Raw genomic sequence first — 144,179 nt, 5'->3', positions numbered from 1 at the left:
AGATAATGGCTATTACTCAGAAATTAAACTCTATATGCATACATCTACACATATAGATATATGTACTCTACCCTACCGGAATTAACCCCCAGCAATATGTTCAATTTAAAAAGCATCTTTCAGAATGGCTGAAAATATTTGTGTTATTAAGTAGGACGTATATAAAGGAATCGCCAATGTAAGTTTTTTTTCCACGAGAAAAGGAAGGTCTTCCTATACAAAAGCCATTTCTTTGTTTTTCACTCCAATTCTGTTCCCAACAAAATCAATCTTTATGAAAGCAGGCTGGATGTCATGGTTTTACTGATATAATTTAGAAACTGTTTAAAAACATTCTCTATCGCTTGTGAGTCAATATCCTACGAGTTGTTTTCATCAACTACAGGATAAAATTTTTACAAGATACTTGGATTTCTCACTTTTGATTCATTCAAATTTTCAGATATTGCTCTTGTATAAGACCTTTCTGTTCTATATTTAAATAAAAATTTGGCATGCTGAGTATCTCTCATATATCTTACCAATGTAAAAAATCCCAAACCATCCAGTTTCCTTGTGTTAGGCTTTTACTAAACAGAGCATTACCTACGACTACTTATTCCTTATGAAAATTACCAGGAATAAAATTCTTGATGATTACCCATTACCCAGACTCATATTACAAGACAGGCTTAGATGGTATTAATTAGCTTACAAGAAAAATTGGTCAAAAATAATAATAAAAAAAGAGAGGAAGTTCTAAAACAGGGGGGAAAAAAAAGAGTCTTTTTAGGGAGAAACAGGAACACCAGTGACTAAATGCCCAGAATTTTAACACAGGGATCTCTCTAATACTATATAAATTTATTGGCTTTATAACTAGATTACAAGCCAAATTGTAAATGTTTCCTCTGCTGTTACCATAAACTATTTTCACCTTCAATTTGAGCTTACTGGGATAATCAGCTGAGAGCTGTATGTAGACTTTCTAAGTTCTGGCAGCTAAACTAGTAAGCTTAGCCTCCTATGGCTCTCTAAATCGCCACAGTGAAAAAGCAGTGAAAAAAGCTGTCTTTAACAGCCCGTTGTGTCGTTCCATTTTTCCGGAGGCTGGTGCATGCTAGGGGATGTGATAGACCCACTCAATGCCGTGCTCTTTGGCCCAGGTGTCTATGAGGGCGTTTCGGAAGTGAGTCCCGTTGTCTGACTCAATTCTTTCTGGGGTGCCATGTCGCCATAGGACTTGCTTTTCAAGGCCCAGGATGGTGTTCCGGGCGGTGGCATGGGGCACAGGATATGTTTCCAGCCATCCTGTGGTTACTTCCACCATGGTGAGCACATAGCGCTTGCCCTGTCGGGTTTGTGGGAGCGTGATATAATCAACCTGCCAAGCCTCCCCATATTTATACTTCAACCATCGTCCTCCATACCAAAGAGGCTTTACTCGCTTGGCTTGCTTGATTGCAGCGCATGTTTCGCATTCGTGGATAACCTGTGCAATAGTGTCCATGGTTAAGTCCACCCCTCGATCACGAGCCCATCTATATGTTGCATCTCTCCCTTGGTGGCCTGAAGTGTCATGGGCCCACCGAGCTATAAATAATTCACCTTTATGTTGCCAGTCCAGATCTACCTGAGCTACTTCGATCTTGGCAGCCTGATCCACCTGCTGGTTGTTTTGGTGCTCTTCACTGGCCCGACTCTTGGGTACGTGAGCATCTACGTGACGTACTTTTACAGTCAGGTTCTCTACCCGGGCAGCAATATCTTGCCACAATGCGGCAGCCCAGATGGGTTTACCTCTGCGCTGCCAGTTGTTCTGCTTCCACTGCTGCAACCACCCCCACAGGGCATTTGCCACCATCCATGAGTCAGTGTAGAGATAAAGCACTGGCCATTTTTCTCGTTCGGCAATGCCCAAGGCCAGCTGGATGGCTTTCACCTCTGCACACTGACTCGATTCACCTTCTCCTTCAGCAGTTTCTGCAACTTGGCGTATAGGACTCCATACCGCAGCCTTCCATCTCCGATGTTTTCCCACAAGGCGACAGGACCCATCCGTGAACAGGGCATATTGCTTCTCGTTTTCTGGTAGTTTGTTATATGGTGGGGCCTCTTCAGCACGCATCACCTCCTCCTCTGGGGATAGTCCAAAATCTTTGCCTTCTGGCCAGTTCGTGATCACCTCCAAGATTCCTGGGCGACTGGGGTTTCCTATTCGGGCCCGTTGTGTGATCAGCGCGACCCACTTACTCCACGTAGCATCCGTTGCGTGATGTGTAGAGGGGACGCTCCCTTTGAACATCCAGCCCAGCACCGGCAGTCGGGGTGCCAGGAGGAGCTGTGCTTCAGTGCCAACCACTTCCGAAGCAGCTTGAACCCCTTCGTATGCTGCCAGTGTCTCCTTCTCAGTTGGAGTGTAGCGGGCCTCGGATCCTCCGTATCCCCGACTCCAGAACCCTAAGGGTCGACCTCGAGTCTCCCCTGGTGCTTCCTGCCAGAGGCTCCAGGTAGGACCATTCTCCCCGGCTGCGGTGTAGAGCACATTCTTCACATCTTGTCCTGCCCGGACTGGCCCGAGGGCTACTGCCTGAACTATCGCCTGTTTAATTTGCTCAAAGGCTTGTCGTTGCTCAGGGCCCCATCTGAAGTCGTTCTTCTTCCTGGTCACGTGATAGAGAGGGCTTACGATCTGAACTGTAATTTGGAATATGCATTCTCCAAAAGCCCACAACGCCTAAGAAAGCTTGCGTTTCCTTTTTGTTAGTTGGTGGAGACATGGCTGTTATTTTATTGATCACATCTGTTGGGATCTGACGACGTCCATCTTGCCATTTTATTCCTAAAAACTGGATCTCCTGTGCAGGTCCCTTGACCTTACTTCGTTTTATTGCAAAGCCGGCCTTCAGAAGGATTTGGACTATTCTCTCCCCTTTCTTGAAAACTTCCTCTGCTGTGTTGCCCCACACGATGATGTCATCAATGTATTGCAGGTGTTCTGGAGCCTCACCCTGTTCCAGTGCGGTGTGGATCAGTCCATGGCAAATGGTAGGGCTGTGCTTCCACCCCTGGGGCAGTCGGTTCCAGGTGTACTGGACGCCCCTCCAAGTGAAAGCAAACTGTGGCCTGCACTCTGCCGCCAAAGGGATGGAGAAGAATGCATTAGCGATATCAATGGTGGCGTACCACTTGGCTGCCTTTGACTCCAGTTCGTATTGAAGTTCCAGCATGTCCGGCACGGCAGCACTCAGTGGTGGCGTCACTTCGTTCAGGCCACGGTAGTCTACTGTTAGCCTCCACTCTCCATTGGACTTTCGCACTGGCCATATGGGACTGTTGAAGGGTGAGCGAGTCTTACTGATCACTCCTTGGCTCTCCAGTCGACGAATCAGCTCATGGATGGGGATCAGGGAGTCTCGGTTGGTGCGGTATTGCCGCCGGTGCACTGTTGTGGTAGCAATTGGTACCTGTTGTTCTTGGACCTTCAACAACCCCACAACAGAAGGATCCTCTGAGAGGCCGGGCAAGGTGGACAGCTGTTTAATTTCCTCCGTCTCCAGGGCAGCTATACCAAAAGCCCACCGGTACCCTTTTGGGTCCTTGAAATACCCTCTCCTGAGGCAGTCTATGCCAAGGATGCACGGAGCTTCTGGGCCAGTCACAATGGGGTGCTTCTGCCACTCATTCCCGGTTAGGCTCACTTCGGCCTCCAACACAGTTAACTCTTGGGATCCCCCTGTCACTCCAGAAATACAAATGGGTTCTGCCCCTTTATAGCCTGATGGCATCAGGGTACACTGCGCACCGGTGTCTACGAGAGCCTTATATTCTTGTGGATCTGATGTGCCAGGCCATCGAATCCACACAGTCCAGTAAACCCGGTTGTCCCTTTCCTCCACCTGGCTGGAGGCAGGGCCCCTCTAGTCCTGGTCATCATATTCGCTATCTACTTCTTGTAAGTATGAGTCAGAAGTCCCTTTGTTAAGGTCGGAAGTGGAATCAGCCCTTCTACTCTGTCTGGGGAACTCACTGGAGACTGGAGCAGCAGTTTTCCTGGAAGAACCCCCTTTTGTGGTTGTTTTCCCTTGCAACTCATGTACCCGTGCCTGTAGGACTGAGGTAGGTTTTCCCTCCCACTTCCTCATGTCCTCTCCGTGGTCACGCAGGTAAAACCACAGGGTGCCCTGGGGTGTGTACCCACGATGTCTCCTCTCTTGAGCAGAGGGACGCTTGCTCCTAATGGCTGAGACGCTGGCCCGTGCAGGGGGGGAGCAGGACATATCCTCTTGGAGTTGCTGGACCTCCTGAGACAGTGTCTCCACAGCAGAGACACAGGCTCGTAGGGAGGAAGAGAGACTTTCTTCATATTGCCGGAGTTGGCCAGCCAGTTCTTCCACTGTTTGTTCCTCTCCATCTCTCCAGGTCATTATTGCCAATGAGTTTGCATGTGACGCTGGTGCGCTCCGTACAAACTTCCGCCACATGGGTCGGGTGCATTTGACTTCATCTGGGACTTTGGGTAACTGCTCATTGTTCAGGTCATCATAAATCACTTCCAGCATGGCTAATTCTCTCAGGTACTGGATACCTCTCTCCATGGTGGTCCACTTGCCTGGGTGGCATATAACATCTTCCTTGAAGGGATACCTTTCCTTCACACCTGACAGGAGTCGCCTCCAGAGGCTGAGGGCTTGTGCCCCTTGTCCAATCGCTTTGTCAATGCCCCCTTCCCTAGAAAGGGATCCCAGCTGCTTGGCTCCCCTACCCTCTAATTCCAGGCTGCTGGCCCCGTTACCCCAGCATCGGAGCAGCCAGGTGACAATGCGCTCGCCTGGACGACGGCTGAAGTCTTTTCGCACATCTCGCAGCTCACCCCGGGATAGGGATCGGGTGGTCACCATCTCATTCACGGGTTCTGCCTCCTCCTCCTCCTGTTCTCGTGATGGCCCTGGTTCATCTTCATCCCTTACTAGACGAGCTGATTTTCTTGTGCATTTTCTCTTTTGTATAGGGGCGACTGATACCGGCAGGGGTTGGTTCTGTGTCGCAGGGGGCGGAGTAGCTGCCGTGCCTGCCCTGGGGGGTGAGGGAGCTGCTGTGCTTGCCGTGGGGGGTGGGGTAGCCGCAGGGCCTGTTGCTTTGTCATCAGCTGCAGGGACGTTTCCTTCCCCTTGGGGGTTCTGAGTGGTGTTAAACAGGGCTCGGTAGGCGTGGGCCAGGCCCCAGCACATTGTAGTGATTTGCGTCTCCCTAGAATGGCCAGGGTGACAGCATACTTCTTCCAAATATTCTACTAATTTTTCAGGGTTCTGCACTCGTTCAGGGGTAAAGTTCCAGAACACTGGGGGTGCCCATCGCCCTAGGCATTTGCCCATGCTATCCCACTCGCCCTGCCACTCATAACTATCCAGCCTTGGGGCAGATCTCTGGATGACGTTCTTAAATTGCTTACTAACCTTGGATAAAACCGCAACAATATTCCCAAGGAGTACCAAGAGATATATCTCAACTACCCAGGGATGTTCAAGGTACTGGCAAGTTATTTTAACAAAGGAGATGAAGGTAGCGAGGGTGCCGTTCTCTATTTCCTCCATAAAAAATCTCTCGGAGGAAAAGGTATAATTGCTAATGGCCTCCATGAGGTGGTACCCGAAATGCAGAAACGGCTTCATTACGAATCCCAAATACCAAATAACCCCCAATGCCAGCGTTTTAGTAACAAATCTCCCAGGCAAAACATCATTAATCACTACAGAGCACAACAGACTACAAAACCCAACTCCGATTTTTAACAGGTACAGTAAAAACAAGAGCATGGTGCAGAACAAATTAATATGTTACCAGATATAAATTGCTTAATATGCTCTAAATAATCTGTCGTTATCTCAACCCTTCGTGCCCCACGTTGGGCGCCAAAAAGGACTGTCGTGGTTTAACCCCAGCCAGCAAAAATAAACGCCACGCAGCCGCTCGATCACCCCCCCCCGGTGGGATGGGGGAGAGAATCGGGAGGGCACAAGTAGGAAAGCTCCTGGGTTGAGATAAAAACAGTTTAATAATTGAAATAAAACTAAGTAGAACAGTAATAATAACGATGAGAACAACCACAATAACAGAATACACAAAGCAGGCAATGCACAACACAACGGCTCACCGACCGCCGACCGCGTGTCACGAACGGGGGGCGAGCCCCCCCACACACCTGGTTTTTATACTGAGCATGATGTCACATGGCATAGAATACCCCATTGGCCAGCTGGGTCCACCACCCCGGCTGTGCTCCCCCCTCCCGGTGCAAGCATCACCCAGCAACAGCCAAAGCATCAATGGGCCATCAACGCTCCTTTCACACCGAACCCAAAACACAGCACACCCCCCAGGCTACTGGGAAGAAAGTTAACCCTGTCCCAGCTGGAACCAGGACACTTGTCCAGTGAAGTAAAACAGAGTGGTGACTAACAGGAAAGATGGGATTTAAATGCAAGCTTCCTGTCGGCGTCCCAGATTTTGTGCTGTATGTCACGGAGGCACTTCTTGTAAAACCATGAACGTTGCTGGCTTGGACGTAATAGGAATAGAAGGTATATGGAGATAACATGGTATCGGTGAAGGTCTGAACACCTAAAACAAACAGTAAGAAGAAAATTGTATCGGTCTAACACAGTAAAAATAATCTTAATTTGCACACTTAAAGCCTTTCCAGCCCTAATCCCAGACGTAAAACATCTGTTTGCATACTCTTCTTGAGATCATTATGAACATTGTAACTTCTCAACGTGGTTTTTTGTTTTATTATCTTTCACTGCACATTGGCATCACTAGAGAAATAATTTTTCCACTGAATTTCTCCTAGTTCCTGCTTTAATCATGAACAAGATTAATACAATTACCTTCTTATTCCTCCTTTGCTTGGAAAGAATTATTTCAAATGTAAATCCGCGTCAATATTAGTAGATCTGATTTAGAAAAAAACCCAAGCCATTCTGTAAATTTTCACACCTTTATTTTTGATTCATTTCATAGCGTAAAACCAAACATTTCACCTTTCTGTGCTTTCACTTCCTCACTTCTAAAATACTGCTTAATAGTTCATTTGTAAAGCATTTGATCTTGGATGAAAAGTGAAACAGAAGTGCAAATAACTATTGAAAAGGTCTATCTAAAGCCTATGTTTACCTGTCTCACCCCCTACTTTCCATTACTCTAGATAGCTTTTTAGCAGCTTTTTAGCAGCTTTTTAGCAGCCATGACCGTGAAGAGCTCCTAGGTATATCCCAGAGGCAGTCACACATCTTGGTCATTTACATACAACCATATCGCCATACATTGTTTTGCCTTAAGAAATAGCGAACATTGAGTAATATATTCCATGCCAGAGCACGGATACTCTTAAACTTTTTCAAATCAAACGGAGAGGACATCGCTATTTCTAAGTCCTCTCTGTACGTATGCACCGGCAAGCCAGCCCTGAGTTCAAATTAAAGAAGAGGACCACAAAATTATCGGTATTGCTAGACATTCAACCCTTGACATTGTAGTATAAAAGCAGCCAGTGTCAGCCCAGTAATTGCTTATAGCGCTCCAGCTCCCTATAGCAATCACAAACTTATTGCTGGAGTCCAAATCTCATCTTTGTGCCTTTCAAACCCTGGTACTTCAGGCAAGGTTGCAGCTTGTCTCTGCCAGTGGCCGCAATGGTTGTTGCGACATCCTCGTGCATTAGAAGTGAGCAGACAAGTGATTCAGCAGATTTCAGCCTTGCTGGCGAGATTCAGCTGTTTCTTTTCCAGCTTGTGGGTTAGCACGCTGTTCGCAACTGCGGGTGCAAGTACGCGAGTGTAGTCGAGAATTGTTGAGCCGTTTCTGAGCTGCGTGGACACAGCTTCCCTGGCTGAAGTGCTTGTGGGTGCAAGAGTGTGGTACCAAAGCGAATTCGACAAGTGTTAGACAAGAGTCTTGGGCAGGCTAGCAAGAATCCTGGGAGGAGGAGCGTGGCAACCAGTTGCCGTGAAGGAGAGGGGCAAGTAGGAGCTTGCCATGCGTCCCGTTTCCGATGTTGTCTGCAGGGAAAAGAATGGCCAGAGAGGCAGCAGGAGTCAGCGTGCTCGAAACGTGGGAAAGCTGCACTTTATGGAACGAGGGGATGCGCATGTTATGGGCCTTCAACTCAAAAGAGCCACAAAGAAGGAACAAAGCATGCAGGAAAAACCCCAGAAGAGAAGGCTGAAAAAGCCCCGATGAGACTGCTGTCATCAGCAGCAAGTACCACAAATCCTCATGAGATGGCAAACGAGGAGTAGTTGCTGCACTAGATTCTAGGCCCGCCCCCCCCCCCCCCGAACTGCCCCCTGCTCTAGACCGACGGGCCGCTCTGGAACCTTCGGGCGATCTAGAACCCGCTCTAGATCCGCGAGCGATCTAGAACCCGATCCGGAACCCGCTCTAGAACCGACAAGCGAGCTAGAACCCGCTCTAGAGCCGTGCGGCGATCTAGAACCCGATCTAGAACCGGCAGGCGATCTAGAACACTGAAGCGAGCTAGAACCCGAGCTAGAACCGTCAGGCGAGCTAGAAACGCGGTCTGGAAACACCCCCCTACCAAACCCTGCTCTAGAAACAACTGCACCAACACCACCCTAGCGCTACAACCAACCAACCCCCGAAAAACAGCCTCCGGATCCGGACTCGAGGGCCCCAGGTCTAGTGTCAACAGCAAGCACATTACTTTCCCCTTTTCAAGTACAGCCATCCGAAGAGGCAGATCACTCAGAATGCTCATATTCTCTGCCAGAAAAGTAACCAGCATCAGCTCAACATTACGAGAAAGTTCATTCAGTGTTGATGAACACCTCATCACCAGGTGGTAACTTGATTGCAATAGGAATATAGGATAGGTAAAATTGGATAAAGCCAAAAGGTAGAAGGTCTTACATTCCTCAGGTGAACAACTCCACCATGTATTTAACTACCTTTAGAAATCATTAGAATCAACGTGATTTGCAGTTATGATCGTAAGTAACTTCTCGGGGTTTTTTCACGGTCTAGAGCAAGTATTTCATTTTACCCTCAAGACAAGGAAACCTGAGCCTCTGGTTTCCCAGAGCAGTTAGGAAAACATTGTTTCAATTGGGCATTCTGCAATACTATCACAGCCAGACTACCAGGCCGATACAGAAGATCATTCTTAATTCTCCTTGGGAAGTTCAATGTTTCTATAAAACTCTCATTAGTCATAAGATAACATGCATCCACTTGCACTCTCAGGACATTTCATAAGTATTACAAATTCCACATTATACGGAGAAAAAAATAACATCATCAAAAGTGCTGACAGCATTAACAACATATTCAAACACCAGCAGATGATTTCACATCATTAATTAGGGGGATTGCAGGAAACGTCAAAAACGTCTTTTGAAACCAAATCTATGTTTTTACAAAACAATGTTTTGTTAAATAGAAACATGCTAATGTCTCGTTATGCGGCTAAATACATTCAGAATTTTTCACCCTCTACAAGGCACAGTCATGAAACAACATCCTCAACAATGCACTCACTTTCAAGTACGTTACAGAGCACAAATTTATGACAACAAAGTATAAGAGCTTTTCTTTTGAAATTAATTCATATTTTTACTAAAGTTAGGCTTTTAAACCAAATTAAGGAATTGTAATCTTTTCTATTAGCTCTCTAAACTTTTTTGTAATGTTTCTTTCTGTCCTCTCAATCACTTAATCCCATGCTTACATGGGGTCGCATGCCTTTCCTCACGGTACGTCCTGCAGAGTGTCCAAATTCACAGCATAAACCACAGAGTAATCAATCAACTGTAACACAGCAGCATGCACCAGAACATAAAAATGTTAGGTGCATTCCAAAGGATCTGTGCTTCCACTAAATAATAGACTTTTTTTTTTCCCCTCCAGGGTGCATGCCAATAATTAGACTCAAATTCTGCAAAATATTAATGCTGCATTGGTATGAAAATGCAACAAACTAAAGAAGTTGCTAAAACAGAAATCAAACCGTAGCGGCATTAAACCACACTTGTCGTCTTAAAAAAACACACTTGCGTGCCACATATACCTAAAAACAGTATCCAAATCCATCTCCTTTTCTTTGATAAGAGGATCAATAGTAGCACAAAATGGCCTTTCCAGCTAGGACAGAGTGCCGAGTCCTTGAGGACTGCCTTCTGAGGGACGCCTTTGCAAGCCTCAGCATGAGTGAAGTGGTGCTGCTAAAGGCAAACCAGGAGCTACACTGATAGCTTAACAGAAGGTGCTAAAAGTTAGAGACCAGAAAAAGCTTTCCTGATCTGTTAACAGTTTAAAACCAGGAGGATGAAAAAAGCGAGTTTAAGCACATTATGGTCTCTTCCATTCACCCTAATTCTTTCTCTGGGACTTTGCCTCTTTTAGATTTTGGAGCCTGCGTATATTTGCAGGGAATGCTTCTGGTGCCTCCATTAAAGTTTTTCAGGGAAAAAAAGTAAAAAATTATCAGCCATTTTGGGTCACTCAGTTTGCCAGATTTTAGACTGGAGTATTCATTTCTTTCAAACAAAGTTAACAACACAGAACAGTAACTCACTACAGGAAAACAGAATAACGTATTCAAAATCACAGCGAATGAGAATGACAGAAAGGAGAAAAAATTAAGAAAAATTGCACATATATAGAGATATGTACCTATACAAACACAAAATCTTTGATGTTACCTTCCGATAAATACTTACTATAAGGGTAGTAGTCTTCGGTTGTATAAATTTCAGCCTCATCCCTATACAGCTGGTAAGTAAGCCTGTTAGAATTTGGAGAATCGGGGGAACTCCACGAAAGACTGATAACCGAGGAATTGAGAACTTCTCCTGTAGGAGGTGGTTGCTGGAATGGAGCTGAAACATACACAAAAACGGAGGATGTAAAAATGAAGGTAACCAATAATCACACAAATTTAAATAAAAATGCGAAGAAACTGCTAAGTTTTCTTCAAAGAAAAACCATCAAGTAAACATACAGTCACTCAGGCAAGACATTAATAGATTAAACTGATCCATCCAAATGCTCTCCAACAAAGCTTTTTTTCCAAGTGCATGAAACACATTTATACATTTAAACAAATGACAGATAAACTTAATCCCCCTTCCCCCCCCCAATTAAAGCAAGTACACCACAGTCTTCCAAACACTTTTTTTTTTTTCTTTAAATGTATTTCAAGACCTCTATAAAAAGGGAACATGTTTATCTGGTCACATTATTGAAGTCTGTAGTTCAATTATAATTTATTTTTTCCAGAGGATTCATTCCATTTTAGCATAGGCCAGGCATAAATTCCTCTATTAGAACAGAAACGAAACGTCCAACTACAAATTTTACTGAAGTGTTACAACAAGCCTGCTTAATTAAATGACAAAAAAACAGAAAGGGGCAAATTTTGAAGGTTATTTAGGCAATTCACTTCCATTTGTTTCCAACGAAACTTAAATCAATGTCAGCGAGGTGTCTAACATTTTAAGAAATCAGCTTGAGATTCTTATTTACCAAAATACTACTCTGCTATCACCTCCATTAACTTTGGAAAATGTGCTACTTAATTGCACTAGTATCAATAAAGAGAGAAACAAACCTGAAGCTCACAAGCCAAAAGTCTCACATTTTCAGAAAGAGCAGTCAAAGTCCCTCCTATGTCTCTTTTGTAATCCAACCGTATGACCATGGTCCTTTCTAAGATAATGGCTATTACTCAGAAATTAAACTCTATATGCATACATCTACACATATAGATATAGGTACTCTACCCTACCGGAATTAACCCCCAGCAATATGTTCAATTTAAAAAGCATCTTTCAGAATGGCTGAAAATATTTGTGTTATTAAGTAGGACGTATATAAAGGAATCGCCAATGTAAGTTTTTTTTCCACGAGAAAAGGAAGGTCTTCCTATACAAAAGCCATTTCTTTGTTTTTCACTCCAATTCTGTTCCCAACAAAATCAATCTTTATGAAAGCAGGCTGGATGTCATGGTTTTACTGATATAATTTAGAAACTGTTTAAAAACATTCTCTATCGCTTGTGAGTCAATATCCTACGAGTTGTTTTCATCAACTACAGGATAAAATTTTTACAAGATACTTGGATTTCTCACTTTTGATTCATTCAAATTTTCAGATATTGCTCTTGTATAAGACCTTTCTGTTCTATATTTAAATAAAAATTTGGCATGCTGAGTATCTCTCATATATCTTACCAATGTAAAAAATCCCAAACCATCCAGTTTCCTTGTGTTAGGCTTTTACTAAACAGAGCATTACCTACGACTACTTGTTCCTTATGAAAATTACCAGGAATAAAATTCTTGATGATTACCCATTACGCAGACTCATATTACAAGACAGGCTTAGATGGTATTAATTAGCTTACAAGAAAAATTGGTCAAAAATAATAATAAAAAAAGAGAGGAAGTTCTAAAACAGGGGGGAAAAAAAAGAGTCTTTTTAGGGAGAAACAGGAACACCAGTGACTAAATGCCCAGAATTTTAACACAGGGATCTCTCTAATACTATATAAATTTATTGGCTTTATAACTAGATTACAAGCCAAATTGTAAATGTTTCCTCTGCTGTTACCATAAACTATTTTCACCTTCAATTTGAGCTTACTGGGATAATCAGCTGAGAGCTGTATGTAGACTTTCTAAGTTCTGGCAGCTAAACTAGTAAGCTTAGCCTCCTATGGCTCTCTAAATCGCCACAGTGAAAAAGCAGTGAAAAAAGCTGTCTTTAACAGCCCGTTGTGTCGTTCCATTTTTCCGGAGGCTGGTGCATGCTAGGGGATGTGATAGACCCACTCAATGCCGTGCTCTTTGGCCCAGGTGTCTATGAGGGCGTTTCGGAAGTGAGTCCCGTTGTCTGACTCAATTCTTTCTGGGGTGCCATGTCGCCATAGGACTTGCTTTTCAAGGCCCAGGATGGTGTTCCGGGCGGTGGCATGGGGCACAGGATATGTTTCCAGCCATCCTGTGGTTACTTCCACCATGGTGAGCACATAGCGCTTGCCCTGTCGGGTTTGTGGGAGCGTGATATAATCAATCTGCCAAGCCTCCCCATATTTATACTTCAACCATCGTCCTCCATACCAAAGAGGCTTTACTCGCTTGGCTTGCTTGATTGCAGCGCATGTTTCGCATTCGTGGATAACCTGTGCAATAGTGTCCATGGTTAAGTCCACCCCTCGATCACGAGCCCATCTATATGTTGCATCTCTCCCTTGGTGGCCTGAAGTGTCGTGGGCCCACCGAGCTATAAATAATTCACCTTTATGTTGCCAGTCCAGATCTACCTGAGCTACTTCGATCTTGGCAGCCTGATCCACCTGCTGGTTGTTTTGGTGCTCTTCACTGGCCCGACTCTTGGGTACGTGAGCATCTACGTGACGTACTTTTACAGTCAGGTTCTCTACCCGGGCAGCAATATCTTGCCACAATGCGGCAGCCCAGATGGGTTTACCTCTGCGCTGCCAGTTGTTCTGCTTCCACTGCTGCAACCACCCCCACAGGGCATTTGCCACCATCCATGAGTCAGTGTAGAGATAAAGCACTGGCCATTTTTCTCGTTCGGCAATGCCCAAGGCCAGCTGGATGGCTTTCACCTCTGCACACTGACTCGATTCACCTTCTCCTTCAGCAGTTTCTGCAACTTGGCGTATAGGACTCCATACCGCAGCCTTCCATCTCCGATGTTTTCCCACAAGGCGACAGGACCCATCCGTGAACAGGGCATATTGCTTCTCGTTTTCTGGTAGTTTGTTATATGGTGGGGCCTCTTCAGCACGCATCACCTCCTCCTCTGGGGATAGTCCAAAATCTTTGCCTTCTGGCCAGTTCGTGATCACCTCCAAGATTCCTGGGCGACTGGGGTTTCCTATTCGGGCCCGTTGTGTGATCAGCGCGACCCACTTACTCCACGTAGCATCAGTTGCGTGATGTGTAGAGGGGACGCTCCCTTTGAACATCCAGCCCAGCACCGGCAGTCGGGGTGCCAGGAGGAGCTGTGCTTCAGTGCCAACCACTTCCGAAGCAGCTTGAACCCCTTCGTATGCTGCCAGTGTCTCCTTCTCAGTTGGAGTGTAGCGGGCCTCGGATCCTCCGTATCCCCGACTCCAGAACCCTAAGGGTCGACCTCGAGTCTCCCCTGGTGCTTCCTGCCAGAGGCTCCAGGTAGGACCATTCTCCCCGGCTGCGATGCAGAGCACATTCTTCACATCTTGTCCTGCCCGGACTGGCCCGAGGGCTACTGCCTGAACTATCGCCTGTTTAATTTGCTCAAAGGCTTGTCGTTGCTCAGGGCCCCATCTGAAGTCGTTCTTCTTCCTGGTCACGTGATAGAGAGGGCTTACGATCTGAACTGTAATTTGGAATATGCATTCTCCAAAAGCCCACAACGCCTAAGAAAGCTTGCGTTTCCTTTTTGTTAGTTGGTGGAGACATGGCTGTTATTTTATTGATCACATCTGTTGGGATCTGACGACGTCCATCTTGCCATTTTATTCCTAAAAACTGGATCTCCTGTGCAGGTCCCTTGACCTTACTTCGTTTTATTGCAAAGCCGGCCTTCAGAAGGATTTGGACTATTCTCTCCCCTTTCTTGAAAACTTCCTCTGCTGTGTTGCCCCACACGATGATGTCATCAATGTATTGCAGGTGTTCTGGAGCCTCACCCTGTTCCAGTGCGGTGTGGATCAGTCCATGGCAAATGGTAGGGCTGTGCTTCCACCCCTGGGGCAGTCGGTTCCAGGTGTACTGGACGCCCCTCCAAGTGAAAGCAAACTGTGGCCTGCACTCTGCCGCCAAAGGGATGGAGAAGAATGCATTAGCGATATCAATGGTGGCGTACCACTTGGCTGCCTTTGACTCCAGTTCGTATTGAAGTTCCAGCATGTCCGGCACGGCAGCACTCAGTGGTGGCGTCGCTTCGTTCAGGCCACGGTAGTCTACTGTTAGCCTCCACTCTCCATTGGACTTTCGCACTGGCCATATGGGACTGTTGAAGGGTGAGCGAGTCTTACTGATCACTCCTTGGCTCTCCAGTCGACGAATCAGCTCATGGATGAGGATCAGGGAGTCTCGGTTGGTGCGGTATTGCCGCCGGTGCACTGTTGTGGTAGCAATTGGTACCTGTTGTTCTTGGACCTTCAACAACCCCACAACAGAAGGATCCTCTGAGAGGCCGGGCAAGGTGGACAGCTGTTTAATTTCCTCCGTCTCCAGGGCAGCTATACCAAAAGCCCACCGGTACCCTTTTGGGTCCTTGAAATACCCTCTCCTGAGGCAGTCTATGCCAAGGATGCACGGAGCTTCTGGGCCAGTCACAATGGGGTGCTTCTGCCACTCATTCCCGGTTAGGCTCACTTCGGCCTCCAACACAGTTAACTCTTGGGATCCCCCTGTCACTCCAGAAATACAAATGGGTTCTGCCCCTTTATAGCCTGATGGCATCAGGGTACACTGCGCACCGGTGTCTACGAGAGCCTTATATTCTTGTGGATCTGATGTGCCAGGCCATCGAATCCACACAGTCCAGTAAACCCGGTTGTCCCTTTCCTCCACCTGGCTGGAGGCAGGGCCCCTCTAGTCCTGGTCATCATATTCGCTATCTACTTCTTGTAAGTATGAGTCAGAAGTCCCTTTGTTAAGGTCGGAAGTGGAATCAGCCCTTCTACTCTGTCTGGGGAACTCACTGGAGACTGGAGCAGCGGTTTTCCTGGAAGAACCCCCTTTTGTGGTTGTTTTCCCTTGCAACTCATGTACCCGTGCCTGTAGGACTGAGGTAGGTTTTCCCTCCCACTTCCTCATGTCCTCTCCGTGGTCACGCAGGTAAAACCACAGGGTGCCCCGGGGTGTGTACCCACGATGTCTCCTCTCTTGAGCAGAGGGACGCTTGCTCCTAATGGCTGAGACGCTGGCCCGTGCAGGGGGGGGGAGCAGGACATATCCTCTTGGAGTTGCTGGACCTCCTGAGACAGTTTCTCCACAGCAGAGACACAGGCTCGTAGGGAGGAAGAGAGACTTTCTTCATATTGCCGGAGTTGGCCAGCCAGTTCTTCCACTGTTTGTTCCTCTCCATCTCTCCAGGTCATTATTGCCAATGAGTTTGCATGTGACGCTGGTGCGCTCCGTACAAACTTCCGCCACGTGGGTCGGGTGCATTTGGCTTCATCTGGGTCTTTGGGTAACTGCTCGTTGTTCAGGTCATCATAAATCACTTCCAGCACGGCTAATTCTCTCAGGTACTGGATACCTCTCTCCATGGTGGTCCACTTGCCTGGGTGGCATATAACATCTTCCTTGAAGGGATACCTTTCCTTCACACCTGACAGGAGTCGCCTCCAGAGGCTGAGGGCTTGTGCCCCTTGTCCAATCGCTTTGTCAATGCCCCCTTCCCTAGAAAGGGATCCCAGCTGCTTGGCTCCCCTACCCTCTAATTCCAGGCTGCTGGCCCCGTTACCCCAGCATTGGAGCAGCCAGGTGACAATGCGCTCGCCTGGACGACGGCTGAAGTCTTTTCGCACATCTCGCAGCTCACCCCGGGATAGGGATCGGGTGGTCACCATCTCATTCACGGGTTCTGCCTCCTCCTCCTCCTGTTCTCGTGATGGCCCTGGTTCATCTTCATCCCTTACTAGACGAGCTGATTTTCTTGTGCATTTTCTCTTTTGTATAGGGGCGACTGATACCGGCAGGGGTTGGTTCTGTGTCGCAGGGGGCGGAGTAGCTGCCGTGCCTGCCCTGGGGGGTGAGGGAGCTGCTGTGCTTGCCGTGGGGGGTGGAGTAGCCGCAGGGCCTGTTGCTTTGTCATCAGCTGCAGGGACGTTTCCTTCCCCTTGGGGGTTCTGAGTGGTGTTAAACAGGGCTCGGTAGGCGTGGGCCAGGCCCCAGCACATTGTAGTGATTTGCGTCTCCCTAGAATGGCCAGGGTGACAGCATACTTCTTCCAAATATTCTACTAATTTTTCAGGGTTCTGCACTTGTTCAGGGGTAAAGTTCCAGAACACTGGGGGTGCCCATCGCCCTAGGCATTTGCCCATGCTATCCCACTCGCCCTGCCACTCATAACTATCCAGCCTTGGGGCAGATCTCTGGATGACGTTCTTAAATTGCTTACTAACCTTGGATAAAACCGCAACAATATTCCCAAGGAGTACCAAGAGATATATCTCAACTACCCAGGGATGTTCAAGGTACTGGCAAGTTATTTTAACAAAGGAGATGAAGGTAGCGAGGGTGCCGTTCTCTATTTCCTCCATAAAAAATCTCTCGGAGGAAAAGGTATAATTGCTAATGGCCTCCATGAGGTGGTACCCGAAATGCAGAAACGGCTTCATTACGAATCCCAAATACCAAATAACCCCCAATGCCAGCGTTTTAGTAACAAATCTCCCAGGCAAAACATCATTAATCACTGCAGAGCACAACAGACTACAAAACCCAACTCCGATTTTTAACAGGTACAGTAAAAACAAGAGCATGGTGCAGAACAAATTAATATGTTACCAGATATAAATTGCTTAATATGCTCTAAATAATCTGTCGTTATCTCAACCCTTCGTGCCCCACGTTGGGCGCCAAAAAGGACTGTCGTGGTTTAACCCCAGCCAGCAAAAATAAACGCCACGCAGCCGCTCGATCACACCCCCCCCCCGGTGGGATGGGGGAGAGAATCGGGAGGGCACAAGTAGGAAAGCTCCTGGGTTGAGATAAAAACAGTTTAATAATTGAAATAAAACTAAGTAGAACAGTAATAATAACGATGAGAACAACCACAATAACAGAATACACAAAGCAGGCAATGCACAACACAACCGCTCACCGACCGCCGACCGCGTGTCACGAACGGGGGGCGAGCCCCCCCCCACACCTGGTTTTTATACTGAGCATGATGTCACATGGCATAGAATACCCCATTGGCCAGCTGGGTCCACCACCCCGGCTGTGCTCCCCGCTCCGGGTGCAAGCATCACCCAGCAACAGCCAAAGCATCAATGGGCCATCAACGCTCCTTTCACACCGAACCCAAAACACAGCACACCCCCCAGGCTACTGGGAAGAAAGTTAACCCTGTCCCAGCTGGAACCAGGACACTTGTCCAGTGAAGTAAAACAGAGTGGTGACTAACAGGAAAGATGGGATTTAAATGCAAGCTTCCTGTCGGCGTCCCAGATTTTGTGCTGTATGTCACGGAGGCACTTCTTGTAAAACCATGAACGTTGCTGGCTTGGACGTAATAGGAATAGAAGGTATATGGAGATAACATGGTATCGGTGAAGGTCTGAACACCTAAAACAAACAGTAAGAAGAAAATTGTATCAGTCTAACACAGTAAAAATAATCTTAATTTGCACACTTAAAGCCTTTCCAGCCCTAATCCCAGACGTAAAATATCTGTTTGCATACTCTTCTTGAGATCATTATGAACATTGTAACTTCTCAACGTGGTTTTTTGTTTTATTATCTTTCACTGCACATTGGCATCACTAGAGAAATAATTTTTCCACTGAATTTCTCCTAGTTCCTGCTTTAATCATGAACAAGATTAATACAATTACCTTCTTATTCCTCCTTTGCTTGGAAAGAATTATTTCAAATGTAAATCCGCGTCAATATTAGTAGATCTGATTTAGAAAAAAACCCAAGCCATTCTGTAAATTTTCACACCTTTATTTTTGATTCATTTCATAGCGTAAAACCAAACATTTCACCTTTCTGTGCTTTCACTTCCTCACTTCTAAAATACTGCTTAATAGTTCATTTGTAAAGCATTTGATCTTGGATGAAAAGTGAAACAGAAGTGCAAATAACTATTGAAAAGGTCTATCTAAAGCCTATGTTTACCTGTCTCACCCCCTACTTTCCATTACTCTAGATAGCTTTTTAGCAGCTTTTTAGCAGCTTTTTAGCAGCCATGACCGTGAAGAGCTCCTAGGTATATCCCAGAGGCAGTCACACATCTTGGTCATTTACATACAACCATATCGCCATACATTGTTTTGCCTTAAGAAATAGCGAACATTGAGTAATATATTCCATGCCAGAGCACGGATACTCTTAAACTTTTTCAAATCAAACGGAGAGGACATCGCTATTTCTAAGTCCTCTCTGTACGTATGCACCGGCAAGCCAGCCCTGAGTTCAAATTAAAGAAGAGGACCACAAAATTATCGGTATTGCTAGACATTCAACCCTTGACATTGTAGTACAAAAGCAGCCAGTGTCAGCCCAGTAATTGCTTATAGCGCTCCAGCTCCCTATAGCAATCACAAACTTATTGCTGGAGTCCAAATCTCATCTTTGTGCCTTTCAAACCCTGGTACTTCAGGCAAGGTTGCAGCTTGTCTCTGCCAGTGGCCGCAATGGTTGTTGCGACATCCTCGTGCATTAGAAGTGAGCAGACAAGTGATTCAGCAGATTTCAGCCTTGCTGGCGAGATTCAGCTGTTTCTTTTCCAGCTTGTGGGTTAGCACGCTGTTCGCAACTGCGGGTGCAAGTACGCGAGTGTAGTCGAGAATTGTTGAGCCGTTTCTGAGCTGCGTGGACACAGCTTCCCTGGCTGAAGTGCTTGTGGGTGCAAGAGTGTGGTACCAAAGCGAATTCGACAAGTGTTAGACAAGAGTCTTGGGCAGGCTAGCAAGAATCCTGGGAGGAGGAGCGTGGCAACCAGTTGCCGTGAAGGAGAGGGGCAAGTAGGAGCTTGCCATGTGTCCCGTTTCCGATGTTGTCTGCAGGGAAAAGAATGGCCAGAGAGGCAGCAGGAGTCAGCGTGCTCGAAACGTGGGAAAGCTGCACTTTATGGAACGAGGGGATGCGCATCTTATGGGCCTTCAACTCAAAAGAGCCACAAAGAAGGAACAAAGCATGCAGGAAAAAACCAGAAGAGAAGACTGAAAAAGGCCCGATGAGACTGCTGTCATCAGCAGCAAGTACCACAAATCCTCATGAGATGGCAAACGAGGAGTAGTTGCTGCACTAGATTCTAGGCCCGCCCCCCCCCCCGAACTGCCCCCTGCTCTGGACCGACGGGCCGACCCGGAACCTTCGGGCGATCTAGAACCCGCTCTAGAACCGCCGGGCGAGCTAGAACCCGATCTGGAACCCGCTCTAGAACCGTGAAGCGAGCTAGAACGTGATCTAGAACCGTGAAGCGAGCTAGACCCCGAGCTAGAACCTACAAGCGAGCTAGAACCCCGAGCTAGAACCGTCAGGCGAGCTAGAAACACGGTCTGGAAACACCCCCCTACCAAACCCTGCTCTAGAAACAACTGCACCAACACCACCCTAGCGCTACAACCAACCAACCCCCGAAAAACAGCCTCCGGATCCGGACTCGAGGGCCCCAGGTCTAGTGTCAACAGCAAGCACATTACTTTCCCCTTTTCAAGTACAGCCATCCGAAGAGGCAGATCACTCAGAATGCTCATATTCTCTGCCAGAAAAGTAACCAGCATCAGCTCAACATTACGAGAAAGTTCATTCAGTGTTGATGAACACCTCATCACCAGGTGGTAACTTGATTGCAATAGGAATATAGGATAGGTAAAATTGGATAAAGCCAAAAGGTAGAAGGTCTTACATTCCTCAGGTGAACAACTCCACCATGTATTTAACTACCTTTAGAAATCATTAGAATCAACGTGATTTGCAGTTATGATCGTAAGTAACTTCTCGGGGTTTTTTCACGGTCTAGAGCAAGTATTTCATTTTACCCTCAAGACAAGGAAACCTGAGCCTCTGGTTTCCCAGAGCAGTTAGGAAAACATTGTTTCAATTGGGCATTCTGCAATACTATCACAGCCAGACTACCAGGCCGATACAGAAGATCATTCTTAATTCTCCTTGGGAAGTTCAATGTTTCTATAAAACTCTCATTAGTCATAAGATAACATGCATCCACTTGCACTCTCAGGACATTTCATAAGTATTACAAATTCCACATTATACGGAGAAAAAAATAACATCATCAAAAGTGCTGACAGCATTAACAACATATTCAAACACCAGCAGATGATTTCACATCATTAATTAGGGGGATTGCAGGAAATGTCAAAAACGTCTTTTGAAACCAAATCTATGTTTTTACAAAACAATGTTTTGTTAAATAGAAACATGCTAATGTCTCGTTATGCGGCTAAATACATTCAGAATTTTTCACCCTCTACAAGGCACAGTCATGAAATAACATCCTCAACAATGCACTCACTTTCAAGTACGTTACAGAGCACAAATTTATGACAACAAAGTATAAGAGCTTTTCTTTTGAAATTAATTCATATTTTTACTAAAGTTAGGCTTTTAAACCAAATTAAGGAATTGTAATCTTTTCTATTAGCTCTCTAAACTTTTTTGTAATGTTTCTTTCTGTCCTCTCAATCGCTTAATCCCATGCTTACATGGGGTCGCATGCCTTTCCTCACGGTACGTCCTGCAGAGTGTCCAAATTCACAGCATAAACCACAGAGTAATCAATCAACTGTAACACAGCAGCATGCACCAGAACATAAAAATGTTAGGTGCATTCCAAAGGATCTGTGCTTCCACTAAATAATAGACTTTTTTTTTTCCCCTCCAGGGTGCATGCCAATAATTAGACTCAAATTCTGCAAAATATTAATGCTGCATTGGTATGAAAATGCAACAAACTAAAGAAGTTGCTAAAACAGAAATCAAACCGTAGCGGCATTAAACCACACTTGTCGTCTTAAAAAAACACACTTGCGTGCCACATATACCTAAAAACAGTATCCAAATCCATCTCCTTTTCTTTGCTAAGAGGATCAATAGTAGCACAAAATGGCCTTTCCAGCTAGGACAGAGTGCCGAGTCCTTGAGGACTGCCTTCTGAGGGACGCCTTTGCAAGCCTCAGCATGAGTGAAGTGGTGCTGCTAAAGGCAAACCAGGAGCTACACTGATAGCTTAACAGAAGGTGCTAAAAGTTAGAGACCAGAAAAAGCTTTCCTGATCTGTTAACAGTTTAAAACCAGGAGGATGAAAAAAGCGAGTTTAAGCACATTATGGTCTCTTCCATTCACCCTAATTCTTTCTCTGGGACTTTGCCTCTTTTAGATTTTGGAGCCTGCGTATATTTGCAGGGAATGCTTCTGGTGCCTCCATTAAAGTTTTTCAGGGAAAAAAAGTAAAAAATTATCAGCCATTTTGGGTCACTCAGTTTGCCAGATTTTAGACTGGAGTATTCATTTCTTTCAAACAAAGTTAACAACACAGAACAGTAACTCACTACAGGAAAACAGAATAACGTATTCAAAATCACAGCGAATGAGAATGACAGAAAGGAGAAAAAATTAAGAAAAATTGCACATATATAGAGATATGTACCTATACAAACACAAAATCTTTGATGTTACCTTCCGATAAATACTTACTATAAGGGTAGTAGTCTTCGGTTGTATAAATTTCAGCCTCATCCCTATACAGCTGGTAAGTAAGCCTGTTAGAATTTGGAGAATCGGGGGAACTCCACGAAAGACTGATAACCGAGGAATTGAGAACTTCTCCTGTAGGAGGTGGTTGCTGGAATGGAGCTGAAACATACACAAAAACGGAGGATGTAAAAATGAAGGTAACCAATAATCACACAAATTTAAATAAAAATGCGAAGAAACTGCTAAGTTTTCTTCAAAGAAAAACCATCAAGTAAACATACAGTCACTCAGGCAAGACATTAATAGATTAAACTGATCCATCCAAATGCTCTCCAACAAAGCTTTTTTTCCAAGTGCATGAAACACATTTATACATTTAAACAAATGACAGATAAACTTAATCCCCCTTCCCCCCCCAATTAAAGCAAGTACACCACAGTCTTCCAAACACTTTTTTTTTTTTCTTTAAATGTATTTCAAGACCTCTATAAAAAGGGAACATGTTTATCTGGTCACATTATTGAAGTCTGTAGTTCAATTATAATTTTTTTTTTCCAGAGGATTCATTCCATTTTAGCAGAGGCCAGGCATAAATTCCTCTATTAGAACAGAAACGAAACGTCCAACTACAAATTTTACTGAAGTGTTACAACAAGCCTGCTTAATTAAATGACAAAAAAACAGAAAGGGGCAAATTTTGAAGGTTATTTAGGCAATTCACTTCCATTTGTTTCCAACGAAACTTAAATCAATGTCAGCGAGGTGTCTAACATTTTAAGAAATCAGCTTGAGATTCTTATTTACCAAAATACTACTCTGCTATCACCTCCATTAACTTTGGAAAATGTGCTACTTAATTGCACTAGTATCAATAAAGAGAGAAACAAACCTGAAGCTCACAAGCCAAAAGTCTCACATTTTCAGAAAGAGCAGTCAAAGTCCCTCCTATGTCTCTTTTGTAATCCAACCGTATGACCATGGTCCTTTCTAAGATAATGGCTATTACTCAGAAATTAAACTCTATATGCATAGATCTACACATATAGATATAGGTATTCTACCCTACCGGAATTAACCCACAGCAATATGTTCAATTTAAAAAGCATCTTTCAGAATGGCTGAAAATATTTGTGTTATTAAGTAGGACGTATATAAAGGAATCGCCAATGTAAGTTTTTTTTCCACGAGAAAAGGAAGGTCTTCCTATACAAAAGCCATTTCTTTGTTTTTCACTCCAATTCTGTTCCCAACAAAATCAATCTTTATGAAAGCAGGCTGGATGTCATGGTTTTACTGATATAATTTAGAAACTGTTTAAAAACATTCTCTATCGCTTGTGAGTCAATATCCTACGAGTTGTTTTCATCAACTACAGGATAAAATTTTTACAAGATACTTGGATTTCTCACTTTTGATTCATTCAAATTTTCAGATATTGCTCTTGTATAAGACCTTTCTGTTCTATATTTAAATAAAAATTTGGCATGCTGAGTATCTCTCATATATCTTACCAATGTAAAAAATCCCAAACCATCCAGTTTCCTTGTGTTAGGCTTTTACTAAACAGAGCATTACCTACGACTACTTATTCCTTATGAAAATTACCAGGAATAAAATTCTTGATGATTACCCATTACGCAGACTCATATTACAAGACAGGCTTAGATGGTATTAATTAGCTTACAAGAAAAATTGGTCAAAAATAATAATAAAAAAAGAGAGGAAGTTCTAAAACAAGGGGGAAAAAAAAGAGTCTTTTTAGGGAGAAACAGGAACACCAGTGACTAAATGCCCAGAATTTTAACACAGGGATCTCTCTAATACTATATAAATTTATTGGCTTTATAACTAGATTACAAGCCAAATTGTAAATGTTTCCTCTGCTGTTACCATAAACTATTTTCACCTTCAATTTGAGCTTACTGGGATAATCAGCTGAGAGCTGTATGTAGACTTTCTAAGTTCTGGCAGCTAAACTAGTAAGCTTAGCCTCCTATGGCTCTCTAAATCGCCACAGTGAAAAAGCAGTGAAAAAAGCTGTCTTTAACAGCCCGTTGTGTCGTTCCATTTTTCCGGAGGCTGGTGCATGCTAGGGGATGTGATAGACCCACTCAATGCCGTGCTCTTTGGCCCAGGTGTCTATGAGGGCGTTTCGGAAGTGAGTCCCGTTGTCTGACTCAATTCTTTCTGGGGTGCCATGTCGCCATAGGACTTGCTTTTCAAGGCCCAGGATGGTGTTCCGGGCGGTGGCATGGGGCACAGGATATGTTTCCAGCCATCCTGTGGTTACTTCCACCATGGTGAGCACATAGCGCTTGCCCTGTCGGGTTTGTGGGAGCGTGATATAATCAACCTGCCAAGCCTCCCCATATTTATACTTCAACCATCGTCCTCCATACCAAAGAGGCTTTACTCGCTTGGCTTGCTTGATTGCAGCGCATGTTTCGCATTCGTGGATAACCTGTGCAATAGTGTCCATGGTTAAGTCCACCCCTCGATCACGAGCCCATCTATATGTTGCATCTCTCCCTTGGTGGCCTGAAGTGTCATGGGCCCACCGAGCTATAAATAATTCACCTTTATGTTGCCAGTCCAGATCTACCTGAGCTACTTCGATCTTGGCAGCCTGATCCACCTGCTGGTTGTTTTGGTGCTCTTCACTGGCCCGACTCTTGGGTACGTGAGCATCTACGTGACGTACTTTTACAGTCAGGTTCTCTACCCGGGCAGCAATATCTTGCCACAATGCGGCAGCCCAGATGGGTTTACCTCTGCGCTGCCAGTTGTTCTGCTTCCACTGCTGCAACCACCCCCACAGGGCATTTGCCACCATCCATGAGTCAGTGTAGAGATAAAGCACTGGCCATTTTTCTCGTTCGGCAATGCCCAAGGCCAGCTGGATGGCTTTCACCTCTGCACACTGACTCGATTCACCTTCTCCTTCAGCAGTTTCTGCAACTTGGCGTATAGGACTCCATACCGCAGCCTTCCATCTCCGATGTTTTCCCACAAGGCGACAGGACCCATCCGTGAACAGGGCATATTGCTTCTCGTTTTCTGGTAGTTTGTTATATGGTGGGGCCTCTTCAGCACGCATCACCTCCTCCTCTGGGGATAGTCCAAAATCTTTGCCTTCTGGCCAGTTCGTGATCACCTCCAAGATTCCTGGGCGACTGGGGTTTCCTATTCGGGCCCGTTGTGTGATCAGCGCGACCCACTTACTCCACGTAGCATCAGTTGCGTGATGTGTAGAGGGGACGCTCCCTTTGAACATCCAGCCCAGCACCGGCAGTCGGGGTGCCAGGAGGAGCTGTGCTTCAGTGCCAACCACTTCCGAAGCAGCTTGAACCCCTTCATATGCTGCCAGTGTCTCCTTCTCAGTTGGAGTGTAGCGGGCCTCGGATCCTCCGTATCCCCGACTCCAGAACCCTAAGGGTCGACCTCGAGTCTCCACTGGTGCTTCCTGCCAGAGGCTCCAGGTAGGACCATTCTCCCCGGCTGCGGTGTAGAGCACATTCTTCACATCTTGTCCTGCCCGGACTGGCCCGAGGGCTACTGCCTGAACTATCGCCTGTTTAATTTGCTCAAAGGCTTGTCGTTGCTCAGGGCCCCATCTGAAGTCGTTCTTCTTCCTGGTCACGTGATAGAGAGGGCTTACGATCTGAACTGTAATTTGGAATATGCATTCTCCAAAAGCCCACAACGCCTAAGAAAGCTTGCGTTTCCTTTTTGTTAGTTGGTGGAGACATGGCTGTTATTTTATTGATCACATCTGTTGGGATCTGACGACGTCCATCTTGCCATTTTATTCCTAAAAACTGGATCTCCTGTGCAGGTCCCTTGACCTTACTTCGTTTTATTGCAAAGCCGGCCTTCAGAAGGATTTGGACTATTCTCTCCCCTTTCTTGAAAACTTCCTCGGCTGTGTTGCCCCACACGATGATGTCATCAATGTATTGCAGGTGTTCTGGAGCCTCACCCTGTTCCAGTGCGGTGTGGATCAGTCCATGGCAAATGGTAGGGCTGTGCTTCCACCCCTGGGGCAGTCGGTTCCAGGTGTACTGGACGCCCCTCCAAGTGAAAGCAAACTGTGGCCTGCACTCTGCCGCCAAAGGGATGGAGAAGAATGCATTAGCGATATCAATGGTGGCGTACCACTTGGCTGCCTTTGACTCCAGTTCGTATTGAAGTTCCAGCATGTCCGGCACGGCAGCACTCAGTGGTGGCGTCACTTCGTTCAGGCCACGGTAGTCTACTGTTAGCCTCCACTCTCCATTGGACTTTCGCACTGGCCATATGGGACTGTTGAAGGGTGAGCGAGTCTTACTGATCACTCCTTGGCTCTCCAGTCGACGAATCAGCTCATGGATGAGGATCAGGGAGTCTCGGTTGGTGCGGTATTGCCGCCGGTGCACTGTTGTGGTAGCAATTGGTACTGGTTGTTCTTGGACCTTCAACAACCCCACAACAGAAGGATCCTCTGAGAGGCCGGGCAAGGTGGACAGCTGTTTAATTTCCTCCGTCTCCAGGGCAGCTATACCAAAAGCCCACCGGTACCCTTTTGGGTCCTTGAAATACCCTCTCCTGAGGCAGTCTATGCCAAGGATGCACGGAGCTTCTGGGCCAGTCACAATGGGGTGCTTCTGCCACTCATTCCCGGTTAGGCTCACTTCGGCCTCCAACACAGTTAACTCTTGGGATCCCCCTGTCACTCCAGAAGTACAAATGGGTTCTGCCCCTTTATAGCCTGATGGCATCAGGGTACACTGCGCACCGGTGTCTACGAGAGCCTTATATTCTTGTGGATCTGATGTGCCAGGCCATCGAATCCACACAGTCCAGTAAACCCGGTTGTCCCTTTCCTCCACCTGGCTGGAGGCAGGGCCCCTCTAGTCCTGGTCATCATATTCGCTATCTACTTCTTGTAAGTATGAGTCAGAAGTCCCTTTGTTAAGGTCGGAAGTGGAATCAGCCCTTCTACTCTGTCTGGGGAACTCACTGGAGACTGGAGCAGCAGTTTTCCTGGAAGAACCCCCTTTTGTGGTTGTTTTCCCTTGCAACTCATGCACCCGTGCCTGTAGGACTGAGGTAGGTTTTCCCTCCCACTTCCTCATGTCCTCTCCGTGGTCACGCAGGTAAAACCACAGGGTGCCCCGGGGTGCGTACCCACGATGTCTCCTCTCTTGAGCAGAGGGACGCTTGCTCCTAATGGCTGAGACGCTGGCCCGTGCAGGGGGGGAGCAGGACATATCCTCTTGGAGTTGCTGGACCTCCTGAGACAGTTTCTCCACAGCAGAGACACAGGCTCGTAGGGAGGAAGAGAGACTTTCTTCATATTGCCGGAGTTGGCCAGCCAGTTCTTCCACTGTTTGTTCCTCTCCATCTCTCCAGGTCATTATTGCCAATGAGTTTGCATGTGACGCTGGTGCGCTCCGTACAAACTTCCGCCACGTGGGTCGGGTGCATTTGACTTCATCTGGGTCTTTGGGTAACTGCTCGTTGTTCAGGTCATCATAAATCACTTCCAGCACGGCTAATTCTCTCAGGTACTGGATACCTCTCTCCATGGTGGTCCACTTGCCTGGGTGGCATATAACATCTTCCTTGAAGGGATACCTTTCCTTCACACCTGACAGGAGTCGCCTCCAGAGGCTGAGGGCTTGTGCCCCTTGTCCAATCGCTTTGTCAATGCCCCCTTCCCTAGAAAGGGATCCCAGCTGCTTGGCTCCCCTACCCTCTAATTCCAGGCTGCTGGCCCCGTTACCCCAGCATCGGAGCAGCCAGGTGACAATGCGCTCGCCTGGACGACGGCTGAAGTCTTTTCGCACATCTCGCAGCTCACCCCGGGATAGGGATCGGGTGGTCACCATCTCATTCACGGGTTCTGCCTCCTCCTCCTCCTGTTCTCGTGATGGCCCTGGTTCATCTTCATCCCTTACTAGACGAGCTGATTTTCTTGTGCATTTTCTCTTTTGTATAGGGGCGACTGATACCGGCAGGGGTTGGTTCTGTGTCGCAGGGGGCGGAGTAGCTGCCGTGCCTGCCCTGGGGGGTGAGGGAGCTGCTGTGCTTGCCGTGGGGGGTGGGGTAGCCGCAGGGCCTGTTGCTTTGTCATCAGCTGCAGGGACGTTTCCTTCCCCTTGGGGGTTCTGAGTGGTGTTAAACAGGGCTCAGTAGGCGTGGGCCAGGCCCCAGCACATTGTAGTGATTTGCGTCTCCCTAGAATGGCCAGGGTGACAGCATACTTCTTCCAAATATTCTACTAATTTTTCAGGGTTCTGCACTCGTTCAGGGGTAAAGTTCCAGAACACTGGGGGTGCCCATCGCCCTAGGCTATCCCACTCGCCCTGCCACTCATAACTATCCAGCCTTGGGGCAGATCTCTGGATGACGTTCTTAAATTGCTTACTAACCTTGGATAAAACCGCAACAATATTCCCAAGGAGTACCAAGAGATATATCTCAACTACCCAGGGATGTTCAAGGTACTGGCAAGTTATTTTAACAAAGGAGATGAAGGTAGCGAGGGTGCCGTTCTCTATTTCCTCCATAAAAAATCTCTCGGAGGAAAAGGTATAATTGCTAATGGCCTCCATGAGGTGGTACCCGAAATGCAGAAACGGCTTCATTACGAATCCCAAATACCAAATAACCCCCAATGCCAGCGTTTTAGTAACAAATCTCCCAGGCAAAACATCATTAATCACTGCAGAGCACAACAGACTACAAAACCCAACTCCGATTTTTAACAGGTACAGTAAAAACAAGAGCATGGTGCAGAACAAATTAATATGTTACCAGATATAAATTGCTTAATATGCTCTAAATAATCTGTCGTTATCTCAACCCTTCGTGCCCCACGTTGGGCGCCAAAAAGGACTGTCGTGGTTTAACCCCAGCCAGCAAAAATAAACGCCACGCAGCCGCTCGATCACACCCCCCCCCCGGTGGGATGGGGGAGAGAATCGGGAGGGCACAAGTAGGAAAGCTCCTGGGTTGAGATAAAAACAGTTTAATAATTGAAATAAAACTAAGTAGAACAGTAATAATAACGATGAGAACAACAACAATAACAGAATACACAAAGCAGGCAATGCACAACACAACCGACTGCCGACCGCGTGTCACGAACGGGGGGCGAGCCCCCCCCCACACCTGGTTTTTATACTGAGCATGATGTCACATGGCATAGAATACCCCATTGGCCAGCTGGGTCCACCACCCCGGCTGTGCTCCCCCCTCCCGGTGCAAGCATCACCCAGCAACAGCCAAAGCATCAATGGGCCATCAACGCTCCTTTCACACCGAACCCAAAACACAGCACACCCCCCAGGCTACTGGGAAGAAAGTTAACCCTGTCCCAGCTGGAACCAGGACACTTGTCCAGTGAAGTAAAACAGAGTGGTGACTAACAGGAAAGATGGGATTTAAATGCAAGCTTCCTGTCGGCGTCCCAGATTTTGTGCTGTATGTCACGGAGGCACTTCTTGTAAAACCATGAACGTTGCTGGCTTGGACGTAATAGGAATAGAAGGTATATGGAGATAACATGGTATCGGTGAAGGTCTGAACACCTAAAACAAACAGTAAGAAGAAAATTGTATCAGTCTAACACAGTAAAAATAATCTTAATTTGCACACTTAAAGCCTTTCCAGCCCTAATCCCAGACGTAAAACATCTGTTTGCATACTCTTCTTGAGATCATTATGAACATTGTAACTTCTCAACGTGGTTTTTTGTTTTATTATCTTTCACTGCACATTGGCATCACTAGAGAAATAATTTTTCCACTGAATTTCTCCTAGTTCCTGCTTTAATCATGAACAAGATTAATACAATTACCTTCTTATTCCTCCTTTGCTTGGAAAGAATTATTTCAAATGTAAATCCGCGTCAATATTAGTAGATCTGATTTAGAAAAAAACCCAAGCCATTCTGTAAATTTTCACACCTTTATTTTTGATTCATTTCATAGCGTAAAACCAAACATTTCACCTTTCTGTGCTTTCACTTCCTCACTTCTAAAATACTGCTTAATAGTTCATTTGTAAAGCATTTGATCTTGGATGAAAAGTGAAACAGAAGTGCAAATAACTATTGAAAAGGTCTATCTAAAGCCTATGTTTACCTGTCTCACCCCCTACTTTCCATTACTCTAGATAGCTTTTTAGCAGCTTTTTAACAGCTTTTTAGCAGCCATGACCGTGAAGAGCTCCTAGGTATATCCCAGAGGCAGTCACACATCTTGGTCATTTACATACAACCATATCGCCATACATTGTTTTGCCTTAAGAAATAGCGAACATTGAGTAATATATTCCATGCCAGAGCACGGATACTCTTAAACTTTTTCAAATCAAACGGAGAGGACATCGCTATTTCTAAGTCCTCTCTGTACGTATGCACCGGCAAGCCAGCCCTGAGTTCAAATTAAAGAAGAGGACCACAAAATTATCGGTATTGCTAGACATTCAACCCTTGACATTGTAGTACAAAAGCAGCCAGTGTCAGCCCAGTAATTGCTTATAGCGCTCCAGCTCCCTATAGCAATCACAAACTTATTGCTGGAGTCCAAATCTCATCTTTGTGCCTTTCAAACCCTGGTACTTCAGGCAAGGTTGCAGCTTGTCTCTGCCAGTGGCCGCAATGGTTGTTGCGACATCCTCGTGCATTAGAAGTGAGCAGACAAGTGATTCAGCAGATTTCAGCCTTGCTGGCGAGATTCAGCTGTTTCTTTTCCAGCTTGTGGGTTAGCACGCTGTTCGCAACTGCGGGTGCAAGTACGCGAGTGTACTCGAGAATTGTTGAGCCGTTTCTGAGCTGCGTGGACACAGCTTCCCTGGCTGAAGTGCTTGTGGGTGCAAGAGTGTGGTACCAAAGCGAATTCGACAAGTGTTAGACAAGAGTCTTGGGCAGGCTAGCAAGAATCCTGGGAGGAGGAGCGTGGCAACCAGTTGCCGTGAAGGAGAGGGGCAAGTAGGAGCTTGCCATGCGTCCCGTTTCCGATGTTGTCTGCAGGGAAAAGAATGGCCAGAGAGGCAGCAGGAGTCAGCGTGCTCGAAACGTGGGAAAGCTGCACTTTATGGAACGAGGGGATGCGCATCTTATGGGCCTTCAACTCAAAAGAGCCACAAAGAAGGAACAAAGCATGCAGGAAAAACCCCAGAAGAGAAGGCTGAAAAAGGCCCGATGAGACTGCTGTCATCAGCAGCAAGTACCACAAATCCTCATGAGATGGCAAACGAGGAGTAGTTGCTGCACTAGATTCTAGGCCCGCCCCCCCCCCCCCCGAACTGCCCCCTGCTCTAGACCGACGGGCCGCTCTGGAACCTTCGGGCGATCTAGAACCCGCTCTAGATCCGCGAGCGATCTAGAACCCGATCCGGAACCCGCTCTAGAACCGACAAGCGAGCTAGAACCCGCTCTAGAGCCGTGCGGCGATCTAGAACCCGATCTAGAACCGGCAGGCGATCTAGAACACTGAAGCGAGCTAGAACCCGAGCTAGAACCGTCAGGCGAGCTAGAAACGCGGTCTGGAAACACCCCCCTACCAAACCCTGCTCTAGAAACAACTGCACCAACACCACCCTAGCGCTACAACCAACCAACCCCCGAAAAACAGCCTCCGGATCCGGACTCGAGGGCCCCAGGTCTAGTGTCAACAGCAAGCACATTACTTTCCCCTTTTCAAGTACAGCCATCCGAAGAGGCAGATCACTCAGAATGCTCATATTCTCTGCCAGAAAAGTAACCAGCATCAGCTCAACATTACGAGAAAGTTCATTCAGTGTTGATGAACACCTCATCACCAGGTGGTAACTTGATTGCAATAGGAATATAGGATAGGTAAAATTGGATAAAGCCAAAAGGTAGAAGGTCTTACATTCCTCAGGTGAACAACTCCACCATGTATTTAACTACCTTTAGAAATCATTAGAATCAACGTGATTTGCAGTTATGATCGTAAGTAACTTCTCGGGGTTTTTTCACGGTCTAGAGCAAGTATTTCATTTTACCCTCAAGACAAGGAAACCTGAGCCTCTGGTTTCCCAGAGCAGTTAGGAAAACATTGTTTCAATTGGGCATTCTGCAATACTATCACAGCCAGACTACCAGGCCGATACAGAAGATCATTCTTAATTCTCCTTGGGAAGTTCAATGTTTCTATAAAACTCTCATTAGTCATAAGATAACATGCATCCACTTGCACTCTCAGGACATTTCATAAGTATTACAAATTCCACATTATACGGAGAAAAAAATAACATCATCAAAAGTGCTGACAGCATTAACAACATATTCAAACACCAGCAGATGATTTCACATCATTAATTAGGGGGATTGCAGGAAATGTCAAAAACGTCTTTTGAAACCAAATCTATGTTTTTACAAAACAATGTTTTGTTAAATAGAAACATGCTAATGTCTCGTTATGCGGCTAAATACATTCAGAATTTTTCACCCTCTACAAGGCACAGTCATGAAACAACATCCTCAACAATGCACTCACTTTCAAGTACGTTACAGAGCACAAATTTATGACAACAAAGTATAAGAGCTTTTCTTTTGAAATTAATTCATATTTTTACTAAAGTTAGGCTTTTAAACCAAATTAAGGAATTGTAATCTTTTCTATTAGCTCTCTAAACTTTTTTGTAATGTTTCTTTCTGTCCTCTCAATCGCTTAATCCCATGCTTACATGGGGTCGCATGCCTTTCCTCACGGTACGTCCTGCAGAGTGTCCAAATTCACAGCATAAACCACAGAGTAATCAATCAACTGTAACACAGCAGCATGCACCAGAACATAAAAATGTTAGGTGCATTCCAAAGGATCTGTGCTTCCACTAAATAATAGACTTTTTTTTTTCCCCTCCAGGGTGCATGCCAATAATTAGACTCAAATTCTGCAAAATATTAATGCTGCATTGGTATGAAAATGCAACAAACTAAAGAAGTTGCTAAAACAGAAATCAAACCTTAGCGGCATTAAACCACACTTGTCGTCTTAAAAAACCACACTTGCGTGCCACATATACCTAAAAACAGTATCCAAATCCATCTCCTTTTCTTTGATAAGAGGATCAATAGTAGCACAAAATGGCCTTTCCAGCTAGGACAGAGTGCCGAGTCCTTGAGGACTGCCTTCTGAGGGACGCCTTTGCAAGCCTCAGCATGAGTGAAGTGGTGCTGCTAAAGGCAAACCAGGAGCTACACTGATAGCTTAACAGAAGGTGCTAAAAGTTAGAGACCAGAAAAAGCTTTCCTGATCTGTTAACAGTTTAAAACCAGGAGGATGAAAAAAGCGAGTTTAAGCACATTATGGTCTCTTCCATTCACCCTAATTCTTTCTCTGGGACTTTGCCTCTTTTAGATTTTGGAGCCTGCGTATATTTGCAGGGAATGCTTCTGGTGCCTCCATTAAAGTTTTTCAGGGAAAAAAGTAAAAAATTATCAGCCATTTTGGGTCACTCAGTTTGCCAGATTTTAGACTGGAGTATTCATTTCTTTCAAACAAAGTTAACAACACAGAACAGTAACTCACTACAGGAAAACAGAATAACGTATTCAAAATCACAGCGAATGAGAATGACAGAAAGGAGAAAAAATTAAGAAAAATTGCACATATATAGAGATATGTACCTATACAAACACAAAATCTTTGATGTTACCTTCCGATAAATACTTACTATAAGGGTAGTAGTCTTCCGTTGTATAAATTTCAGCCTCATCCCTATACAGCTGGTAAGTAAGCCTGTTAGAATTTGGAGAATCGGGGGAACTCCACGAAAGACTGATAACCGAGGAATTGAGAACTTCTCCTGTAGGAGGTGGTTGCTGGAATGGAGCTGAAACATACACAAAAACGGAGGATGTAAAAATGAAGGTAACCAATAATCACACAAATTTAAATAAAAATGCGAAGAAACTGCTAAGTTTTCTTCAAAGAAAAACCATCAAGTAAACATACAGTCACTCAGGCAAGACATTAATAGATTAAACTGATCCATCCAAATGCTCTCCAACAAAGCTTTTTTTCCAAGTGCATGAAACACATTTATACATTTAAACAAATGACAGATAAACTTAATCCCCCTTCCCCCCCCAATTAAAGCAAGTACACCACAGTCTTCCAAACACTTTTTTTTTTTTCTTTAAATGTATTTCAAGACCTCTATAAAAAGGGAACATGTTTATCTGGTCACATTATTGAAGTCTGTAGTTCAATTATAATTTATTTTTTCCAGAGGATTCATTCCATTTTAGCAGAGGCCAGGCATAAATTCCTCTATTAGAACAGAAACGAAACGTCCAACTACAAATTTTACTGAAGTGTTACAACAAGCCTGCTTAATTAAATGACAAAAAAACAGAAAGGGGCAAATTTTGAAGGTTATTTAGGCAATTCACTTCCATTTGTTTCCAACGAAACTTAAATCAATGTCAGCGAGGTGTCTAACATTTTAAGAAATCAGCTTGAGATTCTTATTTACCAAAATACTACTCTGCTATCACCTCCATTAACTTTGGAAAATGTGCTACTTAATTGCACTAGTATCAATAAAGAGAGAAACAAACCTGAAGCTCACAAGCCAAAAGTCTCACATTTTCAGAAAGAGCAGTCAAAGTCCCTCCTATGTCTCTTTTGTAATCCAACCGTATGACCATGGTCCTTTCTAAGATAATGGCTATTACTCAGAAATTAAACTCTATATGCATACATCTACACATATAGATATATGTACTCTACCCTACCGGAATTAACCCACAGCAATATGTTCAATTTAAAAAGCATCTTTCAGAATGGCTGAAAATATTTGTGTTATTAAGTAGGACATATATAATATATAATAGCTGCCAAGCAGCTATTATGTTGCAACAAGTTTTGTCATCATTGACAAACTGACAAACAAGGAAAAGTTCCACATGTCATAACCAGGGACCTGCGTCATCTGGGTCCTCCAGTTCTTGGCATCCTCTAGTTGCAATTCAGTCCCAGCATAAATTCCATATTCACCAAAATTACAGCTATCCATAGCAGAAAAAGAAAATGGCAAAATAACATATATTCCATGAGAACCTTTCTCTGTTTCAGGACAGAGAAGGTTTTATTAGGGTTGTCTCGGAGACCATATTGGTACTCACTATTCATATCTGAGGGAGACCAGAAGAAGGGAAGCCAGAGCAGAGCTCTGACTTCAAGTAACAAAGGTGCTAAAAGTTTCTAAAAATGCTACCGTCTCCCAACCAGTCATTAACATCTTATTGTCAAGAAAGGAAAGGGGTTTAATCTTTTCCATTATGCAGATAAACATCTGCAATATCCATTAAATACCCTTTTGGTTTAAGATAGCAGGATTCCATTGAACATTTCTAATGTTAATGCATGATTACTAGATCAGATTGTGTCAAGTTTTAAGCACTTTGGTTGATTGAAAGGTCTCTTGCATTGTATCATACCAGAAATATCGTTTCAGTCGTTAGCAATAGATCCTGGTGCTGTAAATGTGGAGTCAAGCACATAAAGCAAATAAAGCGAAGCAGGTAAAATACTTCACAAGCTAGCAATCCCTTAATACGGAATTTTAGTATACTTCTATCAGAATGTTTTCAACCAAACAGAAGGAAAGTGGCACACCATTGTACCAGCCCCAACAAAGAGACAGGAGCCACAAAACAAGGAAGTACAATGCTAAATCAGGGGAAGGGACTGACTATGTTCGATAACAAACAGTGAAGAGAAACACAGTACAGGGTTCTGAACTGTGAAAGGAAGTAGGAAACATACCCATGTCATGAAAGAATTACCTAGGTTCTTTTTTAAATAAATTGTGCCAGAAAGCATAGTATGATGAAATGCAAACTCCTTGAAACTTGACAACTCTGTTGACTACTTAATTAGGGAGAATTCTCATAGAGCACGCAAAAGAATCATACTAAATTAGTATCTGTTTCACAGGCAAGATAATTTGGTGTAGTGGTTGGAATTGTAAGTGATGAATAATAGCTTTTCATTTCATTTAGCATTCATATCTAATAGTCTCCAAATGTCTTAATAGAGCTAGCAACAAAAACTTGGAGAAAAGCTAAATAAATCACTCTTTCCCAAATGGTCCCAAATGATTTTAAGGATATTGTATTTAAAAAAAAAAGCACACCAGAAATAACATGCATTTAACATCAGTCTTACACCATGAATGTATCTATTATGCATAAGATAGATGGAAAAATGATCCCCTAAAGGGCTTTTCAGTGATATTGGAGATGCCGTAAGAACTCTCAAAGTTTAGAATAAATAAAATACAGAATGTTTTAATACAGAGGAATAATGTTAAAAACTAATTCTATATTTAAGGATTTGGATAAGTGGACTAAGAGTAAGGGTGTACAGCACAGCATGAGCAAACGATGATGAGGGGGAGTTTATGAAACAATAGGCTATACGGGCAGCCTATAACGTGATTATATAGCAGCTCCAAAATGAAGCCACTTTTGATTCTGTACCTGAAACTGGTCCCCAAATCCATGCTTAGGCACACAGAATGGAAAAGTTTAGCCATATAGGGTTTTCTGTCATAAATTCTTATTTTTATTGATTGTATGGTTTAGGCATTCAGCTTTGTTAAATGATCTACAAAGCTGATAGGTAGCATGAGAGAAATACAGAAGAAATATACTTTAGTATGCAGCATTATTTTTGCTATTGCTATTCATTAGTTTCTTCAGTAAGAAAACATGAAATGATGTAGTACAGTGGTGCTAGCATTATCTGTTGTAACACAAAATTTGTGGTGGTTCATTAATTCATTCACATTCTTCAAAGGAGATGTAAAATTTACTCCTGAATATTTTAAGTTGCACATAAGCACAACTCTTCCACTGACATTGCTGTAAATGTTTCTTTTTAACTTAGGCAGAATCTAATCTAATTTTTCTGTTGCAAGCATCACAGACATAACGTATTAATAGATTTCTGTAAAGATAAATAGATTTGTAAAGCTGACAAAGATCAATTAAGTAAAAGGCCACAAAGCAAATGCATGAGAAGGGATGGAATAGGCATCACCAAATGAACATTGCACTTGAGGTCAAAAAAGGCAAGAAAACTGAAGTGTTGAAGTGCTTGGGGCTCAGTCCTATATTCCTAAAGACGACAGTAATAATGTAGAGGTTATTTAATGCTGAAGAATACATTTGCATACTGATTATCACTTGTACATTTTTTTCTACTGGTTGGTTAAACTGTCCATATTCCTACTAAAGGTTTTGCAGTATCTGTCCTCTTACAGATGTTAAAGATGTGAAAAAAATATGGGCAAACCTATCATAGTACCATTATTTTATATAGCAGTCCTAAACCAAATTTTTCTCTCTCCATTACCCATTCCAGTGTCCAGCTCTTGCTAGTTTTAAGTGACTAAGAACTAAAACTTTTAAGATTCCTTTGGGAGATAAATTTACTTTCCAAAACACACTTATCCATTGGGAAATTTTATCTGTTATCCTATGTTCTTTTTTGACCAGTTAAATCTTCATTAAAAGCCCATGAAATATACTAAAACTTTTTTTAGTGTTTACTTCACATTTAGTACTGCCATGAAGAAAAATTCTAAGCGCTAATGGTTTTCATTTAGTTTGCATTTCCAAAGCAAGTATATTATGATTGCATTTTCAGTTTATGAAAACTTTCTAAATACCACAATCCTTCCTGAACGCTGTCAGCTTTTTTATTCCCATTTAAAAACAGGTTCAAAAATTCTAAAATTGTAGAACAATACATTCATAAAGCAATGTTATATGCATGAATTCTGATAATGAACTAATTCTTTGGCAATATCGTTGTATGCAAATTAACCATATATATGCATAAACATTGCTAACTTTAGCCTATGACATACCAAATGCTTTAGTTAGGCTTTTAGTCTCGTATCTTGTCATCTTCAGGGCTACTCAATGGCTACTGGAAAGTATTTCTGAAGAATTGCTCATACCATTCTGAAATCGGTGAGGTTACTTGCCCACCGGGGACAAGGATCTCCCCCTTTGATGTCCGTAAGAGATGATCAGAGCAGGTGACTGAGGCGTCTAAAAGCCAAGTGCCTACTTGAATGCTGGGGAAGCTCTACCCTATTCAAACTGCCTGAGGGCAGTTTTCATGTGACCTCTCTCCCCTTACATTGCCTCAGCCTCTTAAAGGTAGCCAAATATCTTGGACTTTAAGGTCTTTAAAATAAGATTATATACAGTAGGTATCATGCTTTATTAATTAAACACCTGTACATGCAGAGGCTCTCTAGCACTTAGCAACAGACCTTACTACATTTCAAGAATTTCAGAGTTTTACTTCAGGCTTGTATCTCAAGGTTTTAATGACTTTTTTACTGAGTTTCCCTATCTCAGTATCTAAGACTTAACAGTAGCAATGCTATTTTAGAATATTGCTTTAGAATATTTTTAGTGATTTGTGTTGCAGTAAGATCTCCTTCTGTCGTGGGAATGCAATAGCTTCATAGTGAAGTGCTAGAATTCAAATAGCACTCTGCAAATGATACCATTCTTCCCTAATGCCTTTTTGATCACTGCTCATCTTCAAAGATTATTATATGAAAGTGCTTAAACCTGCTCCTTCTGCATGTGGTACCTGCAACATATCCTATCTGCTTTTACTTGCAGCTTGCACAAAGAACACTGGAGGTCACTCTACCATTGCTCAAGTAACAATTTTCTCTAGAGAGACACACACACCTAGTTTTTCAAGGTTCAGTGGAATGTAGTTGGTTAAATATAACACTTTGTATGTCATTTACACAAGTCAGCTAACTCTAATGATTTATTATGTTTTACTGAACTTGTACATTTAATTCAAGTCCTAGATTCATGTCAAAACAAAATAAAGGCAACTATCATCCAAAGAAAAAAAATAAGCTGCTTCTTAGTCCTGCTAGGAAATACAGGCTCCTAAATTCAAAATACAGAAGTTCGACATTGCAAATTGTGAGACAAAAGGAACACTGAGTCTATTTCCAGGTTTCAAAGGCTCAGGATACTGCATGTGTGTTTTAGATGTCTCTTCACAAGTCTGTGTTCATTGCAACCTGAAAAAAGCCTATGGGCCTGGAATGGTTAGGCTATAGGGTTTCACCTTCCAAGGAAGGCCTGATGGAGAAAAACTGAACTGAAACATTCCCTCAAGCTCCAGATCCAAACCCTCAGACATCTTAGAAATGCATTGGCTATTCCTACAGAGCTGTCAGCCACATAAGGGTTTCCAGGTAGACAATTCATAAGCAATCGTGTGTCTTTGTGTCACCACACAAAACTGTGCTCAAGTGTACAATGCTCCGAAGGACATGGTCTTACCATTCCTAAGCCCGGACTGGTAACCTTGTTTTTGGCATCAAATAAGTTTGGTTTAAAGATGCAGCTTGGATTTGCTAATAGGTAATGGGGGCATTTCCACTGAATCCAAAGGCTGAGTATAGTCTGAGCTCTGTATTCAGTCAATGTCTATAACTACCCGTCTCTTTCTTCCAAGTAAGTTCGTTCTTTTGTTACTGAGACCACACTGTAATTTATTTTTGCTGTGTCTTGTTTGGGTTTTCTGCATTTTGCATGGCTTCAGAATATAATTGTCTTTCCAGCATAATTTTCAGTAGATTTAAAACACATGTCTTGACAAGGAGATCAAAAACAAACTCCAAAACATGATTCCATAATTTAGTATTGATGCCAATTAACTTCATTCCTGAGACATAGGAATTGTGCTATTATAGTTTCGGGCAGCTATTGGAACAGAGGACAAATAGCATGAGACCTCCGGTGATGTGAATATTTGCATAGTCCAGACATGAATGATACCATTCACATTGATTTTGCTTGCTATCAAACCCACATAAAATAGTAACAAACATACCAATTCTCCATTTTCTCCTGAAAATGCAGCTCAAAACCTCTCTGTAGGTAAGTAACAATTTCCATACTTTCTCAGCTTACAGAAGAATTATCCTAATAAAAGAACCCAGCTATCAAAAAATCTTAACTAAAGAATTGTATTTAACATTTCAGTCAAGAACAGGAATATTTAAAAACGACTCTCCTTCAATAATGTACAGGAAAAAGTTGTCTAGAGTTCTCAGAAACCACTGTACTAAGTACTACTTAGTACTAAGTACTACTTCAGTAGAATTAAATGCAAGAATTGTTTCTCTAGTCTAAAAACAAGACCATTTTGATTTAGAATTTAAGAACATTTTAAATGTATGACTCCCAGTAATATAATGGATTTTTTTTTGCACGTTTCTTCAGTGAGAATAACAGAAGAAGGCATCTGGAAAAGCAGGGCACACATATTTTGTATTTCATATAGATAAGAGGAATTTTCCCCTCTTACAAACTCTCCTTAATAAGTGGACAAAATTCAAAATGTAGAGCATTTAAAAGTTTTCTGTTAATGTTTTCTGGGTAAAATGACTTTGTGCAAGTAACTTAAAAGACTCAGGTGGCAATATGCCATTTATTGCATGGATCTCTAGTTCATTAAAAAACCTTAAGTGGCAAAAGGCTGTCATTCATGACAAGAATATGTCTAAGTTACTGCCCTTTACTCATCCTTGAAATGTCATCTATTGAGAAGGTGAAGATTTTGTGTAATCATCCAGGATTTATAAGTATCCAACAGTTCACTCAAAGCTTCGAATTGCCTGCTGGGTGACTGGAAATCTCAGTCCTATCCATCATGCACGTGCTGTGAGGCAAATACACGTAAGGAGCACATGAAGACCAATATATAGCACACATGCATAAATTTCGGTCCAAGGAGGGGAAAAAAACAACAGCTGTGGTTCAATCCCTTCAGGAACATTGAGAACAAATACCATACTTGAAGGCGTATTACCAAATCTGAACTTTGATGTGTTGTTATAATTTGGTTTCCTTTGGCTTTGAATAGTAAAAATGTTCTTGCATTTCATAAGATCTTCCTAAAACAAATTACTTGTATGGATTTCAAATAGTCTATTTTCTGTAAAGAAAATAAATTTGCAGCAGATCCATTAGTGTGGAAGTAAACAGCTCTGCTTCTTGTCCTCAAATCAATTAAAAAAAAAAAAAAAGCAGCTTTGTAGTAAAAGCCCCAACAAGACTTTTCTGGCATTTACACCGGAGAAATACTTATTTCTCCACCAGCAAACATGATCTGGACTGTCTCCACTTCTACGTCTGTTCTTTAAGAAGTTCCCCTTGGCTATAATGTGGTATACTGAAGGCACTACTTTTCCTCACTCTGCTCTTCACACATTTGCTATATACATAATCATAAAAATTTGGTATAATCATGCTTTTTGTCTTCATGTATATGAAACCAGGTACACTATGGGATAAAGACAGCATCTTATCAGGCATAATGCAGCTTATGAGAGCCTTACCCAAACACACAAAACTACACGGACATCAGCAAAACAATCCAAATCACTTTGGGTATAAGCACATTAAACAACCAACAATTTAAACAAAGATTATTATGATGCTAAACCACTGAGTTGGATAGGGGAATACAAAGTAGGATAATAAAGACCATTTTATATGTTAATGTTTTTAAAATGTTCCTCATTATCTAAAATACGGCAAACAGCACAAGCATAAACTCTAAATGAAGTTTGATTTTTTATTCTTATATCCACAATAACACAAAAAGACATACAGGAGAGAAAGAAGAAATATTCAGATAATATCAACAGTAGCATTGAACCCTATGCAGTTAAGTGCAAGAAAAAAAAAATAATCACTAACACAAAGTATCAAATTTTCTGTATCAATCCAGCCTTTTACTGTCTACTTTAGGGGGGTGATTAAAGGTCTGTTACCACAATAGGCCTGCATGCAGCTGAGGGACCATCCCTGTTCCTACAAGTGGTCCATAAACACTGTTGTTCTCATCGTTTCCCATTAAAACAAACGATAAATTCTTGGGTGGTTTTCGTAATACAGAACTGAGCGGTCATAGCTGTCTGACAATGACCACAAGCTAACCTAACTCCCAGTTGCTAATGAGCAATTAAAGATAAGGATGCAGAAACTTTTTAAAAACTGTATTAACTTAAATGGCAAAAAGAATTTAACAAATATTGAAGTACACAAAATAACTGAGTTCTTTTAAAATTATAGAAACGCCTTGTGCTTTCTAATATCTGTCTGTCCTCTACATTCTCCAAATCAGGTTCCAGAGAAAAGTCCTAAAAAACTAATTTCATAAGCGTATTTTAAGGTCTTTTATTAGTCCAGCAATATTTTTGGTACTGACGGAAGTTAAAGAATTATTAAAGGTGCTTCTTGATCAATAACTCATACAAAAAAATGGGGGGGGGGGCACAATCATCAACATCACTCCAGCTATTTTTAAAAAAAAAAAAAAAGTGTTAACCAAAGGTGTGACTATAGGAGGGAAAATAGGGTAAAATTCCTAGCATAAACATACCCTGCAAAAAGGATGAAAAGGAAAATTATTATTTTTATCCATTGCAGCATAGGTATAAAGTCAAGTTAAATTTAATTTCCATTATACTACTACTGATACAATTAACTATTGCTAGGGTAAAAAAAAATCTATAGTGAATGAAATTACATATAAAAGTCATACGATAGAGAACTTCTGTAATAGTTGAGAAAGCAGAATTAGTAAAAACAGGAAAAAAATTAAGGTAACATCACTGTAAAAATTAATGCAGTGCCTAATAGATACTGTACTTTGTAGTAGTTACTGGCTGCATCTTCACTAGCAAATTCAAGTGTGCCTGCAAACACTCCCAGGCACATTTAATTTACCGGAGTAGACACAGCCTTTATGTTTCAGGTTGAAAAACCCAGACGCATAAAAATTGACATTTATCTTTCCCGAGCTGAATAGCTGCATGGGAAATTTATTCAAGTTATTACCTACATCAGAAAGAGTGCAGTGACCTGCACTGCCTCTCTTCTCAACAGCGAGGACGGATGTTTACAGCAGGAAAAATCGCTGTGTGAAAGGAGGCGCTTATTTCTACTGCCGAACGCCTCACGCTGCTCGCGCCTTTGCACGGACTCCAGCTACTGAGCAAAACGGGGTTGTGTTAAGGGGGCAGAAAGAAAAAAAGGAAATAAAAAAGGTGATAGCGGTAACTAACACGTCTGATTCCCCACGCGCAAGTATTACTTTTTAAAAAATAAATCCGCCAGCACCCAGTGCCGCAGTACCCTGCGGCCGGGCAGGGCGGTGCCGGGCGGCAGGGCAGGACGGCGGACCGGCCATTACGGCGGGGCGGGCGGCCGCCGCACCGCCCCTCTCCCCGCCCCGGGTGCGGGGGTGGCGTGCGGCGGCGAGACGCGACGGCGCCCATTGGCCACTCGCAGGGCTGAGGGCGGGAACGCTCGCTAAGGATTTCAGCCCGGGCATGTCGCTACCAGCAGCAGCGATGGCCGAGTGGTTAAGGCGTTGGACTTGAAATCCAATGGGGTCTCCCCGCGCAGGTTCGAACCCTGCTCGCTGCGGCCCGGTGGGGGTTACTTTTTTCCTGTCCTCTCTATTGCTTATAACGTGCAGGTTTTATGCCTCATGTCTTCTCTCGCTGTTAAGCGTGCCTGTCCAGCAACAAGAGGGATTAACTGGTATTTATCCTATTGCAACTCATTAGGCCATGCCTACAGTCCTCCCGTGCTTCTGTCAAGAAATAAAAGTAGTACCAAAGCAGCAATAGGTCCCAGGGCAAGTTTCCAGCATTGCATCTAAAACACTTGTGATAAATAGCACTTGGTGGAGGTGGGAGAAGGGCACATTGGGATCAGTGTTCTTTCCACAGCTGACCTTCTAGGTCCTTTGTAGACAGGACAGGCACTGTCCAAGTGCAAAGCTCAGGATTAATCCAAGGCATTACACACAGATAGTGTCCTGATTTGCCCAGAGGGCTATTGTCCTGTCCCCATGTCCTACAGCTGAAACGAAATAAATAAAATCTTGTCAGCAGTAGGCTACTCTATATCGAATGCATTTGCTCTGACAAACCTTCCCTTTCATGACGACTCTTAGACCTCCAGTGAGGGGGTCCTAGATCATCTTTTCCTGTTCTTTATGGCCTTCTGCACAGGTATGAAGTGCACACACACACAATCTGGCAATGAGGGGAAAAAAAACTGCGCAGAAGTTATTATGCAACTAATAACCAGGAAAAAGATAAGAACAAGGCGCTTCCCCCTACATACATACACACACATACAGATCCCCCTTTTCTGACTGGCTTAAACTGACCTTTCACCACTCAGAAGTGTCAGTCTCCTCCTATGTGTGACCCCAGCATTAGTGAAGAGCTGAAAAATTTGCAAAGTCAGGTAAGAGAAGGCTGGAAATAAGAAAAAGGCCATTTCTACAGAGGCCAAAATAGGCTAGAGTAGGAACAACCACTTTTCACTCCTATCTCTTTTAAAGACAAGACAAAACCCCAAAACACACATGCAAACCCATTCTTTCTAGCATGTTTTGTTAGTGCAACTTAATTTAATCAGAAAATGGAGGCGGGGGAGAGAAGAGGAAACATTGAAATATCCCTACTCAGAACAAAATAAAAGAAAGAGGGAACAAACAAACAATTGTTTAAGCTGGCAGCAAAATGACCATTTCAAAGTGGTCCCTAATAAGGCTTCCAGGGATTTCCGGTTTGGGTGTTTGTTTCTGTTAGGGCACATGCAAGTGTTAAAAGTTACACTTTAGAGGGAATCTTAAACTGGTAGATAACTGACAATGTTACTGTGTAATACGTGACCATAACATTAGGCATTTCCCTTAAGTTCTCTCATGTGAAGGTACATGGAATAAGACACCTTATCTCAGATGTTGTAGAAGAGGCAGTTTTTAAATTCAAGAGTACTGACTTAAGCATCCTTTGCTAAGGTGCAGTACATGTGCTACTTTCACCTTAGCGTATTTGTATTCTAACAGCAGCTTAAAATTGTGTGCTTAGAGCAGTACAACATGTTAATCACTCTGCAAAATATCAAAATTTTTAGTGAGTGTGCACATTTCAGAAAACAAATTAAAAAAATATAACTTGTTTTCCACGTATAAGGCTTGATTTTGTTTAATCAGTCAGGAATTTAAACTCTTTTTTGTTCTTTTATAACTTGAAGATCCCACCCACCCCTGTAATCTGGAACAGATGAGAAAAGCTCTATTTTGTGTAATGCAGTTTTGGGTAGCATTCCAAATTAATAAAAAGACAGTATTAAAAGAGTCAAAATACTAAACACAGTAGGCAAGCTTTGCACCAAGTCCTTCTTTTCCACTGCATCACTGAAGAAGTTGCCAGTTTTTTTATTGACCACTTTAAGTGTCTTATTTCCAAAAGACATGTTTCATTGCGTTAATAGATCTGAAGACAAAGCACCAATCCAATAAATATTTATTAGGAAGTTTGCAACTTCAAGATGTCCTTTTCACTGGGACCTTGCTGGGAATGGAAATGTCAAATGACCGACACCAAAAGATGTAGTTATTTTAAATTTTATATTGAAAAATAAGAGGCCAGTCTGTCAGAAAAGCAACAAAAATCTCCTCTGTCTAAAGAAGTATTTGCATTCAGTGGACCTTTTCTTCTTGAAACTGATTTTCCCTAAAATTTGTAGTTGAAAAATAAGAGCAGCAGCGAACACCCAAGTTATTTCCCACCCGCACCCTTCAGCAAGATTTATGAAAATGTTCCCATCAAGGCACTAAAGGGGAAAAACCATATGGTTTTAATTGCAGTTATTTTTTTGTAATTACAGAGAAAAGTAAGGAAGGACTGCCAGACAGCCTACTAAAGCTATATATGCATCAGCAGCACTAGTGTTCCGGGTTCAGTGCTCTCCTCTTGACTCCTATCACTTTTCATCTCCATTTTGTAGCAAAGAGTTAAAGTGCTACTGTTCCCTTTTTAAACCTCAGCTATGAGTGAGAAAGAGCAAGGCAGTAATGAATCTGGTGCTGGAGGCCAGACCCCAAAAGGTACACATGGGCTCATCATGGTACTGCTCTGTATCTCTGCCACTTGGTGCGGTTTCCCTCCCCAAACCTGGCTCAGGCCCACTGCGTAGTACCTTCAGGGATCAAGGTGCCTCCAGCCAGCTAAGCGAAGAGGTGCTTAAGACGTCCAGGCTGCTTTTTATCATGGGCTATCCACGCTGAAGCTAGCAGCCTAGTCCTTTGGCAGTAGCAGGCCAAGGATGGACATGGGAATTCTGGGGAAGACTCAGATCCTTTGAAAGTGAGGACAACGAGTAGCAGAAAGCAGCAAAGGCACCCAGGCCCAACCCGCTGGAACAGTCTCTTACTCCTCTGGACCTTTCTGCTCATTCTCCTGCCTGCCCTGTCCCATCAATATCATTCACACAAAGTTGTTTATGAGAAAGAGAAGGAGCTGACAGTCCTCTACCCCGCGTAAATTTGGGGGCTCCATGGAAATTAACTGCTAGTAAAGGACCAGCTCTGACAATCCTGACGAAGTAAATGTAGTTTCTGTAAGCATTGATGTCTTGAGAGTCAAACTGCATCTCCTTAGAAAAGCTGTCTGCCTTTGATGCCAAGAGTCCTTCGATATTTTCAGAGAAGCAGTTTTGACAAAGCAGCAAGCAAATCATTTTGTCCAAAGCATGAAGAACCACATCGCACATCAAGACTGGAAACCTCTGAACATTGGCAGCAAATTTCATTTTCTAGAAGAACCCCTCTCCCTTACTGCCCCACCAGAAGAAGGGAGCAAGAGCAAACCACTGTGAAGATGGAATAAAGAGGGAAAAAAATGCATTTTCTCCAGCATCCATCACCTGTGACAGGTTATGATATCCATCAGAGACCTAAAACATGTAAAAGTTCCTAGTCTATATTGTGCACCACTGTAATAACTCAGACACAAGCCTTTCAAAAGCTGGGACAAACAGAGCACATGAAGAGTCTCATCTTCATTAACATGGGAGGGAGAAGAGACTAATATAGTGAAGGTGAAAGAACAAACATATGCAGTGCCCACCATCGGGGGGAAGGCGTGCCAACTCTTATAACACTAGGATGAGCATGTACGCTGCGCTGCAATAAAAATACCCAGCATAAACTAACTGATAAGTATCACCCCATCTAACAGTGACAGAACCTGACAACTTACTGGGTTGCTTTATCTTTTGCTGTGTAATCTCATCAGCTTTACAACAGCTTCACTGCTTACCTTCCCAGCAGTCTTGTCACTCATTTCAGGATATGAAAGTGTAAGATAGCAATGTTCATGCTCAGGAAATTAAAGCTACCCAGTATCTGTTTTAATCATCAGGATACTTGCTTCTATTATAGAACGTATAAACTGCCTTTTTCTTCCCCCCCCCATTCAAAGAGGAAAACAAGCATTCAGGAAATGATTTTACCTATCATTCAACATTACTCAGCCTGAGATTTTAAGTCATACACTTTCTGTATTCATCATCAAAACTTTAACTCTTACATAGCCACTTGGAAAAAGTTGGCAAAACAACTCGGCAAATACTGGCAAAACAACAAGTTTGTGGAGAACTAGAACGTTCTCAGTCTTATATGTTCAGCATTTGCACAAGAACAGGCATAACAGTAGTAATTAAAGGTATATTAATTTTATATAATTCAAGAACCCCTCAGAGCTGTTCAGTTTCATTGTAAACAGCTGGCTAAATAGTTGGTTAATTTCTGATATTAGAAAACTGGTTGATACAGTTTCAGAGACCTAGAAACACAGTATTAAACAACATACCCTATTCTCTGTATTTTATTATCATCATCCTCCACCTCCACCCCCATCTGCTATCTCATAACTTCCAGCTGAAGTCTCATCAGCCCTCACAAGTCCAGTAATGGCCAAGTTTAATCAATACTTTTGACTAGACTCCAGAGGATCTAGGCTCACTTCACAGGTCTGTTTATTTTCATACCAAGCTAAGCTAAGTCATTTAGAGCTATAGCTAACAAAGCTCTCAAACATGGTAATGCTCAATCGCTGTGTAGTGGAAGCATGCACCGAGTCAGACCCCTCAGATACCCAGAAGGTTCAGGACCCTTTGTTACCTACCTAAACAACTCACAGGAATTGCTAGAGAAAAAAATAGGACCTTACCATCCCCTGCAGGCAGCTGCCCTCTCCACCAACTTGAGATTCACAGACCCTAATTCTAATATATAGCATCTGGGTTTGTTGCTGTTGTTCCCCACCCCCACAACTGTCCTTTTGCAGCTGTTTCCACTTTGCAAAGAAAGTTAAGTTCTCTGTTGGCCACTGAAAAACCATGTATACCTGACTCTATTGCCTCTTAATCACATCTTCGCAGAGCTTAAGAGGTCCACCTTACAACCCCTGCTCTCGCTGGGCTAAGAGTCTTCCAAATATATGCAATTATTCATCCAGAACAAATATCTAAAGGTGCTTTGCCAAAACAAACCATGTAATAATTGGCTAATAATGACATCAGTTTTAATGACATGAAAAATGAGTTTGCTTCAAAGGTCTGTTGTATACTCACTTCTGAAGGGAAACCAGCTGGTGAGGTGCTAAATCATCCATCCAACTACCCCCTTTTATCTTTACAAGCAAGTGAAATCAGTTGCCATCTGATTCAAAGTACTCCAGCTGGTTGCATTTCCATCTTTTTGTTAAAGAAAGAAAAATTGTACCCTATGACTTTGTAGCCTTTGCATGAACTACAGTTTCTTCAGTTACTAGTTTGACATTCTTTACAGTCCCTCCCTATAAAATGAATTTAAAGTCTTTCTTGAGCAAATAACTTTATATAAAGGGAAGCAGTATATGCACTACAAGAAAATTTGTAATTACATTTAGCAGATATTACAGAGCATTATGAATCTCATCTCTATAATGTTTTCAGCTGCAAAATATGCAAGGGAAAAGCATGTAGAAAAAAAAAAAAGATTTTGGAGAAGCATGATGATGTGCTGTAAAAATAGCTGTTGCTACTGATGCCATCAAATCTAGGATCAATGTAGCTGTATCAGCAGAACACCAGTACTTTGAGCTTTTATAAACTGGTACAAACACAACCAGCATTAACACTGGTATCAGCCCCTGTAAAGAAAACTGGCACCAGAATAAGTATACTAATGAGGTTAATAAGATATACGTATTATCAGGGTCCCATTGGCAGGCACTTGTGTCACAATTTATAGCAAATAGGCACCAAACAGGAGAAGCACAGTAGGTCAGTCAGCACATCATACCCCTGCATGGTAGAGCCAAACATGTCACTCCAGAGAGAGACAGACGCGTAATATTGTTTCCACATTGGGAGAAGACTGTAGTTTTCAGATTCCATGGAGAGCCCAGGATTTGGAACTGGACTCCCTTAAGCTTTTACCCACTGAAGGGACAAATAACAAGAAATTCAAAAGGGATCTCTGTGGTGGGTAAAGGATTTCAATTTAAAAAATGAAAACAACTGTTTTCTGTATGCATGCAGTTTTATTTGTTGCTGATGGAATTTCTTGCCTGCACAAAACCACAATGTCAATACCTGCCATATTAGCCAGGTTTACAAAGAAGAAAGCAAATGCAAAATAAATAAACACAATGTAGAATTTGAAAAGTTGTCCAAAATATCAAAAACCTTTCATATGAGGTTTTGTACACATTAATGCTGACTGGCCTGATTCTTCATTCCTCACCATACAAAACCCTGATAAGACGCGTCTACCAGACCAGAGCAGGGAAGGAAATTACTATTAAGCCAGAGGACAATGCTGGCACACATACAAGGGGTATCAGTTGTCCACCAATAAATCTTAAGAAGAAGTAAGTTGCTAACTGGAGAAGTGAAGTTAGGGAACTGCCTTCCAAAATAAATAGCTGGTGCAAAAAGTGTACTGTTAAGATAGAAAGCAAGTGATTTTTAAGAGTGCTTGATCTATCACAGTGACCTTCTTGGATAATAAGGTTCTTGTTTCATCTATATCGTAAGAGCACAATTCTCCAACAAGTTAAGTTTGTAATAGAGTTGTGCATGCGTGCATTATAAATCACTACAGTAAGTACAATGCAATGGAGAAGTGAACCAGAGTACAGTTTAGAAATAAGCACAGTTTTGTTTGAGGTTCATTGTCATGTAGCTGTTGCAAGGTCATCACTGAACACGATGATGGGCTGGAGTCTAACATTGACTTTTGGTTCTAGCGAGAGTACATTCTTTATAACATCACAGTATTGATATTATTCACTACACAATATTTAAGAATACAAGAAACAATATATAAGATGTTAGATAACTTCACAAAATCACTTTATGTAAATACTGAAAGGGCTTTGCTTATTAAAGTTTGCTTGTTAAACAAAAAGACCTCCATCTGTAATCCTCATAGCATGTGTGTTAACAAATCAGTATTAAGACATTTATTTGAACAATGTTCACATCACATTGAATGAATATAAAATACAAATAACTTATAACTGCTGACAAAAAAAAATACTGAATTGTTGAACAGATGATCTCACGCTCTTGTGTATTTTGCATTTTAGATCTCGTAGTTTCTGAATTTCCTCAGAAGCTCTGATGGAGCATCCCCTGACCAGCGGAAACGCAAGTGCCAGTAATTTGCCTCTGAAAATCCTGAGGAAAAAAAGAGAAAGGCAAGTAAATTATTATAAACATGTATAAAACTAAGTTGTCTGAAATAATACTTGATAATCTTCCCCAAAAAAAGCAAGTAAAAAATTGGTCACTTCCAGTGCTCTTGACTAGCAGGGACAACCTCTGTATTCTTGGCACCGTTTGAACAAGAGCTCAAGTAAACACCAAACTTCAAGATTTATATCAGCTAGGAAGAGTCCAAAGAAGAACAGCAAGAACGATGGGAGTCCAGAAAAGAGGATTTACACAGAAAAACTGAACAAATTGCATTTGCTTAATGTAAAGAAGAAGAGATAGAGGGTGACATGATAAATCTCCAAGTACGTGAAAGGCAGCAGTGTGGAGGGAAGGTACAGATGGCCCCTTCCACATACAAGGAAGTAAAGGAGTTTTTCAGACCCTGTGCTATGTTTTTATGATCTATGGGCTGTTAATACTAAAATGTGATCTTCCTATATCAGGAAGCTGAAACCTATTAACAGACTTAGTGTTAAAATCTCTTATTCAGGCTGAAATAGCTACATGGGGTTGTAGCCCATAATTCTAACAGACCAGCAGACAGCAGCTGGAAATATCCCAGTTTAAAAGTGGAATCCAATATAATAAATTTTCCTGGACCAAAACGAAAGCATTATCAACATCCTAACATCAAGTATGAACACTGAAGTGCATACAGGTCCTGTCAAATAAATATATTCCAATATTAACATTTATTAATATAAATATATGCCCACTGGATAAATTAAGTAGGCATTTGATGGGTTTGATATTTTTCCCATTCAAATCTATGGAAATTAAATTAAACTTAAAAAAAATACGGGAAAGAAAATGCCTGCAAAGAAAGCTCACCATTAGACCTTAGACTAGGTAGAAGGAAGAAATTTTATACAATGAGGGTGGTGAAGCACTGACACAGGTTGCCCAGATTTGTGGTAGTTGCCCCATCACTGGAAACATTGAAGGTCAGGCTGGAAGGGGCTCTGAGCAACCTCATCTAGTTGAAGAGGTCCCTGCCCACAGCAGGGGGGTTGGACTAGATGGCCTTTAAAGGTCCCTTCCAACCCAAACTGTTTTATGATTCTATGATTACAAGGAACAAGATGATGTTTTCCTTACTATAAAATTTTACTATTTTACAAAGGATACAATGATGATTTAATTACCAAAAAATAGCAAATAGTATAATTTTATAGAGCATAATTTTTAAATACAAAATTTTCAGTTATGCCTCACATACATTTGTTTGTAGAATTTTCTTATCTATTTTCTGCATTCCACAAATGTTTGGGATTAAATTAGGTTTTGCTACCCTCACAGTTCAATTTAATTTCCTGTTTGATCACGCTGGGAAGAAATAACAGGACTTTGTTCAATAATAGTTCCCTGATAACATAAGCCTAAGATTATGAAACTCCTGAAGGATCAAGCAGAATAGAGAGTGGCCGTTGTGGTAAGTAAACTTTGATTCAGGCATACTAACCTAAACAACAGACAGGAAATACTAACTGCCAGATGACAGGTTTTGAAATACACATTTATTCTGGTGCATGCACTATTTTTTTAAAAAACTGTTCAAATACAAAAGAAGCCTTCAGGTCTCAATTTTTAGTCCTCATTAACTCATGAGACATAAACTGCGCAAGAGTACTGAATGCTGGATTAAAAAAATATATATATAATACCTGAATGTTATATTTAACATTTTTAAAGTTATTTTTAAAAAAATCACTGAAAATAATTGCCTTTTTTTTTTTAATTTTGATATAGCAGCAAAACTGAACTTTCCGTTTTGGTTTTAGAAGAATTTTTTTCTTCTTCTCCAGTTTTTGGTTTTACTAGCAAAGAAGCGAGCAAACATGGGGTAGGGAGGAAGAAAGGTCTGAAAGCTTAAAAATTAAATAAATAATAAACAACATAAAATGCAAAACAAAACCCCAACCCAAAACCACATTAAAAAGCTACCAGTTAAACATTCTGGAGAAGAATTTCTCATGACTTAAAAGCCTCCGTTTCAGGCCAATCCCTGGATACTGCAATTTTTTGTAACTGCTGGTTTCACTTACTTGGGGAGTCTGGATTCTTTGAAGACTGTGGTTTCACATCAGGAATTGCAACATCTTCTTGCTCCCTGTTCCCATCTGACAATCCGTCTTCATTGTTTTTGGTCTGTTGGGTCCAAATCTCATTAGTTATGTTGTTGCTATTATTCAAGTCAGGAGCTTCCAGCATTTGGTCCTTCTTACTTTGGACAGCCCAGTGCATCGACTACAGAAATGCAAAAATAACAAATAAAGAACTAATTCCTATGCCTTAATAGATTTTTAATGAATTTCTCTTTTCTTTCTTATATTGTTGTAATAAAAGGTTAAACAAAGCACATATTAGAAAGAAGCTTGCAGGTCAATAGGATAAGGGAAAGCATGGTTACATATTGCAAATAGCATTTGAGAGGATAGTTTATGTCAGGTGGGGATGAAGAACAAAATGTACAAATGCACCAAATAATTCTAAGGGTCTTTTGTCCAGTTTCTTCTGTCATGACTTCTGACACTTTTTTAAGACGGCGTGAGTGGCTTAGAAAATGTCCATTTTCAAAGCTCTCTTTGACTTCAAGGTGCCCTTTGAAAACAAGACAATTTGGAAAGCTTTACTATTAAAGTCTGTGGAATGACTTCTGTCTGGAACTGAGCTTGACGGGATATCAATGTTTGTTCCGGCAAACATTTAAGCTCAGGCATAATGCTTTGGTTGAAGAGGCTCTCAGACTTCTCTCATAAGCAGAATTGAGGCGGGCAGAATGGGCAAGGGAAACATTTATTTGCCTGCCTTAAAATCTGACCATGTAGACTTGTAACTACCATTCACCTAATAAGGCAGAAAACAAAAAATCAAACATTATGGAATTAGGATCTACTAGGAACACACTATCAAATTATCTCACTAGCAAAATTAGGAGGGAAAACAACCTTCAAAACATCACATCTGCCTCTGTCACAAATCACCGCACTAGCCTAGCAGGGCCCCTCCAAAGACCTGTGTGAAGCCCAGAGTTCCAAGGAACCTATATTCTAGATTTTTCAATGAGCTCTTTATTTAATCAGATAGCATGGAAATCTATCTGATAAGCAATATACCAAAAGGAGAATATATTATACAAAGGTCCTAGCTTTGAAAATAAATAAAAGGTTCCTACAAAAGCAAAGTGTGCTGAAGCATTTGAAAACAACCCTTAAGTTACCTAAACTTCATATAATACACGTAAAAGCAGCAACTTGATAAATTCACTCTAAAACTACTACCCAAAAACCATTCTGTGAATGGGCTTCCAATTTTTCCTGAATTTCCTTAACTTCCTTAGTGCAGGAATCACTGCACTATTCCCATCCCCAAAACACACCACTGCAGAAGAAGTGTTGTTGCAGTGAGTGAGGGGATAAGTTACATTTTCCCTGGACCACCCCTACCTCCCCCTCCTCCTGAAGGCCTAAACTTAGACAACACCAACCGTTTTCACAGAATTGCTCAGGGCCTCCCACTGCTGAAACGGAATGGTAATTTTGCTTCGTCGCCAGTAATCATAACGTGCTCGACTCTCTTCATTAGTAAGAATCTCCTTAGCTTGCTGCAGCTTCTGGAAATTCTCCACTAGAACACAAACCAAAAAGATACTAAAGCCAATATTTGTTTTCAAAGAAATTAATTGAGATGTGAAGGGGGAGCTGCCAACAATGGCTTAGAGCAAACAGAGTAGAGGGGACAGAAGGAGAGTTGAGTGACAAAGGCATGCGGTTGTTCTGCTTACAGCTTTGCAAAGTTTTAGCTGGCTTTAGGATCATAGCACCTTTGGTGGACCGCTGATATCCTTTGCAAATGAGGACTAAAATGCTCATTTGTCTACCGGCTTCAAAATCTCCCAAATTTAAGTTCAGAGAATCTTACAGAGTACAGCAGGCAAAAGGCACAAGTCGCCCCCTGTAGAAAACCTTAAAAAGGGCAATTAAACTAGAGTAATAACGCCTAGAAGGAACACACTTACATCCACAGCAGCAAGGAAGTCGGGGCAAAGCACAACACCAAGAAAACATGAGCAGGGGGAAAAAAATTACAAGCAAAAATTGACAAGCAAGAAGAGGAATCTAAATATAGTTCAAATTAAGTAACTTGTGCATTTTATTAGGTATGTTTTCTACATGTGCTAAAATGTTATCTTGAATACCACACTTGAATGAGAGCTCTTATTTTTCCCTACAGGGGAATTTTTCATTAAAGGGTTACTAAGGATGCAGCTGCATGTTACTATTTGTAGAAGGGTTATAAAGATTTAGATTTTATCTATGAGTTACCTATGTTACAGTGATCTATTATTATTATTATTAATTTATTCCAGTTTACAAATTCGAGAGATTTCTTTTGAAATACACTAAGCCCAAACACTAATCAAAATTGGTAACTAAAAATCAAACGGACAATAGGTTGAGGGGGCAGTTCTATTCGGTTTCCTTTTTTTAGTGTTACTAGTTTTCAACAAATAAAAGGTCTACTTTAATTATTCTTTATTGAGCTTTAAGCTGATGAAATGAAAAATATAAAGTAAACTTTCAGCAGTACTGTAAAAAGGTATGTAAAGTAAATACAGCATGTTCAGGTAAATGGAGTGTAAAATATTTCTTCTTAACAAACAAAGCTGCTCCAACATTTGGCACTTGGCCTCTCTTTTTGAGTTACTTAGTTTCAATTAATTGGTGGGGGGGACACGACACCGGAACGGGGCGGGGTGCAGACAGAACAGGACCATGCACTGGAATACGCTCGTTTTCCTGCTGCAATAGCCAGAATTTTCTGCAGACAAAAGTTGATCCCATCAGTTTCATTGGTACTTGTGCTATCATTTAGAATAAATTAAATATTAGTGATCAGGTTATTGTTAATAGGTGGTAGATTGTCACCCAGACACCATATCTCAGGGGTCAGAGAATCTCAAAGTGAAAAATCCCACCTATTTCACCCGTTAACACCCCCCCTCCCTTGTTAACTCTCTGATTCTAGGCTAGGATGGCACATCAATAAGGAAAGCCAAGCCCTGCTGAGAGCTCTGCTCGAGACAGTGGAGTGCGAGTCTCATTTAACATCTGCTCTATCCCAGCTCTGCTATCTCAGGGGAGGGTGAGGATGAGGTCAAACTCACACAGGCAGGTAGGCTATGGTGTTCAGTTTATGCTTATGTTGTGCAGTTCGTACTTAAACTAATAGGAAGAATCCAAAAGAAACGTTTTGTGCATTAATCAAAATGAGAAGCATATCTAATTATTCTACAACAAATTTTTGGTGGGGACCATAATTTTTATCAGAACAATCTTTATTATAAGAATATAAACTATTCAGACATCGGTGAGCACTGATTAGAGCTATCTTGTAGTTATGAATGGGTAAGATTGTCTTCAAATAACTCAGGTGCTGCTTAGCCATCACAGGTATGATGAACTGCACACTTTCATAAACGCAAATGTTAGCTGCTGTTCTGCAAACAGATGGCTACTCATGTGGTGCTGGCTTCTCTTTATTTCCAGTCATTAAATTACATTAAAAGAAACTGAAGTACATTTAATGTGTTCCTGATGGGCTTGTTCATGGAAGCAAATTAACTAATTGACGCAAGTATGGCACTTGAATGCCACTGAGCATGGAAGCGGGCCAACTTCTTAGGTCTAGAAAGGGATACTCCATAAATAATTTCTGGATTAAAAGATGTTCTACCATAGAAAGAAAAAAAATTGAAAGTCCTAGGGGAAAAAAAAAAAATCCCTAAAGTGTCTTCCTGCTCTATCACCTAGGAGTGTGCAACTGTTAGAAAAGAATATTAAAGCTTGCTATTTAAAGACAATATGCTCAATACACATGAAAATTAAAATATATCGGGGAAAAGAATATTTAATAAAGTTTTAAGGCTGAATTTAATATTTTAGTCGTGTTAATATAAGAAGAAGATAGATTGTTTTTAAACAGGGAAGAATACATACCTGCTTTGGGATTTCCAGGATGTTTGTCAGGATGACATTCAAGGGCTTTAATCTTAAATTCTGCAAGAATTTGTTCAACCTGAACAGAATGTCAAGACTTAAAGTGAGTAAATAAATACACACAGAAAAGATTTTCAAATTTGCTTTTTGAAAGGGGTTGGGAGGAACAACGAAGAATGCTGAAAGATTTTTTCCTATTCATTTTTACAAGCTTTAGTACAAGCAAAATAGGTAACAACAACCATCTGTCAGTGACACTGCTTATTTAATTTCATTTTCCATGCACTCATCCTTATTCTTGTTTTTGTGAAGCTCAGTCATGCAATATGGCAAGTTGGCTTTAAGAAAAATATGTAAAGATCATGTGTGCGAAACCCCTTCCTCACATTTGACCACGTAGGCAAAATGCATCAGTTCAGTTGCTCTTCGCTTTGTTTAATCAACTCTGACTTTTAACGAAGTCTCATTGCAGGAAGCAAAGATCTTCTGTATTGTTGAAGATCAATTTGTGGGATTGGGTGGCTTTCTCCGTATCCTTTTCATAGGAAATTTAGCCAGTACCACATGACTTTTCCATCTTGGATACCCAAAGCTAGATAACTAGCAGTTCACAATCTTCCTGTCAAGTTAACTTTTTGTGCAAAAAGGTTGGCTTGGAGTAGAATAAATTTGTAATCAATATTAGAATATTGGCATGTATTAGTTTATTAGTTAATTACAAATTCCCACACAGTTTATAGTACCATAAAGTATTACAACCACTGGAAAAACAAAGACATATTAACAATTAACAAAATACAGGAAACCACTGGAGCGGGCATCAGCTTAGATTTTCAAATTTTCAGATTTGTCAAAGTATCTTGCTTCTTATTATAATTCAGAAGCCAAAACTGCTTTATATCATTTCAGTACAGCTAAAGTTTTCACAACAATTTGCCCTAAGATATCAATTAGCTACTATTCTTTCCCATGCTAGAAAGGCTGTTTATATAGATTCCTCATCCTTCAAACCCTGATATCCATATACAATTTAAATTATTTATTTCAAAATTAAGGCTTATGACATTCTTTCTTTAGAATAAAATTACAGTTCACTCAACCAGCTCACCAAATTTTGTTGTCATATGCTGGGAAAAATGTGGTCTACAGTGGTATTTTAAAAATTCTACATTTTTCGGTATGCTCAGTAACTTCTTCCAGAGGGACAGATATAAGGTGGTATATTTCCAGTCAGTAAGACACTTAAAAATATATACATTGTACAGAGAACTTGTGGAAACTGGTTATTACATAGCTAGCTACCATCTCTAAAACATAGTTGTATAAAGGGGAACTTTAAACTTAAAATATGTACAGTAGCAGAGGGGTAGCGTGGAAGTCTTCAGTTTAAAAAAAAAAAAACAACAGTAGAAGGAAACGTTTGTAGGAAGTTTATACAAAATATATGAAATTTATATGAAATTGTCAGTGAGGTGTTTTACCAATAAAGGTATCCAATACCCACTATATAGGAATAAGACTGTTCTTGGAAGAAGGATGTAGATTAAATCTCCCCTCTTCGTCTCAAGTCTGAAGATGAACTAGGTGGCCATGAGCTCTATTCTACAAGAAACCAAGAATGAACATGGGTCTTTACTTGAATATAGGGAAAATCTGTAGAAATTGAGACTATTTGTGCTTAAATTTAACCAGGTCAGATCAAGACCAGAATATTCAGCAGCTTAGATGAAAGTACTGCAGCTGGGAACGTACTGCATGTGCCTAAAGAAGCCTGTGCCGCTACAAATACTTGACTGCATATACAAAGTAATGTGATTGCAAAACACCGGTAATGCTTCAAAATTCTGTTAAATGTTAGAAGTAGTGTGCACCATCCTGAGGGAAGGCAATCATGGTCCTCAGTCAACTTGTGATCTCAGTTCCCACTCCCATGTCAAAAATAATCTAGTAACATCTGCTGCTTCTCTTAACAAATAATACTTGATAGATTATTTTTCAGGACCCATTAGCATTTATTCCCTCTTTTTATTTTCATTTTTAAGCAATTTGAAAAATCATTATCATATGTACTTGAACTATTCATTAATTGCTAAGCCCTTAAGGAATTAGTGTGAGGTAGAAAATGAGACATAGCATCTGCGAAACAAGGCTACATAGAAACTTTAACACCGCCCTCTGCTGGGATGACTTTTTAGGAGTTATCTCAGGAAAAGCTTTAAATTGCCCTCTAACAGATCGAAGATGCTTACTAGTATACTTTCAGTGACAGAAAAGACAGAGGTATTTTCCCAGCATTTGACCACTAGGACAGATGAGAGCATCTGACTGAATTTAATAAGCAAAATACAGCTTTTATCCACACTGAATACATCCTTCATTACAGCAGAGTAATCAAAACTCCTTTTCCAAAATCGAAACACAATTCCAGTTAATATAACAACTAGATTAAAAAAATATTAGCATACCACTAACTCAGACTATCCAAAAAATGTTATATGGACACCTTTAGGAAGAAGAACACTTGTTTTAGCGAAAAATAGTTCAACAATTGCTTAGCTAGATGTCATTATAAAGTATGTATCTGCTACCAAAACAAATTAGTAAAACTTGAATGTCATTAAAATTAGCATTTAAAACTCATTAATATGATGAATGAAAAAGAGATTTTTTTTTCCTCCCAAGCAATGAATACAGTTTTTAAAAAACATGTATAAAACCTGAAAAACTCAATAGCATTACCAGTGACCTACAGCTAGGAACATTCATTGTATTAGTTGCATATATATAGCTTTTTTCATCTTTTAAAACCGAAAATATATTCCAAAATGTTATTTGGATGTGGTCAAATTTATGCAGTTGGCTCATGATTCATAACCGTATCACATGCTGAACTAAACTAATGAATAAACCATTATTTCAGCTGTATCTGTAATACAATCCTGTTTTTTAAGACACTTTTAATATCAGCCTTATTCTAGGATCTTAACATTGGTATACAGGTCAGAAAATTGAGCTTTACGAAGGGAGATACTAAAAGATAGAAGTGGCAAGAAAGAAGGTTCACAATGCATTTCAAATAGTCCTGCCTGTAGAGATAAGCAACTTCAAATCCCCCCTGTAGACAGACAAGCACATCAAAACGTTATTAACCTGGAGGGGAGGTGGGGAAGGCTCTTACCGTAGATAGTTCATCGCATCCTAGCAAGTTGTAGTAATCTTCCAAGTCATCCGGTCTGCAGTTCAGAATTGCATCCATCTGGACTAGTCCAGCGGGCTTCTCAAGCCGAGGCACAGAGGGTGTAAAATATAATGTCAATTCAAAGCTCACGCAAGGGTTTAAAAGTAGCCCAGGGAAACAGGCAATTTCCACTCAGGTCTCCAGCTCTCTCCAGTGCTGTTTAATACTGGCAGCTGACACACATGAATTTTCTTGAATTCTCTGCCTGCCATTGGTCCCTGCAGGATGCCAATCCGGTTGCACAGACCTGCTAACGGCAATGCTCCCTGGGATTTGTAGTTGCCAAAGTCACTTCAACATTAAACTGTGGGTCTTGTCCAGACTGAAGAGAGTTCTGGATACTAACGGAAATCTAGTTGCATTTGAGATTTAGATCACGCCATCACGTGTATAGCCACTTAAAATCAGGCACATACTTAAAGGCTTTCCTGCACCTGAGCCTACATATACTAAAATATATTTTCTGCTTAATTTTTAATTGCAGCTTTTACCACAGTCTTTTTCAAGGGGATTATATGGGTAATTATAGAAAAGAGTAAGGATTACTTCCAAAATAACGATTACAGGGCTGCAGACTTTTGGGAATGAAGTAATGACCTTGCCAAAGCCTCTCAGAGTTCTGTCAGTCGCTTCAACAGAAAGGGGTGAATCTTTACTCTGTGAAGGCTACCTAGGGTACATGCCTAGTACTCTTCAAAAACAAACAGCTCTTGTACCTCACTTGCATGTCTGACAAAATTGAGACTATGAAAAGACAACATGAAATACTTACTATCAAATTAAACAGAAACTCTTTCTCATGCTAAATTACTTTCAAATTGTGTCTTGAAGGTCTGTATTGTGTGCAAAACACGTTCCTTGGAAAACTCATTTTATATTGAAGTGAAACACCTTTAATTTTGAACTGTGATTAATGATCAAGGCCTTAGTCCAACAAAGACTACAGACATGTTTAACTGTAGTGTCTCCTATAATCTATTGATTTAAAAAGATTACTTCCTAATCTTGCTGTAATACTAACCACTTGCTGAATTCTTTCCTCTGGAGCCTAAGGAGCTCTACTTTTACTTTTCCCATCCCTGCAAGAGCTTTGTAATCCAAGATGTTTCATGTCATCAAATATTGCTGATTCTTTAAACTAACACAAATAGATGCCTTGAATAGTTATAGAATTTTAGATGCAGTGACCTAGTAGGAGAGTCTGCACAGAACAAGTGTGTGTTAATCAATGAAGGACCTGGTGGCCATTCAGAACTGTTTATAAAACACCGAATATATAATTCCTGCATTTACAAGTGCTTTATTTTATTAACTATATTATTAATCTTCTGAAATTATCTACATATAACATTAGTCTTGCACTGCTTTCTCGTCAAGGTTGTATTGTCTGAAATTCCCTATTTTTACTGTGTGTTCAGATAGCCTATTAAGATATAAAGTACATGAAAAGAAGCAGCAATAATATTAAACAGCAAAGCACAAGCTTCAGTGAAACGATTTAAATCTGTTAGAAAACACTACTACCATATTTCTCTGAGTAAATAAAACAACAGATACACTTTTTCAACGAAGTGGAAGAATTAGCAATTACAAATCTCTCCCTCATTCATAACTTAATAATAAACCAGAAAAGTATAGGAAAGAAAGCCTTTTAGCAAGAGATCATGTAAATATTTAAATAGATTGTACGTTGGGGGAGGATAAAAAACAAACAGCTGTCCCTCTTCCCAACAGCACTCCTGACTTACCGTTCTTGTCCAAGTATTTCTTGCATATTTGCGTAAGGTGAAAGGGAAGGCTCTTTAACCCCTTTCCCTCCAGCTTTCCGTGCCTATTTCTGCGCTGCAGGATGAACTGCAGATCCAAGAGCTGGATTCAGATGACAAAACCCTGAGACTTACAAGCTGCTTGTTCGCAGGGAATTTGCTCGCTGAAGCCCCTCTATACTCTTGTCTGTTCAGACCAAATAAACAAGGGCTTTGATCCAAACTGCAGCAGCAACCATGCCTGTGCCCCCCCCCCCCCCCCGCGGGGATTTCCAGTGCTTGGGGCACAAAGGGTCCCATAGCAGAGTCTGAAGGTTTGCGTGTGGAGGACACAAAATACTGATACTGAATAATAACTCAGTCTTTACTGCTCCTGCTGATGTCAGTGGGACAACCCACAGAGCAAAGCATCATCAAAAAAAGGAGAGCAAGAGAACCTGTGTATAACGTGCATAAAAACATACAAAGATTGCCTTCAGGACGTAAACTTTATTTGAAAGAGAATCACAGCGCAGGAGATGGCACAGCTTATGTGTCTACACGTGTTTTGGTAGCGTTGCTCAGAACGTACACACAGTACTGGAAGTGAGGAAATGTCGTATTTGTTCTCTGTACCCAACCACGAACAAAATGTTTCTATTCATTCCTAACACATTATCAACAATTTTGCTTGTTTAGAGCTAAGACTGAAACTAAATTCTGGTTCAGTATAACAGGAGGTTTACCATCAACTTGTAAAAGTCATAAATGGTCCTTTAAATAAAACAGCAAGATCTGGAAATCTCCATTTGAATTTATTCCCATAAAATACATCAAATCTCCCAGTACCAGTTCTTCTCAACTGACTTTAGTTGTTTTGCTTTCTGAGGGCAGAGTACACATTTTCAAGAAGTTCAAGGCACAATATAACTCATTTGACTTTTGCATTTCGTGCTCCATCCTTGTCTCCACACAGGCTCAGAGTTGCAGAAATAGAAGAGGATCTAAGCGCTACCAAACTGACTTCCCGATTTAGGGGTAACTACTGCAACAACATCATTAACATGTATAAATGCTTGCAATATTAGAGGAATCATTTCCTCACCAATACCTTTGCAGAAAGCTTTAGATCATATACCTATATCACTTACATATTTTCTTCCTTAGAACACACTCTTTGCATAAATAAGCACCAAAACAACGTTAAAGTTGCACCTCTCCTTTATATGCTGACAAAAGCATCTTGCACATGCTTTTTAAGAAATTTGAATCTTGCCTCAGCTTCAATAAGGAAAAAGAATGCTTGCATACAAGTTTGCACAGAATAATAACGTTTTGATTCACATCTGGTTACTTCATAGCTTGTTTTTGAGAAATAAGTAGTGTGAGAAATGGCATGTTCATCTTTTTGGGGGTTGTTAATACCCAAAAGAACCAGGAAAAAAAAATACACCCCCCCCCAAATACATATACCACCTATAAAGTCAGTTATCTATAAAATAATCCCTTTCGAAGCCAAAAAAACACATATCAATAATTTTAACCCAAAGTTTTTTAAAAGGTGTTGTTATCAAGGCCTGCAAGGGAGAAATTCTACCTGTCTAATCTTAGTCTTGCCACTAAACTTAGGGATTCAGTTGTATTAAATTCACTAAAACTATTCTGCAAATAGCTTGTGATGTTAAGCAGTAACATTAAGCAAAACAATAAGTTTATACCCATGAAGTTTAGATCAAAATTCTGTGTTGGTATAAGTCCCAGGAAAGTGGCCGAGTTCTATCCAGACAAGACTTCCAGGTAGAAAGAGACACTGTATCTAAGAAAGCCCATGTGTGGTACCCCCGTATTCACTACACCGTGGTGGTCCACGATTCAGCATCGAGGTCGGACACTAAGGATTGTCTCTACAATTTATGTAACAGAAGAGATCACTGGAAAAGCACAGGTCAACACAGCTACTAGCTGTGCACATCCCACCAGGGAACACTGATGTGAAAAAGAATGAATTTGTGAATATCATTAGAGCAAACCCCAACTCTTGCAATTTACCATCGGGTCTCTCCTGCGCTACGCAGGCTCCGTTCTTAAAACAGCCATTGTTCAGACGGGTGTTGAGCCTCCCTTCCCCCCCAAAAAAAAATTTCCTGTAGCTCAGGAGTTCAAGTACCATGGTGATACATTTAAGCATCCCTACCAAAAGCTCAGCCTGCAAAACCTCCCAGGCAGTCAGCACGCATGCCAACGTCCCCGGCAGAAGCTGTGATCCTGTAAACATTTCTCTTCTTACCCTCAGCTCAGTTCTGTGTTTACAGAAAACGAAGAGCCGCCACGAACCTCTCGGTTACGCTACCTGACTGGCAGACGGGCTCACAGGAGACTCGTACGAGTTCTCCCTGGCGGGTTTCACCTCACCAGGTGCTGCACAGCTACACGGCAGCCCAACACAGTGCAAGGTGAAGCCTGCGCCAGGAAACACCGTTTGTTCTCGGGAAGGTACAGTCTCTGCCTGATGTTCTGAATACCGTTACGGAGAGGCCCGAGGGTTTCGCAAAGGGCTTGTGACGAGAGGAACACCGACACCCGCGAAGCCACACCGGAGCCGCCATTTGCCAGCAGCGTCCCGGCGAGGAGCGCGCTGCGGGGTGAGCCTGAGGGGAGGGGGGACGGACGGACAAGCTCCGCAGGGTCGGGGTTCCCCCTTCCCGCCGTGGGCGGTCACCCCTCCGCGGCAGGCGGCAACCGCCCCTTCTGTGAACAACACACCGCAATGAGGAAAGGGCCGCGGCGGTGTGCGGGGGTAGCCGGGCCGGGCCCGGCCTGCAACGCTCCCCTCAGCGGCGGCCGCACCGCTCCCTGCCCCCTCCTGGGCGAGGCTCGCGCGGGGACACGCGGCCACGTGACGAGAAACGGCCATGGCGCGAGGGGCGTGCGCGGGGAGGGGAGGAGGGGGAGGAGGAGAGGAGAAAAGCGCCCTGCCGCGCGAGGGTTGAGCCGGCACCAGCGTCACGTGACGGCGGCAGCGCCCCCGCCCCCTCACGTGACCCGGTTTGTTGTTGTTGCGGCCTCCGCGGGGCGGGTGCCCGCGTGGGCGGCGGCGCGGTCACGTGCCGCGTTTAAATCGCTCCCTGGGGGTGGGGGAGGGGGCTGTGGCGGAGGCGCTGCTGCGCGCTGCGCCGGGCGGGAGGGGGGCGGCGGTTGCTACTCCAAGATGGCGGACGAGGAGACTCCGCTCCTCCGTCCGCGCGACGGCGGCCCCGGCGGCGCGGCCGAGAGCGCCGAGCCCGCTCCGAAGCGCCAGCGCCTGGACTCGGAAGACGGCGGCTGCGGGCGGGGCGCGGCGCCCGCCCAGCGCCCGGACCGGGGCGCCGGGCCGCCGCCCGCCGCCGCTGCCGTGGCGGCGGAGCCGCCGGGCGAGGCGGCGGCCGTGACGGCCGATGGCGGCGGCCGGGCGGAGGAGGAGGAGGACGAAGAGGCGGCGGCGGCGGTCTGGAGCGGCGCGGACAATAGGGCCGGGCTGCGGGGCCTGCCCCGGGCGGAGCCGCCTCCGCAGCCGCGGCAGCGGGGCCGGGGGGAGGGGGCGGAGGCGGCGCCCGGCGAAGACGCGGCGGAGGCGGCCATTGGCTGCAGGCGGGCGCAGTGTTCAAACGGGGCGGCCGAGGCGCCGGCCCTGCACCCCGGTGAGGACCCCATCCCTCCCCTCCTCCGCCCGGCCCGGCGGGGCAGGCCGCGGGCCGCGCCCGCGCAGCCGGGAGGGGGCGGCCCGGCCGCGCAGCCCGCCTCGGGAGCGGCGGCGGCCGCGGCGGGCCCCCCTCCGCCCTGCGAGGGCGCTGGGGGCGGCCCCGCGCCGGCTGTCCCCGCGGGCGCCTCGCCGCGGCAGCCGGCCGGGCTCTCCCGCCCGGCGATAGCCCCGTGGGCCGTGTCGCGCACGGGGAGGCTCGGTGTTCACCTGCCGCAGCCCGGGGCCAGTGCTGGTCTTGCCGGTGCTGGGGAGGGAGAGCGCCGGGGCTAGCGGGTGCTCCGTGCGGGGTGATCACCCGACACAGGCTGTGCGCCCTCCATCTCCTTAACCAAACTCCAGCGAGCTGCTGCGTCCATTTTTCTAAACCTAATCAATTCTAATTCTAATCAGTCCTTGTCAAAGCCTGTTATTTCTTGTGCTGGGCTTCGTAGAAGGAGATGGACTCGGCTCTCACTTCTGAAAACACTTATTTTGCTGTGTTGCTGGCATCAAGTTATTAAAATGCAAAATCATAAGCCCTGTTTCCTTTTCACAACTTCTGCCGTGATAATTATTTTATTTCTGTTTCTTGGAAACTTGCACAGAAAGCACAGGAGCAGCAGTCTTGAACAATTCCAAGTTACAGCCTTGGTTAAGATTTCAGTGACTGCAGCACAAAACTAAACCATAATCTTCTAGAAAGTTTCTTTGAAGCATACAGTTTGACAGTATCCGTATGAAAGTACCTTGCATTGCATTATTGAAACAGATAGGTTTTGAGTGGGGTTTTTTTGTTCATTTTGTTTTTTAAGGTGGTGCTTTGGAAGCACTTCTTAAAAGGTGTAAGATACTGCATTCTGCCAGTAAAGTCTTTACATTTTATCCTGGAATGCAGTTAAAAGGTACTTTAGCTTTAAGTCTATAGTAAAACTCTACAGAGTAGAGTAAAACTCTACTTTTTGCCTGTGCAAAAGCAATCCAAAAGGGAACAGAGCTGTATGATAAGCTTGAAACAGCCTTGGTTTAAAACTTGGTTAAAAACTTCATTGGAACAGCACAGGAGTAAAGCTAATGATCTCTTATTAGTGCCTTATAAGAAGCCTTTTTGCTCAAGTTACTCAGATCCTCAGGCATGTTTTGATGTGGATTGCTTAGTTCTGGCAAGCAGTCCCTTTAGTCCTTTGAGGAATCAAATGAATACACAGGGAATGTTACAATTTAAAGTGTTACTTTAGCCTGCTTGTATCTGTCACAGTGTTTCTTAAATACAAGACAATGTGACCTGTATATGATGAGTCTTTAACAACCTAAGCTTTGATTCTTTATACAGTAGACATAAAGGTCATTTTAGTAAAACTTATATTTCACGCTTACTCATGTGTACTAATCAACTTTTTTCTTCTTCATAATGCTTTTTGCATAATGAGATGGAAGTGAAATGCTGTAAATACGTAGATTAATAATAAGAAATAGTAATGTCAATGAGCACCTGTGGTCTCAGAAGAACAAGACAGCAAGTACAAAAAAAGCAAATTTCTGTCCTCTACCTCTTGCCATTCTAATCGGAATAAAGTATTTATGCCAACAAGGGAAAGAACAGGACAACACGATCTCTGAATAAAAAATGATGGTGTTTTGTGGTGTTCCTTATTTAAGAGGAAAGTAAAGTAACCTAGCTAAAATACTGTAGGGGTTATTCAAATAGAGATTGAAAACTATTAGAGTGATCTCTGCTTTAGAGAGCATGACTGAAACTTGTTCTTCTTTGCTCATAGTCTTAGATTTTCAACAAATTAAGCTACAGTTGCTGTGGCTATTTCTAATAAAGCCAATAAAAAAAGTTTAGTAGTCTAAATTCTAATAAGCTGCTCAGGTTAAAATTTAGATTTCCCCTTAAACGTTAAGTTAGTCGTGCACGCTGTAAGGCAAGTACTTCGTTCTTCTTTGGCCTCCTTCATCTAGATACACGATGAAGTTAGATTGAGTTACTCTGGCTTAAGGCCACGAGCTGAGCTGAAGTAACTATGTGGTACTCTAAGCCAAACCCAGCCGCAGGCTAAAATGGATGAGATAAACTTAGTGAAGGTTGTTCAAGGTAGCACATTTTCTGTCATAACTGAAATACCATAGAAGTGTTTTTGTGGTCACTATTGCAGCTCAGCTGCAAGATAACCCCCGACAAAATTCTGTAACTTAGTTGCATCCAAATGTGTATTTGTGGGTTTCTTTTAAAACACTGTGCTCTTAAAACCTAGTCAAAGATTGGTCTATAAATGGTGACATATTTTCATTTTATCCAATTTTTCAGTGAGCTGAATGAAGCAAGAATTGTAAGAAAAAGGAATTTTTAATTGTACTTTTAAAACATTTGGATTTTTTTTAAGATGCAAAATCCTTAATGCCCAACACTTTATTGAATGAAAATTTCCCCAAGATCAACATCCAGCCCACTGAAGCCCAGTATTAAGATAGCAAATCCTGCAGTAAATCTACTGAAGGCTTGAAAGCATATCTGTGAACTCAAAAAAAGTAGAATTTGTCTGTATCTAAGTGATGAAACTGCCTATTTGTAGTTCATTGCAATCAAATTTAAAAGCATACAGTTTTAGATTTTGTGATATATTTAAATATATATCTGTGCCATTTGGCTCAAGCGTAACCCGTCATTGTTGTGCTGTCTTGCAGATAACTTCCTTTTTAGTGATGAAATCATAGCCAATGGTTTTCACTCCTGTGATAGTGATGAAGATGACAGAGCCTCACATGCAAGTTCTAGTGATTGGACCCCAAGACCACGTATAGGTAGAAGCCTATATAATGTTCTGAGATGCTGTTTGCCTTTGAACAGTTACTTAATTCTTCAAATGATTTCTTCTGTCGCAAAAAAAATTGGCAATTTCTGCTTTTGAGCAGCTTGGAATTGTTGACTGTATTCTGTATGTTATTTAAGGAGTTCAGAAATGAACCTCTTTAAACTTGCTGTATTTTGATTAAAATTGTCAATGTCTTTTTTGTTTAAGAAATCCTGCCATGGTCCACATTAAAAGCATACACACAGACTGACTAAATTGAACAGATTTATGGCATATTTCTAGCCTATTTACTTAGTATTAATTCTTTAAGGAACAAGATGATGCTTCTTGTATGATTTCAGCCAATCTGTAGGGCTCACTGTCCTAAGTGTTACATCAGTTTGGGAGTTACTAGTCTGCATATATATTGCATATTAGCAACAGTTAAGCGTGGCAGTGAGGAACTCAGTAGAAAGATCTTGCCTTGCACAAAGGCAAGCTATTTGGGTCCTCTTAGTTTAGCTGCTTAAGATTTACTTATTTTTCTTCTACCGCTCTAATCTCAAGTGTTGCTGGAAAGATTGATTTGATGGCTTTAGGAGGTCTTGTCTGAAATCATTAATGTTAGATGACTAAAAGAACAAAAATCCATGGATTGGTGGGCCCTATTTGTCTCTTCAGAGTGATGTTTTATAATATGACTAGAAAGTATATGTATGTTTGTTGTCTTTTCAACCTATTACTGTAAATGCCTTACAAAATGTTGGAAATATACAAATGAAGCCATAAAATGGAGATACATTGTGAAAATCTTGTTGCTAAGTAAGTGCACCTCTAAGAGCCATCAAGTTTGCTATGAACTGGGATTTCTACCTTGACTCATTTTCTATGAAATCCTTCATGGGTTAACATAAAATAATCATAAATAAGTAAAAACCCTATCACTTCAGAATTTAGACCCAAACATACAGGGTTTTTGATGAACAAAGCACTAAATTGGATTAATAAAATTGTAGTAGCAGGCATTACTAAATGGGACGATGATCATAATCATCTGAAATACTTGACTCAATTTTAAGTATTTATATTTTTTTAATTTTCTTAGGTCCCTACACTTTCGTTCAGCAGCATCTCATGTTAGGTACAGACCCACGGACAATTCTGAAAGACCTGCTACCAGAAACAATCCCTCCACCTGAACTGGATGATATGACACTGTGGCAAATTGTTATAAACATTCTTTCAGAACCACCAAAAAGAAAAAAACGAAAAGATATTAATACTATTGATGATGCTGTGAAACTTTTACAAGAATGCAAGAAAATAATGGTCTTGACTGGAGCTGGGGTACGTATTGCTGCAATGACAGTGAAAGAATATATAGACAGTTGGTTAAATACTTATCCAGTGCTTTACAGCATGCAGGTGATGTGACCCTCGCAACGTTCATAATCAAATAATTGTGCTAGATGGGAAGAGGAGGCACAACTGTCCACTAGAAGGATGCACACTGCAAGACTGGAGCTTAAGTTGGAAATTACAAGATCTCTCTTCTTAAAAGAAAATATTCTTAAACATTTAAACTCTTAAACAGTTGCTTCCACGCAAAATAGTTATGGAATAATATCACATCTACCTGTTCCAGAACATTTTCTATCCTAGTCATTTTTTCATTTGAAACAAAGGTAATGATTTTTTTAAACAAAATGTCAGTGTATCTCTTAAAATACCTGATGGAGCTAGAGGGACTAGAAGAATAGGGCTCGAAAAGAAAAAAAAAGAAAAGAGTTGGGGGGGCGAGGATTATAAGGAGAGTTTGATTACATTTCAGTAGACTGAATTTTACTTTTAACATGTGCTGCTCTGTGATGGTAATACTCACTGTTTTACTGAAGAACATTGTTAAACTGTTGTACATTTGCAGCTTTATACCGATGTACCAGATCGTAATACAAAAGTTGATCATTTTTTGCTTCTGTTGTTCATACACAGAGAGTGTGACAGCATTCAGAGAAGATGAGTAATTCACATCAGCTTGTTAGAAAAGCACTGCTACTTCTGTTATCCAATCTTGCTCTTTCTATAGTTGCTATCATACACCTGTTTCTCCTCCTCTTCCCATAGTATTTTGGGGTAGTCTGAGACAATAAAGTTTAGTCTGTATTGACTACTGCAATGCTTTGATAAACAGTGTTAGTTTATCAAAAGGGGTTTATTCATCAAAAGTAAGAATCTATTCTGTTACTCTGTTAACATGCAAAAAAATGAACACTTACTAATCAAATTTAATGCAACAGTATTTTGAATTTTTGTTCACTTCTTACAAAAGTACCAGTAGTAAAAGTAAGTTCTGGTGTCTTATTACTGCCTGTACAGATTGTACTAAAGGGTTTTTTGTCAAACTTTGTTTCTATGCTGTTTCTCGTGCTTGTGATTTGGGAATTGTTATATTGGTCCAAAAAAAGAAAAAAAAAAGAAAAATAAATACAGAGAACCCAGCCTTGTTTTGTTCTTAATGTCTCTGAGCACTGTGAGCATACAGAAATGTGGTTTCCCAAATAGTTTGTATCATAGCAACTCTTTATAGCGAATATGTAGTTTCACTTATTTCAGATTGCAAAAATATATTTCAGGTGTCTGTGTCTTGTGGAATACCTGACTTTAGATCAAGAGATGGCATCTATGCACGCCTTGCTGTAGACTTCCCAGACCTTCCAGATCCTCAAGCAATGTTTGATATAGAATACTTCAGAAAGGATCCCAGGCCATTTTTTAAGTTTGCAAAGGTATGGTTTTCCAACAGTTCTTATCTTGGTCAGTAAAGACAGATAACAATATTAAAATGCATAAATCAGATATAAAACTATTCTGTTAACAAAATGGTATCTTTGTCTTTTTTTATAAACAAGATAGAAAAATATGTTAATATATTGAATTTACTTTAATGAGAGACCTCATTCAGTGGCATTAACAACTCTCTCCGTGGGCAGGCCTTTGCAATGTATCAATTTTATATCCTCAGTGTTACTTCAGTCATTGTATGCAACCACATATTAGCCTTATTAGAAATATTTAGCAACATTCTCTTTTTTTTTTAAGCTTATTTTTACTGTCCCTGTTATAAGTTCATTATATATACAGCCATTCTAGACGGTGTCTCTAATTTCAGGGAGGATAAATTAAACTTGTAGTTATTTGATCAGACCTCAATAATCTTAGCTGCTGTTACTTGCTCTGAAAAATGAAAGAATATGAGAAACTTTTGGCCAGCACATGAGTGATGTGGAAAGCTACATTTGAATTTGATATGCTGTGGCATGCTGTTTAATGTCATACAATACATTCAAATTTTATCACTGTATTTACAGTAAAGAGGACTAAAGCAGTTTCATGCACTAATAAGTTTGTTCTTGTTTCAGGTTTTGATATAGCTGTCATAAGGATCTGTACATCTTAGAGAATTAAAGCCTTTTTGCAGGGACTGTGTTCGCTTAAAAGGGAGAACACAGCAGGTTTTGGAAAGATGCTAGTGATATTAAACAGATTAAAAAGCAGGGAGTACATCTCCGAGACAAGAAGGAATTGTAGAAGCTGTAGACATATGTAGAAACAAAAAAATAATTGCATTTAGTCTGGAATTTCCTTGGGACAAAGAAAATCAAAACGAAAATATTATAAGAAATACTACAGGACCAGTAAGGACTTGTGGAAATCAATCACTAGTAATTGTGCTCACTCTTTCTTCCCTTCGCTCACGATTTATACTACTGCTCTATTATGTTATAAAGATTGGAAAAGAAAAATCAGTGCATTCTTCAGCTGCTTCGCTTTCTCTGAAAGTCTCCTATCCAAATTCTCACATATTTTGATGCTCATTAGTATACTCAGTTCCTTGGTTTTTTAATATTAAAAAAAAAACAAAACAACCCAAACAACTAAAAAAAACCCCAACTTACTTGAAGCCTGTCTATACACAGGTTTTACCAGAATAGTCCAAATCCAGTTTGGCTGATACTTTTTTACTAAAATAATTTATCCTCCTCCTCCTTTTCTCTCCATCAGTTCTGTTAGACTATTGATTTCTTATTCCATGAAATCTTCAGTTCCTTTAATTCTAGGGGCAAAGAACGGCCAAATAAATTTGCAGAGCTCAGTGGCAGAACATGTCTTGCTTCTTCAGAATAAGATAGAAAAGCTGTTAGGACCACATGAATATCTGAATATAATGGTGTAATAGCCTAGTCATAATCTAGGTAATAGCACTATGAGCAGTCATTGATCATTGCTGCAGTTTAACTCCAAAGACCCATGTAGCTTCAGAATTATGAGTAACTTGAAATATTTTTGGGAAAAACAAATGCTTTCAGAAGTCTTTTTTGTTTGTTAATAGTTAGGCTGTATGGTAGCTGAAGGCAGAGCTATCACAAAGATTAATTTAACAGCTCACTTGTGCTAGAACTTTTGGTTCAGCATTAAGTATCTACTGGTAAAGATAGGCAGCAGCCTCCTTCTTGCTAACTTTCTTTTGGCAGTGACTCTTGTGCTTTTTGTGTAAAAAAGCCTCACTTTCCCAGGTGAGACTCCAGCCCAGTTGCTGTTCAGTGGTGAGAGAGTTGCTGGAGAGCAGAGTCTGGAATTCAAGTTCCTCCCCTAAATAAGTGCTCCTGAGCAACAGAGTGGTGGTGGTGCTGATGTCCTCGTCGCACAGCAACCAGAGGTACCACCTGGGGTGGTCAACTCTAGACAGAGGTTCCTAGTGTGAAGCTTTCAGCTGGGTGCCCACATTTAATTTTTCCTTTTGGCAGGCTCCTTGTTCACTGTGAGCAAACATCAAATCATTCTACAAAAGTGCCTGCATTTTTTTCCATATGCTCTTTAGATATACCTGCCTCCTCTACCTTGATCTAATGGAAGGGCTAAGCATCTATCAGGCACAGTGGAATTGCTCTGCTAAGCCATATGGTTTTAACTTGATGACTACTTAACTGGCCAAATTGGCAAAGCTGGTCTGAGTATCACCTGTCTCCCCCTTTATATCCAATGCCATTCTGCTTTCTGGGCTTCCATCTTCTAGGAATGGCTGCTGATAATGCTGAGGAATAAAAACTGCTTATCCCAAACCAAAAGACCAGAATCCAAATTCCTCATGAAATTTTCATTGGACTGCAGTTAAACCATATATGTTTCCAATAACAAATATTGAGGTTACTTGACACAAAGGGAAAAAAGCTTTTCTATTTCATACTTCTCAAAACCAAAAAAGATCTAAACCTTGCTTTTATGCTGTGTGAAGAACAAAATACCAACTTGCATGGATCCTGACGTGATCAGAAGCTCGCTGTTGAAAGAAGAGTTGGATCTGAGAGAAATGGCAAAATTCAAAGGGAGTGACAACACTAACTGCTGTCATAACCGTTATTGATAATATTTAGCTCTGTGTGAATTCCTGCAGTTGGAATAAAGACATTGTGTATCCATTTACACTTTCTAATGTACTTCTGAATTCCCTAGGAAATCTATCCAGGACAATTCCAGCCATCTCTCTGTCACAAGTTCATAGCTTTGATGGATAAAGAAGGAAAACTACTTCGCAACTATACTCAGAACATAGACACATTGGAACAGGTTGCAGGAATCCAGAGGATAATACAGTGTCATGGTTAGTGGTTTTAGTTTCACTTTTCTTATTTTATGTGTAAGAACGATTTTTACTAGTGCATGTGACAAGGTAATCGCTATTGGAATTACTTTTTTTTTTTCCTTGAATTGGTATCTCTTGGCAACAAATATTCTGCTTTTAAAATGTTGGGGTTTTTTTAGGTAGTTTAAGTATTTAAATCAGAAATGTTTCAAGCAGCAATACTTCTTTCAGTAACTATGCTTGATAAATGATGGTCTTTGTCTATCAGCAAAGATCCACACCCTGTTCGCACAAGCTTAGATCTTAACTTTTAAAATTTATTTGGTGCTTCTTTATATTTAAGCGTGAGAACATAGTGTGGAAATCAGTCTTTTCGTAGGTCCCTCTCACTGTCTATCAATGGAATGGAGTGTGGCTGTTACCTGATTCTTTATTTAGGTTATATTCCATTGAAATCTTAAAATATCCTGATGCTTCAGTGACTTTACCTCATGTATAAAATATTGTGGATTAATCATGAGTTCAGTTCAGTTGAACTGAAGATCATTTTGTTACACCTTCAGTGTCCTACACATTCTGTAACAGCAATACCAAATTAAGTGGAATTTCTTAATTAGTTGCTTGACATGCTTTCCATTTCCAAGGGCTTGCAAATGTCAAGCTAAAAGTCCAAGGATTCGTTTTTAAGGAAAGGATGCAGAAAATTAATTCTTAAAGTGCACATTTGGATCATCTAGTAGACTTCTGGCAAATAAATGGTTTGAAAGCAGTGTTGGCATGTTTGTAAGACCCGTCTGTCTAATTCCACCTTTTCCAGGGACCAAACTCACTTGGTTTCCTTATCTACAAAACTTAGCTCAGTGCCAGATTCGTCAATTTTCTTTTTTCAGACAGAGCCAACATGGTGCTCTGTTGTGGCGACCAAACAGCACACAGGAGAATCCTATCTGTCAAATAACCCAAATCTAGTGCTAGTTTCCATCTGCGCTTAGTGTGTCATGCTTTTTCTTTTGGTTGTCATTCCGAAGGATGTATTTATCATGAACTTCTTACATGGTTGTGTTTTTGCACATCACTGCCACACTCAAGCTTCCCATTTCTTCAGCTGCTCACTACAGTAATTAGATTTCAGACCATCTTTTGTGTATGTTCTGTATAAGTTGATTTTAAATTAGAAAGATTCTTTAAAAACATGCTATGGACTTTGAGATTTTGAGGCCTTTGGAAATTAGCAAAGGTTGTTTTGAGCATATCAAGCTTTATCTGACATACAGTTATGCTGCTCTGTAACAAATGCTAGTTGACACTGGTAGTGGCAAAAGAGAAACTGACACTGTTACGTAAAGATTCATACTGCTATATTTATTCTCTCTTTTTTGTCTAGCTGTGCAATGGCAAGTTAATCATGAGTGTGCCAAATGACAAGGAACCTTGTAATGATTTGGGGAGTTCATATATGAACCTCTGAAACCATTTCACACTGCAGAGCTACAGTAAAGTTGCTACTATGAAAACTACTGTATCTTGGATGCATTTTCTGAATTTAAAATGGCTTTTGCATTCAACCAACATGTCTGGAATTAGATCATATTCCTTGCCATTGCTGTAGCTGAGAGATCAGAGGCAGTGGCCTGCGGGCTGCACGACTCATGTATGGGGCAGCATAACTTCTTGATCAAGTCCTTTTGACGGTGAAAAATAGCTCACATAATAGAGTTGCAAGTAGATAGCAACAGGTGCCTCAGACAGGGTTAGGTCTGCTAGCCTGACAGACATGTTCCTAACGCACTGTCTAAAGGATTAAATTATTACTATAAACAAATTATAATGAGCAATATATAACTGTCGTACTTCCTGTAGTCTTTGGAATCCCCCAAATTCTGGGAGTTGCAACGCTGAGCAAGCCTTTCGGAAGCTGTGCACTTTCCACGCCAGCAGTGATTAGCAGACCTGAACCGCCAGTTGTTCATAAATGATCTGGTCCAAGTTTTTCTGTGCTTTCACTCTGTTTTACCCAGATACAATATCCCCAAAGCATATTTTGATATTGTACTTAGTCCCAGAATCCCTTCATTTAGCAGCGTGTTGGTTGGCTGCTGTGCGTAGGTTATGAGCAGAAAATATCTTCGGTTTGAGTGGCTTAAAATAATACTCCAGATAAAGTTTTGGTACCAGAGGTTTTTAGCTGTTCCTAGCTTCTGCAAAACTTTCAATATCGTAATGGTTGCCTTTCTAAAAGTTTCCTTTTGTAGAGAGACTTTTGTACCCCCGGTACATTACTCAGTCACAGGGCTTTCTTACTGCCCTTGTATCACCGTCAGAGATTAGAGCGCTCCAGACTTTTACTGTACGACTGCCACATTCCAGTGCAGGGTCAAAAAGATCTCCAAATTTTTTTTTTTTTTTTTAAACCTTGTTTCATGGTTAGGAGAAAATCTGTCAATTTTTCACTTCACTCTTCAGCATTCTGTCAACTTCCAGCATTATTCCTTCCGCAGATAAAAGGCCTTGTAGGCCTAATTCTCCGGGACATGTGCACACCAAAAGGCTACTCTAGTTTGCCGCAATGACTTCACACTGTGTATTTTCATGTGTGTCTTAGGGACCTGATAAGCTTTCTCTTTAGACAGAGAGAGACACGAATGCTCTACCAGATGCTCAGGCATCACCTTCAGCTGCTTCAGAAACAGGCCAAGTGCCTGGATGGAGCAACCAACTTAACATGCTCTTGCCAAATAATAAACATGGTAGCTAAGCTGGATACCAAGCTCAGAGCAGTATTTCAATTGGAATAGTATAGCTGTAACTTCTCACTTCTGCTGAAGGGAACAGTACTGCTATTTAGTTGCCTGTAGTGAAGTCTTTACTAATGCATTCTCTTAGTTATTTTGCCCTTTGATAGCTACAGTTTCTTGAGTTCATGTGGGTTCATGTCCTGCCGCTGCTGTTTGCAGAGCTGTCAGCACTACTGTTAATTGTGTAAAGAGGAAAAGGGAAGGTTCTGTTCTCCCCGCCTTGTATATGCTTGCACAGGTTGGGGGAATGAGAGAACAAAATATAATTTTCGTTGACATGCATGTGGTATATCCTACTCCTAAAACAAGACTTCTGCTGAATAACATCTAGAAGAACTGCTTTTAGTACTATAAGTATCTTATCGTAATTTTAAATTACTTTTTAATGACTGATTTTTATAGCACTGCAACATAACAGCCTTTGGGTCAAAACAGCTTGGGCAAAAAGACCAAATCTGAATGACTGAAAATCCTTATTTCTACCATATGGGTTTTTCCCCTCAGGTTCCTTTGCAACAGCTTCCTGCCTGATCTGTAAATACAAAGTTGATTGTGAAGTTGTTCGAGGAGATATTTTCAATCAGGTAAAAATTTACTTCAACTGCAGCTTTCTAATAAATAACTCTCAAAAAAACCCCAAACCACCACCCTTGAATTGCTTAAAAGATCTGCTTTTAAAAGGCTACATATCTTTGCATCTATTTCATAAAAGTGCCTATCTGTATTTTAGCATTTCCTCTAGTATTTAAAAAGTATACTCAAATACTATACTGCAAAAATCAGGTAATGGGAAAAAGCAGAACAAAACCATGAGTCCATTTTTAACGGCACCTCCAAGAAAAGTCGAGGTTAAAATGGTAAGTAGAAAGTTGGATTTATACCTGTGTTAAGTTAATCTGAACTCACAGTCACACTGAGAAAGTATTCTTAGCTATTTATAACATCGGTTGCTCTCTGAGCATTTTCCTACGTTAAAAACATGTTTAAACAGTAGATGATGCGGAGAAATTGCTAACTACAGAGCAGCCTCTGAGCAAGGAAGAGGATCGAATGAGATGTCTGACGTGCTTTCTAGCACTTCTGAACTATTCCATATTCCAAACTCCCCACACCTGGGTGTGAAGTGCCCCAGGCCAAGGCAGGAGTTAGTTCTGCTCTGTCAGAGCAGATGAACCTTTGACTTGGCGAGACCCTCTTTGCTCTTCTTCCCCTGCTTTTGAAGGGACAGAGATGATGATTCTCTGATCAAAAAGATCTTGTTTATACAAATGGAAGGGGACTCTTTTTCTGCAGGGTCATGTGTTTTTGATAGATGCTTAGAGTCCACAGTTGCAACTTTAGATGAGAAACATGGAAGGGATGTTAATCTTTCAAGTATTACATTTGAAATGAAACTCGATGAAAGCCCTTCAGAAGAGATGTTTGAGTTAAAGCTTTAAGCAGTGTGAACTTCATAAGCCTGAAGCTTTATAACACTGAAATATTGAATGTGAAATCTGGTTTACTTTGCTATTAAGAATATTATTTTTGAGAACTTTTTATCTTACAGATGTTTGCTGCCCCTTTACCTTCAAAGCCAGCTGGTTAGAGTTTAGGTTTTTTTCCTTCTAAACAATCATTCCTAAGCATTCTGTAATTTTCTGGTTTGATTGTTAGTGGTCAGGACTCCTTTTCCTAACAACACTTTAATCATTGTACGTTTATATGCTGAACCGAACTTCTGCCCTGATGGCCCATCCCTGCTGGTGGTCAGTAATGGAAGGGTGGGGAAGTGGGGAGAAAGAAGTCTGTAGCAATACTTCTGCATAATGAGAACAAAGAGGGGTCTTACTCCTGAGATGAGACTGAAGGAGCTTTTTACACTCAATATTTCAGCCCTAATCTTATAGTACTGTTGCCAGGTATATCTTTCCAGGGCAGGCCCTAGCTGTAATACTGAATTATTTTCATAATGCAAAATAAATATGGTTACTGCCAAATACAATTTCAAACAAGAAATAGCGCTACTGAAAGAAAACATACCCTTCCTCCTTTATGCCTGAAAAAAAAAATTGTTCTATTTGCCATCATTATCTTTATTCCATAGCCTGCATTTCCCAAACCAGTGCTATGCAGTTTCTTTTTCTGTTGCCTCTCTAGAATATAGAATTTGGTTCCTTAGATATGAAAAGAAACGTTTTCTGTACTTACAACACGAAACACTGTCCATTTCAAGAGCTTTGTTCTCTAACAAGTCCCCCTTCACAAAAATGGTTTTGGCACCTGGGTCCCAATAGATAGTCCAGTTTCTAGACTCTGCTGTCCTCCACTACTTGAAAGTTCAGTTATACATGGCCCCAGGTCCTTAGTTTTCCCTAAAAATACCTTTCCTTTGCTCTGGTCCATCCTCTGATGGTTGTAAGTGCTTCAGCATCTTTCTGCCAGGATTTCCTTTCAACATATTCTAGACTGAGAATTGTTTGAGATCATCTGTTCAGAAAACTACCAGTTTCTTGTTGCTGCTCTTCATTCTTTTGCCACTTCCAAGACAAAGTGCTAGTTCCCTGTTGCATGATTCTTTCTCTAGGTTGCTGCACACAACCATCCTTCTGGATGAGAAGCAGCAGCAGTTATAAATCACACAGGTAGAAATTTTGAGTAAAACAATTTTCAGTCACTTCCAAAAATATCACTTTTACGTTGCTTTTGACTATTTAGGCAGCTTCAACAAATAGTGAAAGAGTCTCAGATTTAGGAAGAAAAGGCCCAAGAAATGGAAAACACGCACCAGTTCTTGGATATTCTTAAACCAACATAATGGTTACTAATCTTGTTTTTGATATATGGATAACATCACTAGTCAATGAGAAATTCCATTTCTCTTTCATTAGAGAAATACATCAGCAGAGGTGGTGGGGTTTTGCGGGAGTGCTACTTCTGGAGGGAAAGAGGACCCTAGGCAACTGAGTGGCCAATTATCTAGCTTTAACTTCTTGGTATTAATTTCAGCTCTTGGAATAGATCTTCCCCCTTACTGACGACCTTTCTGAGGATTAGCAGAGAAGCTGGTGAGTAGTGTAGTGTTGAAACGCATTTATGGGCCCATTACAGTGACTCAGATTTTGGATAGGGACATCAGTTGCCCTACAGAGATCCATTAAGTCACAAGTCATTGGACTTCTGTGAGAAATGATGGAAACAGAGTTAATATTACTTGGTCTCTTTAAACCAAAAGTTAGAGGTCTTCATTTCATCCTCCTCCTAATACAGAGCAAATTATTTTCCCTCCTTAAGCTTCCAACTGAAAGTGCAAAGGCATCACTAACATCAACAGCAGAGACAGCAGGGTAAAAAGCTTCAGAAAAGTTTAAGCTGTTTGTGTGTTATGAGCTCTCTTTCTAATATGTAGAGATCTGAGGAAAAAGTTCAAGATCCACTCTACCCATCTGCTCCTTTTTGGGGAATTCTTTAGTTGGTCTCCCTTTAGCATGGGGTTACTAGACACTTCAGCTTGGGTATGTGGTGAAGGTTTCCTCCGTACCAATTCCTAGTTCTTGTGCCATATTACTTCTTACGCATCCCTCCTACAAGGTTTTCTTTAAAGAAGGATTGGATTCTTTGTTCGAAGACTTACATTTTTGGGAAAGGTCCTTTGACACTAGAGGAAGGCCTTTTACTTGTGATGTTTTCTCATATGGAAAGCATTGTCTTTTGTCCTACTGCAGACATCCATAAACTAGTTCTTTGATTTAAACTTTCTAAGTTCTGTATTATTTTTTCTGCATATATTCTGTGTACAAGAGGGAGTTGTTATGCATTTAAATGTCAGTTTTCATATATTTTCCTATTACAATAGGCAACATACATCTCTTTACACCTTTATGTAGCACTAATTTGCTTGTGATGACTGCTACAGGATTGCAGCTACATTTAGCTCCTTAGATTTATTCTGGGGTATCGTATTTTAATACTACAGCTGAGAAGACTTGAACTATTTGAAAGAAACATTGCTCAGTAGTAATTGAAGTATTGTCTGTACATACTCCATTGCTTATCTTCTTGTTTTTCTTCTCTCTGAGGAAGTCTTAAGACAGGAAAGAGTTGAAAGATCAGAAAATCCTCTGGTTTCAGGAGGAGAGGGAACCTGCTTCTCCACAAACGTAACTCTTGTCCACTTTTTTTAGTGAACAAGGATTCTGCTCTGTTTTTGGAGGAATTGGAAAAATTTAAAACGGAGACCAAACAAAAGTTCTTCCGTGTGTTCTTGTCCTGTATGCTTTTTGCTAGCCACCTGCTACAGTGCCATGTTGCTTTACGTGTATAACACACATACCCCTTTGGAGGAGAGGAGAAAGTAGAGAAATAAAGCTCTACAATATACTTTTTGATTAGGAAGGGGTTATATCAGATCCTATAATGGAAACAGACAGTGAAATCTTAAGTTTTTGCTCTGATTAAACCAAGAAAAATATATTCCTGTCAAATAGGAGGTAATTACTTATTGGGGCTGAGCATGACTTCTGGACTTTGGCTTAGTTGTCAGCTAAGAACTGTGATGTTCTCCCTTTTGCCTTAAGAGGACTCCCTCTTTATTCCTGCTGCAGTTTTATTTCTGTGTGCAATTGCTGCAGGCTAGAGTAAGAAATGTACTTGTCTGTACATCCACAGAAAAATGAAATGAGGAAGTATCACTGAAACTTCCTTGTCTTTTGCCAAAATAAGTCACTGTGAATTGCTAAAATCTGAGGTTTTCAAGGGCACTTGAACTGTAGTAATAGAAGCTGTTCTAATGCAGGTTGTACCTAGATGTCCCAGATGTCCACCTGATGAGCCGCTCGCTATCATGAAGCCAGACATAGTGTTCTTTGGAGAGAACTTACCCGAGCAGTTCCATCGCGCCATGAAGTATGACAAAAATGAAGTTGATCTCCTTATTGTCATTGGGTCTTCACTGAAAGTAAGACCAGTCGCATTGATTCCAAGTAAGTGACTATCTCTGGTAATATTTTCTGCCAAAAATTTGGATCAAAAGTGAAATTCACAGTTAAGAGCTCTAAGAAATGCTTTTGGCTTGATTCAGTGAAGAAACTAGATTAAGCATCTAGTTTTCTAAGATGAAAACTGATTGCCTATGTAAAGCTGAAATGCAAAATAGAGAAAGTAACAAATTCCAAGTGCTTTTTCTACACTCCAGGCAGATCTCAAGGTAGTGAAATGATAATCTGCAAAACCACTCTCCTAAAACTTGACTTTGTTCTGAGATTCAATTAATTTCTCTCCCTGCTTGCAATATGCTTTCAGAATTACTTGAAAGATTTAGAAAGGAATCATCTTTAAAAAGATAAATGTAGTATCAAAAAAACAGATCAAGTACATCAGGTGTCTGAGTTGTAGCTTATTTTAAAGTCAGTACTTAATACTAAATGATACACAGCGGGCATTATGTAGTGTGTCACCATTGGATCCTTAGCTTTTAAAAGTGATATGGAAAAACATCTCTGCTAATAGACGTTATGGGAAAATGCCCTTCAGGAAGGCTAAGAAAATGCCATGACAGGTGATTTATTTGCCTACTGAGTGCAAGACTTACTGGTGCTTCACATGTAAGCCTGAGGAGGACATGGGCTTAGCATCTGCTATTAACTGGGAGCAGTACCGCACCCACGGCCTTTGTAATAACATCCTCTTCGCTGTACAAGAGGCAGAGCCTAGTGTTTAGGCCGATGGGAAATGCATAAGGACTGGAAAGTTAGGATCCACTACACAAACCATTGCTCTTTTTGTGTCCTAGAACTGGATTTCATGAGTTGATTATGCTAGGTTGCCAAACTGGTGGGTTTTGGAAGCCTAAATGTCAGAAATGGGTTGAGCAAGCCTGTACAGTGTAGATTGTACCTGGAAATATTTGGACCTAATTAATAGAATGTCATTTACCAACAGTACATTCCATGTGCACTTAAGGACGTTAAATGAAAGCCCAAAATCAACACAGTTCTTCTAAGAGATTATAGTACTAATTTTAATAATCTTTTTAATACTTGACCAAACATTGCTGTCGTCAGTATTTCTGTGCATGTGTTTCTCAGTGATGGAGTAGAGGAACACGTATTACTGGAAAAAATGGGGAAGAAAAACCTAGATAGGCTACAGTAGGCATAGCACCTCAAATTGCTATTGTTAAATTTGTGATTTGCTTGTCTTCTTCCTGATCTGTCTGTTTTGGTCTTGTTGCAAGTGAATGTATAAAGAGAAGTCTGAGGAATCAACTTTCTAAGTAGATCTCTGCAGAAAGTGAAACTGAGGTGACTACCTTTAAATTCTCTTCTCTATATATAGGTTCCATCCCCCATGAAGTGCCTCAGATCTTGATTAATAGGGAACCTTTGCCTCATCTACACTTTGATGTGGAGCTTCTTGGAGACTGTGATGTTATTATTAATGAATTATGTCAAAGGCTAGGTAGCGAATATACAAAACTTTGCTACAACTCAGTAAAACTTTCAGAAATAACAGAAAAGCCTCCACGAACGCACAAGGAGCTTGAAATACACTCAGCCGAGCTACCGCCGACCCCTTTAAACATTTCAGAAGGCTCTAGTTCACCAGAAAGGATGACTCCACCAAATGCTTCGGTGGTGTCTTCAGAACACCCAGCTGAATGTAAGGTAGAAAACTGTGATCCTGCCTCAGAAACTAAAGGGACCTGCACAGAGGAAAAGCTTCAGGACATACAGACATCGTCAGAAAACCCTGAAAATCCCGCTAGTGAATTAATGAACTCTGAAACAATGAAGGAAAATGGATCTAACAACGGAGAAAATAAAGAAAAAAATGAAATATTGAAGAAGTGCTGGGTAAACAGATCTGCAAAAGAACAGATTAGCAAAAGGTTGGATGGTGAGTGTTAACTCATTTCAGTATTTTGTATTTTTTTGGCTGAGATGTTTATTCTAGACTTACTTTAAAGCAATAACTAAGTTACCCTTGAGGGAATCAGTGGGTTTTGGTGGTTATTTTTGTTCAGACACGTGTCTACGTAACTCATCATTGTATCCTTTATTTCTTTTGGAGAAGCCGATGGGAAATTTTTTTCTAGTTCATAATAGGTTTTATAATCAGCGATTACATACTCCCTAAAAAGATCAAAGTTCAGGAGTCTGAAGGCAAGTATCAAAAAATAAATCAGATTCTAGCATTCTGAAATGCATTTTCAGAACTAGTTTGATCCTCAGGTGTTGAGAAGCTGGTCACACTAGGTCATAATTTGGTATGGCAGTAGAACTGAAAGATGAAGTCATGACAGGAGTTGAAAAGCAAATCTCACAACTGGAGCCAGGCACATTTTGAAGGCAACTTTAGAATTTCCAAGGAAGCCTTCCAGTGTGCAGTCGCTTAACTGACATAAGGAGTTCTCACACTAGAAAGTCAGTGTGGATGAAGAACCAGGTACTGAATTGCAACTTTCCACAGTAAAGGCTGTTTTTAGACTTTGTCAAATGCTCTGTGCAGTGGGTTCCAGTTCTGTTACAAATAACGGAACCTAGCTGCGAATACGTGTACCAATGAAAAAAAGCTGCTAAACCTTAAAGCTTAAACGCTCTTTTGCCTCAATGGGAGGGGGAAGAAGGAATGCTGAGCTTCCCCGTGAAGCATTTGTTATGTGCTTCATATAAATGCACATACATTGAAATAAATGTGTTTCTAATGTAATCTGATTTGTCAGTTAAGTTTTACAGTTGAAAATACCTATGTGCAGGTAGGTACCTTCTAATCAGAAGTCTGTAAGACCTTGTATGAATAATTTATTTTAGTCTTTTCTTGACTTTTAAAATTCTGTTTCAGGTACTCAGTATCTATTTTTACCACCAAATCGCTATATTTTCCACGGTGCTGAGGTGTACTCAGATTCCGAAGACGATATCGTATCTTCTAGCTCTTGTGGGAGTAGTAGCGAAAGTGGTTCATGTCGTAGTCAGAGCATAGATGTGGAGGATGAGAGTGAGATCGAAGAGTTTTACAATGGCATAGAGGATGAGGACGCTCCTGAAAGGGAAGAGGAACTTGGATTTGGGGACGATGGAGTTGAACAAGAGGAATCGGCAGCTGATGAATCAGCGTATACAAATGAAGCTGCAGGGACTGATCATCCAAGCAACAAGTTGTAAAGCGATCACTGACTGGTTACAGGAACTTTCCACCAGCATTAGGAGCTTTGGCATGTCAGAATGAATGTTTACGTCTGAATTTAGAGCAACAAAACCATAAGGATGTAGTGTTTATAAACAACTAAAACAGATTTTCATGCTTAGTTTTTTACCTTTTTCAATAAAATTCTATTACTGCGCACTCAACACTAACTCATCTTTTTTTTTTAAGGTACTAGGAATATCTAAACAATTGTCACTATGTTCACTTTTAAGTTCATCTGTCTGATCAGGCATCCATGTATATAATACATATTTTTGCTTAATGAATTTCAGCTTATATTATTTTTAAACAGTTTTGAAAAAGCCATTGGAATGTTAAACTAATATAAAGGGAACAGCTAATTTAGACCAAAGAATGGTATTTTCACACCTCTTGCTTTGTAACAGTTTGGTTTATTTAAAGCCTTCTTACGCTTCTGCTAAACCTTTCATTCTCGCCTAGTCTGTCATTAAACACTGGCATTTTCCAAGACCTACTGTGGCAGCTAATTTTTTGCTTTGACAGTTACTTTGTATGTTTGAGACATACTTAAATGTGAGTAGATAGTTAAATGGAAACAAGACAGCGAGCACTTGAGAAATCCTATGTTTTTTAGACTGATCAAGAAGTGCTGTGAAAATGCTTAGGTTACTGAGTTTAATACTTCCTGTGGACATGAAGCAATGTTGACATTGGCTCCTTAGCAATTGTAATACTGGCATTTTAAACAAAATGGATCCCCACAGTAGAAGTTTTTCACGTTGTATGCAAAAGTCAAATATAGCGCAGCTTGCATTAAAAACAGCATTTGATAAATTGCCAAGGCTCTAATGTGGAAGCTAGGCTGAGTTCAGAACAGTGTTTCTACCAGCATGTGAGAAGGCGCAAAAAAATAAGCCCTTCCGTTATACTTACTGATGCAACCAAACCAGGAGGAACTAACTCAAATACCGAGAGCCTCTGCTTACGCTGCTGAGTGGATAAGACACAAAGTAATAGCCTACCCTGGAAGCATGCTGTTTTGAGGTCGTGTCTCGGGTTGGGAAAATAATTTTCCACCTGCTAGCTCCACCTTGCATATTAAAAGAAAAGCAGCTACTCAAATTATTACATTGCATATTCAAGTGCTAGGCTGCCTTAAAACTGGATGTTGCAAATGTTCAAGTGCGGATTGTTTCCAAGCCTTTAGAACTATTTTGTAAAATTGCACAGTGCAGTAGTGAGTGAAACAGCATTTTTCTATAAACCACTTTTTCAACATTGGCCCAAATGAACTCTACGATGTAGATTATTCATATACTTTGCTTTAATATTTATTACATTTTGGAAGATGTATAGTAGCTGTTCTTTGAACATAAGATACATCAGTTAATAAATATTTAAGAACAGCCTCCTGTATTCATCAGAAAATGTTGGCGTGTTGTCTCATTGTCCAAATTTAATACAGGTCTTATTTGGCTACACTAAAGAATGCAATATGTTTAGTTTTCACTTGCATGTCACAATGTATTAGTTTGTGCTATAGGAGATATTTTAAATTGAAATACTTTGTTTTAAATTATTTTTACAGTGAGGATTGTTTTCTGCTCTTTTATATTGTATATAGTGTCTTTTATGTAATCTACTGGCATATGTTTTGTAGAAGACTGTTTAAAATGACTGGCTATCTTCCTGCAACTTTTGAAATACAAAAGCAGTGTTTTATACTCGTACACTCTGTTCTAAAGTCTATTAAAATTGTCATTTGATTTCTGGTTTCTGTTGATTTCTAGTTAGATCGTAAAAACTTAACAAGAGATGCCCTATAAAGTCAAGGTATACCCTAGCTAATGTAAGGCATTAGATAGTAAATTGCTTTTTTCCATCTGCCCCCTTGGAAAAAAAAAGCCTCAATGAAGCTACCCTGCACTGTCTTTGGTAAAATGACCTCCTAAACCACAACGCAACGTTGTCCTTCAGAAAACGACTTTTCTCCCTCCAAACCCTACGTTAACTTTAGATGCATTTGCTGAACCGGAGTATTTATCTCTGCTGGTATTCCAGCACCTTGCAGCTCTGCCGCCCTTTCTCTACCCAGCCCAAAGCTCCTTTGACGTTTGGCACTTGCTGCTTCCACCCCAACCCTGAACAGCCACGTCCAGGAGAAGCTTCCTGTAAGGAACCAGCACTGCACAGGAGTTTGGGGCACGTCTTGGCATCACACACGCAAATATTTCACTTGTGTTTTGTCTTCACGCAGCTCATGCTGACAGGTAAAGCCTGTGTTTCCCTTTGGGGGTGGTCTCGGCTGCCCAGCACAGCTGCAGATGAAGCCCAACTGCAGAGAGCCCTGGGTGGGTCAGTCTTTGGTTTGTCCCGTGGCTTCCTGGGGGCTGCAGCTGCGCTGACCCCCCACATACTGCAAAGACCCGCTCCTGTGTGCCTTCAGGGGCCAGGGCCCAGTTTAAATGGTTTTCCATTATGTAACACCTTACTATTTTCATAATTCCGCTGTACTTCTGAACCACCATCCCTCAAATATAAATTATATCTGTATTAGCCAAAAAAAATTGTTTATAAACCTCGCACACTTGAGACATGAAATAAAGTATTAAAAATACTAAGATTTTTTTACACAGATAATGTTTCCCTATCAATTGCTTATTACTCTGAAAGGACTTGAAAACATTTTTCCTCTAGAATAAAACAGCTGCACCTTTTTCTACACCTAGATGAGGAAGTTCTGCTTTTTGTTCTTTCTTGTGTCTTTGCCAGCATTATCTGAACAGAAGAGGAACCCCAAACTACAATGTGTCGCCTTTTCCTCCATTTCACACACTACCCTTTCCCTGAAGTGAAGATGTCGTCTTTAAATACTGTGTAAAACAATTCTTAGGCAACTGATGGCGATGAGGCAACATTTGCTATCACAGCTCTTTGTCATCCCTAAGTGTTCAGCATCTTAATGAAATTCACCTGGAAGCACAGAAGAGCATGTTCAGTTCCCGCTGTAATTTGTAGAATCTCAAAAAGGGGGATTACTCATTTTTCTCATAATTCACATTACTACCTTATGAAAGCATCTTAGCTCTCTTAGTATTTATATTAAATAGATGCACTGAAAAAAGCAAAATACAAGCATTTGTTTAATAAGACGGTGCCATTCCCCAGCCCCCTTTCAGCTTATTTTGATGCATTAGACACAATAATGACCTTGCAAAAGAATTTCAAGTGATGTAAAAGAAGTCCATACTTTAAAATCTTGTAATAATTTTTCCTTAATGGCCATGTATTCTTTATAAGTCTATCTTGAATCCAGTACATTTTTAATTAGTGTTTTTGATTATGGAAAATACATACATACATAAAGGCATGACGGCGAATGTTGGACAACATCAAATTGGGAAGAGCTATAAGAGTACAAAATTTGAATGAAACCAGCATTCAGAATCGATCTGAAAAATTGAAAAAAGTTTGAGAAGGAAGACGCAGTTCAGTACCTCAAGGTCAATATCTATGCTTAAATACCGAATCAGAATGATCAAATCTAAAGGCAGTTGCAATTATTTGCATAATATACCTACCTACAGAGTGACTGGAGAATAAAATCCAGTTCAAAATGCAGAATTTCTGGCTAAAACAACTGGCCATGTCTATGTAACAATGGGTTCTAAACTAGCTATAATTAATCAAGAAGAATCATAGAGTCATAATAGTACCCTTCCTATAGTCACTCTTTGCTCAGCAGTTTTGAGAAGACACACAGGCTGCTAGGACTCAGTAGGAAAAGTAATAATAGTATTAATAATGGCGCATGAAAGGGAAAGAGTCGCTATTTACTCTCCCGACATGAGGCCCAAGGACCATTCAGCTGAAGATGCAGAAAAACAGAGGCAATTAAGGAAACCATCACACACGAACTGTGGAAGTCACTGTTGTAGGATGCTGCGGGAGCTCAAAGTGGCCTCAAAAAGGAATTGGGCAAATTCAGGTGGGACAGGACTACTGAAGCTCCTTGAGGAGGATTCCAAGGAAAAGAGTATTTTCCTCTCCCTAGGCTCTCCTGTGAGCACCTGGACTAGCTACAGGTGGAGACAGTTTGCACCTCAGATTGAGTCAGTGCAGCAGTTCTCAAGTGAAACACAGAAACAGAGTGCTCCGAGAGCTGTGCTACAACTATTTACACTGGACCTTTTAAACAACAGACCAAGCAAACGCTTGTAAGGCACACCCTAAGCATATATTCTTCCTGCCTTGGAGATGGCGGAAACAGATATATGACCACAGGTCTTCAAAGGACTAAGTTTCTTAAGAGACACAAACCCGAGTGCTCTGTGACTACGGGACTGTCGTTTTGACTCTCACAGAGGAAGGGATACTCTGCCATCCCTGCAAACGCCACGTCCCCACCGCCCAGCCCCTCACAGAGCAGCCCCTGCACCAGCAACACCTGCGAAGGAGCTGCTGACAAAGCAACTACATGCAAACGACAAATTAAGTTACAGATTTTATATATTCCTAGTAAGTAAGGTTTTGAAAGCCACAAAGACACACAATTCCAAAGTCCTTAAAAACAACATACAAACACACTTCAGCGCCGTTCCGTTGTTTGGTTGTGGTTATTTTTCACTCTGTACAATTATTATTCTTAGTACCGCCACACGGCAAAGCACGAGCCTCGGCCGAGGGGAACTCTTTCCGACAGCCGGCGGATGCCTTACGCGGCGGCTCGGGTAACTGGACCCGAGCCGGAGCCCAGCAGCCGCACACCGTGACAGCCCACCGCACCGGCAGCCCCACTCACCGCCTCCGCCGCAGCGCCGGGAACCGGCGGGAGAGGCCGGGCCGGGGTCCGGCGCTCCCTCCCCGCGGGTGCTCCCGCCCGGGGAACGAGCGGGCGCTTCTGGGGAGGGGCTGGGCGGCCCCTCCCCGCCAGCCGGCTCCGCCAGAGGTGTTCGTGCGCTCTCCCGACAGCTGCCCCGGGGAAGGGAGGGTACTCAGCGAGGGGCCTTCTGCCGGCAAGGGAAAGCGGCGCAAGGCTGCCCTGCGCCCTGCGGATGCGCAGGCACTGGCTGCAAGGATCTGTCGGTTTGAAGGCGGGACATTGCAATACAGGCTAACCTGCAAAGCTGCGCGCACCGGTGAGCTGCAGCTGCTGAGAGCCCAGCCCAGCTCCCTCGCCCGCCCTCGGAGGCACCGACACCAACTCAGCTCCTTCTCGCTCTGCTGCCGTTCTACAGAACAGCTACGCATCCCCGCGCTGGGCTCCACGCAGCAACTAGCCCAGAAACACTGCACGCTGAAGAGGAGGTGCAAGGATTACCCTTAGTCCGTACTGTGAGGTATCACTACATTCTTACCCCAACTTTAAAAACTTCTCTAGGCATCACTACCGGCCACCGGCTGAGAAGAGGTTACAGAAATTCAAATATCCTACAAGGCACTGACCTCCGCATTAACAAACCCTGCTGCAGAGCTGCAGCCAGAACACGGCCCACAGAGAACTCCTCCGAACTGCTGAACTTCTCCCTCATGTAAAGATACTATGGACCTCCCTCATCTCCTCAGTTACCCTCTCCCTTTGTTTATTGCCAACTTAGTCTTGGCACCTCAGTGCATTAGGATATTCATGCCTTGCCAGTGGATAGCCTCAGGCTTGTTGAGACGCTGTACGCAGCTCCCAGAGTACTCAAACACTGCTGCTAGCAGGTGCACCCGCATAGCCTCTGTGCAGAATTAAGCCACAAATAATAAGTTTCACTATTAAAATTATCCAAAGACACGGCAAATAATTTTTATAGGAAGCTGGTTTTCAGCTACAGCGTGCCAGCCCTATTCCTTCTAATAGGACGAGAGGAAAGGGCCTCAAGTTGCGCCAAGGGAGGCTTAGACTGGACGTTAGGAGAAATTTCTTTACTGAAAGAGTGGTCAGGCCTTGGAACAGGCTGCCCAGGGAAGTGGTGGAGTCACCATCCCTGGAGGTATTTAAAAGACGTGTAGATGAGGCCCTTAGGGACACGGTGTAGTGGGCATGGTGTGCTGGGTTGACGGTTGGACACAATGATCTTAGAGGTCTTTTCCAACCTTAATGATTCCATGATTCTATGATTCTAATGGAAAAGCTGGTGTATTTGCTCAAAAAAGGGAAGGAAACTTAAGTTTTGCACTCTACTCAAACTGAAGTCTTCACGTAACATTAATCTGTTTCTTCCTCACTGAAATTCCTCACGTAATCAGGCCTGTGGGGGGAAGCAGTGAATAGCTGTAGACATTCACAGCCCCCCAGGCACTGCACAGCATAGGATTCGTGTGCTCTGGGCACGACCCATTGATAAGACCAGCCTGGAGCCTTGGCGAGGTAAAGATCCCCACTAGCACCATACACGCTAACTACGCTGAACATAATACCTCTGTAGTTCGTATGTGGAACAAGATTCATAAACCTCATTTTCCTTTCTAATAATCTGAGACTGAAGCATGTGCCTTTGGCTGGGGAAAAAAAAGATAATGCTGACTGCTACCCTAGCCCACACAAGTTCTTTGATCACACCCCTGGCATCTGCAACACATTGTTTTGTTGCTTTGTAAAAGACTGAAGTATGTTCAAACCCAAGGGACATGCAGGAACTCAGACTGTTCAGTCTACGGGTAATAAGAGACAAGTAGGCCTGTACATACAATACTTTTACACAGTTTTAGTACGCCTATGGTATTGCCACAGTTGGTTTTAGGTGCTTTCTCCCTGCCCCACTTGTCTTGTGGTAAGAAAAGACATCTTTCTCATTCAACAGATCTACATCAGTGCAGAAATGGGGAGGCAAAATTTTGCAGTTAGAAAGTTTTAGCATACTCCACTTGCAGAAAGCTAGTCAGTGTAACAGAGTTAATGTGTATAGGCATGAACAGAAAAAAATTGAGGACTCAGCCAAATGGTCAGGGAAGTGTATAGAAATTACAGCTGGTGGGGTTTATCTTACTGATTAAGTGTGTAGATACTCCAGGAAAAGAGTCAAAGGGATTTCTTGGGGCTCTAAGGTATAGTATTAAATCTGGCTATGGCAGGTGATAGAGGATGCTTTTAAGCCTTTCAAGGTCTAGGTAAGGTTTTTAAAGTTACTGCTCCAAACTGGATCAACACAAACCTGAACGGCACATTGAAAAACAGTAGCTTCATGACACTGACCTACCACTTAAGAAATACCCACTTGGTAAGCAATGGGAACTGTCACTTATCAGGAGAAACAAATATTTTGTTCTTCCCCTTCCCTCCTCCCCCCAACAGCTGAGTAAGACAGTTGTACATAGTACATACAAGTACCTAGTTCTGGCTGCACAACGGAGAAAGTCAACACAGCCATTTTTGTGGTGCTCACTATATACCATCTATCATGCCGAAAACTGTATTATTAAAAGAAAGCTTTTATTCTGTATTTATCTCAACTGCAGAACCTCATGTGCCATTAACCAAAGAGCTCCCTTTTACAGTGGTTTATATTTGATTACATTAAACCTCATTTATCCCTGATAAATCAAGTTTATTGCAGCAGAGAGCAGCGCAATGAATTAAAATCCTTTTTAAAGTAGCATATAAACCTTCTTGAAGGGAATTCTGCGGCTTGATGGTCTACATTAATAACAACCTTAGTAGTAGTAACTCCCATGAAGTGCCAAAGGAGACAAGTCATTATGCTTAAGCAGGGGTCACAGCTTTAACACTTCTACACTGGCGCTGGGCAACAGCGTTCTTAGATTTTCCCTGGAAAATGAGGGACAAACTTCTGCGGTACATGTAGTTGAAAGAGCCTGTGTAGTTCTCTCAGGCAAATTCAATCTTCAGTCCTGTACTAACGACAGAGGTGCAATACATCCAGTACATGACTGCACTGCCACAAGTCTTCCTTTAGTAACCATGATGGAGATGGATACAAGTGATAATTCTGAATCTTTATCAAAATGCTAATCTAATTATCAAATAAAAATACTTTCTTTTAAAGATGTTTAATTATTGTAAAACGCTCCCACTGCAGCCCAAACTACTGCTATCCCCCAGCTGCTTGCATTATCCTTTTAAAAAAGTGGTATGCAAGCTTTCCTGATTAATCAGAGATTTGACAAGGAGGAAGGCCACAGGCTTTCTTCATTAACACCATGGCTATTTTAGCTAAGCATAGAATAGAAGGGATTTTTCCCCCCTTTCTCACACAATGCACAGCATCAAATATTGTATGCAAAGTGATACTTGATCCAATAAAGAGAAAGCACTTCCCGCTGCCCACCTTTCTCCACCCAGAGGAAACATTTAGGTGTGCAACTTCTGTAGAGATCCTTCACAGGGCTGTTATGACTGTTAACAGAACTAATGGCAACGTAAGTATTGCAGAAAGTATTAAACTGCTTGACAGAAGTAATACAACGACTAGTAATTGTTCCAGTACTACATAAAACTCTTTTACCTTGTTATGTGGAGAATGTCTGTTCTGCAACAGGGCACTTGTCTCACTGCAGACTGAGCTAACACCTGTAAGATAACCAGGAGCGTTTAGCTCTGTAGGACCCAACTCCATTTCTTGCAGAAGTGGATAAAACCAAGGCCAAAATTACAAAAACAAGTCTCAGGTGAACGCGGTCCCGAGGAAAGTGACTCTAGCCCTGCTCTGCCAGTGGGTTCTTGACACGACATTTAACCAGCCATTCAACATCCCCTACCCTCCCAAGGCTTACTAATGTCCACTAATGTTCCAAGAGAGTAAGAAATATGTCTTGCTGATGCTGGAGAAACTTTTGCAGCAACATGAAGTAATTGCCACAGCAGTTTTAGTCAACAATAACTGCACTTCAAAGATAAAGGATATCTTAAGTTCTCCAGCACATGCTAAATTGGGCACCAAAAATTGGCAAGTGTTCAGTAACTATGGCTTGGATTCTGTCTCAGACCCCCTCATCTACAGAACAGGGCTACTATTCATCTTTCAAATTAATACTGATATTGATGAAAAATCCAATACAGCAAAAATCAGACAAAGTCCAGGGAATTTAGGGAAATTAATCAGGGAAATGAAGTACATATACATACAGTGCTGGGTTTAGATGATACGCACTAAATTAGACTTGGACCTGTACAACTGAACATAAAAAACCCCTATTATTCAGTGAACATCATCAGCTGTGTACACTGAATGAAGAAAGAGTGTCATAGGAAAAAAAACACCACTTGATCATGTAATAATACACAAAGCAAAAAGGAAGAAGACAGCTTTACATTAGCCACTTCCTCATTTTTGAATATTTACCTTTGCAATCGTGGTGTTTCACAATTTAAAAACAGTGTTTTAATATTACCTGGTAAAATGAAGGCATAATACTTCCCCCCTTCCCCCCCCTTTTTTTTTTCCTTTTCTCCTTTTCTTTCTTCCATGTATAGTAAGATTAGGCTGCTTTAGTATTCATTGGTTTCTTGTTTTTCACAAGAGGGAGAATTTCCCAGCCAGGTAAAAACTGCTGTAAAAACACAGTGTTAAGGAGAAAAGAATTATTTTAACTGTACTGACTGCTTTGTATTATATCCATATCTACTGCCAGCACAGAAACTGCATGTTATACAATTTATTACAATGAATTAATTTCCCTGCTTTTCAAGTGAGATCTGGTATCCTAGCTGTACCCTAGATTTAATGCATGCAAAAGTTGCCCTCCAATTCAAGAAATATGCATGATGCAAGCATCCATACACATCAACCAACAAAGGTGTTCATTCAAGTCTTTTATTATAGCTTGAATTTTTTCACTGCATTTAAAAATCTAAAAAAAATAAATATTTGTTTCACAGCTGCAAGTCACATATGCATTAACACCACAAAATCTGGAGTTTAACCAGAGAAGGAAAGTCAAATCCGAAAGTGTCCAGCTAAGCACAATCGTCTCAGGGCAATTATACTAAAAATAAAATCTTAAGAAAAGGGGAGAGGGGTGTTAAAGAGTTATTTCAAATGCATTTATCTGGAAAAAAGTGAAAATTCTATTAGAAACCATAAACTATGCTTTCAGCATTTAAAAATAAATGTTTAACCTCTTGACAGCAACAATTGTCTGGTGCATCTTTTTCTTTTAAGCTGTATTCTTGACACATGGCTGCAGAGGTTTCAAATGATAAATTAACCTCTTTTGTAATTGTGTCCACTTAATTACAGAATCAGTCCTTAAAAATAAAACAGTGTATTAAGTCAGCTTGTCCATCCACATATTAAAAATGCCATTGTATGCAGTTTTGTATCAGCACTAAGTGACTGCTTCATGGATTGTACATCGTGAAGATGAATGTCTCTTAAACAATCACTTTCATTATTAAGGTTCTTAAAACAAACCAGAAAAATATATCTTCAGAAATCAGAGTAGTCACTTTTTTGTTAAAAGCCATAAAATAAGCTCATATTCAATTACAAGCAATAGAAACCATACTGCTATTGGAACATAATTATTTTCTCACAAAAATTTATTATTTACAAAATGAAAAGTTACCAAGTGAATTTATCAGGGAAAAAGTTAAATGTTCTTACTAAGTGATTTGAAAAACTTAAGCAAGTCTCTCATGCACTCACACGCCAAATTGTTTGCATAAGGTGAAATGTTAATACATGTTAGTGAAACTTGACTCCCATTCACAATACTCTCGTTTTTATTGTAAGATGGCAAAATCCACATGGTTCTGTACAAGAAGGTATGTATTAAGACAGTTCCTCATTTTTGTAAATGTTTTTTGGCTCCCATGAATATCCGTACCACTGAACGTTTTCGCAAATAATCAGTTATATTATCAACTCCATCATTTAATCCACTGAATTTACCACCACAAGAAAGACACAAAAAGTTAGTTTAATGATCCCACGTTACACAGAACTCTCATTTCTGAAGTTATACTAAACTGAAACCTTCGTAGTGATCTATAGCCTGGATCAACTTAGATTTTAGGGTTTCTTTATCTGAGTATTTTGGAAGATCAAGAAGATTAAAGCAAGTGTGAGCTACCGGAAGATAATCTTCTCCACCTCCTGTTGGCTGGATGACTAGTTTAAGACACTTCATTCCAAGAATTGGAATACGATCACTGCCTGTCAGAAACACTGCCAAGGAAAAACAAACAAACAAAGTCTTGAAAGTAGTTTAAGACTAACATTGTATATGTCATATATGCAGTTCTAATCGGTATTTGCATTTTTTAATTAGTTCAGCAGTGGTTAGCTTTTCACACTGATGTTGTTCTGGTAAGTTTGAAAAACAGGGAATAATGGCTTAAGCTGATCTCCAGCTTACACATATGAACTCTTAACTGCAACACCACAAGTGATATGTAAAGGAAAATATTTCATTTCAGCATATCAAACCAAACAGTCCTCAAAAAAAAAAAAAAAAAAAAGAGGAAGTTCTTCCTGCATCAGAATTTGTTATTTAAAATCCATTGCCTATGCCTTTACCAAGCATTTGCAATACACAGAATTAGTTAGTTCAATAAGAAATTTATCTGAATTGGAAACTAATCTATGATCTATTCTCAACAAAAGCTCATTCACAGGAAGCTTCCATAAATTTGTTTTTTCCCTGTACGTTTCTACTCATATCAGTACCTTGAGGTATTTACAATCAGTTATAACTCCAAAATTCCATCCATGTGCAATGACAAAACTGGAGGATCTGAACTTTATGTCAAAACACAGAAAAAAAATCCTAGTCATCAGATAAATGATGCTAGCAGTTTAGGTTGTTGGTTTTTTTCAGGTTTGGGGGTTTTTTTTGTTGTTTTATTTATTTTTTTAATGCTGCTCTGGTGTACTGCAATCTTGTAACTGCCCACTACCCAGAATTACTCAGGACAACCCCAGCAAAACCACAGACAAGCTCTATTTCTTCTACTACGATTTTTTTCTTCCAAATAAAGTTAATCACATCATTACAGACAAATACTTACGTCTGACCTCTTATAGCAAGAGCCTGAAATCACAGTGATCCCGTTCAGTTAGCAACTTCTGTGAAGTAGTTTCAAATACTTACGCAAAAACTGTTTTTTCTTCTCCAAAGACAACTCATGAAAAACCTCCCAGAATATTTTAATTGTAGGATGGTCTGCCCAGTATTCTCCTTTGTATTCTGTATTCTAAAATGAGCAGGAAATTAGGTTATTGTTCGCATGTAGAACTAGTAGGATAATCTGACATCAAAGTAGACTGAATGAGGTTGTGTAAAGGGATACTGCAAGTGACATACTACTGTTCTCCTTGGTCAATTTTCTTCAGCTGTTCAGTCTGACCTCAACGATATGGACAGATGCAGGTACTCCAAAGCATTTTCAATCCCAATAAAGTAGTGACTTTGGCAATCAAGAATATTTATTTTTATTAACTGTGTGCATTTTGTTCACCTCCCCCCCTTCTAATATAATACATTGTATACAGCTGTCTTTTGGTTCTGTGGATTTTTCTTCCTCTCTCTTCTTCCAAGTCTGATCTCCTTCAGAAATTACATTTAAGCAGGAAGGTAAATAATGTTTTAGGTGTCTTCATTCACTGACATTTTAAAAAGAAGTTACTTAATCATGCAGTCAACCCAATCAAGGCTGGAAGTCACATTAATTAAAACAGACTCAAAAGGACACCTCAAGGTTTTGCTTTTGCATCTTGAAATTAAAAATATATGAAACAAATAGCTAACTATGGTTCTTACCTTCTCCAATTCTTTCCAATCATAATTTGTGTTCCCAATCACCATTGCCTGCAACTCGCTGGGCTGGAAGAGCTGAAGAACTTTACCTCCACATACTTTGTGGAAGCCTGCATGGAATGCACTAAATAAGGAAGCCACAGATTTATTGAAGATGTAATCCACATACGCATCTACAAAATCTTGCCTGTAAAAGGAAGAAAAAAAGAATTATGTTGGGGGTAGGGAGGGGGAAAGAAAGCACGTCACCCTTCTATCAATAAAACAGTAGCCATTTCTGTATAGAACACAGCATTGAAAGTTAAACAAAAAGGATCCAAATATATTATATTCTCTGCTTCATGTTACAACCACAGTGAAGATAACCTCAATGAAAATGGAACACAAACGTATTTCCCCTCCATGCCTCCAAAGACAGAGTCCATAACGTGTGACAGAAAACCAGTAACATTTAGTGTTATTTATTTCAGGCACTATAAACACTTCTCTTATTTGTATGCATTGCAGTGAATGGGACTGAATGGCAACAAGCTTAAAGGCTTGAATTACATGCAGTGTCCTGAAACCGACTAGTCAAACTCGCTGCTGTATTTTTCAATTAAAAAGATTACCATATCTGCATTGAAAATGCAAATCAACTTCAAACGGACATTTGAGTCCTATACAGTAGAAAGATCAGTGCAAAGGAGCTATAGGATACTGAAAAACAGGCTGCCTCTTATCTGTGCTTCTGTACTAGGAGTTCTCATATCTTGTTGGAAACATCTTCTTTCGCAGCATTTAGGGGAAGAACTAAAATTCCTTGATGTGATACAGTATTTATGATAATGATTTTTTTTGTGATACAGTATTTATGATAATGATTTTTTTTTAATTACCGTTTTAATCAAGCCTAGTTAACATTGTTCATTTCTACGCTGGCAGAGAGACTTCACTTATAGATTACAGTTATCCTACCGACATACTTTCTCTGTGAAAACCCACAGTATTTGAACAACATCCACAGTATTTGAATAATATCACCAATAATTTAAAGAATCATCTAAACACATTTTGATGATACATTTATTAAAGTTGTTGAACTGAAAATACTGGCGATGAGCAAAGCGGCGAATCACATTCCTCCTCTTCCAGCACTCAATGAGATATCCATTACACTATGTAATTAGCAGAGAGGCAGGTAACTTGTGTAATACTAACAGTGGAAGGAAAGGCTGCTCCAGAGAAAATTCATAGTAATAAACTAATTAGCATTATTATACCCTATGTTAATATTTAAAAAACTGAATTAAAGCATCATGGAATATTTGGATCTTGAGAAACAGGAATTCTTCATTGCTGCAAGACAATTGGTGATGACAGTGCAGCATACATTCCATGGGCACCCTGAAACTTCTCTCATAATTCAACTCCAATTTTACTGTCACTTTGTGACAGAACACCAAACTACCACCAGAGAACTTCAAAGCTACTGTGTTTAAGATAAAGTATCACAAATCCTCAGCTATAAGGCAAGGATTTTAAAAGAAAACAAAACAAAACAGTGCGACAACTATAGGTGGTGATTGCACTTGTTAATGGTAGGGTAAGTCAGGAGGATAAAACTCACTCCACTGTGGGAGGTACTGTCACTGCACATGGCTATGTGGGGGTTTATGATACCCTCAGAATCTTCTGTCATCACTCTTTCCTCTACCACAGACGTAGCTAATTACAGAAAATGTTGCCCAGAACATTTGCCCTCTAGGAACGGGCCTAGCGGTACATTTTCTCCCTTGTTCCTACCATGCACAGCCTAGGTGCATTCTGTTATCCTAGAGCATGCTCTTCCCATTCGATTCTCCCTTTGCTCTGGCAAAAGCAAAAGCACAGAGAATTCATGAAGATGAAAGAACTGACAGGAATACATGAGAGGAATGGACAGAGAGAGACAGGAAAATGGTAGTATTCCGCAAAAAGGGACAAAAGCACCACCAGATATATTCTGCCTATCCTCCGGGAGCAGAAAAGGAACAAAGGGCGGGAGAGGCTGTTTTTATAAATAGAAGTAGCAGAGTCCTTGACCAAGGAAAAAAAAACCCACCCCTCACACACTCTTCTGACAGTAACACTAGATAACACTAGATTAATCTATCCGCCCTACAAAGGGAAGACTTCTCTGAAATAATATTTCATATATGAATAGATGGCACATGATGGCATCTAGGTTGAAGTTTTCATCATTACTCACTAAATTCCAGTTATATATAACTTCCTGCAGAACCATAACCATGAATACCATGTAGTCAAAATGGGCCCTGAAGAGCTTCAAAATACTTCTAGGCTCAAAGTGAAAGAAAAGTATTACACATTCTGAGTAAAATTAGATAGGTTCTCCACAGCTGGCAAATCCTTAAATACAATAGCTATTTTAACAATACACATGAGAACAGCTTGGAAAAACAACCAAAGTAGTTTTGCCTCCAACATTAGTGTAAGAGCTTGGCAAAGGATATTTATAGCAGCCCAGTTACATTCCCAAGGCAGATAGCAACACTGAACTACCCTGTAACCCATAAAACTCACCTATTTTGTTTGACTACAGGAATGTCAGCACCATTAGGAACAAGCTCTTTAATTTCTGTTGTACCAAAATTCTCCACAGTGATCTATTTAAAACAAACAAAAAAGTATAAATCTTATTTACTGCGTAGAGTACTTCTTCCCACCACTTAGCTAACGGCAACAGGAACGGCAGACACATAAAATTTATGGGAATCAGCAGCTGATGCTTTTGCTCAGACACTCCAGCAGAGGCAACTGAAATAGATGGTATGAGCTTGATAAGAAATACGTCAAACACTATTTAAAACTTACAGTAAAATTAAGACAAAATGCTTCTTCTATGTCATCCTCTGGATAGTCCAGTAACTGTTGCATTCCCCTGCAAAATAAGTTACAAAGTACTTGTACCAGTGGAAGGAAAGATAAACTTATTTTCCTGAAGTATTCTTTATGCTTTGATAATTCAAGTTAAAAAAAAACAAAAAAACCCCTTTCTATTCTTATTTCATTTATTAGCTCATTGACTTGCACCCTGTGCAGTGTTGGGAAACCTCAAGCAATCAAGCAATAATACCTGTAGTGTTATTTCCTTTTGATTATCTCCAGGTGTGAAGAGAGAAGATCCATATACCTAGTCTTCAGCTACGGGATTCCCAAACCAGACGCGATAAATACTTAATAACCATTGATGGGCTCTTCCATTAACTTGTTTGATTTCTCCTTGAATCTATGAAAACTCTTAGCATTCACAACACTGAGGCAATCAAACATCCACTTCCCCTCATTTGAGCCTCATACCTGTTAGTGCTATTCAAATCCCTACAAGGGCAGATATTTAGCATGTATTTATTCCTGAAATAAGCAAAAACGTTTCCTTGAGGGACTAAATAAGCTATTCAGAACTAAAACTATGTTCACGCTTAGGCTTACAAAATTAATGGCTAAACCTCAAAGGTTTTGAATTTCAAATATTATTTTCCCCTAAAATTCTTGTAGGATAATAAAACAGAAGACACAAATACTAAAATCAAGCATTTAAAAGCAGGTGTTTAACAATAGCATGTATCCTTTCTCAAATGACATGATGGCTGCAAGTTACTCTGAGCTGTTCATCCTGTTAGTGTAAAAATAACAAATTTTCTTTATGTTCTTAAAGGAAAATGTTGCATTAAAAATTAGTTTCTAGTATCACTAATTTTTCTTTCTTGCTTACCTGCCAACATCTGGCATCAACTCTTTCAAGTCTTCCAGGGATGGCTTCTTATTCAATAGCTTTTTGTACAAAGCCAAAGGGAAATGAAGGTCTACAATAGTAAAATTATATATTGCTAGCCCACAGACAACACCAATCAAATGAAACAAGTCACTGTCTTCAAAGGTCTAAGAACAGAAAACAGACAAGATGGTTTAAAATAACGAAGTTAATTTAATCTTGCAGAATCCAGAAGAAAGTGTACAGTGCAGTATAATCTGAGTAAGTTTCATTTATATTTTCCTTAAACATGTATGTATCTGTAAATACTGAGGAAAACAGGATAAAGTTTTAACCAGCTGAGAAAGACTGAAATCCAAGGAAACACTTTCTACTTAACAAAAAAAAAAAAAAAAAAAAGCTGAGACACAACATATTTTGTGTTACAAGTGATGCATACTGCTGAAAGTACTGCAGTAAGATTGTGTTTTTGTCAGTGACTTACTATTGCACTATTTAGTGCTTAAATAGATGTCAATTTTTAAAAAAATTATTTTTGGGAGAAGAAGGGAGGAGCTCAACATTGACTCCCTTGGAGTTAATAGCCAAGGCTTAAAACACAACTGTGGAAACGTTAACATTCAGGTATTTGTGATATAGCCACCCTGGTCAGTGTTTTTCTCCGGAAGAGGACTAAGTCGTCAAAGATCAAAACTTTCGAGAAAGTATGACCAGATGACTACCTACGAAACGGACCCATAAATGTGACTGAACACAAGAAAACCTGTTCAACATGCCACTTCATGAATTTTTCACTGCCACCTTGACTTACTGATTCTGCTCTTGGAATCAGTTTACTCTGGCTGGCATTTCTTCCTATTAAACTTGCCTGGGTTGGGGACAACTGGTAAGAAGTAAGCGAGGAATGGGGAAAAACAGAAGGGGAAAGTTTTGATCTAACAATGACAAAAATAAACATTTTTTGAGAATACTTGTTTCAGTTTCTCCTCTTGAAATAAAACTACCACAAACTATTATGTTCATATATTATTAATATAAATATTGTAAGTTAAAAGAAAATTAATGACTACAGATCGCACCCTACCTTATCAGAGAACCAGATCAGCCTGGACTCTTCATGATACCTGAACATTCCATATTTGGGATCTAGCAACTCCCTCATGATGAGCAAAAAAAATTCTTTGCGAACACCTCCAGCATCAACAGCTTCTTCCCCTACAAAAATAACCTGAAACACACAATTCAGTTAGCACTGAGTTGAAAAACGGGTTGTGAAATAAGATTTGTCCAAAAGTATTCTCAATTATTTGCACAACAGTGAAAGACACTTTGAGCAATATGTACTGATAATACCTTGAGTGGCTTCTTGTAGTCTACATTCTTTGTTTTCCTTAGGACTTCCACAGCATCTCCTACAATATTGTCTCTCCGTACCATTAATATCAGGCACGGGTTGACAGATTCAAATACTGGCAGAAAGAGAGAAGACAAATTCTGCCTGTGAGCCTGATCAACAGCCATCTGGAAAAAAACCAAAGTGAAGGTGTCAGTAGGTAACATAAGATTCCTGTCAACATTCAATGTCCATCAGTCTTGTCTTAAAAAGTGCAGAAGACATGAATGGCAATAGCTATTATGAAAGCTACTGCATTTGCCCAAATTTACTTCATGTTCCTTTTATCTCAGGCAATGTTTAACCTCAGGAAATATTTTTCCTTTACCCATTACCCTCATCAATGCTAATGTTCAGGGAAGTCTTAGAATACAGTTTTTGACATTCCAGTCAAAATACTTTGGATAACAAAAGGAAGAAAAAAAAATACTGCACTTCATCTAATGAAGAGTAAGCTGTTTAATATAAATCTGGCACAAAAACATCCATTAAAAACTAATTCACAGAATGAAAAGCAATACATTCATCTAAATAGATGAACATTTGTATTATAACCTTTGTATCACAACTGTTTAAAAACAAAATACTGTTGCAAGTGTTCTGAATATGGCATAGAACTCTTGAAAGTTTGCGTGTTTTGATACTATTTAATATTGTTAATAGACACATTCAAAGTGAACATTTCCCTGAATTCATCAAATGTTGGTATTGACCATGTATATACATCTTTAAAGGCATAAGAAACTATGTTTATTATGAACTACAAAAGCAAGCTAGTATTTTTCTACATGAGCCCATTACTTGAGCATGACTTATCTCTTCCGTTTAATTTCAGACTCGGAACAGTAACTTTCATTATGTTAAACATTATAAACATGGGGGGGGGGGTGGCGCCCTTACTGCTGTTACTTTTGCAGTTACCTCCCTTCATTCTTCCTTTCCTTTTTTAAGAATATGATTTATTATACCCTTACAGCAACTGGACAGGTATGGATAAAAAAAATTCCAAACATTGAACAAAAGCTCACCACATCACACTGGTTTCAGGTCTACCTAGAGAATCATGAAAACACATTAGATCTTCTCACTTACTTTAGGGTTGACTAGCATGTCTATCTCTAGACGAGAGATATAGGTCAAGATATAGAATTGTTTGTACCAAGTATCTAATTTCTAGGAAAGTCTCTAGTTAAAACAGAAGTGAACAAATTAGGAGTAACATATAATTGCATTTAATAGGAAAAGAGCCAAAAACTACTGCAAACTGCAAGATCAGGAAACCTACTGCCAGTATCCCAAGTAGATGCTACATTTTCAAGACAAGTTTATTTTCTACTGCCTTGCAGACACCGATCAGACTTCAGAGTTTAGCAGCATTTTGAAGGTGGCATGACAGATGAAATGAGAAATTAGGTGTGCACTAGATATTCACGTGGTGCCAACACGTTGGCTCTCTGATACTACCAATCTTAAGAACAGCACTAGCTCCTAAGTCCCATCAAGATAAGAAATTAAAAGCAACTCTAACTGGCTGCTGCCTCTAACAAGATAGATTGACTTCCAGCTCTGGGCTCTACACATGTATCATTTAAAGCCTGCCCATATGGGAGGTGGCGTTGTTTTGGGGGGGGGGGGGGGGGGGGGGGCGGGGGGAAGGTGTTCATTTTGTGTGTTTTGGTGCTGTTTTGTTTGTTTGTTTTGTTTTGCCTTTTTTTTTGAACACCTGTACTATGGGTCGTTAACACCTCAAAAAAGGCATCTCATTAATGAAAGGAAAAGAAGTTCCTTAGAAATTTATGCAATTATTAAACAATCTAATTTCAATGAGATCCCAAACCCACAAACCCACCAGCTTCTATCATGTACATACCCTGAGATTAAAACTAGATCCCTCATTCTTATGGAGAAGAGATTACACAGCGTTTAAAAAAAAAAAAAAAAAAAAACAAAACAAAAACCAAAGAAAACAAACAAAAACCCCACACCAACAGCAACCCCCCAAAACCCCCAACAACAAAAAAAAAAATTCGTAACATTAACCCTGAGACTCTTACCTGCATCTGTATGACTGCATCTGTTTGCAGGAGAGTTGTCTTTGCCTGGGCATCAAATACAAATGGGTATGTGCAAATTGTAACAGGAATATCTGTTAACTAGAATGAAAAAAACGATGTCATATCTCTGCTTATTTAAAAACCACAATCATGGTTACAGAAGCCATTGCAATAGTACTCATTTAATATTTATCTTACTGGAAAAAGAAAGAAATCTTTACTCATTGTCAACGCAGGACCAAAGCATCATAGGAAAATTAAGTAGATTTTCAAAAAAAAAAAAAAAAAACAAACAAAAAACAACCACACAAAACACACACAAACAACAGTCTCACTTGGTACATTTTAATTTCAGAACTTTTATTACAGCTATCAAAGTACTCCTTGTTTTCAAACGCTGCTCTGAATTTGCAATACAAAGAATTACATATTTTTGCCCCACAAAAGCTTTTCAGATTACAGCCATGCTAACTTAAAGCTTTACTCCCAACAAAACACATCAGACAATCCTTGACATTCATATTTCTGATTTCCTTACATTCTGCAAAAGAAATCAGATTGCAACCAATCTTACCTCAGTTAATCCATGGTTGACATCCTATGACAGCATTTGCACAAAGGTAGCAATAATTAAGATGAAAAAGCAGCATTAGTGTCTGCATTAATTATTCATCTCTGATGTAGAATTAAAAATATTTATCTACAGCTTCCCTCCCAAGAGAATGTTTACTGAGAAATAAATATCAACCATAAACATTCTAATTAATCTACGAAATACAACCATGCCTTTCAACACCCTACATATCAGTCTTTAAAAAAAGAACCATTGAAGTAGCACGTTTTCTTGGATGCAAAAAATTAAACATTTTAAATGTTTACTTCCTTCCATACACTAATAAATGACATTTGCTTTTACCTATGTATTTTCAATTCTCAAATGACTGTAGCATGTCAAATTAAATGTAAAACATTTTTAATGAGTAAAAATTTAAAAACACAAAAAGAACCCCACCACTTTATCATAAAGTCTCAAGAATCATTTGGGTCTATGATAAGATACGATATGAGAAAAGCAATTGACTCTGGAAAGTTGAGACAGACCAATACATACGGCTGGGACTGTGTGGAGACTTCCACAACAAGCTAGATCAACTGTGCTAAGAAACTAAGTTATCCATCTGGTGCCATGTTACCCTCCTTATCCTGCGCTGAAAGCTAAGTTCGTTTCCACCCAGCAGGAAGAGAACAGAAAAAGAATAAAAGGTAATGACAAACTAATAAATTTTACATTTGACTATATATATGAGACTCAGAAGTCAAATATGTAGATATCCATGGCTCACAGAAAGTGATGGCCAGGCTACTTTGCTTTCTATCTCCATCCCCAATTCCTACAGGAAATATCAGATTTGAGGACCCCATTCATCATAGACAGATTTATGCAATTTTGTACTCCTACTCTATCTGCCATTATTTATTCCTAATTCAAACGGGTTTTCTCAACTCCTTTGTATCTCAAGAACACCTCTTCAAATCAATAGTTCATTGTTTAGTACCTTCAGTTTTTCCCCACTCATTTTTCTGTTGTTGAAAGAATGAAAGTTTTTTCGTCCGAGTTTCTCTCTGAGAATACTCTGAATACTTCTGAGATTCTCTTCTCTATTTTCCCCTCCACGTTTTAATGAAGGAACTGAGCAAACAGTTTTGCCTCAAGCTGTGACAATAAAAGTTACACTAGCAAAAGAAATTTTGATTCATTATTACTGCTTCAATAGGCAAGTAGGGCTTCTCATCATTTTAAAAGCAAGAACACAGGAAACCAGTGGACATGAAGGCAGGAAAAGGCCGTCAAAACCACTTACGAAGGAGATCTGACTAAGGCCATGGAATTTCTTTCAGTCCTATCATAAATATAACTTTTATCAAAATAACTTTTTCTGCTGAACTTGAAACTTGAAACTGCACAAACACATGACAAAATAATGATGATTAAAGGGAAATTCAGTATCTAGTGTTTTCTTAGCAACATCAAGCTACTGCTCAATCTTCTGATTTAATTAACAAATGGAGCTTAAGACTTTCATTACAAAGCAATTTTCCAGCTCTCATTTTCCCATATTCAGTATTTTCTTCTCTGATCGTGACATATGCAATTTGGGTTTGTTTACATCCATTTAAAGCATAGTTGCAACGGTCATCATCTTTTAAATTCCACCGCTTCTGTACTATTCACTGGCATACCCTTCTCTGTTCCAAACATACAACCTGTCTCTAATTCCAAGGCCCTGCGATGCTTACCCCTAGCTTCTACATCTCATTTAGTATACAACCCCTCTTAGCTACCAACACCAGCCTACATCACACACCAGTTATTTTTTCAGACAAGCTTGGCTGAAACAAATGTCTGTCATGTCTGCCAATAGTGACTCATTATTTCTTTACACTCCCCAATCTCCCTGCTGTTATAATTTTACATTGCAATTTTAATTCTTTGGTAGTTAGCGTCACTTGCTTTGTATTCCTAAAATACAGCAAAAGTAGGTCTCCCATGTTCAGGACCTTCCAGGTACCGCTGCAAAAAAATTACATTTAGGTGGCTAGAGAAAGCATATTAACTTACTCAATACTCTTTCAAAGCATAAATTCAAGAACTGTGTGGCAACACCCTATCCAACTCACTAATTCTCTGCACAGTCATTAATGTACTCCCACTTACCACTCTTCTGTTTACAGATCCAGGAATTAATTATCTCAGTTCTTGTTGCTGTACGCAAAGTAGAAAACTATGGTAGTTATCTGTCCCCTGTAACTCCCTATTATGCTTCTAGACTTAGTTTTCAGCTTTCTCATTGACTGAACCTATCTTATATAGCAATTCAGGTTATTCTGGATGTTTTCCTATCATGAATTATCACTTTCCTAACTTTTTTGACATGGCAAGTCACCAGTGACAGCATTTCAAATCATTTTTTAATTGACAGATTAAAACGTGGAACAGTGTCAGTCCTAAGAATGATACCCTGCAAGAAGCACGCCTATTTAACAGTTCTTCCTTAGCTAGTACCTGACATAAGATGAGGCTGTTCAGCGTCAGTGATCTGCGAAGATATCTTTATGAAAAGAAAGTGCCCATATTTAGAGAATCGACAGGCTTCTCTAAAGGGACAAAACCAAAATAAAACACGGGGGCAAAAAAACCCACAAAAAACCCCAAACAAAAACCAACACAACTTACCATTCCAAATACCTGCTGCTGGACCCAGTTGACATAGTCATTTCTGATATCTATCAAATCTTGTATCTCATGAATGTAAAATCTGTCATACTGTATAACTTGTCCTCTTTCATTTACCTAAAGAAGTGCAATTCATTTTTTTATCAGCACTTTGTATAACAGTTTTCAAAAGGACATTTTCCATATTTTTCAAGCATTTGATACGTCAGCCACAGATACCCAGCTACTAAAAAAATTCTAGAAAAACAACAGTGCCTACAAAAATGGAAAAAACAACATTTAAGACATGGATACATGGATTATTCACAATCTCATCAAAGATGCAAAGAAAAATAAAATTAACTGAGCATACAGTATTGCACAATACAGTGCTGCCACTTTGAAACACGTCATCTCACAGGAACAGTGATGAATATACATATTCAGGTATACAGTGGAAGAAATACTTGTTCCTGTATTTGTTCAAGTTTAAGAACTATGATTCAAGAACTCTGTTCTTAATTACAGCATGAATACTATCTCTATTACCCATGACCAGAGGAACAGTTTCTATTTAAAAACATTAAGTTTAGAAAAAGAGAGACATGGAAAAATAACTTTATATAAATGCTTGTCTCTACAGTATAATTTTAAACCAGAAGCATCCACACTTTCCTAACACACACTTCTTTTCCAAGGACTGTTATGCACCATGAACTGCCAAAACAGCAAGATCCCCAATTCTGTCTTTATAACCAGATAATCTAAGCCTGCTTTTCCCAAACATCTCCCCCACCACTGCTACCCCCCCCCAAACCACCAGATACTAAATCCATTAAATACCCCAGATATGTCACCCCATTTTTTCCTCTTACTTTAGCCTGTACCAGCTAATTATTACGACTATACCAATATAAATAGCTAGGCAGCAGGATAGGTACAAATGTAACTATTTCTACAATGTAGCTACATATTAGTCAAAGTTGGGTTTCAAAAAAATAGGAAAGCCACGTTACAATTCTACAATTACCCACGAGGCTTTAAGATTAAGATTAACTTCAGCTCTTAAGATTTACAGCTACTGCAAGCCTGAGCAGTGACAGAAATTCTAAAGGCAGCAAAATAATCATTTATTATATACCAACAGCTTTCCATATGGGAATCTGTAATGGACATCTTGCACTTCTAACACAAGACAGTTACTAAACAGTCTTACTCTCAGTCTTAATTTGGTGGTCTCCATAAAGAATAAAGAAAAGCTGAGCAAACCAAAGCATACAAATTCCAACTTCCAAAGCAGAAATCTTTTCCATTCTTTCTCACAGCTTAGGGAGAAGGGCTGTTATGTATAGCACACAAATTTAGACACCTGTGCCCATTTTACTAGATTGTACAAATACAATACTTGACCAGCACCTTAAGGAGTGCCTAAAATGCTCTTTTAGCATATAAACACAAAATACCATAGGACCAGAATAAGCTACAGAGGTAAAAAAATAGGGGGTGGGAGGGGAAACCTCAGCAGCAATTAGATAATACACTGTGATGTGCACAGTCTGATTACTCCAAATGATTTAGGCTGTTTTTGTTCAGATTTCATAAATTCATTAGTTTTCATGAATTAAATTACAATACTAACAAACAGAACAAAAAAAATCGGAAAATAAATGTTTATCTTGGTAAAACTGTGCAGATCTTTCTCGTTCAAAACAGAGCTTGCTCTTATCTTCCATTTGTGATCTTATTTCAAGCTTAACAGGCAATTCTTTCCAACATACCCTCACAGATGCAATTGACTGGGTCAGTCTGTGTTCCCAAGAAAATAGGTAATTCCATCACCATGTCAGATTGGAATCCAGAATTCCAATGGTTCATAGGTCCAGATGGAACAACTACAGATATCTCTGTAGATGCAAGCCTAAGTATTTAAAACTCTTTAGTAATTTAACTTCATTTAACAACTACACAGCATACAGATGCTGACAAAAACAAACAGATAAGTAATTGGTTGAAATTGACATAAACATACTCTATGCAGTATTTCCAGAACTCTGAAAGCAGTGTGTAGAAAATTGGTAAGTATTCTTCTTTCAGAAGCCGGAATGCCGATCTTGCACAACTTCAAGAGATGGACTACGACATCCTTGTAGAGTTCCACTATTTTGAGGAACAATGGAGGTTCAAGTACAGACCACCAATTTTCTGTCAACAAATGGTGAACACACAAACTTAGAACTTGCCACTACAATATTATGTTATGCTATCCTTTTAACTGAAAAACATATTTTGCTAGAAAGCATATTTGTCAGTTACCAAAGACTCCCCCCAAAAAAAAGTTTAACACAGCAAGAGTGGTGCAGACTTTTAAACAACAAACTACTCTTTGTATAAATAACGAAACCTCTGTTCAAATGCTCTATTGTTACACACCAACTCTTTAAATTGTCTGTTCATCCAGAGTACACAATAGTATCACGAAGTAACTTTTGACATAAAAACAGATGGCTCAAACACGGAAACCTTGACTTAAGCAAACAGTCCTGAGAGCAATGGAAAGTGAAGCAACACAAAAAAGGATATACAGTTCAAAGAAATTATCAGTTTGCTTTTCTTTACAGCAGACAAGCTCTTTACTCTCACCAAAAACTACTGAAAAATACAAGAGATGGGTTACAAGGCAAAAAATAATTGAGGAAGTAGAAAGCACCCTCTCAAAAAGATACCAATTAAAAAAGAAATATTCTGAAACCTCAACTCTTTAAGCTGAATTTTAGGTGACTGGAGTCACAATTGGAAGGTGCAAGGAAGTAGAGTTAAAAAAATAGAGCTATTCTCAGCTGCGTATTTGAAGACCACATCTTAGGATCAGTGAGAAAACATGAACTGCTCAGAAGAAACAAAACAGGTGCTGTAGTCAAAACAAAGACAATTTAACATCTGTTCTGCAACACTTCTGTAAACTGCTTAGAGATTGTTAGCTGTCTGACCACATAATTTTCACTTCAAAGTGCAAAGACACATATCAAGCACACTGAACTACACAGTTTAATTCCTCCCAAATGGAATCAGTCCAAAAATTACAATACCAGATGAATACATATGGATGGCCAGTTAACTCACCCAGAAGCAACAGAATAGGTGTTTTCTTACGCATCAAGCAATGTTAACCCTTAACTTTCTCAGTGGGGAATTCTATAGAACTGTAAATACACAGCAGGTGTTGCTGAGACCATGTCTTCACTGATGGAATTTCTATACATTTTCATCTGGAGAGCCTTAGTTTTAATAAGTAAGTAAGTAAGTAGTAAAGAATTCAGTTTCTTACCAAGAACTTTCAGAGGAGCTTTTTCTAGGTTCAGAATAGCTGTTCCAAAAGGAATAGCTAATGTTGTGAAATTGTTTGCATCACTCATCAGTGGGCATTCTGGTAGGGTGAGATACAGTCTCAAAGCCTCAACATCTGGTAAGGAGCTGGTCAACTTGGGAATAAGGTTCTTTTCCAAACTAGCTGCCACCTACAGCACATCATAAAATTCAGTTTATTTTAACGCAATTGTGAATTGAAACAAATGCCCATCTAGATAAAAAATAATGTAGAAAACAATCATCAAGAGTTTAGACTACTACACTTTTAGGAAAAAAGACAGTATATTAAATATTAAAATACAGACACATACAATACACTGATGTGTTACCTAATTGGCACAGCACAATGCAGTTTTACGTATTTGCAGTTGATGTATTATTGAGTAAAGAAAATTATTAAAAGGGTCAGAGCAAGCATAACAATAGTATTTCTGGATAGGTGTAACGCAGAAGGATAATCCCAAACATAAGAAAAATATGCAGCACAAACCTGTTGTGATATATGAGCATGGTCAGGTTGTATAAGTTTGTGAAATAGTAGTCTAGCAGCATTCATATCAACCCCTGAGAATCTAGTGCTGGTTTTGTAATGATCATCATTGCTGCAGCAAAAAGAAAAATACAGAGAAAAAGACTGAATCCTGTATTCTCAGCAACTCAAGAATTTTTTCCCACTTGAATTTTTAGTCCTGCTTACTAAGGAATTAAGTGTGAGAAATCACAGTATCGGACTTTTCTAGTTTCTAATAGGATCTTTGAAGCAACTGAAAAAAATACCTACTCTAACTGCAAGACAATCATGTAAAAACACTAAGATCTAAACAAGCCTGTGCAATATATTCCCCTTGAATTATATACAACCTGTGGTTGAGAAGTAATGAGTTTTGCTGGCCGACATGGTAGCAGCCAGGTGGCACACACTTCCAAAGACTGACAGAAGACATGCTGCATTTGGGCCAGCTGACAAACCACAAGGCAGTAAAGGAGCTAGAAGTTTAAACTGTGGGTATCAGAGTAACAGTAAGATAAGGAAATACTGGGAAGGTGTTACAGTTGAAGTAAGAGACACTGGGAAGGTAGCCACCATTAATTCTGCTCACAGGAATACTTTTTTAAAAGCCTGACCACTTACCTCAAAGCCAAAAAGCTCCCATTCAGGCACCCCGCTGAGGAGAATGTTCCATCAATTTCACTGAAATTGTTCATATGAAATAAGTTACATTTATTTTGTTTTCTTTTTACAAATTAGCATTTGCAATAAAAAACTATATTTAATCCCTAATAAACTACGTTGTACCTAGGATGGAACTCTGACTTTAACATGACTAAACAACACTAGATAAAATCTCCATTCAAGACTCAATGCTTAAGACAGCTAAAATCAAAGCAAGTTTTGCAATTTGCTTTTCATTTCTTTGCATCCTCCTTTATTGAAGTAGAAGCAATAATCTTTGAGTTGTTCTCATATTCCATTACATATACTGTTGTTTTTCAATGTGCAACTAGATACTTAATTTAATCTCGTAGAGTCATCTAAACTATGACAGAGATGACATAGACTAAAGGATCTAAACTACTTGACAAGCATGACAATGAAAGCACAGCAAAAGCTCTGCACATAATAAAATCAGTACTTAAAAATAGCTTTGCTAGGTATGTACAAAACTCCATTAATACCCAATTCATAAGTAAAATTATGAAAGACAACTTCTTTCCTCAACATCACTTACTTAGCTATCTCCACAGGAAGTCTTCCAGATGGGAAAGTCAGCAATCTTTGAATAAACGTTTCATTCACAGTCCAGATCTGCTTCAAAAAGTCAGGATACCTAAAATCATCTGGTGGCACCATGTTCTAAATTTTAAAGAAAGCGTAAAGAATCAGGCACACAAAACTGATTCCCAGAAAAATCAATCCTGTGGTTGAGCTCTTTATGTCTTCATTGACTGCAAATTTGCCTACCCAGACTATTACTGTGAAATAAGCCCAAGGACAAATTTACTATATTCTAGCAGTTCTGCATTCACTATGAAAGCAGCACATACACTAAAACCACCTAGATGAGTGTGTTAATTCACATCACAACTTACTTCATGGTAAATTCCCTAAACATACAGGTACTCTTCTAGAAGATGAACACTAAACAAGCTTTACATGAGAGTAGCAAGCACCTCTTCTCCCTAGTCGCTATGAGCCAGCTAGCTCACTGCCAGGCTGTGAGCATACAGAAAGAGAGCCATTCAATTTTTTGGACAGCTGCTCTCCCACCCCACTTCCATCAGACTCCTCTGAGAATGAATTATGTTTCTCTGAACATTACTGCATCATCAGATGAGCTACATTTTGATATGCTGCTCATACCGAATGAATTCCAGTAAGATTTCTAATAGTAAAGAGGAACAAAACGAAGACCACTGTTTTGAGTAGCAGCACTGGTTCAAAAAGAGATGGCAAATAGCACCAAAAGTAAGGTTAAACTAGTAAAAGAAAACACATATCTCCTAAGAGCGCAGCCTGACATCATAGCTGATTCAGTATAATGATGACTAGCTGTTGCCAAAAACCAGTACTTCTGATCCCATTCTACAGGATCAGGATGAGAAACCCTCTTGCTATTTCCCTTGTGTCCAGCAGAAGCGTCATTTAAACCCACAATGAAACAACTCGGGGAACTGAGCTGCCCAAAAACTAACTTGAGAAAACAAAACAGATTTTGGCTGAGACCCCTTAACTGGCAAGGACACACATGTCCCAGGAGTACAGTACTCGCATAACTTTGAAAGAATTCAATACAAATTACCAAACTACAGCGTAAAAGGGATACTTTGCAGCATCAAAGTTCATCTATTGCCAACACTTTTTGTACAGAACAAGCCACAATAACTGCATTCATACAGTCTCCAGTTCACCTCAGTCAGTCAGAATCTACTTCAGTGATTAGAAAATTGCACAAGAGAAACTTTTTAAGAAAGGAGTTTTGATAGAGAAGTTTTGAGCCTATATTATCAGTAATTTTTCCAGTCTACGCTTGCTAAACAAGCTTCTCCCAAACACAGCAATAGTTCCCACAACTCAGTCAGAACCAGAAAAAAAAAAAAATAGAAAAATTGTTGATTCTGTACAACCAGATCAGGCTGTGGGCGCAAAGGATTGCTGCAACTGTACTCAGTTTTTCTTGACAACAAACATATTTTCCACTAAAACCTGTTTTCCTTCATGTCCAAATTAGTTTGCACCCCACATACTCAACTCTTGAAGCTTCATTAATCACTGTGGTCTAATATCTGCTGGGCTATATTAGAAATAGTCCCAATACAAATCCAGTCATGTATCTTCATCTTGTTTTTTCCCCCCAATTCGTCCTCGAATAGCATTTGCTTTCCATCATACTCCCACGTTGCCATTTTTACTGTAAAGTCCTTCTAGACGTTTTTCCCCCCATACTAGAATTTAAACAGATCGTCCTTTTAAAACTTGTCTTAAGACTAGCATAAAACTCTACTGCATAACAAACTATGTCACCACCTATCGTTTTTAGCAAAAAGCTCCATTTGTTTCCTCATCATTGCTGTATGCTAAAATGGTTACAGAGCAGAAGACAGCATAGCTGCAGTCAGGAGTTACTGAGGAGGGCTGGGCAGGGGTGAAGAGCTCAAATACTCTATCACCTTTTCCTTTATGAAAAGAAAAGAAGTGCATGAATCCATCACTCAGGAAAAAAGCTTATGCCAAAAAGCCTCAAGAGCTTACTGACAGCTAATACTCAGTAACTGGATCCAAGTCCTCCAATTGCTAAATTGACTTAGCGTCTTGTGCTTCCACACTGCTCTAACGAACTTTACAATGTAGTCATGCACCTTCAACATGAAAATCTTCTAAAATGCGTCAGAAAAACTAAAATTTAACTTTGACAGACTTTGGAACCAAAGTATATTTAATTTGTTACCTGTGGATAAAAGTAGTGTGCAAAACTTTGGTCCCCACCAGAGAAAATTCTCTTTACACAGTAACACTCCTCACTGTCTGCAACAGGAATAAAAAACAGGCAACTGAAAATGTTAATTTGAGAAATGATTAAGACACAGCAATCAACACTCAATTAGAAATAGGTTCCTTTGTTACGTAACCTCGCTGAAGCAGATCTTTGTGATACAATAATTAAGACTACCTTTAACTGAGGTAAACGCTAACAGCTCTAAGTTTTAGCTCCAGTACTAACAAAGGCCCTCACCCAACAGCACAAGTAAGCATGTATTTCTACAGCAGAAATGGACTTTAGGGAACAGAGCACAGCGAAAATGAACTGTTTGGAAGAAAGTAATTATAGCCCATATTTAGTTTAAATCTCAAGATTTGTAAAAACCTATAAAGGAACAGGAATCCAAGAAGTAAATATGGCAGATGTTGCTTACCTGTGATTATCGGGCATTGAGTACTATAAGGAAGCCAGTTTCCTTTTACTGTGAAGGGACTTTTCCTATTACTGGTTGTTCCTGTACCTAGTTGCCCATTACCTCCGAGTCCAAAAGAATAAATTCTTCCAGATGACGGAACAAACGCAGTAGTGTGCTGCCTAGGGCAAACAAAATTCAGTAACAAAAACCTAAGCATTATAACATGCTTTGTGCAGGCCAGCCTAAGTTTAATTGTGTTAAACAGTATGTTAAAGGTCCCGTAATATCAAACACTCCACTCCTCTATTGGCAAAGCACTGCCACTGGCAATACTCCATTTATACTCCAATAGGCAATATTCCATTTTCATGGAAAAGTTCACGGATCAGAGATGTCAGGTTCTGCCTTGAGCCCCTGCTTCGCCACAGTCTGACCTTTAGAGCATATCTCTAGACATTCTACCAGATTGGCTGCATCTCCTTTCCCCTCCCATCCCCTCAACTCTAGATGCCCTCTCTCCTATCATGAGCCTGGGAAGAACAAGTATTGAATTTATGTAAACTATTAAAAAGGAATGGGTCCACTCAATGTCAAGCAAACTGCTAGTAAGATAGGTTTACATTTACATATTCTTTAATCCAAATAACAAAGTGTGCCCGTCTCTTAAAAAATTACGTTGCCTCTCTCATTTAGTCTTCTTAGAATGCAATTCTTTGGACAAGAGCATTTCCATGTCTGCTGGGAATTTTTCCAATTTCTTGGGTGCTATTATAATACATACAATAAAAACCCATTAGAAACTGAAGTGCCGTACAATATCATGGGTATTTCACAAAACAAGTTATGTTTCCAAATTTTACACTTATGCTCAGTGATGCTCATGTACCTCCACCAAAACACTTGTTCTTTAATAGGAAATGATAAAGTGACAGCAATAAACAACACCTTCACATTTCACCCTGATTATTCACGCTTTCAGTTTAGAAAATCAGAGCCTCTCAAATAGTATAACTTCCTTTAGTTCTTCTATTGAATGTTTTTAAAATCCCAGTAAGGTCTCTAAATATCTTTTGTTAGGGATCATCTTGTCTTCCCTAACCACAAAGGGTAAGGAAAAAAAAAAACCACTTCATATTGCAATATATATGCAATTTTACACAAAACAAGTTATTTATAAGATACATAGTGCTAGCACAGAATAGACCTTACCTGCCACAAGTGATTTGCGTCACAACACTTCCCATAAGTTCAAAAACCTTCCTTGGGTTTATCTCGTGGCTGGTAGAGTTGTGACCCAATTGACCATAGCCTCCAGCTCCAAATGTAAAAACCCCACCTTCCTAAACAAATAAATTATTTGCATTAAAATGATCATATATCTCAGAACAAGAAACTTAACAGAAACAGGGGTTTAATAAATCTCCTTGGCTGATGATTTTGGAATTGCGGGGAAAGGAGAGAATATATACATGCACAAGAGGGCCCTGAGACACAGAAGGGTCACAAGTTAATTGCAGTTATGAAAATGTGGCACAGCTATCAAGTATTACCTTATTCGTGTTAAATCGCATTCTTGTGATTTCCGTATTATTATACAATAGTCCTGCCATTAACTTATGTCATTAATAGATACTAATCCTCGTTTTTCCTCTTTTCCAGTTTTCTTGATGAACTACAACAGTATACAAACTCACACGATTAAAAAAATATACTTTGGTTTTTAAATTCTGAATATAAATCTTAAAGCAATTATCAAATAGGAAGCTGCCCTCCTCAGGCAGATGATGCAGAGTATAACTGAAATAGTCAGCTTCAATATTTGAAAGTGTAAGAAACCAGAAAATTTCAACATTGTTGTAAGGCAAGTAATTTTTTTAAAAGTGCTTTTGATTAATTTAATCAAGAAATTAACCAAAAACTTTAATGAAAGAATGTTAAATCAGAAATGTTTTCAGAAGTTATACAACTTACCTTACAACAACTTCGAAACTTTCCATTTTCAAATGCTTTGAAATTGTACAGCTGTTTCTTTCAAGTCTACTCTGCATGAGACTGGACCTCTACTGGAAATCATCATTAAAATGGCAGTGTCCGCTGAGAAAAACCAACAGCCTCATTCACTGAATCAGGGCAACAAACAGTGACAGGTTTTCCTGAATTTCAGAAGGATTTGAAGAATGCTTGCATATATACACAGTACTGTCTACAAAAGATATAAATCAAGACCGCTTGTTCTGCAAGACCTACCATGCAAGGGAAAATGGAGCTATACACATGGGTAACACAAATAATTTGTAGAAACATTTACAGTAAATTCAGTATCTTAATTGAGTCCATCACCTTTAAAGCAAGTTTGAAGTTAACTTCTACACATTAAAAAGGGAAAAACATTTAGAATCCAAGTTACAGATTGCTGTTTTCTTTACATTCTATATTTCCCTAACTTCGCACAATACATCAATATCAATTTCAGGATTGCAAAGTTGCCACGTCTTTCGCAGTCAAAGCGAGGACAAAAAGCAATTGTTTGTGGTCTTTTCCTTTCACTGTAGAAAATTACCAAACCTTGATCGGCCAGAAGTGCTTTCTACTGCCATCAGTAGTAAGCTCAAAACATTCTGTTTATAAATTGATATATTTTATTGAGAGTGATGAACAATAGGAAACATCAAAATGTTAACACATACTGATTTATACCTAAATGTTGAAGTCTAATCTAACTATCAAAACACAGAAAGAAAAGTACAGGGGCAATGATTTAAAGTAAGACGTGTATGTATGGTTTTACCCACCTCAAAATAAAGGTACTTATCACTTGATGCTTGAAATACACTATTCGTCACTAAAATGAGTGTTAAGAAAGAGCACTAGCATTATACGTTCTATGTTGCTCCTAAAAGTTTCCAAATAAGTTTAAAAGTTTAAAAATAAGGCTCAAAATGATGCATTTAGCCAACAGTTACGTATAAGGCAATTTGACACATTTCAGCTCTCTATTTTAATCAATTCCTACATCTCTGTACGAACATGCCGCACTGACACAGAATACATGCTTCTTTTCCGAATCGGCCTTGAAATAAATGACCAATTTTTCACAGAACCTCACACTGTAATACTTACTAGTGGATTACGTAAATCTTCAATTTCTTCTATTGGTTTGCCAATAGTATGTAAATAGCTGCTGCGCAACAGCAGCCAGAAGAGAGAGAAGTGAGAATATGTGAGAGAAACAACTCTGCAGACATCAAGATCAGCAAAGAAGGAGGGGGAGGAGGTGCTCTGGGCACCGGAGCAGAGATTCCCCAGCAGCCTGTGATGAAGACCACGGTGAAGCAGGCTGTCCCCCTGCAGCCCATGGGGAGACGACAGTGGAGCAGATATCCACCTGCAGCCCATGGAGGACCCCACGCTGGAGCAGGTGGATGTGCCTGAAGGAGGCTGTGACCGTGTGGAGAGCCCACCGCAAAAAATCTCGAGCAGGTTTGCTGGCAGGACTTGTGACCCCATGGGGGACCCACACTGGAGCAGTCCATTCCTGAAGGACTGCACCCTGTGAAAAGGACCCACGCTGGAGCAGGGGAAGAGAGTGAGGAGGAAGGAGCGGCAGAGACAATGTGTAATGAACTGACCGCAACCCCCATTCCCTATCCCCCTGCACCGCTGGAGGGGAGGAGGTAGAAAAGCCAGGAGTGAAGTTGAGCCTGGGAAGAAGAGAGGGGTGGGGGAAGGTTTTTTAAGATTTGGTTTTATTTCTCATTGCCCTACTCTGATTTGATTGGCAATAAATTAAATTAATTTCCCCAAGTCGAGTCTGTTTTGCCCGTGATGGTAACTGGTGAGTGATCTCCTTGTCCTCATCTCGACCCACGAGCCTTCGTTATATTTTCTCTCCCGTCCAGCTGAGGAAGGGAGTGATAGAGCAGCTTTGGTGGGCACCTGACGTCCAGCCAGGGTCAACCCACCACAATAGCAAATAACAATGCACTAAGAAAACCTTAAACAACCACACACACCGATCCCCCCAGCATTTAATTTAAATTCAAAATTAACTTGGTCTGATCAGTGATAACAGCAATGCCAGAGGCATTACAGTCAGAAAACAGCTACTCTCTTTAGGATACACTAATGTAAATTTCAGTATCTGCACAATTTTAATAATGCAACATGCACTGTCACATCAAAAATGCTATATTTTGTATGCTCAATTTCACCAAATCTGACAAAAATTTAAAACTACAGAAAGATTTCTCGTATTTGGTAAGTTTTTTCAAATATTTAACCATTCTTCCAGCGTTTCCTCAACTTCATCCAATAAGCTTTGAAGAAATTTTATGTGGAACTGCGTTTACTATTTCCTATTCAGATAGCATCTTCTCCTGAAAACATTCAAAAACCAAAACCTAAACATATCTTTAAATATCGTACCTTTGTAAGGGCAGCAGTATGATCTTCTCCACAACATATATGAACAACCTTCTGAGTTCTCAGTGACTTTAGCAGCGTAGGAACATACCTGTCTGAAAGGTTTAATACAGCAGTAGATCGTTTATTTTGAAAATATAAATCAGAAAACAAATAGTTTTGCTCGTTTATTCTAATTCGGTTCCAGTCAAATAAGCACTTTAAATTTGTTAGCATAATGCAATCATTGTGACTGAGTTTATGTATCTTTGAGATGGAAGTGTTATTACAGAAAAACAGAGAGACTACTATACTGAAATACTTCATAGCAAATAGTCTCATTTTCACTAGCATAGGATCACATATCAATACATAAATCACAAAATATGGAACAGTACGTTAGACCTGCCATTGGTCATGAGAAAAGAAAACAGATTACAGTTGGTTTTGAGTTGTTTATATGCTTCATGTTTTTAAAGTGTTCCTATAAGTTGGTATCAATATTACTAAACATATAATAGAATGGAACACTGAATGATTAGGAAGCACAACTAACTTCCCCCCATCACCAGAACACATTAACTTTGTCATCCAGTTGCACAAAGGCAATTTTTTTAAATGTTAACACTAATGTCTTAATATTTGTCAGGTATGCTAAGATTCCTGGAAGAAGACCTATCAAGACATAAAAAAGGGATTTTACTGATAAGTGATGCTATATAAAAAACTGGGGTCATATATATTCGGAAGAATATGTAGAAGCAACTGAAGTCTCCCATGAAAATTTGATTTCTGAAAAGTATGTGTAATTTTCTTAGTACATGAGGAGGACCAGATTTAAAGCGTTAATTCAGATACACATTTTAACTACAACACATTTTTCTTATTTTCAGAGATGTTGAGAACAATGAACCAGTCAGAAAATTCAAGAAACTAGCTATAGATTATTCTATACTAAACTGTGTATTACAGAAACTTGATAGCATATACTCCCATCTTGGAGCCCTGCACATAGATAGCGTGCATGTAACAAAGAAAATTTTTTTTCTAACCTAACTACTTGCTCAAAATCATTAATGAATATCAACGCCTTACTACAGGAGATTTTGGAAATGGTTAGCTGAAAATCATGAATGATTATCAAAAGTGGCCCGAGAAAGGCAGATACCCACATGGCAATAAAATAATGAAGATTCCTTAAATGTGTCTACCAAGGACAACCAAATAGTTTTGATAGATCACTGCTTTTGTCAAATAATTTGTTCTACCTAAAATTCAGTTCAAACTGTACCTACAGTATCTGTAGTTACTATAAGCATGGTATCTTAATTCAATCCCATTTAGAAAGTTTAAGTGACAGAAAAATCTAGAACTGGGGAAGAAAACAAGTCAAGCAGGCTAGAATTTCAACATAACACTGTCAGAAATTTCACTACAAAACAGCTGAGGAAAAAAACTCTGTCTTCCTTATGCAATCTCACATGACATCAACACTCTTCAACAATATTCAACAGAGGTTTGTTCTGTCTGCTCCTTTTCTAGGAATACCACTGTCTTTAGATTCACAAACCAAGACCTTCAGCATGAAATTTTACAGAAGTAATGTTTACTTACCATTATCATCATTAAGACCCAGCTGCCCAAATTTGTTGCGTCCCCATCCAAAAATGGCTCCAGAAAGAGTTAGTACAAAACTATGAGCTCCTCCTGCTGCAATCTGTGCAAAAGGGATTCCCAGCAGAGATTTAATCACATGTGGTGAGTTTTGTTTTTTATACTCATAACCTAAGCCCAGCTGGCCATATTTATTTTGTCCCCAGGAAAACACTTCACTTCCTGTTTAAAGGAAAAAAAATTAAACAAGAAATACAATCAATATAGTTTAATTATATAAAGTTCATTTACTGTAAGAAAACCTAGAAGTTAGACAGTTACTCTTCAAATATTTTTGAGTTTGAAAATGCATATAAATTACTGACTTTTGAAACTAAGCATTCTCGTGTAATTTGCAGACATTCGACTCAAATATTTAATCAGACTGAAAGTATTTAAATCACATTCAAAACCCTCAGAACTGCTCTTAACATTCCTGTTTCAACAGTGTTAGATAAGTTGAGTTTGGTTATTACTAAGCAAGATGCCGTTCCATTGGGAGTTCCACTACTGTATATATTTTTATGCAGAGATCTTGTTGAGGTTGCATACTGGACATGCAAAAATTTCCAAATTCCAATCACAAGCCTCATTTAAGGTTTTATACGGCAACATACTTAATTTTCACATACAATTTAAGTGACATATATTTTAAATTTTAAAATATTGAATCAATGATATGCTCAATCAAGCACAACGTTTATAATGTCACTTGATGCCTTATAAAGAAAAAAACATTTTGAAGAATCACTAATCAGAGAGCTATTTATGTTAAGATTGCTTCCAAAAGAAAATGTTCTACTGAACAACCAACGTTTTGCCAAGGTATTTACTATCCTAAAGATCAACAACTAATCACAAAGGTATTTTGCTTTTGCTGATGCGATACGTTTCAAACAGTAATGTTACCTTCAAACAGTAATGTCTCCTATGTCTCTCCTACCTCCACCTTTTCAATAACAGTTTTATTAAGATGGAAAACAATGAAACCCATCCCCTGGGGTACAGGTCTCTCAAATTTTATTTATTTATTTAAACAACAACAACCAAAGAACAAAACCAAACCAAAACCAACCAGACAAAAAAACAAACAACCACTCCAACCACCACTTCTATACAAAACAATCTTCCTAACACCAAAGAAACCCTATGCCAATCATTTATAATCACATGAATTAATCCACCTGATCAATATCCCATACATAGATCTAAAAATACTACGAAGTCTCCTCTCAAAATGCCCAATTCAAGCAAGTTCATCCCATTTTCCTCCCTGTGTGGGTCTATTTTTAAGGCTATAACCTTGCTACCTTGCAAGTATTTCCATAGATTCTCTTACAACCAGGAAAAAAAAAAAAAACAAACAACCAAAAAACACCCTACAATGCATGTGAAGAACAGAAACATAGAGCTGCAAATCCATGAACTGGCAACAGGATAGTGATGCTGTACTTGAAGCTTGTAACTATTCAAAACACTGAGTGAATTTTAAACTATTAACTCCTATTATATTCTTGCACCTTTGACCAACAGAATGCTTAGTTCTGTTAGCACAGTTCTGATACTCCCCACATTCTACTGCTGATCTTAACCCAGGCAAAGGGTTATTCGTAAATCTCTGACGGCCTGTCCTGAAAACAAAGGAATCTCACTAGGTTATAACGGTAAAGATGCCTGGGAATACATAACGGCACAGAAAACACTCAATATGAGCCATGAAAAGTCACGTACAGGATCAAGGCACACACACTCAGTATGAACTATTATATTTAAAGAAAAAGAAAAAAAGAAATCATTCAGCATACAATTAACAACTCCTTCCCCACAGCTTATTTTGTTTATATTTTAACCACACATTGTTAAGAAACACTGTCAAACTTTATAAGCTTTCTGGAATTTTTGTTTTGAGTTTCTAAGTTTCCATTAACCCCGACCAGCAGCCACTTCTTCCAAATGGAAGTTTTGGCCACAACTCTCCTTTGTCACAATGAAATAAACAAGCAGCAAATTTAAATTCATATTCATTTCTGGATAACTATACTAACTAGCCCCAGCTAGTTTTTGGAAGACAGATGTTCAAACCTTTCAAAAAGTGTTCAAATCTGACATTACATTTTATCTATAGAAGCACCAACAAAACAGAGGCTTTGCCACAGAAAAGCAGACAAGGAAGTTGTTGCCTGCAAGCCTCGGTAACTTGAAGTTACAGGTTAAAACAGGCTAGTGACAAAGCAGCATGCTAGCAGGATGAAAAAGAAATGCGACCAAAAAACAGGAGAGGAAAAAATGAATTAAAAAAGGAAATTACAAGAAAGCAAGATGATAAAAAGCAAAAAAGCATAAGAAAAAAAAAGCAGAACAACACAACATTTGTTTGTACATTTATTTTTTAAATTCAAGCTTCCATCATTAAATTACACTTCTCCTACCAACCTGAAATCCCATCTGTGTTAAGTGGTAGTATGTTTAAAAAAACACTTCCATTTTAAAAAAGACAAAATAAATAAAAATATAAATAAGTAAATTTCACAGTAAATGTTGAAACCTTTAGAACTACCTGCTAAGAAATTACACAAAACTTCAGAAGACTTTGGCTTACCTTTTGAGAGTGCTAACGAGTGATAATAACCACAAGCAACTTGAACAATTTGGATCTCTGATAAGCTTTTAATATTTCTGTTGGGGTAAGAAAACAGAGAAAGAATTAAGCTACTAGGTCATGGTATGAAATATAAAGTCACGCCAAAGGGTAATATACACAAAGTTAATCCTTTTTACTGAAGTATAGATGAAACTAATTTAAATATCCTAACTTTAATTAGAATATATTTAGTTAAGTCTTAAGTCAAAACTGCTTCTTTTCTAACACCTTCAAGGACAGGTTCTGTCTTATTTTCAAATTAATAAAGTCAGTAAAAGACCATAGTGAAGAATTAGGGAGGTTCATGTGCTACGAAGGAGATGTCACACAGCTGAATGGAGGAAATTAATACCGTATACAAGAAAATGATTCTTACTTTATAGTTTCCAAAAGAAAAAACATTTTAGAATCTTCCTCATATCAATATTAGATATAAAGACTGAATTACTTTCTGTTAAAATTTGAATACTCCATTTCTCATCTCTACCAACATTAACTTCAATCAAAACTTCAGTTTACAGAGCTATTAAAGTATTGCATAATATTATAAAGCAGTTGCAAATACATACAAATGTGCATTAAATCTAGCATGCTTTCAACTTCTGATGAGAAAAACTGGAGTTTCTAAAAGGCCTGTGGGCTTTTAAATTTGATACAGAAATAAATAATGTTTATATTAGTTATTTGCATCTTTCATATTTATACATGTCACAGATAGCCATGATGAAGTTATAAATTACTAATGTTCCAAGGAACCGTTACTTTCGTGTGTCTTTTTCCTATGTAAAAAAAAATTGGAAAAGAAAACCTCCAGCTTGCAAACATACAACTGCTACATTACTGCTACAGACAGTTCCACTGATTTCAGTGAACCTATTCATCACAGTAAAAATGTGGACTTCAGCTAGCTGGAATGCTTACAGCATTCTGAAATCAAGCAAGTGAATCTGGCTAGCATTCATTTTTGTAACTAGAAGGTGTATTGTTTGATCACAGCTAAAAAACCTTGGGGTGAAAACTGAAGTACAAAGATCAGATAGCAAACGTACCTTCTTCAAATGTACTCTCACAACGGGTTCTGAAAGTTTAACATTCTACTTCTCTTTAACTTCTCTTAAATGGCAGTTATCAATCCCCATTTACATTCTTAAAATACCCATCCTACTTTTCCAACATAACTTTCATTCTTAGTACATGACTATTAAAAAAAAAAAAAAAAGAAGAAGAAAAAAACCAACAAAGCAAACCAAGCAAACCCATAACACACTTCTCACATAAGCTGACTTTTTGAGAAAGGAAACTGTCTACAGCATGCAAGCGTCACAGCTAAAATACACTTTCTAATGTGTGTTTTTAATTATAACAGCAGAATAGCTTAACCAATGTGATTTAAGCACTTTTTAAAAAAAAACAAAGCAAAACAAAACAAAAACTAACCAAACAAAAAAAACACCAAACAAAAAACTTATTGTATACTAATAATTTTTAACCTGGGCACTCTGATGCACTCCTCTGTTCCCGGCAAGCCAAGCTGTCCATCAGTAGCCAGACCCCAAGCATATACCTGACCCTTGTCATTTAATGCAAGTGTGTGGGCTTCTCCACACGATACAGCTACAATATTTTGGGCATCCAGTGCACCAACATGCTCTAAAAAAAAAAAAAAAAGAAAAATTAGTTGTTTAAAAAAAAAAAGCTACTAACAAGCTAGTATTGATCAAGACGGTTAGACAGTTATACTCAGTACTAAGACATCAATTGAAATAACATAGAAGCAAGCACAGAAGTCTGCCAAAACATCCTTTATTTAAAATTGTAAGCATATTATTCTAGGAGAAGTAAGTTAAATTTGACACCCCAAAGTAACCAAACAGCAACTGTATCTGGAGCAATATACAGATGTGCACAAAATCTGCAGCTTGATCATAACGGTTCCTTCTAATCTTGCCATCTGAAAATGAGTGCAGAAACTCAATTAACATTAAGGTCAAATAGATTATTGTCAAATGACTACACGTGTAGACATTACGTAAGAGGAAAACATTCCACCACAGCAAATTAAATTCACCTATTCATTATTAACAAACAAGCCTGCAAAACAACACAGGGTAAATTAAAGACTAAAGCTACTGATTTTGCAATGAGCTACACAATGTCCTCTTTATAATGCAAAATACTGTAGAAACAGATCCTAAAGAGTAATTTTTCTAGATATACAGCACACGCCTCTGAAAAGCAAACACTAAAATATCTGTGACTTTTTTCCAGTAGCCTGCATCAATACCTTTAAATACATTTGGAAAAACTCAAAGTTTGTTTTCGTGCTTATGATTTGTGATCAGAAATCTAACATTTTCATTTCAGCAACAAAGCAGCGGAGAAAAATCACCAGGGCCTGTCATTAAGGCTGGAATTTTCAACAGCCCCCTTAAATAAGAGCCTGCTTGGACATTTTATGCCCAGTTTTCAAACACATAAATTCTATTCCTGCCTAAGAACGGCAGACCACTGAAAAAGCCTGTGTACCATCAATGTAACATGCACTGTAAACATAGCCTGGCAGAGCCTAAGTCCATTTCAAAACAGTAGCTAACAGTATCTGCAACATGACAGGCACTCAGTTTCCAAAATAAAGTAACAAAGGCAGCAGGCATAAGTTCATTTTTTTAAACAGCTGGTCTGATTAAAGAGGTTACCACCCCAATTCAGCCCATTACAGCCTCCACAGCTCTGCCAGTGGAAGAGGTCATGTAAGTGCCCTCCAGTTCAGGCAACAGCATGCAGATTAGCTCAGACTATCTTCACCAGCTGCTAAACTAGCCAGGCTGACTTTGCCCAATATGGATTAAGGAACAGTCACACAATCCCTATGGCAAGCAGAGCTCTGTGGGGAGGAAAGAGGGAAGGCACAGCTAAATAGTGCCACTGGGACACTGAGTGGCAAAGACATGCAGTCAGCGACAAAATTCTCTTCAGTTAGCAGAAATACACTCCAGAGAGAGCATCCACCCATTTGTAAAGATCCCGAGCCTCTTCAGATTGCTCAAGTAAAGTTATCCCAATGCACTGACTTCATATTAGAACATTCAACAGTATTGTCAGTAATCTCTAGATGAAAGAAAAATTAGGGAAGAGGACAGTTACTGCTGTGTCTGAGCCTGTTCAAAAAAAAAGAATTATAGTAGGTGTTTGTCCATCACGTATGAAAGCTCATACAAGGCTGTTTTAAAAAACCAAAAAATTAGAAGTCAGGTATTTTTATTGTAACTTTTAGATTTAAAAGACAATTCATCATCATTTTCAAAGTGGGTAACAAATATTCAGAGTAAGTTTGACAAGCTGAGTTTATATTCACGTTCATGAAGCAGATGTTTGCACAGTATTCAAGTTTATCAGTTTTAATATCCATCTACTGTTTCCCAATAGAAGTCCAAATTAGTTTTAAAAGTTACATATCAACTACACAAAAAATCTTTACTTGGCACCAAATCTGAAACTCTGAATAAAGGAGAACTACTAAAATACTGCATAATGCCTTATTTCCACTTGAAATATTTGTATCAATTATTGTGCAAAGTAACTTGTAAAACTGCTATAGCAGTGATTAGAATAAACTCTTAGTAAGCCTTTTTGGTTTGCTTACGTTATGCTATAAGTACTGTCAGAAGCACTGTTCCATATCTCTCAGTAGCACGCAGATATGACTCACATGCACAGCTCTGAAGGGAGCCCATGTGCACACTCCTCTGCAGTCCCTGCAAGATGTTTACCCACTTCTGCTATAGAACTGCACTAGCAGGAAGCAGAAACACGCATATAACATAGACAGGAAGAAAAAAGCCCAAAGAAGTTTTACATTGCATCCTTTAGGCTTTTCCAAATCCTCTTCTTGTAGCACTGCATATGTTGAAAAGTCTTTTATCAAAAGTTTTATTTTCGGTTCTTAAAAAAAAGAAAATTAAGAACATTGCTTTAATCAGACCTGCTCTACATCACATATGAGACGATTAAACACACACAGCATGTTTCTCAACTACGGTATGCCAAATATTCATTTCTACCATATTCCAGTAGCCAAACCCATACGTATAGTACAATGCTAATCCATGTATTGAAGGAGGTCACCTCCCTTTCAGATTAAAAACAGCCACTGAGTCTCCCACGGCCTTAGGTAAACTGATTCCATGCTGGAAATAAAAAATAGTGGCACTGTCCAGCTGCACGGCAGGCAAAAATATGAGGGGACAGCCATATTTCACAGTTGGTTGTTTCCAACTGTCACAAGATGCAGTCCAAGCAAAGGAATGCTTTTCAATACGCCCATTCTTGGACGAACTACTGTGCATACAATTCAGCACATGCACAGACGCTGGCAGTCTTGGGTTTGATGTAGCATAATGAAACAAAAATTACATGCACAACCACACAGTCTCCACAATTCATTACTTCTAAACTTACCGGGTCTTTTCCTGGCTTTTTCATGCCCTAGTTGTCCTAGATCATTGCATCCACATGTATAAACAGTCCCATCATCCAGGACAAAAACAGTATGTCTCAGTCCACATCCTACATCTCTGACCCTTTTATTTAAGAAAAAGTCACTTTTTCTGGGTTCTAAAACAATCTCTTCATCAATTCCACCCAATCCAAGCTGTCCAAAAGATGCATTTCCCCAGCACAACATGTTTATGCTTCTCTTGATCACAGAGATCTTCCAACTTCACTTTTCTAGAATATCCCTTCTGCGTAGCTGTTCAAAAAAAGGAAAATGTACAGTTTTTCAGTATTGTCCCTAACGTTTATGTTATCTTCTATATAGCATGTAATCCACAAGTTCACTTTCTACATACCAATATACTGACACATTGAACAATTTTTAAGAGTGTGATTTACTCTCTTGGACAGTATTTACATTAACTCTGCAGTAAAACGCTTTCCTTCCCATTTCAGATACAACTTTGAAGATGTGCAGGTCCTCAGTTTTAGAAAACTTTGTTTCAAAAATTTAAAATATCATTCTTTGTAAAACTTCTCTAATCCCTAATCCAGAACTGTACAAATGGCAGTCACAGCCAATTCTAGCCAGTGGAAATAACCTCAAACATCTTTTTAAGGAGACAGTACGGGCTAGTTTCTTTATACAAGGAGCTGCATGACTCCTGAAAGCACTGTGTACGCCTCAAGATCATCCCCAAAAACAACACTTGACTCATAGCTTGGAAAAAATTGGTCAGCTCTGATCAATCCAGTTATGCAACACAAAGAATAATATGTGTCAATCATTACATTTAAACAACTATGAGTCAACTGAACTTAAAATTTAAAAGAAAATAAATAGCTGAAACTCAAGTTCCCAGTCTTGCACTGCAATCAATAAAGGCTACAGCTTCACAGTTACTCTGCAGTAACAGGAGGCCGCATATACAAACTCCCCCACGCAAACCCCCATCCCTAATGCCTAAATGTCAGCACGTATACGGGTAATTGCAAGACTCTGTACCTATTTGGAAAGGATATAAAGTTACACTTCTCTTTCATTTTCAGTATTGCAGATGATGAACAATTTATTACTATGTTTTCACTATTACTTGCACTACACTTCCATGACAGTAAGTTCCCCCATATTTTCAGAGCAATTTAAAAATCAATGCAATACACTGTAAAATTGCTATAAATTTTCATCTTTGACCATTATTTGGAAGACAGCATGAATAACAGAATATGGAATAAAACGCACTACAAGCGCATTCAGTCTTACACCCTGCAGGGTCATAACATGTATAAACCACCTAAACACAAAACTACTCAGAGAAGCAAGCCATCAGTTAGCACCTAAGCATTACATAAACAAAAGAAGGGCAGAAATATTTCCAGCACAACAGGATGAACTATTTTTCTCTGCAAAGGTCAAAATGCAGTACACAAGATGCTTATTTTTGTGATCTTATTAAAAAAAAACAACAAAAAAACCAAAACAGCCAAACAACTTGAAATATATTGCATTCTGTTTACCTATCTCAGGAGATGACGCATGATCAAATATTTCCCTAGCTATCACTAGCTATATCCTACCACATTCAGACGGGGACATCAAAATGAAGACATCTTCGGTTAAGACATAGCTATGCAAGAGCAAATTTCACACATCTGTAGCAGTGACTGCAATGCAAGCTTCAACCTGCAACACAAGAAGTTAGAAAAGATGTATGACTATAGTGCTTCAAGATTTCTGTAGCCAAGACTTATCTCCATCGCCAGTGGGGCAAAAAGAAGAAGAGTTCTCCCTTCTATTAAAACAGATACGTATTTCCATAGGAGGTGTTTTTTTTGTTTTGTTTTGGTTTTTCTTTTAAGAGTCAGTAGCCAAAGACGTTTTGTACTTTGATCTCAAATCAGGGCAGTATTTCATCCCTGTATGTAGTCATGAAAGCAACTCATGTTGTCAGCTGCTGGATACTACCGTGCGTGACGTCAAAAGCAGCCCAATGCCGACACCAAATGCAGAACGCGAGGGAAACCACCCAACTCATTTTCTACTAGCAGAGAGCGAGTAACGGTGCTACAGGAAGCGTCTGGATGTTTCCCGCAGGCTGGAGCGGGCTGTGCAAGCTCACCGTACACGGGCACTGACGCGCCTCTTAAAGCGCCCGAGCCGCGGGCTGCGCGCCCGGCGATCCGAGGGCTGCACCACACGCTCCTGCCCGCCCCGGCTGCCCCTCGGAGCGGGACACGGCCCGCCTTCGCCCGCACGCTGCTAACTGCAGTCAGCCTGCGGCACGGGCTTAACGGTTCCCCTCCCCGGGGCACAGCTCCCCCGGGCGCCGCCGCCGCGCTGGGGTCCGGAGAGAGCGGCCGCGCCGCGGGCGGGGCTGGGGCGGCCGCGGTGGAGGAGCGCGGGCCGGCGGCCGGAGCGGGGCCTCCGCCCGTTCCGAGGGGGCGGCGCCAGGCGCCGAGGTCCCCTCAGCGCGCCCCGCCAGCTGCGAAGCGGCGTCGCCCGTAACGGTCCTACCCGCCCCGGCCCACCGGCCGCCCCGCACCTGCCCCCCTGCGCCGCGGGCACTGCCGCTCGTCCCGCCCCGCTCCCACAGCCGCGGTGGAGCCGAGCGCGGCCCCGTCCACTTTCCCGTCCGCCCCGCGGGGCCGAAGAGCGGCAGCGCCCGGGTCCGCAGAGGTCCAGCGGCGCGTCACGGCCCGGCGGAACTCACCGGCGGCGGCGGCGAGGCGCTCCGCTCCGCTCCGCTCCCCCCCGGCGCCGCGAGGCCGCGCCCAAGCCCGGCCCGCCCGCCGCAGGCACCCACCGGCCACCGCGAGGGCGTGAGCGGCCCCAGCGCGGAGCGGTGACAGGGCCCGGGCGCCGCTCCTGCGCAGGCGCCAACTCCGCGGGCGGGGCCGCAGCGCGCCCCCCCTCACCGCCTGCCTCCCTCCCTGGCCTCGTGGTCAGGGGCGGTGACGCAGCGGCGGCGCGCCGTGACGTCAGCGCGGGGCTCGGCAGCGGGAGGCCCGGCCCGCCCGGCGGTGCATGCCCCGGAGCGGTGCTGGCGGCGGCGGTTTAGCGGCCCGCGCGAGCCGCCGGCGGCGCGGAGGCCGTGCCGGGGCGGGTCCCGCCGGGGACGGGGGCGCTACCCGGGCCCCCAGCAAGGCTCGGAGGGAGGTGGCGGTCGGAGTCACCGGGTGGCTCCGGTTGCCGCTGTTGGGCTGTGAAGAGGCTGAGCGAGAAGTTGACAACAAAAACGAAATTTAGGAGAATGACCACGAAGTGACGAATGCTGGAGTGATGCCTTCGTCCTCCCGGAGCCTGGCGGACGGCACTGGGGAAGAGCAGGGCTGGGTGCGGGAGGGTGCTGTTAGCTCAGGTGCTCGCTCCGGGGCGGTGACTGCAGCTGCACCTATTCTTGGCTTGGGAACAAGTCAGCGCAAAAAGATACAGCAGCTTTAAAACATACCATCGTTGTATTCCGTCACTGTTTTTACATCAAGAATTAAAAAAATTGACTATGTTCTGGGGCAAATCATTCCCTCTATGCTTGCTGAGGTCTTCGTGATGGCATATTTCTCCTTCCGTGCAGAGCGGTTAAGAGACTTGGCTGCGTGTTGTGACTCCTCATCCGTCATCTAGGGAGACGTGCAGAAGCCTCTGCCTGACCTCCGAGTGCACGAAAAGAATGAATCAGTGAGCGGGAAGGCACTGGGTCCGCCGGGGAGAAGCAGGAACAAACTGTTCTTCTTACTCCAATTACCTGTCATTAACTTCTGACACAACCGGCTTCTCCCCGAGGGCGATCCAGCCGGCGTTGCTGCAGCGTGAGGCAGCAGTGCAGACGCCAGCCCTGCCGCTGACCCCCGCCTCCGGGAGAGCGGTGGGCTGACAGTCGTCGCTGTATCCCTCCGGCAGAAGCGAATGCAGCTTTCCGAATTCTGCATTCCGGTTACAGGCTTTTCTCGGTGACAGAGCATATACAAGGCGGGCGTGTTAAAACGTTTTTTTCTCTGGTGGAGCAACTAAAGATACGTTTACACACTAGACGCATTTTTTAGCTTTTTTCCTAGGATTTTTCCCGCTTAGTGTGGGAAGGAAAATCCATTGCAATTTATTTAAGTGGACTGGGCGGGGTCCAAACGCGGTTTCCCTATTTAGCAGCCTCTCTATAGCAGTTCTGCGATCCATCTTTATGTAGGTCAGGAAGTAAAAAAGGCCAGGACCAGGCATACTGGTCAAAATCACAGCAAGCAGTTTTGCAAACTATGGGTAAGAAAGGTTCTGTGTTTGGTGTCGTTTTGCCCTGTAATGGAAAGCATTTAAAAAAACCCAACAAATGGGATGTCTTGGTCCAGCCATTAAACACTCCCCTTTGTGTATCTAAATACAGGACTTTTCAGGATTTGTGGTTGTAAATTTATCAGTAAAGATTCAAACCAGAAATATTAAATTCATACATAGAGAAAAGGAGATTGCTGCATAGCTGACGAAGGCTAAATGATGCAGCACTTTTCAGGGTAGCAAATACACAGGTTTGTCATTTAAAGGAGAGATGTGAGTGATTTGCCTTTTTCCGTTCTGCATGTAAGAATGGAAGGTTAGCAGTGGCTGGTACACGTAGCAAATGGAGGAAAACATTTCATTCATTATCTTCTAAACTTCCTTTTCCTTTTATTTATGAGACCACCAGAGTAGTAACTGCGAATAAATACACTGTGAAGTAGATTTTAAATATTGTCATTCATTGTGCAATGTGTCCTCTGACCAGCATGTGGGGATATGTCCATGTACTTGAAAAGAACGTTAAATGCCCAGTACATTTTTTACATAGAAAAGTATGTTGGTATAACGCGCTGAATGTATTAAGTAAGAAATACATAAACCATGAAACAACATACAACATTGCACAAATCTCAACTTCCTTGTGTAATAGACATAGCTATTTTATAAAAAGAATTATTTTAGTCCTAAAATCAGTACGTTAAATAATTCAAATATGTCTTCAAATAAAGTATAAGCCATATTTTTATTCCACTTACTACCTATCTTAGCAGATTTTCTTTTCTGTGCCAGAAAAGCCATATCCTGCCTGTCTTAATCCCTTGAGAAAGCCCTTTCCTTCACGGGGCTAAAGATACACAGGCAGTGGGGGGAGGGGAGCACCTACTCTGATGCCACATCACTGCTTGGACTCCCGGCCACTCAGTACAACCAATTCTGCATCCACTGGCATCAAATCTGCCAAAAAGTGGTCAAGAGAACCGCGGGTGAGCATGCTTGCACCTCAAAATTTCCATGTCCATTCTAGTACTTGCAAAAAACCCCAGTATTTTGCAGTGATGCAAAATCCAGTGAAAAGAAGAAATGTAAATCTGGTTAACTTCAGGGAAGGGATTTATTCCAAGTGCCTTAGCACAGAGGGTTTCCTATTACCATTGCACAGCCTTCTTATTGATGGTCACAACAAGCAGGAAACTATTTTCAGTTGCCCTGCCATTATTAAAATAGCAATGCTTGGCTACTGCTGTCAGCGCTATTGTGTTTTTTAAATTGCACCCCAGTTAATCACCCGTTCAGATAATACAAAAATGAAAAAAATCATATATAGTCTTAACTAATATATACTTTATGCTTTATTACTGGAAAACATCTTTCAGTTCATATACGTGTTTTAGAAGGCTACAGTGTTATGGCACAAAACTTTCTGTATAGCTAATAACAGTGATGGACTCTGCTCTCTGTCTCCATTTTCTCCTGGCAACAGTCAGCACATACTTTATAAACATTAACTCCTCATTTCAAACCCCTTTGTTTTATACTTTGATGTGTCACAGACTACGGAAAATAGAAATGGGTGTCCAGAACAGCTGATAACATGAAATTAGAGATGTCAGCATTTTGCTGTGAGAAATTACTAACCTTTGTGTGAAGCCTTTGTGTAGAATATTCTTGATTAAGACAAAGGAAAGGCTTTAGAATGCAAATAGCCTTACAAACAAGGTACAGTCAGACCCTTTAATGCCATTTCAGTTTTACATTTTATCCTTATATTCTTCACAGTATCAATATTTGGATGTTAGTAATTAATGAAAATGCCTACGTAGACAGACAGACATAACTCACACATACACACAGAGTACATGTTTTATATGCTCTGCTACTTTATAGCTGAGCATGTTTTAGTTCTCTGCCTGCCCATCCTGCTCGCTGTAATGATTCTGGTTAGCTCAAATGCAAATGTGCTTACCAGTAAGACCAATTAATTATTAACTGATGGCAATATGGTGAAAAAAAATGAACAGTTTTTGACCTGTTTGTGAAGGTAAATCACTGTATAAATACTAAATGTAGGATATTGCAAGTTCTGTTCTCCCTAATTAAGGGAGCTGTTTAAGGATAAGCTGAGTCGTCATACCTTCAAATAAGATAAGCAAGAATAAAACCCTCCAACACCCCATTCCCCTCATCCTCTCAGGACACAAAATATAGCTGAAATAGCCAAAAGAATGCAATTCATAGGATGACAGATGTGAAGAAAATGGAAAAGCAATGAAGGACAACGATCAATCCTGGACAGGAAGACTACAATGCAGGAAACAAGCTGACCTCTGCATTAGGTGTGAAGCTCTGGTCCTCACAAACTCCTGTGTGGATCCAATATCCCCAAGCCCACACAAATTGCAGCTGGCACTCGGAGCGGCTACCCCATGTCCTGGCAGTATGGCAGAAGCCACACAAGTGCCCAGGCACCTTCAGGTTGTGGCTGAAGATGCTGAACATTTTCAAGCATCCCACACAGAGGGCTGGGAGTGCAGCCCCTTCCCACATGTGGCACATTCTCTTCCTATTGCAACGATGTTTCGCACTATTACAGGAATTTTTCTGTTATAAATAGATCAGCAGGCCAGGTGCTAACTGAACACCAGGCAATTCCCATGTAATCTTTTGGGTTTTTTGGCTTAAGTATTGGATGCTGAGACACCAGTTCCCATGTCATTAAACTGGGCTTTTGGTCAGGCCGAAACTGATCTTTGATTTTTGAAGTGCAACCCTACAGGAAGACAAGATCGATGATTGAGCCAGTTCTGCCCTGCAGAAACCAATTTGAGAACATGCTGAACCTCAGCTTATAAAATAGCAGCTCCAAGTGGTGCCACATGCTGCTGATTCTGACATGACACTGTGTCTTTGCATGGCAGGATGATGAAGCACCCTAAAATTAGCCTTCTTACTATTTCGTAAAGAGCAGGCAGAAAGGTAGCAGACTGCACTGAGGAGAACAAAGAGGCACAGGAGAGGACCAGAACTGAGGCTCACACACAGGCTGGTCACAACACTTCATGGTGAGCACTCTTGGCTTCTTTGCAAATTTCCATGTTGGATTGTTTAGGGTCATTTCTTATCCCAAGCACAGAGTGACCTGATTGTGAAAGAAGAAAGGTGCTCGTGTAAACAGAGGTGGGGTGGAGGGATCTGTTCTCTCAGGGGGCTTGGGAGACAGCGCAGGGGAAAACTAACTGTGAAAATGACAGAGGTGTGGTGGGAGCTGGCATTTAATTCACAGAATTAAGTTTGTTGTTAATGGAACAGAACTGGGAATGGAAGAAAAAATAGTGCTGGTATGGAAACCAGAAATACCACGATAAAGCCCCCTCTTTGTTGAGCCAGACTGAATTTTTCCTGATATTCAGCCCTCTCTCTGCCTCATTTCTTGGGTGATAAAGTCCTTGGCTTTACAAGGAGTAAGATTTGAGAGAAAAAAAATTTCAGGCAGTAGGAAGATAGGCATGGATGTGTTTGGGTAGAGGAACAGAAATAGTGAAGGAAAAGGTCCTATACCAGAATAACACTTGCAGATGAGGAGAAAAAAGAAACTGTAAGGAAACATTTGAATATCAGAGGGCACAACAGGCATGACATGAAATGGATGTTAGGGCTGACTGCTAGGAGAGAAGACACAGCATGCGTCTCTAGGAAGCAGAGGACTCCGCCATCAGCTAGGTGTAATAGCCTGTGGCCCTGTGCCTAACCAATTGTCAGGACACGCTGTTTTCTCTATTCCTATGGTAGGACTCTGCGAAGAATAGCTGGGAAGAAAATAACTCTGAGGCATAAACTGTGACCACTATGTTCGAACTACATCCAGCTGTTTCTGCTATTAGTTATCGCTCAAAAATATGGGACTATTTTGCAACAAAGATATTTCTTTTTAGTAAAGATGGTTGGACAGTACTCTGCAGCTTTTGTGATTTAATTCAGGAAAAGACTCATGATTTCACATGTATTACTGAAACCCTGAGGGGCATGATACTGTGAGATCTATTTTGGTGCAGTTAGCAACTCCAGAGGTTTTTAAGGGGCTCCACAGAAATTATATGTGAGCAGTCAGAGCTTGGAGTCCTTGGAAGACTGTAACTCTGAATTTCGTATGATGTAAGTCTCAACCTTAGCATTAGAAGAAGATTTCAAAAAATTTTTATTTGATTTTGGAGACGGAAAGTAAACTGTATGAGACGAGCAATCAAATCCTCATAACTGTGTGAAAAATGGAATCGCTGCTGCTACCCACTGCACAATTCGTGTGTAGAGAAACCTATTGACTCTTCACGTTCCCAGAGATCTCCTATGCCATATTTACTAAGCTCCCATTTAGGAAAGAAAAACTGCCACAAACTTGTAATATTTCGTTTCTGTTTACTGATACTGGAGTTGTGCAAAATGCTGACAATCTTCTTGTTTTTTTAACGTAAGTGATTTAGAGGCTCTTATTCCTCTCCAGAAAATCTTGGGATAATGTTTGTGGGATAATGTTTCTTTGTTTTTTTAGTCTACTAGCATACAAAAAACTGTTTCAATTTAAAACTTCAAGCTTGTAAAGGGGAGGCCAAAGCAACTATATATCATTTGGAAGCAGAAACAGTAGAGCAGCCACTTGTGCCAAACCTCCATTGCATTTAGCTGGCTTTTTTTTCTTGGATAGGGAGGGAGGTAGCAGTGATTCATCACCCATGTCTGATTGATGAAGGCTTTCTTGTCATCAATGTCAGCAAGCCACTAGCACACCACTAAATATGATCACTGATCCCAATCAGAAATGATCATTTGAGGGGCACTGGATAGTTCCCACTTAACACACATATATTTACTTTCATAAAAGAACAATAAAGGGCTATTTTCAGCTTCTGGGCAAGGTTCTAGAGCAGCAAAATTACTCTTACACATACATACACATAAATTTGAGAGTAGTCCTAGGGCTTGGAACCCTGGAGATTCAAGAGAGGTTGTTCCTGAGACTGTCTCAGAAAAAGGCACAGCATTTCCACAGTATCCAACTGAGACATAGCAGCTTCTGTTCACCCCATGAACTAGTGGAGACATCCAAAACCAGACAGATTACCAGCAGGAAAGTCAGCTTGAAACTCCAATTTCATCAGAAAACACTTCCGCAACATTTTTTAGCCAATAGACTTGTAAAAAAATATTGTGCCCAATGTGATAAAACTTTTGCAAATACGAACAATTCAATACAAACAATATCGTGTGCTTATAAGCTTGTAGTAAACTTAGCCAGGCAAACTGGCTCTTTGACAGGCAGTATAAATATTACAAATTAAATTCCTTTGAGTATAACTTTTTTTTTTTTAATAAAATGAATGAGAATAATGCTTATTTAGCCTTATGGCCAAGTGGTTGCTTTGTAATAAACAACATTAGGATTAAAAATCACTTTTCCTGAGAGGCAAATGACATGTGATCTTTATAATTTTTCCTGACCTCTTGTTCAAGTTTGAGCCTCTAAATAGTTCATCACCATTATAAACCTGTTTGGGTTATCTTCTGAGTATATAATAACCATAAGCATTAAAATCGTCTGTTCATAACTGCAATAATCCCTACTGGCTTCCCTGCAGAATTGTAATAGACATGAACCTAGAAGCATGTTGTTTATAACCATTACAAATAGTCACAATTTCCAGTGAGTTATATCAGCAATGATCTCTTAAGAATCTAGTATTTGGGTTTACAGTGTCTGCACATTTTCAAATCAAATTTATGAAAATTATTATATTTTGGCTAAGATTTAGTTTAGAACAGTTAATAGCAATACATACAATTTTAAAGTCTTCACTTCAAAAGTTCCTACACCATTAGTTTTACAGCTAATTTTGACTGGATACAGAACTCACTATTTGCCCAAGTAACAACAAAACAGATACTGTTATTATATTAGTTTTCCTAATGTTTTCTTACAAAACCACAGCAAGTTAAAAGAAATACCATTTGACAAGTAGCATTAAAATGTTCTTTAAAATATAATTTAAATTTACACATTTTGAAGTGAGATTTAAAAGCTCAAGAATTACCAAATAAATTTATGTTTATAGCTATATTTCAGGAAACTTACAATTTTTTTGGTATTTGAGAAATTAAAGATTCAAATACCATGCTTGCCTCTGCCATAATTTCCTTGGACATATAGTGATGTCCATAAAGTGATCATATAGTGGTCACCATAAAAGGGGACATATAGTGATCACCATAAAAAGAATAAAACAGGAAACTAATAATATATTCATCGTCACATATTTTCTGATGTAAACATTTGGCTGCATCAAATCCTGCATCTCAGTATCTAGACCAGAGAGATCTTCTCACCTCTGTAAAAGAACCAAAGGTTTTCTCTTGCTCCACATAAATAGAGAGCAAGTATTTCAGGATTAGGAAGCATACAGTATGTAAAGAGTTTCTTTCCTAAGTTTTTCAAAACGAGGAAAGGGAACAATACTGCTTGGAGCATTGTTTTCCCTCCTTAATAGTTTCAATAACACAATCAAAAGCAGCCCACGGGAAAGCACAGAAAGTAGCTATATCTGCAAGGTGGAGACTGTTATTAGAGGCCTCATTTTTGGGAATCAAATTATTCATTGGTTCTTGGATTTTAAACTTCATTATCTTGACTAAAGCTGGGAAAACTCTGGAAGTTCTTCCCACTGAGTTCTTTCTGTTGGCCCTCCCTGGCCAATAAATCAAAGCCATCATTTTCCCTGTTTCCCTTTCCTCTAGGTCAAACCCTCAGATGGGTAAATTGTTCCTCAATGGAAGTCAATAGAATTGATACCAATTTAAACTAGCTGAGTCTTGATGGGTTTATCGCACAGCTCAAAAACCCACAACTGAGTATGTCAAGTATGAAAAAATACATGTTTATACTCCTTTAATGCAGCGCAGTCAGCAAACTGAAGTGCATTTCATGTAAACTCTATCCATCACAGCACGATACCAGCAGTTCTGGCTCCCCTTCCTGCTCCAGCCCCCACTTAAACTTCTCTATTCACTCAAACACCTTAAATCCTATTCAACAGCTCAATACACCACAAAACAAATCCACTCTATACAGGAGGAATAGTTTTCATGTGATACCCATGGGTTACAAACATTATGGTTGAGACTTTCTATAGTATGTCTCTTCAAAATATGTATTTTGATTTACAAAAAATGGTGAGTAAAGATTTAGGTGATGGCCTGTAGTCACTCAAATGTCAAAATCTTGGCCGATATGAAGTGATATAAACACCCCAAATGAGAATATACAACTGGATCTACACAGGTAATCCCGTAGCTTTCAACAAATATGTAAGAAAATTGAAAGTATATCTTTTTAACTATTTAATGAAAACATATGCTTGATCTTCATATCCTGTCTTTGAATTTCCAAACTAGTAAATATTTCTTTCTAAAATAGATGTTTTCTTGATTTAATATGTTGTCCTGATTTAACATTAAGGATATACTTTAAGCGCATTATGTCTAAAATTTAGTTCAAATACTGAGTTTCCACAGCCCCGCACCACCAATTAAGCATTCCAAAAAGGTTTTGTTGTGCTTTAAGAGGCCTTTACTAATTAGATTAAATACTTACCATAATATTTGCATTTTCTCTCTAAGTGTCACAGTTTGAAGTCTTCCAATATTCTTCCTTTTCTAAAGCAAAAAGAAGTGAGACATTTAAAAAAGCATTTTCAAAGGCACCCTAGGCAGAAAGAAAATTCCTTTTTATAACTTGTGTGATAGCACATGGCATTACTATATGTCACTGACGTACCAGTTGGTCTAAACTTGGCTTGTAATATGTGTGGTTTATCAGATCAGAATATATTTTAAATCCTGTGATATATTTTTTGACTCCTTCCACTGAGTAAATTGATATTTTGACTGTTTGGAAATCAGATGGTTCTGGAGACTGACAACTGCATAAGCAGAACCACTGGCTTAAATGTGGCCTGGGAAAGTAGTCATAAACATTTCTGAGTACTAGTTAATTTATTTGAAATTAATTAGAGGCCTTATTTAGTTTCCTATTAGAAAAGGTATATCCTCCTCTCTTTCTCTTTCCTTGTCTCTCTCTTTCTCTGTCTTATGTAGTTATGAAAAAGTCACATTTGGCATAGTTAACAATTTGCATATCTAGTCAGAATGGCCAGTACCTCCTGCTGTTGTTGCTCTGAGGTAATTTTCTGGGTCATGATCCTTACTTCGGTAAGCGAGCTTACAGTATCTGAATTTCACTTGTTCTTTAGCTAGACAGAGTGATTCTGGTAGTTCTGGTGTTTAATAAGCTGGTACTATCAGATTACTTTAATTCTCATCTCTGTCCCTTCTGAAAGTTTGCTTGTGTTTTGACAAAAAAGACTCTTATTTTAAAATTAATTCTGTCAATAAAGTTGTATCCTAAAAAAAACAGGTTTTTTGAAGCTTCATCAGTACCTATAGATATACAAATTTTGTAGTGCATCTTCATATAAATTCTTACAAACGATGTTATAATGCAAGTCAGTTTAAAATTACAATGAAAAAAGCAGCATTTAAAGTGAGAAGGTGACTCAGTGGCCTGAGGGAAGGCGTTCCAGACAGATGAGGCAGCAAAAGGGAAAGAGTGCCAGAATCATTGGGAGGGGCTGGTAAACTGATCTCAAGTGTGCATAATAAGGTGGCACACTGAAGTGCTGTAAAACAGTCACCTAATGAGATTCAGAGTTTGGGAATGATATCCTAGTTATGTTTTCATTACAAAATGGCACTGTTTTAATACAAAGGAGGAACATTTTAAAAGCCATAGAACTTGTCTGCACAATCAGAGAGCTGGGCAGAGTCAGTGCACGCTATGCACAAGGGGTCAAACAATAGCAGCTGGTACTCATTCTCCTAGCTATAACCAGACCACACGACTCCCCTAACCCCACAGGCCATGCTTTCTGCTGCCACCGTGTGTCGAGATGATAGGTTCCATGTAAGTATGGATATAATCTCTCTTCCCCATCTGTGGCCCTTCAGACTGACCATTTCTTAGTTCATCCTCTTGCATCATTGTAATACACTATACACAGTCTCTCCTTTCCATGGAGTTTGCTTCTGTTGTATTTTAGCAAACTATGCTCTCTTGCTACCTAACCTATGCATGTCAAGCTCTCGTCTTTAATTAGTTCCTCTAGTCACCTCACTGAACAATCATGTTGCTCTCCTCCAAACCTAGCTGAGGTGATCCGATGACCACAGGTTCAGAGATGAGCTGACTGCCATGCACACTACTGATAAACCACTGAAACTTTTATCTGAATGTGCTTGGAAAGCAAGAGGTCTCAAGACATTATTTTTAAAATGTAGAGACTATCCATGAATGCCCTCTCCTTATTCTCTTCTAGCAACAATCCTTTAAGACATTCTAATTAGGGGAATATCTCATGAAGTATAATTTTGGCAACTAAGTTATTGAACGTTTTGTCCTATTAAACACCTGACTAGAGCTGATTTTCTCTACAGTTCTAGTTGTCTAAAACAGGCGCCAAAGCCTCTGATGCTCAAAACACCAGTCATTCATTCTGGTTTTGGTTACTCTAAAATCCTAAAGGTCCTGATCTACGCTACCATTAGACTGAGTTGCCTCAGGCTCCTGCCAGCTGCCTGACCCTTTGTGTTCAATTTGCTATAGGCCTCAGGGCCTCTAATATAAAACAAAGAAATACACTGGAAAGCCACTGTACCACTATAATTAGAAAAAAGATAGTGAAGATATCTGTATTTTATATAAATTGTATATACGTTCTTAGTTCAGACTTAGTTCAGAAGGCAAGAACCTCTGAGTATATTTTCCTCATTACTGTGCAACTCACATTAATCAGGTTTCCACAAATAATAGCCACATTTATTTTGTTCTTCTATGTTAAGAGCACTTACAGATGGACTCTCAGTGAAGTCTCTCAGTTCTTTAAGGATTTTGGAATTTCTTTGTAAGTAGTCTGGATGAAATTCTGCTCTCTGTTCTAGATGTGCAATGCCATTTAAGTGGTAAGAGTAAGGACTGCATTGGAAATCTCTGTTTGACAAATGTGTAATTGGAAACAGAGGCTGTGTGGTTACAAAATATGCCTCACTAGACTGACTCTTAATCCACTTTTAAAAATATAATCCATAATGTGTTGTTGTGTTAATCTCAACCCCAAGTCAAAAGCATTCATGTATATGACCCTGTCTCTGGACAACAGTAAGCGGTTAACAAAGGCAGACAGGGTAGATGTCAGTTCTGCTTAATATCAACCATAGAAATAGCTACCATGAAGAAAAAAAAAAAAACAACTTTTATCACAATACAAATAAAAGGCGAAAAAGTTCAAATAATCAAAATATAAAGTATATAATATGGCTTTCACTTTAGTAACATTCCTGTATTTCCTTTTCCTTTAGATTTAGGTAACGAGATTCCTCCACTCTTTGTACCAGTCCCTCTGACAATCTGTTCAGTTGGTATTAATCATGGCTATAAACATCCTTTTTAGATGTTTTGGAGATATATGTTCTGAAGAAAGGTAAAGAAGCCAATTGAAATGGATAGATCTGTAGCTGCTAGGGTCTAATCCTGTTGTATCTGAAGAACAAATAAGCCATGAAAAAAGGGAGAGCAAAACCCAGAA

At 40.4% G+C, this 144,179-nt stretch overlaps 3 protein-coding genes and 1 non-coding gene across 10 annotated transcripts; 2 read left to right on the top strand and 2 right to left on the bottom strand.

Annotated features, from left to right (window-relative positions):
- The first annotated feature begins 43,853 nt into the window (after positions 1 to 43,853).
- TRNAS-UGA (transfer RNA serine (anticodon UGA)) lies at positions 43,854 to 43,935 on the top strand. Its single transcript has one exon. It is a non-coding gene; the product is annotated as a tRNA-Ser (tRNA).
- Positions 43,936 to 49,875: 5,940 nt separating this feature from the next.
- DNAJC12 (DnaJ heat shock protein family (Hsp40) member C12) lies at positions 49,876 to 94,008 on the bottom strand. Of its 3 annotated transcripts, none has more exons than XM_075154242.1 (6): positions 93,608 to 94,008; positions 60,259 to 60,354; positions 57,081 to 57,159; positions 54,569 to 54,708; positions 53,127 to 53,328; positions 49,876 to 51,042 (listed from the first exon to the last, which is right to left on the bottom strand). In XM_075154242.1, the coding sequence occupies exons 1-6, from the start codon at positions 93,716 to 93,718 to the stop codon at positions 50,948 to 50,950; spliced, it is 723 nt and encodes a 240-aa protein (XP_075010343.1). In that variant the 5' UTR covers positions 93,719 to 94,008; the 3' UTR covers positions 49,876 to 50,947. The 3 variants fall into 3 exon arrangements, with proteins under 3 accessions (XP_075010343.1, XP_075010344.1, XP_075010345.1); XM_075154243.1 differs by lacking the exon at positions 93,608 to 94,008 and adding an exon at positions 89,959 to 90,043; XM_075154244.1 differs by lacking the exon at positions 93,608 to 94,008 and adding an exon at positions 64,414 to 64,957.
- SIRT1 (sirtuin 1) lies at positions 65,243 to 86,923 on the top strand. Its single transcript, XM_075154241.1, has 9 exons — positions 65,243 to 65,740; positions 68,467 to 68,583; positions 69,679 to 69,920; positions 71,207 to 71,359; positions 74,085 to 74,232; positions 77,514 to 77,593; positions 81,784 to 81,970; positions 83,325 to 83,885; positions 84,831 to 86,923. The coding sequence occupies exons 1-9, from the start codon at positions 65,272 to 65,274 to the stop codon at positions 85,151 to 85,153; spliced, it is 2,280 nt and encodes a 759-aa protein (XP_075010342.1). The 5' UTR covers positions 65,243 to 65,271; the 3' UTR covers positions 85,154 to 86,923.
- An 893-nt stretch (positions 94,009 to 94,901) lies between the features above and the next one.
- On the bottom strand, positions 94,902 to 132,037 carry HERC4 (HECT and RLD domain containing E3 ubiquitin protein ligase 4). 5 transcript variants are annotated; one of them, XM_075154236.1, is made up of 26 exons: positions 131,942 to 132,037; positions 130,749 to 130,914; positions 129,195 to 129,486; positions 126,227 to 126,386; positions 124,695 to 124,771; positions 122,057 to 122,278; positions 120,467 to 120,558; positions 117,251 to 117,381; positions 116,060 to 116,220; positions 115,594 to 115,670; positions 113,377 to 113,501; positions 112,779 to 112,838; positions 112,137 to 112,248; positions 111,606 to 111,795; positions 110,310 to 110,482; positions 108,302 to 108,418; positions 105,641 to 105,664; positions 105,067 to 105,165; positions 102,973 to 103,140; positions 102,704 to 102,847; positions 101,620 to 101,786; positions 100,719 to 100,785; positions 100,428 to 100,510; positions 97,866 to 98,049; positions 97,197 to 97,299; positions 94,902 to 96,271 (listed from the first exon to the last, which is right to left on the bottom strand). In XM_075154236.1, the coding sequence occupies exons 3-26, from the start codon at positions 129,418 to 129,420 to the stop codon at positions 96,063 to 96,065; spliced, it is 3,171 nt and encodes a 1,056-aa protein (XP_075010337.1). In that variant the 5' UTR covers positions 129,421 to 129,486; positions 130,749 to 130,914; positions 131,942 to 132,037; the 3' UTR covers positions 94,902 to 96,062. The 5 variants fall into 5 exon arrangements, with proteins under 5 accessions (XP_075010337.1, XP_075010339.1, XP_075010338.1 ...); XM_075154238.1 differs by having other exon boundaries at positions 130,809 to 130,914; XM_075154237.1 differs by lacking the exon at positions 131,942 to 132,037 and adding an exon at positions 131,351 to 131,498.
- Positions 132,038 to 144,179: the final 12,142 nt, after the last annotated feature.

Source organism: Calonectris borealis, chromosome 7, assembly GCF_964195595.1.
Source record: "Calonectris borealis chromosome 7, bCalBor7.hap1.2, whole genome shotgun sequence".
Classification (NCBI taxonomy): domain Eukaryota; kingdom Metazoa; phylum Chordata; class Aves; order Procellariiformes; family Procellariidae; genus Calonectris; species Calonectris borealis.
This window is presented reverse-complemented; position numbering and strand designations above follow the sequence as displayed.

What these genes read in the sequence shown, in the direction of transcription:
- SIRT1 (XM_075154241.1), top strand. Translation starts at nt 65,272, where the DNA reads ATGGCGGACGAGGAGACTCCGCTCCTCCGTCCGCGCGACGGCGGCCCC. An exon ending in CATTTTTTAAGTTTGCAAAG is followed by an intron (nt 71,360 to 74,084) that starts GTATGGTTTTCC and finishes TGAATTCCCTAG; the next exon opens with GAAATCTATCCAGGACAATT. An exon ending in GAGGAGATATTTTCAATCAG is followed by an intron (nt 77,594 to 81,783) that starts GTAAAAATTTAC and finishes GTTCTAATGCAG; the next exon opens with GTTGTACCTAGATGTCCCAG.
- DNAJC12 (XM_075154242.1), bottom strand. Translation starts at nt 93,718, where the DNA reads ATGGAGTTGGGTCCTACAGAGCTAAACGCTCCTGGTTATCTTACAGGT. An exon ending in GACATTCTCCACATAACAAG is followed by an intron (nt 60,355 to 93,607) that starts GTAAAAGAGTTT and finishes CGGCTTGAGAAG; the next exon opens with CCCGCTGGACTAGTCCAGAT. An exon ending in TGAGCAATTCTGTGAAAACG is followed by an intron (nt 53,329 to 54,568) that starts GTTGGTGTTGTC and finishes GCATTTCTGTAG; the next exon opens with TCGATGCACTGGGCTGTCCA.
- HERC4 (XM_075154236.1), bottom strand. Translation starts at nt 129,420, where the DNA reads ATGTTGTGCTGGGGAAATGCATCTTTTGGACAGCTTGGATTGGGTGGA. An exon ending in GGGAGCTTTTTGGCTTTGAG is followed by an intron (nt 112,249 to 112,778) that starts GTAAGTGGTCAG and finishes TTTTTGCTGCAG; the next exon opens with CAATGATGATCATTACAAAA. An exon ending in ATTGGAAAGAATTGGAGAAG is followed by an intron (nt 97,300 to 97,865) that starts GTAAGAACCATA and finishes TGCTCATTTTAG; the next exon opens with AATACAGAATACAAAGGAGA.